Source organism: Budorcas taxicolor, chromosome 12 (assembly GCF_023091745.1).
Source record: "Budorcas taxicolor isolate Tak-1 chromosome 12, Takin1.1, whole genome shotgun sequence".
Taxonomy (NCBI): Eukaryota; Metazoa; Chordata; class Mammalia; order Artiodactyla; family Bovidae; genus Budorcas; species Budorcas taxicolor.
Window position 1 is genome coordinate 43,226,689 of NC_068921.1, and position 144,179 is coordinate 43,370,867.

Consider the following 144,179-nt stretch of genomic DNA (forward strand, 5'->3'; position numbering starts at 1 on the left):
CACTGTGGATGACCAAGGCTGTGATGTCAGTTACTCAGTCATGTCCAACTGTTTGCAACCCCTTGGACTATAGCCCACCAGGCTCCTCTGTCCATGGAATTCTCCAGGAAAGGATACTGGTGTGAGTTGCCATGCCCTTCTCCAGGGGATCTTCCCAATATAGGGGTCAAACCTAGGCATTGCAAGCATATTCTTTATGGCTTGAGCCATGAGACTGTGGTACTTGGTGTTATAAACAAAGACATAGACAAGACTGAAAAAGAAGAACTGATAAATAAATTGCTCACACAGGAGTGTCCAAATATATTCCTGGGGAATCTAGAAAGTTCACACATTTGCTGGACTATAAATGCTTGCCCAAGAAACACATGAGTGCTTTCCAATCTCTCAATTTGGTTATCATCACAGCCTTTCACAAGCTATAAGTGAAAGCTAATGAAAAGTCATAAACTGCCTAAGAATTGAAGCCTGCTCCAATTCTTACAGTCTTTCAGTGGAGAATGGAAGATTTATTGGTTCAGTGCATTTAAGGAAATCTTTAGCTACTACTTACTGAACATGTAGCTAACAAAGCAATGACTTCGGTGGCCATACACTTTCAAGGAAATTTTAAGAATTAGCCAAAGGGGGACTTCCCTTGGTCCAGTGGATAAGACTCTGTGCTCCCAATGAAGGGGGCCTGCATTTGATCCCTGGTCAGGGAACTAGATTCCAGTATAGTTCAATTCAGTTCAGTCACTTATTTGTATCCAAATCTTTGCAACCCCATGGATTGTATCACACCAGACTTCCTATCCATCACCAACTCCTGGAGCCTGCTCAACCTCATGTCCATCACCTTGGTGATGCCATCCAACTGTCTTGTCCTCTGTCATTCCCTTCTTCTCCTGCCTTCAATCTTTCCCAGCATCGTGGTGTCTTCCAGTGAGTCAGTACTTCTAATCAGGTGATCAAAGCATTGGAACTTCAGATTCAGCATCAGTCGTTTCAATGAATATTCAGGACTGATTTCTTTTGGGATTGACTGGCTTGATCTCCTTGAATTCCAAGGGACTCTCAAGAGTCTTCTCCAACATGATAGTTCAAAAGCATTGATTCTTCAGTGCTCAGCTTTTTTTATGATCCAGCTCTCACATCCATCCATGACTACTGGAAAAACCATAGCTTTGACTAGATGAATCTTTGTTGGCAAAGTAATGCCTTTGCTTTTTAATAAGCTCTCTAGGTTGGTTGTAACTTTTCTTCCAAGGAGCAAGTCTCTTAATTTCATGGTTGCAGTCACCATCTGCAGTGATGCTGGAACCAAAGATTATGAAGTCTGTCATGATTTCCATCATTTCCCCATCAATTTGCCATGAAATGATGGGACCGGATAGCATGATCTTAGTTTTCTGAATGTTGAGTTTTAAGTCAACTTGTTCACTATCTTCTTTCACTTTCAAGAGGCTCTTTAGTTATTCTTCACTTCTGCCATAAGGGTGGTGTCATCTGCATATCTGAGATTATTGATATTTCTCCCAGCAATCTTGATTCCAGTTTGTGTTTCATCCAGCCCAGGATTTCTCATTATGTACTCTGAATATAAGTTAAATAAACAGGGTGACAATATATAGCCTTGACATACTCCTTTCCCTTTTTGGAACCAGCCTGTTGCTCCATGTCTGGTTTTAACTGTTGCTACTTGACATGAATACAGATTTCTCAGGAGGCAGGTAAGATCATCTGGTATTCCCATCTCTTTCAGAATTTTCCACAGTTTGTTGTGATCCACACAGTCAAAGGCTTTGGTAAAAAAGGAAGTAAATATTTTACTGGAACTCTCTTGCTTTTCCAATGATCTAACAGATATTGGCAAGTTGATCCCATATATCACAACTAAAAAGATCCTGCATACCATAAGAAAGAGTCTAGGTGCTGCATAAGACCAGGCTTAGGCAAATAAACAAGTAAATATTAAAAAAAGAAAAAGAATTAGCCCAAGTTATAGTTCAACATAGAAAAAAAAAATCAAGATAATTTTTCCCAGAGTAAAGACAGATGTTAAATTAGACAAAGATTTCAAAGAAAATCATGTATAAGAATTAAAGATAAGTATGGTAACAAAATCTTGTCAAACAGAGAACTTAGAAAATAAAGAATTGAAGAAAATTTGGAGCTTATACAGTAAGCAAAATATAACATTTACTAGAAGCACTTGAGAGCTAATTAGAATTGAGAAACTAAACAAGCAGTGAAATTCAAAATCGATCAATGGAGATTATCCAGTCTGAGTCAGAGTAAAGGAAAAATAAAATGAAGAAAAATGAACAGAACTTATGGGATATCATCAAGTGCAACAATATATGCATAATAAGATTTTCAGAAAATGTGGAGAGGGTGAAGTCGAATAAAAATTTGCAGGAATAAAGTCTGAAGATGGAAAATTTGATGAAAAATATTAATCTACACCCACTCAAGAAACTCAACAAATTCTAAATTAAATGAAAGAGATCCACTCCTACCGCAATAAAATACAAAAATTTTAAAAGACAAGACTGAAAATCTTGAAAGAAACAATGGGAAAAGATAGAATCATATTAAAACAAAACAAAACAAAAAAATCATAGAGGCCAGAAATCAATAGGTAACCACATTAAAGGCATGAGGAAAAAATATTGTCAGAAAAGAAAACATAGTTTATCCCTAAAACATTGCTTATCTTGAAACTATGTTTCAAAAGTGAAGGAGAAATTAGGGTAAACCAAGATAAAAAATGAGAAAGTTTGTTGTTGTCAGATTTGCTTTTCATGATGGCGTGGTTAAGCTCGAAATTAAAGTACAACTGAACTCAAATTAGTACCATGAAGTGAAGAACATTACAAAGTTAATTATTATGTAAATATAGATGACAGTATAAAGTTATTTTTGTAACAATTTTCTTCTCCTTTACTATTAAAATATAACATTATAAAGTAATACTTAGAAAATCATATTGAGGTAACTGTGAGAAAAAATATTATAACAATTAAGTATCACGAATTTAGGATGAAGGATTCATAGGGTCGCAAAGAATCAGACACGGCTGAGCGACTGAACTGAAACTGAATGGGCTACTTTAGAGCACTGTTTCTGTATGTTGTTTAATTAAAGTAATATTTATCTTATTGCTATTGTTTTATATGATGATATAAGCCCCTTAGCAGTCACAAAGAAAATATTTCAAAAGGTTTATTAAAGGAAACAAAAATGGGTTTAAAAGGACACAAAAAAATATCTATTTGACATGGAGGAAGGCACTAATACAGGAAAAGAGGAGCAAATATACAAGACAAATAGCAAATTGGAAACATAGCTAAATGACAATCAAGTCCTATCAAATCATATTACATCAAATTAAATAAATAGTCTAAAAGGCAGAAAGAGTTGGATGGACACTATGAGCCAACTATAGGCTGTATATTATATACTGAACTGTTGTTCAGTCATTAGAAAGAAAGTGAAGTCGCTCAGTAGTGTCCAACTCTCTGAATATGTTCAAGCTCATGTTCATTGAGTTGATGACACCAACCCACCATTTCATCCTCTGTCACCCTCTTCTCCTCTTGCCCTCAGTATTTCCCACCTTCAGGGTCTTTTCAAATGTGTCGCTTCTTCACATCAGGTGACCAAAGTATTGGAGCTTTAGCTTCAGCACCAGTCCTTCCAATGAACATTCAGGATTAATTTCCTTTATAGTATGTGTATAATTCTAATACAAACTTTATATGTATAATACAAACTGTAAGCAAAAGATAGCTAAATGACTCCATTAATATAAGACTAAGTAGACTTTCAGACAAAATATTTTACAAGTGATAAAGAATGGTATTTTATAATGATGACATAGAAAATTCTCTTTATGTTTAACAATTTAATAATTATAATCACATATGATCATAACAATATCACCCAAAATTGCAAGAGGAAATAACTGGAAAAAAAATTAAGGGAGCAATATACAATAATAATAATGGGATTTCCATAACCCATCTTCAATTGTGGGTAGGCAGAAGATCACTAAGGAAATAGCATCCTTGAACAACACATTCATGAGTGCCTAGTTACTTTAGTGTCCTACTCTTTGTGACACTATGGACTTTAGCCTGTCCGGCTCCTCTGTCCATGGGATCCTCCAGAAAAGAATACTGGAGTGGGTTTCCATGCCCTCCTCCAGGGGATCTTCCTGACCAAACCCATGTCTCTTATGTCTCCTGCATTGGCAGGTGGGTTATTTACTACTAGTGACAACTGGGAAGCCCAGAGCAATGTGATAAAACAGCTAATCCTATTAGGCCTCTATAAAACAGGAGGCTCAACAGTAGCATAAGGCATACATTCTCAAGCATACATAGGACATAGTCGAGGATATAAAATATGTTCAGTTCAGTTCAGTCGCTCAGTCACGACCGATTCTTTGTGACCCCATGAACTGCAGCACACCAGGCCTCCCTGTCCATCACCAAATCCTGGAGCCTACCCAATCTTATGTCCATTGAGTCAGTGATGCCATCCAACCATTTCATCCTCTGTCATCCCCTTCTCCTCCTGCCCTCAATCTTTCCCAGCATCAGGGTCTTTACAAATGAGTCAGCTCTTCCCATCAGGTGGCCAAAGTATTGGAGTTTCAGCTTCAACATCAGTCCTTCCAATGAACACCCAGGACTGATCTGCTTTAGGATGGACTGGTTGGATCTCCTTGCAGTCCAAGGGATTCTCAAGAGTCATCTCCAACACCACAGTTCAAAAGCATCAATTCTTTGGTGATCAGCTCTCTTAAGAGTCCAACTCTCACATCCATATATGACTACTGGAAAAACCATAGCCTTAACTAGATGCACCTTTGTTGGCAAAGTAATGCCTCTGCTTTTTAATATGCTGTCTAGGTTGGACATAACTTTCCTTCCAAGGAGTTAGCGTCTTTTAATTTCATGGCTGCAATCACCATCTGCAGTGAATTTGGAGCCTCCCAAAATAAAATCAGCCACTGTTTCCACTGTTTCTCCATCTTTTGCCATGAAGTGATGGGACCTAATGCCATGATCTTAGCTTTCTGACTGTTGAGGTTTAAGCCAACTTTTTCACTCTCTTCTTTCACTTTCATCAAGAGACTCTTTAGTTCTTCTTCACTTTCTGCCATAAAGGTGGGATCATCTGCATATCTGAGGTTATTGATATTTCTCCCAGCAATCTTAATTCCAGCTTGTGCTTCATCCAGCCCAGCATTTCTCATGATGTACTCTGCATATGTTAAATAAACAGGGTGAGAGGTGACTGGAACTTTTTCAAATGATGACATCATATGAATTATATTCTCAAATCAAATAGAGTAAATTAAAAATCAATAATCAAATAAAAATAGGAAATTCACAACAAAATAGACATTAAACAGCACATGTCCATATAACCAGTGAGTCAAGGAGATATCATGTGAGGTTTTGCAAGACACTTTGAGATAAATGGGGAAAGAATCAGGACATACCAAAACTTTGAGATATAGATTGTGTCTCTGATCCTGTTTGTGACACCAATTATCTTGCCATATCTTATTGAGCACATTGTTCGCTGAAACCATGGTAGGCAAGGCAAGAGCTAAGAAGCTGGAAAAAAAACACGAAGAGCCTTAGGAAATGCAGCCTTAGGAAATGCTCCTGGCTGGGGCATCAGCCATAGCAGCAGCCATTGTGTAATATAAAATAAAGGCACACAATCCTTCAGGGCTTTTCCAGGTGAACCTTATACAAGCATACCACACAAAATAATCAATGGTCAAGTGAGTACCTCTTGACGAGCATGCCCAGTGCTATAAATTATCTCAGCTGTTAAATAGTCATTATTTACAAAATTTGGGGCAAGAAAACCTAAACATGCCATCTTGGTTAATTTGCTCTTTCCCACATTCTACCCTTTCAGGGTCGCTTGCCTCACATTCTATATGCAATCAATCTTCTGCAATATTCCCTTGGCAAGTAACACTGACCCTTGGATTTACACCTTGCAGCAGCAGTAGCTACAACAACAATTACATCCCCAATATACAGCAAAACCCAATGCCAGGTATCACCTGGAACTCATCATATTGCAATCCTTGCCCTCCTGGGGCTAGAAGAGCCACCTGCTGCATGTTGAGGGCCTTCATCTTCCATGACCAAGTCCATTCCACCATCTGTTCTTGTGAGATTGCAGGAAGGCTTCCACAGGGGCAACTCCACTCTTGTGGATTTTTATTAAGGATCCACAAAACCCCCACAGGCCCTGGGTCCACTCCTTCGAGGAGGGTATCTTTGCAGTGTTCACAGCCCATCCAGGTGATTGCACTTTTCTAAATCTGAGGACACAGCTTTATAGTACACTGTCTACATCATTGGACACAGTCTTTACAGTATATCTCACATTTGCATCCACATAACCCATATGGGACTTCTTCCATGTTGGCCTCCCTTCAGGGTCTTAACATCTTCAAAATGGCATCCCATGTGCTGTCCTTCTACTTCTCTTAGTAAGGACCTGAGAAACTTTCCAAAGTCATTGGGCCCATCTCTGTGTCCCAGAGTCACAAAAGTCAAGCTGCCAAGGTTTCCCTTTGCTTTTGCTAAAACTGCTTACCCAAATCGACCAACTCTGCCTGAATATATGGTTAATACATCATGAACTGAGTTACATGGGGGGCCCCTTGCGTTTGCTCCCTTGGGTTGTAGGCTGCTCATGTTTCACTTTCTCTGTTTCACAAGCCTCAGTGCCAAGCAGGAACCCTCAGACTCATAACATTCATCGTCACTGTCACTTACCACATCACTATCAGAGATGTTGGTTTCTTCAAGTTCACGGGGTTCTAGCTCTAATGTCTTATTCATTGGTCTAGTTTTTCCAAGTGTCTTTGCATATCATGCACTGATGTGGCATCTATTAGAGAACTAGCTGTATTCGCCTTCAGGGCAGCCAGAAAAATCCACCCCACTGTGCCAGCGGCAGTCCATGCCACCTTGTTCATCAAACAGGAACTCACCACCCATAATGCCTTTCAATGTTATCTGGTGACCTATCCATCACCTCCCAGTCTTACACCAGAGCCCATGCTGAGAAGATAGGGGCCACATGTACCACATGCTGTCTGATGGCCACTGGCTTTCTCCATCCAGTGGAGCCTTAGCCTATTCTACCTGCTGGGTATTCTGCTGACTACACCAGTTGTATTACTGATCCCACTCACAGTGCAATTGTCTTGCTCTTCACAATATTTGCACTGTTTGCTGAACCCAGGGTAGGCAAGGGGAGAACTAACAGGCTGGAAGAAACCACAAGGAGCCAGAGAAATTGCAGAAATGTTTATTCTCTCCTGGCTGACACAGCAGCTGTAGCAGCAGACACACTATATTCTCACCTTTCATGGTAAACCCGATGGACACAGTCATGATGCCTCAGTAATGCCTCACACTTTAGGTGGAGCTCATATATCCCTACAGCACAAAGTAGCTCGTGATCAAGCAAGCACCTCATGGCATGCAGCACAGTGCTGTAAATAATCTCAGCTGTTATGTAGTCTACTTACAAAATGTGGGGCAAGAGAACCTGAATGCTCCATTTTGGCTCATCTGTGCTCTCCGCACATAGATAAACCATTATTTAGAGGAAAATTTAGAGATGCAAAGCCTATAGCAAAAAGAAAACTAGACCACATGTAAATTGGCCTATGGTGGCCCTAGTAGTAAAGAACCCACCTGTCCATGCAGGAGAAATAAGACACTAGGGTTTGATCACCAGGTCAGGAAGAACCTGTGGAGGAGGGCATGGCAGCCCATTCCAGTATTCTTGCCTGGAGAATACCCCTGGACAGAGAAGCCTGGTGGGCTACCATACAGTGTCCCAAATCAGTTCCATTCAGTTCAGTCACTCAGTCATGTCCGACTCTCTGCGACCACATGAATTGCAGCATGCCAGGCCTCCCTGTCCCTCAACAACTCTCGGAGTTCACTCAAACTCATTTCCATCAAGTCGGTGATGCCACCCAGCCATCTCATCCTCTGTCATCCCCTTCTCCTCCTGCTCCCAATCCCTCCCAGCATCAGAGTCTTTTCCAATGAGTCAACTCTTCACATGAGGTGGCCAAAGTATTGGAGTTTCAGCTGTAGCATAATTCCTTCCAAAGAACACACAGGACTGATAGCCTTTAGAATGGACTGGTAAGATCTCCTTGCAGTCCAAGGGACTCTCAAGAGTCTTCTCCAATACTACAGTTCAAAAGTGTCAGTTCTTCGGTGCTCAGCTTTCTTCACAGTCAACTCTCACACCCATACATGACTGCTGGAAAAACCATAGCCTTGACTAGATGGATCTTTGTTGGCAAAGTAATGCCTCTGCTTTTGAATATGTCTTCTAGGTTGGTCATAACTTTCCTTCCAAGGAGTAAGGGTCTTTTAATTTCATGGCTGCAATCACCATCTGCAGTGATTTTGGAGCCCCCTCAAAAAAGTCTGACACTGTTTCCACTGTCCCAAATAATTGGACACAACTGAAAAGACTGAGCATACATGCACACACACTGCATGAACTAGGAAAAAAAAAAAAAAAAACCTTAAAATCGAAGCAAGCAGAAAAATGCAAAGAGATTAGGTTTATTAATGCAAAAATTAATGAAATAGAAAACCAAAAAGAAAATCAACCAAACTAAGTTGACTCTTGGTAAAGAGTAATGAAAGGACTAATCCTTAGCTAGACTGATTAAAACAAACACACACACAAGCAACAACAACAGCAACAAATCCTAGACATGTTAGAATTAACTAATATCAGGATAAAAGTGGAGACATCTGATACTTACCATAGAGAAATGAAAAGGAATATAAGTGAATGTTATAAACAACTGTGTGGGAACAAATTAGATAATTATGTAACTAGGATGAGAAGAATAAATTCCTAGAAAAATGCATTCCCCAAAACCTTACATAAAAAAGAAATAGAAGGTCTGAATAAACCTTTACAAACTAAAAATATTAAATTATTAATTTTACAACTTCCCTTCAAATGAAATAAACAAGTCAACTAAACAAAAAAATAGTCTCAGAGGCTTCCTTGGAAAACTATCAAAAAGTTGCTATTGTTATTTGTTCAGTCCTGTTTCAATCTTTAAGACCCCAGGCTCTTCTGCCCTCTGCTGTCTTTCAGAGTTTGCTCAAAATACCATCCGTTGAGTCAGTGATGCTATCTAACCTTCTCATCCTATGCCACTCCCTTCTCTTTTGCCTTCAATCTTTCCCAGCATCAGGGTCCTTCCCAGTGTGTTGTCTCTTCACATCCGGTGACCAAAGTATTGGAGCATCAGCTTCAGCAGCAATCCTTTCAATGAATATTCAAGGTTGATTTCCTTTCGGATTGACTGGTTTGATCTTCCTGAAATCCAAGGAACTCTCAAGAGTCTTCCCCAGCACAATTTGAAAGCATCAATTCCTCAGCACTCAGCCTTCTTTATGGTTCATCTTTCACATCCATACATGACTGCTGGAAAAAAACATAGCTTTGACTATATGGATCTTTGTTGGCAAGATGTTATTTCTGCTTTTTAATACACTGTCTGGGTTTGTCATAGATTTCTTTCCAAGATATTTTTGTTTAGCAAGCACTTTTTAATTTCATAGCTGTGGTCATCATCTGCAGTGATTTTGGAGCCCAAGAAAATAAATTCTGTCACTGCTTCCACTTTTTTTCCCTTGTATTTGCCACGAAGATATGAGACAAGATAACAAGACCTTAGTTTCTTGAATGTTGAGCTTCAACTCAGATTTTTCACTCTCCTCTTTCACGTTCATCAAGAAGTTCTAAAGGGAAAAAAAAAAAAAAAAGTCTCTTTAGTTCCTCTTCACTTTCTGCCATTAGAGTGCTATCAGGTTGTTAATATTTCTCCTTTCAATATAGATTCCAGCTTGTGCATCATCCAGCCCGACATGTCACGTGAGGTACTTTGTTTTCTGCCATAAAGGTGGTGTCATCTGTTAATCTGATATCATTGATATTTCTCCAAGCAATCTTGATTACAGCTTGTGCTTCATCCAGCCTGGCATGTCATATGGTGTACTCTGCATATAAGTTAAATAAGCTGGGTGACAGCATACAGCCTTGATGTACTCCTTTCCTAATTTGGAACCAGTCCCTTGTTCCATGTTTGTTTCTAAATATTGCTTCTTGACCTGCATACAGATTTCTCAGAAGGCAGGTAAGGTGCTCTGGTATTCCCATCTCTTAAAGAATTTTCCAGTTTGTTGTGATCCACACAGTCACAGGTTTTAGCATAGTCAATAAAGCAGAAGTAGATGTTTTTTCTAGAATTCCCTTGCTTTCTCCATGATCCAATGAATGTTGACAATTTGATCTCTGGTTCCTCTGACTCTATTAAATACAACTTGTACATATGGAAGTCCTCGGTTATAGTATTACTGAAGCTTATTGAAATATTTTGAGCATAACCTTGCTAGCATGTGTGAAATGAGCACAGTTATTTGGTAGTTTGAACATTTCTTTAGCACTGCTGAATTGATTGAACCCAGGTCACCCACATTACAGGTAGATTCTTTACCAGCTGAGCCACAAAAGAAGCCCTAAGGATTAATAAGTAAGAGTTAATAGCAATCTTTCAAATTGTTTCAAAAAAGCAGGAGAGGATAATACACTATCCAAGTGATCAAAGAGGTCGGTTTGAGCCTGATGCTAAAATTAGACACAGATAATACAAAAATGATAAAACTACTGACATACACCTTATCAATACAGGCAAAAAATTCCTCAAAAATGTACTACCAAGACAAATGCAGAAATTTAGAAATTAATAAAGAGAACCCAATTTTAAAACAAGAAAATATTTTGAAGTTATTTCTCCAAAGAGGAAATACAAATGTTAAGTCCAAGAATATATGCTAATGTTTTTTTCATAATTGAATAAATACAAACCAAAACTCTACTGAGATATAACTTGAAGCATATTAAAATGGCAAAAACAAAAAGACAGGCAGTAACAAGTGGTGAGAATAGAGAGAAATTAAAATCCTATTGCATTTCAAGTGGGAATGTGAAATGGCACAGAGATCTTAGAAAACAATTTATTAGTTTCATAATATTAAATCTAGTTATTATATAGCCTGTCAACTATACTGCTAAGCAAATATGCAAGAGACCTATAAACCAATGCCCATACAGAAACTTGTGCAATAATGTTCATAGCAATATTATCCATAATATCCAAAAGGCGGAAGCAAATGTCAATCAGCTGATGGATAGATAACTGAACTGTAGAACATCTGTTAAATAGTATATTATTCAGAAATATAAAGAAAGCTCAGCACCTAAGGATTGATGCTTTTGAACTGTGGTGTTGGAGAAGACTCTTGAGAGTTCCTTGGACTGCAAGATCAAACCAATCAATCCTAAAGGAAATCAATCCTGGGTATTCATTGGAAGGATTGATGTTGAAGCTAAAACTCCAATACTTTGGTCACCTGATGTGAAGAACTGACTCATTTGAAAAAATGCTGAGGAAGACTGAAGGTGGGGGGCGGGGAAGGGGATGATAGAGGATGAGATGGTTGGACAGCATCACCAACTCGATGGACATGAGTTTGAGTAAGCTCTAGAAGTTGATGATGGACAGGGAAACCTGGGGTGCTGCAGTCCATGGGGTCACAAAGAGTTGCACATGACTGAGAGACTGAACTAAATTGAATTCAGAAATATAAAGGAATTGACATTTATGTTTTCAGTATGATGAGACTTGAAAACATTAGCTCATTTAAATGTCAGCCCCCAATAAATTCATTTTATGATATCATGCATTAAGCAAATCTATAGACATTTGTTTAATTATCTCAGGAGTTGGGGCGAAAGGAGAATGAGAGTGACTGCTAATGAGAATTAAATTTATCTTTAAAGAGGTGAAAATGCTGTAAATATAGACCATGGTAGTGGTTGGGCAAATCTATGAACATATTAAAAACTTTACATTATGCATTTTAAATGGGTGGATTTTATAGTTTGTGCTTTATATCTCACTAATTTGTCTATACAGTTATTAATAAAACTGAATTATCTCCATGTATCTCCGCATTGATAAAGATCAAAGGAAATATTAGGTATAAAAGTTGTAAGGTATAAGCTTTTCCTTAATGTATGCAGTTACATAAAAACTATATGATCAAAACATATACTATCACACAATTTATTTTTTAAAAAAGCTAATTTCATGCATACTCACAATCCATAAACATTAAAGGCAGAACAATATTGTTCATAGAATAAAAATATCAAAATGTAAATAAAACAGTCAGAAGTCAAGAAAATGTCTCTTTTATTTATGAGAAATTGGTATTTGACAGAGGAAATATTAACGAAGGAAGTTCAAGAAAGAATAAAATAGACTTATGGACATGGGGAGGGGGAGGAGAGGGTGAGATGTATGGAAAGAGTAACAAGGAAACTTATATTATCATATGTAAAATAGAAATCAAAATGGGAACTTGCCGTATGGCTCAGGAAACTCAAACAGGGGCTTTATATCAACCTAGAGGGGGTAGATGGGGAGGGAGATAGGAGGGAGGTTTAAAAGGGAGGTGATATATGTATACCTATGGCTGATTCATGTTGAGTTTGATAGAAAACAACAAAATTTTGTAAAGCAATTATCCTACAATAAATAAAAAATATATTAAAAAATAAATAAATGAGAATATTTGTGACATGAGGGAATACTATGATTGTAAAAAAAAATACTATATTAAAAATAAGTACACAGAAACCTAAGTAGCATTAAAATAAAAATTATGTCAATGAATGTTAAAATATATTCCAGAATGAAAAACAAGCTATAGAGTTACCACAATGAATCAGAGTGAGCCATACATAGCAAATAAATCCCTTGTGAATAGTGTCTAAATATCCATAATAGTTTCAAATCTAAATATCAGTTCCACAGAATTTATAATGGAATTTTATTAGAAAGATAGGGGCAGAGCTATAAGTGTGTGCTTCAGGACTAATATGAGGAAATTCAAAACGTTATCCTCCAACTGCAAATGATTGGAAACTGTCTCAAAATGATAAATAAGAAATAAAATAGAATCATATTAGTTAGATACATGAAGGTCAAAATCAATGTAGACAGATAAAATAATCAAAAGTGCTTGCCTCTGTGTGGTAGAAAGGATTTTCAAAATAATTCATCCTTAATTATTAATTTTGTAATAGCTATTTGGATAAAAATAAACATAATATCAGATTCAGTGTCAAATTTATTAGTAAAAATTGTTATAAGTTTGTATTCTTCTTAGTATTTTAAATACTCATACTTTTATAGTAAGTTTTTATAAAGTGAACAAATCTCCTATGTTCACTGTTTTTTACAGGTAATTAGAGATACACAAACAAATTGGCTTCCTGGTAAAACATGAGACAGCTTAACCTTCCCTTTTTTCAAATTTATAGTTTTGAGGGCCATTTAGACTTAGAACATTAAAAATTTATTCATAATCTACTAACTTGTGTTTGTTGCCTTGGAGTTTATAGATAACATTTTCAAACAAGTGATGTCATGTTTAAGTAATAGTTAAAACTCAGGCTTTTTCCATTAAAAATTAGATGATATTAAACATATATTAGAAATATGATTTTTTTGTTTGTGATTTGAGTGCATTTTTATTTTATCAAATTCACTATAAAAGTTCATCATAATGAACTCAATTTAATCTTTCACAACTCTTTTAATAGAAATGCACATTAGTTCTTTTCATTTTCCACGTAACTTCAGTTGCTACAAATTCTGAATAAAATTCTGCTCAGAATCAGTATTAAAACAATTGTAAGCAAATGTCTACATCTACTTTTGTTGCATTTTTTCATGTCCATATCAGTTGGTGGCCTCAATCTCAGCTTGATGCCACAAGATTATTTGCTTAAGACTTAAGTTTTTGGCAAAATCTGTCAAAGCAGATTGAAAAAGTATCCTATTGTTTTTCTTGAATTTGATTGCTACAACTAAGATACAATCAAGCTTTCACAGTGTGCTTGCTGCCTTCAAGTGAGGGGGTACACTAAAAATGATTCATTTGAACATTACTTATTTTGCAAAGTCTATTGGGAATATTTTATTCTATTTTGCATAATTCTCTCATTAAGAAGAAAAGAAAAGGTGCATCATTTGTCTTCTCTCTTGAAAAGAGGGGAAAAAAATCAATTTTAAATCAAAGCACAATGTACAGAAGACTACACTAACAGTAAGCTAAGATCCTTAATCTCATATCAATGTTCATTAAAGTTTTATTGTGCCTACCCACAGTCTAATTACTCGAGTATATCATACATAACCTTTCTTTTTCTTTCTGATGATCCCCAAAATATCAATCTTTCTTTCTGTAATGAAGACAATAGAAATTCTGTAAATGAGTGTTTCTCTGTTCAAAATATAAAATAAAAAGGAAAATTTATTTTCAAAAGCTTCAAGTAAAGGCCTACTAACAAGGACATAGTCCCCGCCATTTCTGCTTCTCCTATGGCTCTGTTCCATTGATTATAGTGTCCTTGGCGATAGAGGTCACATTAATTTTATCACATCCAAGGATTCTTAGGTGAAATATGTGGCACATGTGCAGGCTGCATGCTCGTTTGTCACATTATTACTTGCTGTCACTTTTGAAGGTAGGTGTCTTTTTGAAGAATGTGCCACAGCTAGAGGGTCATGTTATTTGCATAAAGCTCTGAAAGCTATCTTTCCAAAGAGAATGACTGGAATGTTGCTTCATTTTCTGTTTACAGAAAGCATATAGGGGACAGCTGTCAGCAGCGGATTCTGACTCTCTTGTACATGGGTAGTAGTATAAAAAAAAATAATAAAAATGCTTAACAACATACTAATGAATTGTAACTAAAAATTCCATTTGCTGGTCTGAATGTTAATTTTACTGCTCAGAATAATGAAGCTCTGGTCTGCTCTCAGCAGATATTTTTGCTTTATAATGTCAAAAGATGCCTATAAATTGAAGTAATTTATAGGAGCTTCCATTGCTTTTTGGTTGATAACCAAATAATTTCCTTCCTTTACAAAATTAGAGGAAGAAAGACAGACCTGTATTTTTGAAGCTATTACAATGACTTTGCTAAAGATCTTAGGAAGGTTTTCAAAATAATAGAAGGTTAAATATTGTTATTGAGGTAAAATATATTATTATGCATATATGTACAAGAATGTATTTTAAATAATATATTTTTAAAGGAAAATAATATATGACTAATAATTTAAAGTAAAAACAATTTTAAAAATAACGTAACTATGAAATTCCAACCTACACTGACAAAATAAAACTATACCTCTTCTATACAATGAGGCTTTTTAGTATAGCTACAAAAGTTGTGAAATTTGATGATTATATATGCATCCACTTGCTCACATTCTTCTGATTAACAAGAAAACAACTATATTCAATCAAAATATAGAATACACACAATGTATTATTTCAAACATGTTACTCAGCTTATTACTCATTTGAAAAGACCCTGATGATGGGAAAGATTCAAGGCGGGAGAAGGGGATGACAGAGGATGAGATGGTTGGATGGCATCACCGACTTAATGAACATAAGTTTGAGTAAACTCCGGGAGTTGGTCATGGACAGGGAGGCCTGGCAAGCTGCAGTCCATGGGGTCGCAAAGAGCTGGACACAACTTAGCGACTGAACTGAACTCTACTCAGTTTATTCTTTACTTTTGACTAATTGAAGATGATTTTGAATGCTTATTTTGCCCTTAATCTAGACTAGCACTGAAACTGCTTTTGTCAGTATAGTGTGGTAGATGTGTTAGTCTGTCTTCTGTTAAGCTGTCTGCTCCAGTTTACACTCTCCTAGGAAACAGCAAATTGTCAGTATCATGTAGGGCAAGTTAGTGAAAGCATTTGAGCAAGAGGCATGATGTAACATGATTATAATAAAATTTACTTAATTAGAATAAACCTTGACTAGAATAAACCTTGGTGAAAGGTCAGGTAGCAGATTTATGAATTCAAACTGACCTCCTAGAAATCTAATGCCTCTCTTTCAGGTGCAAATTTCTGCAGAAGGGAAGTTTAAAATTGGCGAATAGTTCAGAAACGCAAATAAAAAGAGGGATGCTTTAGGAATTGCCTAAAAACTGCTTTTGCATTCAAGTTTACTTAAGGCAGGAAAAATTCAGTTGTTCTTATCAGAGAATGAGAGACTAGTGATGAAATATTATGAGGGCCCCTCATCTCAAAAAAGCCCATGCAATATCACTTAGGTGGAAGAAATGAAATATAAATGAAATATTATAAATTAAAGAATTTGAGTTCTAAATAGCTGGTGAAATCGTATCTTATGATTGTAAAGGAATCCCAAGTGAGGTTTACAAAATAGCTTATCTTTCCTAGTTCAACTTCTAGTAACTGTGCACTTAAAATTCATCAGAATAAAGTACATGTTGATAAGAGTTCATCCAAGATGATAATTACAGTTTTTTTCTGAATAGACTCTCTTGAAAACATAGCAAAATTTATAACACTCAACAGTACATTTCAAGAAAATTGGAATATCTCTACTCCAAGCAATACTGGAAGATAAATATATGGTTCATAATTTATGAATCTAAATGTGGTGATATAATTATTCCAATAAGATCACATTTTTTTAAACTACTTATCAATTTAGTACTACTATATATATAGTCAATACTGGCTATCTATATTAATGTATATAATCTTATATTTTAACTAATATATTTTGGAATAATTGTGTTGTCAAACTTTTCCATAATAATTTTCAACTAGTAACTTATGCCACATTGATACAGTACATATTATATACATAAAATTGTTCTGGCTAAAATTAAATACTTTATATTTCTGTAAATAAATTTTATTTCTACAACTAAAATATCTATAGTGAGCAAAGTGATTAAATTGTATGTTTTTTTTTTTTTCAAAATATTTTAGGGTCTAGAATTTGTTCAGAAATGATTAAATTTTTAATTAAGAAATGTGTTTTAATTTCTGTTTCCAAAAATCACAAATAAAAGGGAAAGCAAATGGAGTAGCAATTTATTGAGAAATCTTTCTGCCAACAAATACAAATGAGAATGGCCAGTGCCTGCTGGAAACCTTGAGGATAAATTCACATGGCCATTGGACATTATATATTAAGACTTAGTGACAGTTTGTGTAAGAAAGAGTTCTAATACTTGCAAAAGTGTTGTTGTTGGTATGGTTTAAGATTACCAAAAATAGTCTATAGACACAGGCCTGGGTGCCATACAAATATATATATATATATATATATATATATATATATATATATATATATATATATTAATAACTTCTCAGTCCTAACTAGCTTTGAAATATTAGAGAGTTAACTTTACCAGTACTCAGATACTTGTAGTTAATGTGGAGCTAAGTGGGTACACTATCAAATACCATCCAGTTTATAAATAATTATTTTCAACAAATTTATGCAAGCGATAAACAGTTATATTATTTTCAAGGGAAATATTCAGTTATAGAAATCTAAAATGTTGTCTCAGCATTCTAAGGTCTTGATACTGATTTTTTTTTTTTTTTAATCTTGTTTTGGCATTATTCCCAAGAACTTAGTCACTATACATTTTGGCAAAATATATCTTGACTACAGTTGTCAGTTTGATCCCTCTGGTCTAAGCTCACAGTATCTAAAGGGTTATTTCCCTCAAGAGTGTTTAATGCTAAACAAGTTGTTAGTAGAAAGGTGAATGAATCCTTGCTAAGGTATAACTATATATAAAATATTATTTATGCTTTACAGGATATTTAAAACATAAAGAATATTTATATAGGGCTTCCCCGGTAGCTCAGCTGGTAAACAATCTGACTGCAATGCAGGAGATCCTGGCTCAGTTCCTGGGTTAGGAAGATCCTCTGGTTACCCACTTCAGTATTTTTGGGCTTCCCTGGTGGCTCAGATATAAAGAATCCGCCTGCAATGTGGGAGACCTGTGTTCAATACCTGGGTTGGGAAGATCCCCTGGAGGAGGGCATGGTAACCCACTCCAGTATTCTTACCTGGATAATCCCCATGGACAGAGAAATCTGGCAGACTACAGTCCATGAGGTTGCAAAGAGTCAGACATAACTGAGTGGCTAAGCTCATGGACATTTTATATAAAGTGATTTATACAGATGCATGTGCAAAAGAATATGGGGCCACTAATCTATTTAAAGCCAAAATATAGACCATTGTTAAAATATTAGTACATCTGAAATGCTATGTAAAATAAGATAAATAGACATTGGAATCCTGCTTTAAATACCTGTTGACAACATAGTCTTGAATTTGGTTTTACAAATCTTTCAAATTACAAATTGCAATTCAAATCTACAACTTTGAATTTTCCATTCTTCATTTGTGAATAATAATGGCTAAGCTCTTAGGAGACTGTAACATCCCATCAAATGATCTGTTTGTACATTGTATTTTATTGTTTTCATATCTGTTTGCTAGTCTAATCCTTTTGTATTTATAATATAGACTTTTTATGTGTGTTTGTCTCAAGACAGAGGATAGGGAAAATGAGGAGAAGGGACTAGAGTGAGAAAGAGAGGTAGGGTTAGAGGGAGAGGCAGAAAGAGAGAGAGAGAGGAAGAGAGAGAGAGAGGAAGAGAGAGAGAGATACCATCTTTATAAATGGTTCTGTGGTTCTGTATCAATAGAAACACATGCATGTAGGAATCATGCCCTAGTTATGGGCACATTTATGGTATTAATTCCTAAATATATTTATATATAATGCATATGCATATATAATATTTACTGTGGAGTTTTATAAATGTGTTTATATTTATAAAAGTATTTTTATAAACTATTGTATTTCATAAACGATTTAACCAGTGTTTTTTAAGATGCACCTGTATTGCAGTATGTAACTCTAACCAAACATATAATGAAATATATATTGAACAACAAAACCCACAAGATTTAGATTGTAAATAGAATATTTTTAGAAGTCCAACATGCATTAGGTATTGAGAGAAGCCTCAAAAAACTATAGGTTATATATTTCAGAGTAAATCTGATCAAATTATAAATCAATAAATATTTAGTGTATATATCCTAAAACTGACAGCACAATGAGAAAGTCATGTATTTCAAATAAGAAAACATAAGGAAATTACAAAATAACTAAAATGTAAAGGAAATTAAAACATTCTGTGAGACACAATTTCACCTCTTTAAAACTTCAGTTATGTTTATCAGAAATTAAGAGCAAATTTTTAAAAATAGGCCAAATGTTAAACTTCAGGAGATTGAGAAATAGGGTAAGGCCAAATAAGTAAGATGAAAGAAGGAAATGATAAAAATAAAAATAAAAACTTTGTAGAGGTGAACAGGGTAATATGATGTAGTTTAATAAAACAAAAATCTGATTCTTAACAAGGAAATAATAAATAAATGACTACTAAACATGAAATAAATATATTTAAAAAATAAAAAACAAATCTACTAATAAGAGAGGAAAGACAACTAGGAATAGAGTAGGCATTTTTTAAATAAAATATGATTAAATTAGACATTAAAATAGACAAAATGATGATATGCCAAATATTTTTGGAAAACTAAAATGGTGCATTTCTATGAAAAGTTGCAAAGTGGCAAAATTGAAGCAAGAGAAAATTATTAGTCTAAATGATCCCAAGCCAATTAAAAAATTAAACTGAGATTAAAAATCCTCTACTATGGCTACATTTTCTTCAGACTTTTTGCTTCCTTCATTTGCATCTTTGACTACAATTGTTCTATGCCATTTAAAAGAAAAAAAGAAAATATCCAAATTCCTTATTGAAGTGAAGTGAAATGAAGTCGCTCAGTCATATTCAACTCTTTGCAACCACATGGACCTACCAGGCTCTTCCGTCCATGGGATTTACCAAGCAAGAATACTGGAGTGTATTGCCATTTTCTTATTAAAACTAGTCAATTCTCATGTTATTGGTTATGCAGGACTGAGGGGAATTTCTATGATTATATCTTTTTTTACATATTTATGCTATAGATATGAAGTTTTAGCAACACTTGGTCTGTTTTAATGCTGTGCCAACTATCTTTGAATTGATTCTTAGTGTTTATTAGCACTTTGTGAAGAAAATATAACAGGGACAAACAAATCTGACTCCACATTGGATCTGTTCCTTTAACTTTTGTATTCCATTACTTCTGCTACAAATGAATAATATCTGTCATCTGAAATCTGAAAATATAGGATAGCACATTCTGAAGGCTCTGACTTGGTTTAGATTTGCTTGTCTTCCCCAAATTAATTTGGAATTGTGGAAAATGGAGTTTTACAGGAATTATATAGTATCCCATTTCCTCGTATTAATAAAGAACAATGAAATTATAAAGTACATTTCATTTAAGATATGTTTAATGGCTTTCTAGTTGACTTTTCAAACTCTTCTGCAAAATTCTACATCAAACTTCTAATATAAATTGCTTTGTAGATCATTGCATTACATTAAAGGATAAGAATATTCTTTCTTTTTTAATATTCTATTTTAAAATTTATTCTGAATTGTTATTTATTAAAATTTTATTTTATTAAATCATACATGTATAAATGCATGTTGCTTGTTAGTGTAGCATCATTGGAAGATACATGGAACATCTAAATGATAGTTACTCTGTTGAGCTTAGTGACTGGAATATTGTAACCCTCCAATAAATGTTAACTTCTACAATTTTCCTACCAACTTTGTAGAAAGCAAAATCATCACAGGAAAAATGCTATATTACATTTTTGATAAATTTGTTTCCCAAAGATCAAGCTTTACAAAATTTTCTTTACTGAAGAAAATGTTTCTTGCAGCAAATTTGGGCAACTTACTTTTCCCCTTTTCATTTGCTTCACCTTACCATGTCCAGTTCTAAACATCCAGAATAAATCTATTTAGATACACCCTATGTTCTATTATCCAGCCAGATAAAAGTTTACCTGATTCTCCCAATAAATTCACACAGAAACACCAACTCTTCTTCTGGAAGTAACACAGCATTGAGTCACAGGTTTGTAAGCCATCAAGTACTGTACTACTCTTTTTGTTTACAGAACTAACTCCTTTCCAGGAGCATTATATATTAAAAAATGTGGAAACTTATTTACTTACTGGCCTTGTAATGTATGTATCTGGTATATAATAGGAGTTTAAAAGCTAATGAAAGAAAATAAGATTAAAAAAAAAAAAAAAGTGTCCAGACAGGGAAAAAAAGAGAAACATTACAATACTCACAATAAAGCAAAATGAGATAAAAATCAATTTTATATTAACTTTGAATATGTAATACATGTAATTAATGTTATCTTGTAAACTTTTCACTGGTTACCTCAGATTAAATATTTTAATATTATCCAAATTCTATATCCTTCTCTTTTTTCTTTTCATTTTTCATCATTTTTCATTTTGAATGCCAATTTCAACCTTTCTGTTATGTTCTTGAGGATTGAAGAGTGGTCTCCTAGTGCTCAACTTTCTCTTAACAATATTCTTCTCCCTTTCCCATAACTCCTCCACCTCAACTAAAGATGTCCATGAGATTAATGCCAAGAAAGAAGTTTTAATATTAACTGATTATTCATAACCCTTTGGAAGACCATCAAGATTAATTTTATCATGCTTTATATATATATATATATATATATATATATATATATAATTTCAACTCCCACTAGAAATTTAGTTCTTGAGTCATTCTCATCTCTATACAGTTTTGTATAATCCTTAATTTAACCCAAGTTGCATCCTACAAAATTAACACCAAACCTTCCATTGTTTCTCTGAACTCTGTCAGAAGCAAAATTTCCCAAATCCACAATATGTTTTCCTATGCTCTTGACGTTTTACTTCTCTACACAAAAGCTGGTCATTTAAAGTTAATGTGTCCTGTGCAAACTTTGTAAGTGAACTCTGTTGCTGTTGTTTTTCTTCATCTCCCCTTCTTCACAATGATAGAGCATGGAGATGGACTAAAAGACCTCCTTACTTGTTAACATTTGAGTGTTTGTTTCTCCTGATTTCTAAACTTCTCATCTTCTTGGTACCAAACTATTCTACCCACTAGTTCCCATTGTTTCAGCCATGTACCAATGCTTTTATTGGAAATTTTAACACCTGAATCACTTTTCCTTCCCTACCATTTATACTACCATTATTATTGAAATATTCAGTCTCTGTCAATGTTTCCATTTAATATCATAATTTATATTATTCCTTAAATGCTTTGTCTTTCAATCCATTCAGTGATTCAGTCCCATGATCAAGCACTAGGAAAACTTAATATGTGAAAACTCTTCAAAATTTAAGTTTCAAGCATTTGAAACTCCAAATATCACTTCTTAACCTTCTTACTCACTGTCTAAAGAATTACAATCGAACAACGTTGAATTCTACCAGGACTTCAAATGCATTGTCTTTACCATCTCTCCCCTTTCCCCTTCCCCTGCCACCCTTCACCCTCTACTCTGCCCCCAACTCTTCTTATGCTCTTACTTCCCTCACTAGCACTATTCTAGATACTGATTTAAATACATAAACAACTATATTATCCCTTGCTGTCTGGGAAACAATTTGGGCAAAACACAAGTGAGGTTAAAAATTTAAATGTCCACCTTTTCTTTATCTGTGCCAAGTATTTGGACAAGATTGGTAAAAAACTCAGCCATGCAGATTCATTTCACAAACCTCCAATGGAATCTCAATGCTGATTGCCAATTAGTCTACATTTTCTCAGTCATTATACTCTCCTACACTCCAATATTTCAGAAATGTTAGTCTACTAAATCTTTAGTACCTTTCCCTGGAACACATTTTCAGCTGCTTGCTTCTCAATTTACTAATGAAATAGAAGCAATTATAAGAGAATGAATATTTTCTTACAGTTATTCCTAAACTACTGGATATTCTATTTCATTTTCACATTTCAAAGTGATGACATAGTAGTCAGACTTCTCTGCTCTGTACTTGGCATTTTCTAGATGTCACATGTATTCAAGCCCTAAAACCCAAGTATATCATGAGGACTGGGCTTCCTGGGTGGCTCAGTGGTGAAGAATCTACCTGCAGTGTCAAAGGTATTCAGTTTGATCCATGCCTGATCATCTGAGTTAAATTTGTCCATGCCAGTCCTTTTTAGTTCACAGATTCTTAAATTTTCAATGTTCATGCTTGCCATCTTCTATTTGACCACTTCCAATTTACCTTGATTCATGGACCTAACATCCCAGGTTCCTATGCAATATTGCTCTTTACAGCATCAGACTTTACTTTCATCACCAGTCCCCTCCACAACTGGGTGTTACTTTTGCTTGGATCCATCTCTTCATTCTTTTTGGAGTTATTTCTCCACTGTTTTCTAGTAGCATATTAGGCAGGGTTCGATCCCTGGGTCAGGAAGATCCCCTGGAGAAGGAAATGGCAACCCATTCCAGTACTCTTGCCTGGAGAATCCCATGGAGGGAGGAGCCTGGTAGGCTACAGTCCATGGGGTCGCAAAGAGTTGGACACAACTGAGCAACTTCACTTCACCATCCTGAAGAGTTCATCTTGCAGTGTCCTATCTTTTTGCCTTTTCATAGTTTTTATACTGTTCTCTGTTTTTGTTGTTTTCAATTCCTTTCAGTCAAATTTCAGCCCCCAAATCATGTAAGTATTATTTTATTTTTTTCTCTCACATCTGTGTTTAGACCACTAGGGAACTGTATTCCCTCTTTTTCTGATATACTTCCAGAATCTGATCATTTCTCATCTTATCTTCACCATAGCCAAGTTAGTTCCAAGAACTATCATCTCCTCTTATGTGTTTTAATTTTCCATTTATATAGTCTTTCTATATCAAACAGAACCATAATAATCTTTTAAGTGTGTATCTTCTCAAATCTTCCTAATGTTTCCATTTCAGAATAAAATGCAGTATCCTTACCCTGAGTAGGAAATTAATACCTATGCTAACTGTTTATCTTCTAAATCATCCACTTATTCACTTTATTTTAACTAATCTTTTTCCTTGCCCTCACTTCCTGGGAAAGATCAAGGAGACACCTACCTGCTTAAAGACTTCAATTTCCTGTTACTTCTTGTGAAATGATCTGACCCCAGATATCTACTTGACACAAACGCTTTCTCTGACATCAGCTCAGATATATTTTATTTCATCAGAAATTCTAGGAGATAGCACCTAAAAATGTTTGAAGTGTAGAGTAATACACTAAGCTTCATGATATTTAGACATATATATATATATATATATATGAGACATATATATATATGAGACATATATATATATATATATGACATATATATATAAAGAGATTAAAAGTAATCATCAAAAAAAAACACACTAGCCCCATTTATTTTGGCGGGATAATTAATTATGTCTGAAAAGTGGGTGAAATGTCAATGATATTGCTAAAGGAAAGGAGAAAGGATATTCAGAGCCTCTGTCAGAGCATTACTCAGAATAATACTGTTGTCAATAGCAATTTGGTAGGGTTTTCTTTAGAGAACCATTTGGAAGTTTTTTGTTGTTGTTGTTGTTTGTTTTGTTTTTTCTTATCTTTCTTCAAAGGATTTAAATAATGAGGCTACATATTTTTTAGAAAATCCCTCTATAGTCTAATAAAGCATCTTGGCATAAAACAGTTTTCCTATAAAGCCTTTTAAAATTTCTTTTACTCAATTTTCACTAGTTTATGTAAAATCCTTGCTCGTTAATTCACTCAATATGTTTTATCTTCATCAATAACCATTCAATATTTTAGTTTTGAAGATGTCTTGCACACCTACTAAAATTTCCACATCCACTTCTTTCTGCTGTAATTGGAACATACAGTTCACTAAATTGTTGTAATTGCTTGTTTGTATTTAAGACTTCACCTTTTCCTGAGGTCATTCTCTTTTCTATCAAAAATTAAATCAAGTGTAAAAATATGCAGCCAAAAACCACCATAGATTCCTTAACATACATAATATCTTCATTCATAAATAATAACCACTGATTGGAAAGCTATCATTTAACATATTTGATTATTGATAAATATTTAACTGTCCTTCCTTGGTAGCTCAGTCAGTGAAGAATCTACCTCCAATACAGGAGACCCAGGTTCAATTCCTGGGTTGGGAAGATCCCTTGCAGAAGGAAATGGCAACCCATTCTAGTATTCTTGACCGTAAAATCCCATAGACAGAGGTATCTGGCAGGTTATAGTCCACAGGCTTGCAAGAGTTCTACACTACTTAGCGACTAAACTACCACCACCACCAGATACCTAACTATCCCAGGGAAAAATGTAATTATTTCCATTGTTCAGAAAATTTTAGAGTATTCAGTTTAATTGTTCATATATGACTGGAAATTTTATTTTTCTTATGAAATGAGAAGAGAATTCATTTACTGGTATGTTTCTGATGGCTTGGTTTTATTGTTATAAAATAAGAGAAACATCAAATGAAATAACTTTTGTAGGGATATTAAGAGAAATATATTGATGAGCAAGAATTAAATGCAGCCCATTTTGAAAATGGTGGTTTAAATCTGTGACTCAGGTGGAATCATTACATTCAGTTTGGACTATTTATCTTGAGACCTCAAAAAATTGTCTAAAATGATATAAGAGATACCAATGGATTTTGTCATCTTTTCAATCGATTCAGAGGATGCATGGTTTCATTAGGTAGAGTATTTGGCTATTTGGGAGATGGCATATGATGACTATGGTAGTGATTGAGGAGGAGGATGCCAATTTAGAGATCTAGTTTGTCAGAATTTACAATTAATTTATATTTTTCACCAATATGTTTTCATCTCATTAAGTAGAAAGTAGTGGGGTTAGGTGGTTAGAGTAATCTAGTCTTTTGTTGCTATATAAAGTCACTTGGGGTGGAGGTGGGGTGTAACTTGGGAGATTGGGAGTGGCATATGCCACTATTTGATGGATAATTAGTAAGAACCTACATTTACATAACAGAGAACTCTATTTAATACTCTTTAATGATGTATTTAGGAAAGGAAAAGAATCTTAAAAAGAGTGGATATATGTAGCTGATTGATTGTGCTGTGAAGAAGAAACTAACACAAAATTGTAACTCAACTATGCTATAGTAAAAATTAATTTAAAAGAAGAAACACATTTTAAAAAGCCATTTCCACATCTCAGTGGATCAAAAGTGTATACATTTTTTTTTCACTCACATCATAGTTCAATGTTATTGAGAAACTAGTTTGGCAGATATTTTCCAAGTGTTGTACTAAGGATTCATTCTCTATCTAACTTTTTAAACTGCAACATTAAAGTGGTGGCTGAAGAAAATTTGGATAGAACAAGGTGTTTTTATGGACCAAATTCAGAGGTGGAACCACATTACTTTGAACAGAATGTTACAAGAACCTAACATAAATGCAAGTGAGGCCATGAAAACTATTCATGCACTTGAAAAGGAGACATAGGATAAGCAATATAACCAGGATTTTCCAAAAGGCAGAGAAATGGATAATGATAGTTTTACTTCCCTTCATGTATATTTTCATATCTAATACCTGTAAATAGATAAATATCAAATTATTTTTATTTGGGAAAAAACTTTTTATCATACTCTAAATGAAGTCATAATATGTCTTTATGCCTGGTTCACATGCAATTTTTGGAATAATAAAGGAATGCTGAAATCATTAAATATCATTTTAAATGAAGAATGGTACTACTGTTTCTAATATATTTATATTTTTTATTTTATATTGATATTTTCTTAGCTATTATGTTGTGAAGATGTTGAAAATATTAGTTCAATTACAGAATCTTGCTAGTGTGGCAGATTTTTAACTGGATCATTCCTTTGTTGCTCATAACAGAATAATGCTCATGGAATCAAGACACATACCACAGTGATTGATAACTCAGTCTTTGGAGCCAAATTTTATAGGTCAAAGTCTCAGTTCCACTAGTAATTGGCTATATCAGACAAGGTCCCAGTAGGAAATAGAAATGGGGTAAATGCTAAAAATTGATTAAAAGGAATTACAAAAAATGCTAAGAATATTATTTTATAAAATGTTGTTGAAGAATGATTAAATGACAATCATGCCTTAGAAATTACAGTCCTATTAGATATTTGTATACAAAACTCCCTTAAAACCATTTTGCTTACATTTAAGCTAATTTGGGACAATTTCACCACTCCTCTGAAATTATTTGTTTTTATTACAGAATAAAGATTTCTTGTCTGAAGGAGGAATGGGCCAATGTATACAATCTCTGAATCTCATAATTTCAGGATCCCTCTCCTGTGACATTGTATGAACAGGGGAACATTTGAATTTTATCATGTCTTCCCATGGAAAACTCGGGAATGGAGAACTGAATCTAAGGGGTTCTATGAGTGATAAGCCATATGATCCAGAGGTTTAATGTTTCCAGTCAAGCTATTTATAAAAATGCAAGAACTTAATAGAGCTTTAAGGTATCATTAACAGCCACAAGAAAATATTCCTTGGCCTATAGAAGAAGCAGACAAAGAGAGTGGTCATTGCAAAATCAAAAGAATGGTGGCTGAAAATTAGGAGGTTGGGGATTTAAGAATATATCACTATTTTGGGGCTTCCCAGGTGGCTCAGTAGTAAAGAACCTACCTGGCAATGAAGGAGACAGAGACACTTGTTTTGATCACTAATCACTGGGTTGGGAAGATTCCCTGGAGGAGGGTCTGTAGGGTCACAAAGAATTGGACACAACTGAAGTGACTTAGCATAAATGCATCACTATTTTTACTTTTTTTTTTTCTTTAGTTATCTTTTTCATATCCTCCCTTTGGTGAAATATAAGTGGAAGCCTGACCCCTAAAGAATTTTCTGATGCAGTTCATAAAGATTAGCTTCCTTTCCCAAGGCACAGAACATGGGTAAATACAGGAGAAGATAATCTGGAAGAGCAAATCAACTGAAACCCAGTTTCTGCACTTAAGAATGTCATATTTTTATGTTTAAAATACAGTTTTATTGTACATACAAACTTCCAACTATGAAATATGCTACATTTTACCATCTGAAATTCCTTGAAGTAAACGCTCTTCTGTTCTAAAAACTCGTCATATCCTGTGTACCATTGAACTGTCATAGCTATCTGTTAACTTACCTCCCTCAATATTTTAAAGCTATAATCTCTTTTAACAAAATCTCTCATAATTATTTTGAGTACATGCCCTAGTGTTATTCTCAATGTGTCACACCCTTGGGTTAAGTTAGGATAGAGTTTGTGCATTACTTCTAATAAGTAGAACATAGATATTACTTCCTTGATCAGGTTACATTACATAAGGCTCAGTATGTGCAGATGGGAATGAAAAAGTGGCCTTTGCTGCCAAATTGTGAGGTAAGTTGTGAGACAATGATATGACAAGGAGACATGATCAAGCCTTAAAGAGGTGACTCCTATAACTAGCAAGAAAATCCCTTATAACTGCAAGAGGAGGAATTCTCCCAACTGCTTGAATAATACAGGAAACAGATTCTTGATGGTCAATCTTCCCGATAAGAATGAACCCAGCCATTTCTTGATTGAAGCCTTGTGAGGCCTTGAGCAGAGAACCCAATTAAACTATGCCTGGACTCCCGACCTAAAAATCAATTCAGTTCTGTTCACTTGCTCAGTTGTGTCCAACTTTGTGTGACCCCATGGACTGCAGCAAACCAGGTTTCCTTGTCCATCACCAACTCCCATAGCCTACTTAAACTCATGTCCATCATGTCAGTGATGCTATCCAACCATCTCATCCTCTTTCATCTCCTTCTCCTCTTGCCTTCAATCTTTCCCAGCATCAGGGTCTTTTCAAATGAGTCGAGTTTTCCCATTAGGTGACCAAAATATTGGAGTTTTAGCTTTAGCATCAGTCCTTCCAATGAATATATAAGACGAATTTCCTTTAGGATTGACTGGTTGGATCTCCTTGTACTCCAAGGAATTTTCAAGAGTCTTCTCTAGAACCACAGTTCAGCCGCATCAATTCTTCTGTGCTCAGCTTTCTTTATAGTCCAACTCTCACATCCATACATGACTACTGGAAAAACCATAGCTTTGACTAGATGGACCTTTGTTGGCAAAATTATGTCTCTGCTTTTTAATATGCTACCTAGGTTGGCCATAGATTTTCTTCCAAGGAGCAAGTGTCTTTTAATTTCATGGCTGCAGTCACCATCTGCAGTGATTCTGGAGCCCTTCCTCCAGAAAAAAAAAGAAAAAGAAAAGAAAGAAAGAAAAGAATAAAGTCTGTCACTGTTTCAATTGTTTCCCCACCTATTTGCCATGAAGTGATGGGACCGGATGCCATGATCTTCGTTTTCTGAATGTATAGCTTAAGCCAACTTTTTCACTCTCCTCTTTCACTTTCATCAAGAGGCTCTTTAGTTCGTCTTCGCTTTCTGCCATAAGGTTGGTGTCATCTGCATATCTGAGTTTACTGATATTTCTCCTGGCAGTCTTGATTACAACTTGTGCTTCAGCCATCCCAGCATGTCGCATGATGTATTTTTTTATATAAGTTAAATAAGCAGGGTGACGATATACAGCCTTGGTATACTCCTTTCTTGATTTGGAACTAGTCTGTTGTTCCATATACAGTTCTAACTGTTGCTTCTTGACCTACATACAGATTTCTCAGGAGGCTGGTAAGGTGGTCTGGTATTCCCATTTCTTTCAGAATTTTCCACAGTTTGTTGTGATCCAAACAGTCAAAGGGGTTGGTGTGGTCAATAAAGCAAAATAGATGTTTTCTTTTTCCTGGAACTCTCTTGCTTTTTTAATGATTCATCAGATTTTGGTAACTTGATTTTTGGTTCCTCTGCCTTTTCTAAATCCAGTGTGAACATCTGGAAGTTCATGGTTCACATACTGTTGAAGCCCAGCTTGGAGAATTTTAAGCATTACTTTGCTAGTGTGTGAGAAGAGTGCAATTGTGAAGTAATTTGAATATTCTTTGGTATTACCTTCCTTTGGTATTGGAATGAAAACTGAACTTTTCCAGTCCTGTGGCCACTGTTGATTTTTCCAGATTTGATGGCATCATCTTTTCAGATTTGAAATAGCTCAACTAGAATTCCATCACCTCCACTAGCTTTGTTTGTAGTAATGCTTCCTAAGGCACACTTGACTTCACATTCCAGGATGTCTCTCTCTAGGTGAGTGATCACACCATCGTGATTATCTTGTTTGTGAAGATCTTTTTTTGTAGAGTTCTTCTGTGTATTCTTGCCACCTCTTTTTAATATCCTCTGCTTCTGCTTAATGTCTTCTGCTAATAATACTGAGAGACAATAAATATGTGCTGTTTCAAGTCTATAAGACTGTGGTAATTTGCCACAGAGAAGAGGAAACTGATATTATTATTTTTTGTAATACTATTTTTAAAGATTTTTTTTCCAAAGATCTCAGCTTTTCTTATATGTTCACAAGTCTTTCATTACCTTCATACCATGTTTCCTATAATTCATTAAGTTTCATCAGAAAAATCCCAACTTAAACACTACCATTTTTTCACATTAACAAATGCACTAGGGGAAAAGTTTATTTTCTAGAAGTTTAAAATATGTATATAAAATATTAAAATCATCCTATAGTTTATATAGAATTTGAGGAAAAAAGAATTAAAATATATTTATTTAAAATAAGGCCTTTCATATTGTTGCTGTTTTGAAGATAATCCTTTACTGATATAGACATTTGTCAAATGGGTAAGAGAATGAAGAAGAGTAGTAAAAAAAAATTAACCTCTTTATGCTCAAAAATTATTCATTATCGATGCACAAAATATCATTGCACATAATCATGCAAAATGCTTGGCTGGATGAAGCATAAGCTGTGATCAAGATTACCAGGAGGAATAACACCAATATCAGATATGCACATGATATCACTCTAATGGCAGAAAGTGAATAGTGAGTCAAGTCACTTAGTCGTGTCTGACTGTTTGCAACTCCATGGACTATACAGTCCATGGAATTCTCTAGCCCAGCATACCGGAGTGGGTGGCCTTTCCCTTCTTCAGGGGATCTTCCCAACACAGGGATAAAACCCAGGTCTCCTGCACTGCAGGCAGATTCTTTACCAGCTGATCCTCAAGGGAAGCCCAAGAATACTGGAGTTGGTAGCCTTCCCCTCTCCAGCACATCTTCCTGACCCAGGAATCAACCCAGCGTCTCCTGCATTGCAGACTGATTCTTTACCAACTGAGTTATGAGGAAAGCCTTTGCAGAAAGTGAAGAGGAGCTTAATAGCCTCTTGATAAGGGTGAGAGAGGAGAAGGAAAGAGCTGGCTTAAAGCTCAACATTCAAAATTAAGATGGAATCTGGTGCCATCTACTTAAGTGGAAACAGGCAGATTTTATTTTCTTGGGTTCCAAAATCACTGCAGATGATGACTACAGTAAAAAGGAATTCAAAGACATTTGCTCCTTGGAAGAAAAGCTATGACACACCTAGGCAGCATATTAAAAAGCAGAGACATCACTTTTGACAAAGCTGTGATTTTTCCAGCAGTCATGTATGGATGAGAGAGTTGGACCATAAAGAAGACTGAGCACCAAATAACTGATGCTTTTGAGCTGCGGTGTTGAGAAAACTTTTGAGAGTTCCTTGGACAGCTACAAGATCAAACCAGTCAACTCTAAAGAAATCAACCCTAAATATTCATTGGAAGGACTGATGCTATAGCTGAAGCTTCAATAATTTAACCACCTGATGCAAAGAACCAGCTCATTGGAAAATATCCTGATGGAGGAGGAGAAGATGACAACAGAAAATGAGATGTTTAGATGGCATAATTGAGTCAATGACATGAGTTTGAACAAACTCTGGGAGATAGTGAAGGACAGGGGAGCCTGGCATTCTGCACTTCAGGGGGATGCAGAGTCAGACATGAATTAGTGACTAAACAACAACAATGGTGCACGAAAGGATGATTTAAGCCCACCCAAATTCCTCTTTACTTATTATAGATTATGCAAGTTATTCTACAGAGATTTTCTTCACTATAACATAACTCCCTTAACTATATCAACAAATAATCTCATAATTATCAGGCTACATTGTTTATGTCTTCTTCACTGTGAACTACAATTTTGTAAAAATTCAGCAGTCTCCTTTCCCTGGGTATAGCTGGACAATGATTGTGAGTACAGATTTACTAGTTTTCTTTTAACTGTATCAGAATGAGTTCCCTACTATCTTTTAGGCTCCCATTGGTGTTGTGACAGTCAGTGCCAGTCCTAATCTTATTGCTAATGTCAAAGACCAAGCATGACAGCCAAACAAGATAGGCTCCAGTGAAGGACAGTGTAATCCGTCTTGAAAACAACTGGCTCATCCATAAAGGATCGGACACTGGAAAGTCACTATCTGCATGTTCACATGTTTGCTTCTTTTCTCAGTCTGATGGCAGCTAGATCACTTAACATTATATCCTTATGTCAAAGATTATTTGAAACTCATGTTATTCTCACACTCTAAACAAAATGTATAGAACTGTTGTATATGTCAGCATTGTCAATATACGAAATTAAAAATATGAATGCATTCTGTGAAAATAATTTTAAAATGTAGGATTTTACAAGCTGTTCCAAAAAATATCCTTTCACTATCCCACATTCAGTTTTCTAAAATGCAGCGCGAAGAGTTTCTACTCAGACTATGAAGTTGTATAGCCTTCTTTATGTCTTTATGATTTCTATTCCATTTAGTCATAATGTATATTTTAAGCAATTAATTAAATTTCCATTTGGTAATCCAAGGACAAGGACACATTAGTTAACTTAGTATATTGTACATGTCCAATAATTTTTAAGAACATGAAAAGAAAACATGTAGTATTATTTTATTTCTGTGAAATCTCTAATCACATATCTTTTTAAAAGGTCAACAACATATAAATCACTTATTAAAGAAAAGTTATTATTTATGACATTGAAGTGTTAGTATCATGTGTTACTAATTTCTTTTATGATGCTTTTTGAAAGGTGTACTGTATCTCATTTCAAGAAAATTATCTATATGTGTCTAAAAAAAAAAAAAACTTGTAATATACAGCCTAAATAAGTTTTTCTGAACAAGAAAAACTCGACTATTTTCTTCCAGGTATTGAAGAACAAATTCAAATCTTAGATGATAACATAAATATACTATAGATATCTCACATTAGAAGGTATAGAAAAAATGTATTCTCTATTTAATATATTTATGATACCTTTCCAAAATAACTGAGAAGTATATTTAGTATATGGGAAGTATTGATAAGATAATGGCTATCATTTTCATTTTAAGATAATGGTTAAAATTTTTGTATACTTGTCAATTTGCATTATGCTTTAAAAGCAAAAGTTTTAATGATATAAATTCCTCATGACTGCATGATGAGTAAGTAGAGTAATACTTTTTTTAATCAAAATGTGCTATGATTTAATATTTTTAATGTATATAAATTTTGAATTTTAATATTTATATAATTTTTGTTCCTCAAAAGAATCATCTATTCTGGCAATGTTGCAATTAAAGCTTGGAGTTTAAAATGTTTATCTTTAGATTCTATTTTATAGTTATTTGACCATAATTAGTAATAAATTTTCTAACCAGTGTACCTAAAACATTCAAGCTTAGTTGACCTCGAGAGAAGTTGTTTCATAAAAGAGGAAAAGTTAAAGTTAAAATAATAATCAGTAAAAGTAAAAAATAAAAAAATCAATAATTAAAGAATATTTTTGAATGATATTTCTGTCAATGATAAAAAAAGAAAGAAAATAAGAATTAGAAGTAGTTATAGCATCAAGGGAAACTATTGGATTTAATTCTTTTTCTTTCCTTCAAGAAAGGACATTTTAGAGTATGTTGAATATTGCTGAAAATGATTTGTGTGGGACAGAGAAATTAATAATTCAAAAATAATGCAAAAGCAGCTGAAAGCCAGACACTAATAAATTGATTTTTATTTGAAAGGTAGAGTGATATATCTCCCATTCATATGAAGAAATCCAGAAAATAAGAGTACAAACATGGGGCAGTTTATATATTGGTCCTTAGAAGCTGAGTAAATATCCATTTAATTTACTCTATATTTTCTCTAAATGAAACGATAAGGACATCAGCTGATATTATGGGGAAGAGAAGAGTCTTTTAGAGGTTTCCAGAGAAAATAAAAGATCAAATATCTAATCAGGAAAATAGGCAAACTAAATTAAAATGAAAAATATGTTTCAACATCCTGATTATAAAAGGTGAAATATCAGGACTGCTGTATTATCCTCCCAAATTGACATTTTATTCCTTAGGTTTATGCAGACAGGATGTGGATATTTGAGGACTTAATTTAGATTCATTATAACTAGGTGAGTATAATGAAGAAAGAACTAAGTGTAGCAAATGAGGAAATTTAAAATTGAGATTAAGTGAATAATTAGACTAGACCATAAAAAAATTGAGTATATAAAGGGGGTGATGGGCCAAGAAATGATGATGGAATTAATAGATTGGATGAATCAATATCTTAAATAATTACTGAAATGGATCAATTACAGGATGTGAACTGGTGATGTAAGTCATGCCACCTGAGCGAGGGATTTCTGAAATTAGCATACTGAAGATGATACAATTTTGTGTGACTCACAAAGTGTATGCCATTGAAGAGATAAAGCTACTACAAAAGTAATAATAATAACAGAAGTAGAGATAGAAGAGAGGAAAATTGCTAGATATTAAATTGGTCTGTGATTGGGAAATAGTATTTTGGATTTGGGAAGATGTTAGAAATGACATGAGAGGGCTTGTGATATAATTTATTGGAAAGAACTGAAACAAAATTGCTCTTTTTAAAAGTAAAAGCCATATAAATAAGTAATAACACACACATCCATACTGTTCAGTATACCTGATATGTGCACAGCTGCAAATGGATGACAACGATTAATTGGAAGGTAGTGAGTGGAGCAGTCAATTTTTGCTCCTTATGCCATCTTTTCTCAGCTCACCTCTGACACCAACAATTACTATGATGGACTATCTTGTGTATGGAAACAGAATCTAACCTTAGATATCCTTCATTAATCTTTCTGCTTTTCTTCCATAGGGCTTTGTCTGATATGCAGGGCAATTAATACCTCTAGCAACAACCTTCAAGCAGTGAGTGGGAGGGGGTGCATTACTGCCAGGGAAATGAATGACAAAGTCTCTGATCCTTCAGCTAGTGGGCTCTAGCCTCAGAAGGCTCTGGGAGTTGAGTCTTAGTAGCCTACAGCAACAATTTCAAAAACAAAGCATCTTTCCATGACTGTCCTGTTTTCACTGTCTCATCCACCTTACTCTTATTTTTGCTTCCTCAGATCACCTCCCAATAACTTCTTTTTACAGACTTCGTTTTCAGGCACAGATTTATACACGTAAGGATTATATATTTGTTTAATATTAGCAAATGATACAAGAGATTAACTATGAAGAAGGCCCTTCTAAACATAAGATATATTGTAATTTTTATTTCTAGAGTACCAAATTTCTAGAGTACCTGGCCCACAAATCTCCAAAATAAGGACCCACTACTTATTACCATTTGACAGGGATTAAAATCTTTCAGGTTCTTTAAAAACTTTGTTTTGCAGTTTCACTGTTTTGATATACCTTTCTAGACCTTCTTGTCTTGGGGGAAATTATGCTACATACTTGATGCTTTTGAAATGTGGTGCTGGAGAAGACTCTTGAGAGTCCTTTGGACACCAAGGAGACCAACCTGTCAATCCTAAAGGAAATCAGTCCTGAATATTCACTGGAAGGACTGATGGTGAAGCTGAAGCCCCAGTACTTTGGCCAGCTAATGTGAAAGATGACTCATTGGAAAAGACTCTGATGCTGGAAAAGATTGAAGGAAAAGGAGAAGAAGGTGGCAGAGGACGAGATGGTTAGATAACATCACTGATTCAATGAACATGAATTTGAGCAATTGCTGGTAAATAGTGAAGGGGAGGGAAGCCTGACATGCTGCCCTCCATGGGGTCTCCAAATTGGACATTACTTAGCTACTAAGGAACAGCAAATACCTACATGACTCCTTGCCTCCCGTGTCACAAGTAGCCAGAGGAAATCCCAGATTCCTGAATGCTGATATTGCTGGTGAACTGAAAACCAGTTTGCCAAGTGCACAATCTCTGCTAATAGCCATACCCTCTTTAACTCTGCTGGAAGTGTTGGATGGTGGTGTTCTGTTTCCTGGATTCTCCTAGTCATTAGTTTAGTGGATGTGGTAACTCAAGTGTGTGGTGTTGTGATGGCTTCTGTGAGGTATTTGGTCTTGCCAGAACTGCGTGGTTATGTGAATGTCTACTTGAATCAGGGATGCTCTGAAGGTGATTTCTTGTAGGTATTTAAGATATTAGCTCTGCATCAGGGCCTTTCCTGGTGGCTCAGATTGTAAAGAATCTGTCTGCAATGCAGGAGACCCATGTTCGATCCCTGGGTCAAGAAGATCCCCTGGAATGTCTACTCACTTCAGAATTCTTTCCTGGTCATATATCAACAAAAGCTGAATTTGTTGCTCTAGCTTCCGTAGGCTTCTGCTATCTGTTGATTTCAATCAGTGAAAAAAGTAAATACAAATAGTGTCTGTAATACATATTATCTATCAACTGCAGATTTTGACATTTTCAGTGGAAAAATTGTACCACAGTTATAAGATAGTTTCTTCATAATACATTGGATATGTAGGAGACATAAGCATTATGAATGAAATGTGGAATGAATTATTAAAACATTCATATCAAATAAAGTCAGTAGAGACAATCTGTATGAAGTAGCTCATTCAAGTGGCATAGCTAGGTAAGTGAGATGATGCTGAGAATTTCCCCATAATTAGAAGCTGAGTTTGGCCACTTCATATTTAGGGTGCACCTGTTATAATTCCAGTGATTACAACCCATTGAAATATTATAGTATCTCAAAGAGAATTCACATTACAATCATTCTTTTTTTCTGAACAATTGTAAGCATCTCCTTTGTCCCATTTTTATTTGTCTATTTGTTGCACCCCCAAGCCTTAAAAACTTATTTAAAAAATGAAATCACTGAATGAGTGAAGTCGCTCAGTTGTGTCTGACTCTTTGCAACCCCATGGACTAGTAGCCTACCAGGCTCCTCCCTCCATGGGATTCTCCAGGCAAGAATACTGGAGTGGGTTGCCATTTCCTTCTCCAGGAGATCTTCCCGACCCAGGGATCGAACCCGGGTCTCCCGCATTCCAGGCAGATGCTTTAACCTCTGAGCCACTGGGTAAGCCAATGTTTAACCCAACTCCTGTGTTATGCTCCACTGGATGTACACAATGCCTTGCCTAACCTGTTACTTCTTTCCCTAAATCGAAAGAAATAAGAATGAAGAATAAGCAGTTGAAGGATGACTAGCTCTCTATTCCCAACTTCCCCCTCTCCCCTTAGCATTCTGCGGGCAGACTGATGGGCAGCATAATGAGGCAGGAGGTAGATTTCTCCCTCCTCCTTCAGGATAAAGCAATTGGAGATTCATTTTCTGTGGCCAAAACTACAAGAGAAGAGCAGGACAATTAAGAGAGGAGTCTGAGCTCTGCCCAGACCACGTATTTCTCACTCTCAAAGTCAGGTGGCCTCTGCAATCACACATGCATAGAAATGCTCTTCAGAGGTCAAAAGGGAGTGATACTAACTCATGCCAGGCTATCCATAGAACTTTACAGTAGACTTAATCTTGGCTAAGAGATGCATGTGCACACATGGAAGGATCCTGAGATACACCAAATATGGACTGTGGCAAATCAAAACTACTAGTCAAAGAAAACACAGAAAAAATGCACATGTACTGTACTGTTTTCATCTTTGTGGCGATTATCTTCTGTAAAGCCATAGGGCCAGGGCCCTTGTCACTGACCACTGGTCCAGTGGCTAGGATTCTGTGCCCTCATTGCCACAAAATGGCTTCAATCTCTGTCTGGGAACACAAGCCCTTCTTCAAACCACTGAAGGCCAAGTCCACCTGAGATCAATAACATCTAAAGAAAAATCAGGAGGAGTCAGCTAGTCTGCACACAGTTGAAAATGACATAGAATCTCATCTCCTGCCTTGGTGATTCACTGAGATTCTTTCTCCTTTTTCCCTTTAAAAACTATGATGGCTGAGCAGAATCTTGGGAATGGGTTATTGGACATGAGTTCAACTTCTCCCCAGATTGCCAGTCTCTTGAACAAAGCAACTTTTCCTTTTCCAACCAACACTTGTCTCTTGGGTAGTATTGGCTTTTCAAGTAGGGAGCATCCAGGCCTGGGATTGATAACACAATATCTATGTCATTTCATCACATCCTCATCTGGGTTTGAAGCACTGAGAGCAGATGTGACCCATTTATAATTCCCCTGCTTAAGCTCTGTGGTTTGTGAATTATTTTTACTTGCTAGTTTTGATAGCTATGTCTCATCTTCATAATTTAAAGAGAAACTTTTTCCTCGTAAGTCCCTAACAGAGCAAGAGGAAGTTGGAATTATATTTCAACAAAAAAGCACACATTCAGCATTGAAGAAAGCAGTTAAACAGATTGAAATAATCCGTCTCTTTTGTAAAACAGATTAACTTGTTTCTTAAGACTTTTGGTTGTAAACTGTGGAAAATCTCTGAAATTAGCCTTCAGTCACCAAGGAAAGGAAAGTTTCTAAGTTTGTATGATCATCTGACAGTAGACTCAGGCATTTTTGTGTGCAAAGATATCAAATATTTAAATTATAAGGACATTATATCTTTTAGATTTTTCCTTTTTTTTTGTTTGTTAGTTTTAGAAAGGGGGCAGGTTTGTTAATAATTACTTTCTGCTTTTAAAGCATTATCAGAGAGATTATGTAAGAATATTGAAGTAATTCTGGTGAAAGCTGCTTACTCACAGCTTCCCAACATTTCAGATTTGTCTTAGTTTGCTTGGAATGCTCTGATTGAGTACCATAGATTGCGTGGTTTGTTAACAACAGAAATGTATTTCTCACAGTTCTGGAGGCTGGAAGTCTGAGATCTGGGTACCAACATGGCTGGTGAGGGCCCTCTTCTAGGTTGCTGACTACCAACTTCTTGCTGTGTTCTCACATGGTAGGAAGGATGAAGAATCTCTCTGGGACCTCTTTTATTAGGTTATGAACCCCATTCATGATTTAATCACCTCTGAAAAGCCCCATTTCCTAATACCATAAACTTCAGCATTAGGTTTTCAACATATGGATTTTGGAGAAATACTTTCAGCCCCTATAGCAGTATTTTTCTCAATTTTTGAATTGAGGAAAGAATGAGTCATCATTTATTAATAGTTATATTTTTAAATCATACACATATAGTTCAACAAACTCTAATACTTTAACATGCTAAATGCTTCAAAGTATAGATTTTGAATCCATTTTATTCTACCTTTCCATATTACAGTTTTGTATAGTATATTTTAACTGACAGAGAGACGAAAGTATTATTCAGAGAGAAGTCACTCCGTACTTTGCTAAAATTATAGAACAATATTTGAGGAAACTATGAATTGCTAAACTTAACAACCTAAATTAATATTTACTAATTTAATAGAAATAAAATGCAAGAAAATACATCAACTGGCTGAATGTAAAGTAAGACTTGAAATGTAAGCTACCCACAGTGTAGATCGACCTTGCTGCAAACTGTATCATCTTTCCCAGATTTTATGTACTTCATCTGCTATTTTAAGTGGCAGAGCAAGGATTAGGGACATGAATGTTAAGAAAGGCAATCATGTGCAGCCTGTTGACCCTTGGACTTGCAACATTTTCTTACATGGAGATAAGAAATCCAGGGTACCTGTGCTGAATATATTTCCTTGTCTGGTAATATCTTCCTCTTCATTCTGGATTTGATATATACTTTGTTCTGCTTATCAGTGTACATCATATAGCACCTGGCCAATGCTACTGCTCTATCTCTTCCTGCCAGAGACCAAATGAGATCCTACACCTGTAGCATGGGGTGATGAACACCACCATCTCTCACTATGTCAATTTCAGGGCGGGGAGGGAGGTGGGCGAGTCCACCTGGTCTTAGGGACCATCATTCACCATGGAAGCTGATTTGTCTCTTCTCTATGAGGAAAGGGTTATTCCATCCAATGCCTGTGTAAAATTGTGTCATTGAGTCTTGGCCACTCTAATACCTGAAAGCCATATAATGGTTGACATCCTAGGACTGCTGGGCCTGGTGGCAGGCCTTATTATGCTCTTTGCTGTCCTCCAAGAAGTGGGACTCCGAGGAGGAGGATGTCACTTGCTCAAAAATTTAGTCGTTACTTAGGTTATCTTTTTTTAGAGTATTAAACAAGAGAATTTATCTTTTGTTTTACTTAAAATTGATGGTCGACATATATGCTGAAACCAATTAAGTAGTACATTGCTGCAAATAGCTTATGAAATGAATACTTCCCAAGAGTAAAATCAAATGTATAACAGCTTGACATAGTTAATAACACTTTTTTTTTTTTTTTTTTTTTTTAAAGTGGGTAATGACATTGTTCTGATAATCAGCTCATTTATATCCCCCTTTGGGAAGAACTTTTCTTGATCTTACAATGATTCCGCCTATGTCCCTATTAGGAAATAACTATTTTTATAGATTCTTTAGTTCCTTGTAGCTATGATTTACCATTGTTTCTAAGCAAATTTTAACTTGGACCACTTTACATACAACAATCAGCAAAATCTTTTCTCTTCTATTCTAAGTCTGCTGTAAAAAAAAAACTGAAAATTATTAAGAAATTCATTTAGGAGTTTAGTAAAAGTATTTCTTTTCTTTGATCCTTTATTTTCCTGCTCTGCCTCACGCTTGAGGATTATTCAAGCCCTTATTCTTGCTGCAGCTTCAAGAAAGTGTCCCATCTGCTAATAGAGTGATAGGAAGCTTTGTTCCTCACTATTCAGTTAATCAAATCTTTCTCTGGAGTTTTGAATATCAAATCTTCTTTTATATTTTATTCATTTTAGACTTTGTCACTTTTTATTCAAATACTCTTGGCTCTATTCTTTTCTCTTTATTACTTATAACACAAAATAGGTTTTAGAAACAATTGCATTTACAATAATTTTCATATTTAGTTAAAACACATATAATTAAATGTACTGATTTGGAAGCAAGTAATCTCACATCATAGCTCACAAACTAAACTAAAATAAAATGAAAAATCAATGCAAATAAATCTAATCATCTTTAAAATATAACTAATTTTAGGAAAATACAATATTGTGACAATAAATCAGCAGTATATTAAGTGCATAATTTTCTAATACTATTAAACCCTAAAAAGGCAACATTTTGTTGATTATTTTCTTTTTTAATGAAAGAAAGTTTGAATCAAAAAATAAGCTTACCAATTTGATATATATACATACAAATGAAAATTTTAAAAAAGTGTAACTGAAGATTTGGGGAGAGAATGCTAGCTGCTTAACAAAATACGTGTTTTATTTCCCCTTGGGCTTTTTTTCCCCTCCAATCTTGAGTTTAGTTTTGGCCTTATGACTGCACTCTTGCCTTGACATTTGAGAAGAGATGGAGCAGGCCACTTCCATCTTACCCTGTGGATACCACTCACAATCCTCTTGTGTTTCTTTTCCTTCTTATGATTACACACCTCTTCCCTGGGCAGCTTTGTTGCATTCAGTTCAGTTCAGTTCAGTTCAGTCGCTCAGTTGTGTCCGACTCTTTGCGACCCCATGAATCACAGCATGCCAGGCGTCCCTGTTCATCACCAACTCCTGGAGTTCACTCAGACTCGCGTCCATCGAATCAGTGATGCCATCCAGCCATCTCATCTTCTGTCGTCCCCTTCTTCTCCTGCCCCCAATCCCTCCAAGCATCAAAGTCTTTTCCAATGAGTCAACTCTGAGCATGAGGTGGCCAAAGTACTGGAGTTTCAGCTTTAGCATTGTTGCGTTCATGACTTCTCAAACCAAACTATTTCAACACTTGAGTAGGAAAACACATATTGGTCTACGCCAAGATTTAGAAAGAAAAGTCTATTTGCATTAAACAACAGAAATGTTGCTGGACTTCCCTGGTGGCTCAGAAGGTAAAGAACTCACCTGCAATGCAGGAGACCTGGGTTTAATCCATAGGTTGAAATGATACCCTGGAGAAAAAAATGGCTAACTACTCCATTATTCGTGCCTTGAAAAATGCCATGGACAGAGGAATATGGCAGGTTACAGACCATGGGATCTCAGAGTTGGACACAACTGAGTGACTAACACTTTCACAGAAATGTAGGTTTAGTTTATTGTAGCAGATAACACGACCTTAATACCTTGTTTCCAGATACTATTAGATGACAGGGAACTGAAGAATAGCATTTCATGTTTATCTTTCCTGTGAATTTGCTTGGATAAGAATTATAATTTAAGACAGTTGAACCAATACAAAAATTGACAGTATTTTGTTACCCTAGATCATTAGTACTTTAAAAATTTATTTTTTGAGGCAACATTGATTTATAACATTTAATGTGTACATTATAATTCTTCTCCAAATTTCTTGCTACCACCAAAAATTTAGTTTCCATCTGTTACCATACAGTTTCCCCATTTTGCCCTCTCCCCAAGTTCTTCCTCTGGTAACCACAACTCTGTTCTCTGTATCTATGTGTTTTGATTTAACTTGGTGTGTTAATTGATTTGTCTTTCTTTGTTTGTTTCTTTATTAGTTTTTTTTTTTTTTTGTATTTCACATATGAGTGAAATCTGATGGAAGCGCTCCTTTCAACATTTCTTGCCAGGCAAGAATTTACGTCTAGTATTGATAATTTCCTTAGTTTTTGTTTATCTGGGAAATTATGTATCCTTCATATAGAAATGATAACTTTTCTAGATAGAGCATTGTTGAGTGACTGCTTTTATCTTCAGTATTTTGATAATGTCATTCCACTCCTGGACTGTAGCATTTCTGCTGACAAATCTGGTGATTGCCTTATGAGGGTTCCTTTGCAGGTTGACATTCATTTCTTCGTGGCAGCCTTTAAAATTCTTTCTTTGTCATTTACTTTTGACAATTTTAACACATATTTGTCTTGAAGAAGGTCTTTTTATATTGTGGTATTTAGATGTTCTCTCAGTTTCATGGACTTGCATATCCCGTTGCTTTCACTGGAGAAGGAAATGGCAACCCACTCCAGTATTCTTGCCAGGATAATCCCATAGACAGAGGAGTCTGGCAGGCTATAGTCCATGGGACTGATAAATAGCTGGACATGACTTAGCAACTAAACAAGAACAACAACCCCATATTTTGGAAGTTCTCAGTTATTTCTTGTGGAGAAGGCAATGGCACCCCACTCCAGTACTCCTGTCTGGAAAATCTCATGGACGGAGGAGCCTGGTGTCCTGCAGTCCATGGGGTCGCTAAGAGTTGGACACGACTGAGTGACTTCGCTTTCACTTTTCACTTTCATGTATTGGAGAAGGAAATGGGAACTCACTCCAATGTTCTTGCCTGAAGAATCCCAGGGACGGTGGAGCCTGGTGGGCTGCATAGTCCAGTCTATGGGGTCGCATAGAGTTGGACATGACTGAAGCGACTTAGCAGCAGCAGCAGCAGCAGCTATTTCTTGACATAACCTCTCTCCACACCTTCCCTGCTTTTTCCTTTCTTTTCTTCTCTTTCTTTCTCTCATTACCCGAATATCACCTTTCCTAAAAATATTGGATACTTTCTGTAGAATTTCTTTATTTTTATATATTACTTCCCTTTCATTTTTTATGTGTATCATTTTTAGATGTTTATCAACTTCACTTATTCTCTCTTCCAAATGGTCTGCTATTGTGCAATGTTTTCTACAATATTTTCTTATGCATTCTTCATCTACTTACATTAAATTGCCTTTATAAGCTCTTTTATGAGCTTGCCTGGTAGCTCAGCTGGTAAAGACTCCTCCTGCAATGTGGGAGACCTGAGTTTGACCCATGGGTTGTAGCTCTTTATAGTTATAGTTCTTTATAGTTTACACATAACAATCATTTTGAGTTCTCTATCAGATTGAAATACTCTATGACTTTCAGTTAAGTTCAGTCGCTCAGCCATGTCCAACTCTTTGCAACACCATGAATCTCAGCACGCCAGGCCTCCCTGTTCATCACCATCTGCCGGAGTTCACTCAGACTCAGGTCCATCGAGTCAGTGATGCCATCCAGCCATCTCATCCTCGGTCGTACCCTTCTCCTCCTGCCCCCAATCCATCCCAGCATCAGAGATTGTTCCAATGAGTCAACTCTTTGCATGAGGTGGCCAAAGTACTGGAGTTTCAGCTTTAGCATCATTCCCTCCAAAGAAATCCCAGTGCTGATCTCCTTCAGAATGGACTGGTTGGATCTCCTTGCAGTCCAAGGGACTCTCAAGAGTCTTCTTCAACACCACAGTTCAAAAGCGTCAATTCTTCGGCGCTCAGTCTTCTTCACAGTCCAACTCTCACATCCATACATGATCACAGGAAAAACCATAGCCTTGACTAGATGGACCTTAATCGGCATAGTAATGTCTCTGCTTTCGAATATTCTATCTAGGTTGGTCATAACCTTTCTTCCAAGGAGTAAGGATCATTTAAAATCATGGCTTCAGTCACCATCTGCAGTGATTCTGGAGCCCTAAAAAATAAAGTCTGACACTGTTTCCACTGTTTCCCCATCTATTTCCCATGAAGTGATGGGACTGGATGCCATGATCTTCGTTTTCTGAATGTTGAGCTTTAAGCCACCTTTTTCACTCTCCACTTTCACTTTCATCAAGAGGCTTTTCAGTTCCTCTTCACTTTCTGCCCTAAGGGTGGTGTCATCTGCATATCTGAGGTTATTGATATTTCTCCTGGCAATCTTGATTCCAGCTTGTGTTTCTTCCAATCCAGCATTTCTCATGATGTACTCTGCATAGAAGTTAAATAAGCAGGGTGACAATATACAGCCTTGACCTACTCCTTTTCCTATTTGGAACCAGTCTGTTTTTCCATGTCCAGTTCTAACTGTTACTTCCTGACCTGCATATAGGTTTCTCAAGAGGCAGGTCAGGTGGTCTGGTATTCTAATTTCTTTCAGATTTTTCCACAGTTTTTTTGTGATCCACACAGTCAAAGGCTTTGGCATAGTCAATAAAGCAGGAATAGATGTTTTTCTGGAACTCTCTTGCTTTTTCCATGATCGAGCGGATGTTGGCAATTTGATCTCTGGTTCCTCTGCCTTTTCTAAAACCAGCTTGAACGTCAGGGAGTTCACAGTTCATGTATTGCTGAAGCCTGGCTTGGAGAATTTTGAGCATTACTTAACTACCGTGTGAGATGAGTGCAATTGTGTGATAGTTTGAGCATTCTTTGGCATTTCCTTTCTTTGGAATTGGAATGAAAACTGACCTTTTCCAATCCTGTGGCCACTTTTGAGTTTTCCATGACTTTATATATTTTTTTTAAATCATCACTTTAGTTTTCTTGAGTGGTGCTTCTGTGACTCTTTGTAGGGCTTGATGCATTCCTCTGCTGATGCATTTAAAATTAAATGACAAATTTGGACTTAGAGTCTTGTTTTCTTTTAGGTGGCACTAAAGCACAAGTTTTTGCATTCTTTTACCTGAGCTGCCTCTGGTTATATTTGAGAGTTGGTGCTTTCTAGCCTCTACCATTTCTGAAGATGTGGAGTCCCTGCTTTCTTTATGGCTTTTTGTGCCTCTGAGGGTTTTTATGTCTATTTCTATAAATGTCACTGTAATCCCTGGGATGGTGGGCTCTTCCCTTGCATCCAACATCCCCTGAGTCACAGGCTCTGCCACCATGGAGAAAGGGAGACGGTAGAAGGGGAGTTGTAGTCATGTAAGTGCCTCTACCATGCCTGGTACAGTAAGGTTTGCTGCTTCTGCACTGTAGATGAGTAACATGAGTCCTGGGGCAATGGACATCTCAGTGACTGGAGAGACAGTGTCCCAGTCACATTTTCACAGTTACTCAGCTACCTTTGGCACCACTGTTGTCAGGAGGCTGGAGTCCTATATGCCACCTTGCCTGTTGCCACTGGGTTTTCTGAATCTGTGGGCTTAGCTGCTGCAGTCAGAGGGTGGGAATTGCAGGAACCAATTCTGTTATTCCTCAGGCTCTGCCTCCTCTGTGTATTCCAGCCCACCCACTTTTATATGTATCTGCATGTGCATGCATGTTAGGTAGCTTTAGTCAGGTATGACTGTTTATAACCCTACTGACTGTAGCCAACTAGGTTCCTCTGTCCATGGAATTCTCCAGGCAAGAACACTGGAGTGTGTTGCCCTGTCATTCTCCAGGGGATCTTCTAGACACAGATATAAATATCTTGCATTGACAGGCAGATTCCTTATCACTAGGGACACTTGGGAAGCAGATGTGTGGAATTCTCCAGCTTTGCTTGTGTTGGGAACAATCTTTATTGAGTTGTGGATATTTAGTGATTGTAATTTGAAGGGAATAGAAAAATATTTTTCTTCACTTTGCCATATTGCTAACATCCTGCCTTCTTTTGAATTGATTGCTGATAAACACTAACTTAAAAAGAACACCATAGTCCATCTGAGATTTTATTCTCATACAATAAATATGCTTAAGAGGATATTGGAAATGCTAAAATTTGGTTTGGTTTTATCTCCTCAATTTAATGACATATCATTAATGAAAAGCCCCTTTCTTCAAAATAGTGTTTCGCTTTTTACCCACTTTCCCCTCCCCTTTAGCATAACAGAATCATATTAAACATGTGAAAGATCAGAGTGGAAGAAACAAAATGAGGAAAAGCACAATAAATAAACATGTAAGTATAAATTTGCAGTCAATTTTAATACATATTCTGTGTTTTCTACTTATGATCATAAAACATATAAATCCAGAAAGGTATATTTTAATACCATTTTAAGCATATATTCCTTCTTTAATCCAGAAAATACAAAATTTCTTATATATAAAATACATGAGACCTACTCACCCATAAGAGACAGTAGCTTATATGCAGTGTGTTTCCTTTTAATTGATATGTAGTCTACATGTACAAACATTTGCTTAGTTCTGGAGTAGCTGGGTCTGCAGACTGCTCGTGCATGGGTATGAAGGGGTCCTGGAAGACTTTTTCCCTGAAACGGAAGATATAATTTACAAAAACTGAATATATATGTGTGTGTGTGTGTGTGTGTGTGTGTGTGTGTGTGTGTGTGTGCATGTGTGTTAGTCACTCAATTGTGTCTGACTCTAGGTGACACCATGTATTGTAGGACACCATGTTCTATGTCCGTGGAAACTTCCAGGCTGGACTACTGGAGTAGATAGCCATTCAGTTTGCAATGGATATTCACAACCCAGGGACTGAACCTGATCAACTGCACTGTAGGCATATTTATTGTTGGAGATACCAGGGATATCTTAAGTTCCTTAAACTTAAACATATATATATATATATATATATATATATATATATATATATATATATATATATTTGCTTATATATAATAAAAGTAAAACTATCAGTCAGTCAGTTCAATGTCACAATTGTGTCTGACACTTTGTGACCTGATGGACTGCAGCATGCCAGGCTTCCCTGTCCATCATCAACTCCCAGAGCTTCCTAAACACATGTCCATTGAATCAACAATGCCATCTAACCATCTCATCCTCTGTCATCCCTTTCTCCTCCTGCCTTCAATGTTGCCTGACATCAAGGTCTTTTCCAGTGAGTCAATTCTTTGCATTAGGTAGCCAAATTATTGGAGCTTAAACTTTAGCATCAGCCCTTCCAGTGTATATTCAGGACTGATTTCCTTTAAGATTGACTGGTTGGAAGTCCTTTCAGTCCAAGAGACTTTCAAGAGTCTTTTCCAACACCACAGTTCAAAAGCCTCAATTATTTGTCTCTCATTTTTCTTTACAGTCCAACTCTCATATCCATACATGTCTATAGGAAAAACCACAGCTTTGACTGGACAAACCTCTGTTGGCAAAGTAATGTCTCTGCTTTTTAATATGCTGTCTAGATTGATCATAGTTTTTCTTACAAGGAGTAAGCATCTTTTAATTTCATGGCTGCAGTCACCATCTGCAGTGATTTTGGAGCCCAGGAAAATAAAGTATGTTCCTGTTCCAAATCTACTTGTCCTGAAGTGATAAGACCAGGTGCCATGATCTTAGTTTATTGAATGCTGAGTTTTAAGCCAACTTTTCCACTCTCCTCTTTCACCTTCAAGAGGCTCCTTTGTTCCTCTTCACTTTCTCCCATAATGGTGGTGTCATCTGCATATCTGAAGTTATTGATATCTTTCTGAGAAATTTTGATTCCAGCTTGTGGCTCAACCAGGCCAGCATTTCATATGATGTACTCTGAATATCATAAATTGTCATCATATATATCAAACTGACTGATAGTTTTACTTTTATTATATTGGTACTTCGCAGGTAGCTCAGATGGTAAAAATGTCTGCCTACAATGCAGGAGACCTGGGTTCGATCCCTGGGTCAGGAAGATCCCCTGGAGAAGGAAATGGTAACCCACTCCAATATTCAAGCCTGGAAAATCCCATGGACCGAGGAGCTTCGTGGGCTACAGTCCATGGGGTCGCAAAGAGTCGGACACGATTGAGTGACTTCACTTTCACTCTGAATACAAATTAATCAGCATAGTGACAATATACAGAATTGATGCACCCCTTATCCAGTTTGGAAAAAGTCCATTGTTCCATGTCCAGTCCTAACTATTTTTTCTTCATCTGCATATAGATTTCTCAGGTTCATTCAGTCTCTAAGAATTGTCCACAGATTGTCTTGATCCACACAGTCAAAGACTTTAGCTTAGCCAATGAAGCAAAAGTAGATATTTGTCAGAAATTCTCTTGATTTTTCAATGATCCAGTGCATGTTGGCAATTTGATCTCTTGTTGGTCTCCCTTTTCTAAATTCAGCTTGAACATCTGGAAGTTCTTGATACATGTACTGTTGAAGCCTAGCTTGGAGAATTTTGAACATTACTGTGTTAGCATGTGAAATGAGTGCATCTGTGCACTAGTTTGAACATTCTTTGTCATTGCCTTTCCTTGGGATTGGAATGAAGACTGACATTTTCCAGTCCTGTTGTCCCTGCTGAGTTTTCCAAATTTGTTGGCATACTGAGGGCAGCAGTTTAACAGTATCACCTTTTAGGATATGAAATAGCTCAGGTGGAATTCCATCACCTCTATTAGCTTTGTTTGTAGTGATGCTTCCCAAGGCCCACCTGACCTCACACTCCAGGATGTCCACCTCCAGGTGAGTGATCACACCATCATAGCTATCTGGGTCATTGATATCTTTCTTGTATAGTTATTCTGTGCATTCTTTCCACCTCATTTTGGTATCTTCTGATTCTGTTAGGTCCATAATGTTTCTGTCCTTTATTGTACCCATTTTATATAGAATTTTCCCTTGGTATCTCTTATTTTCTTGAAGAGATCTCTATCTTTCCCATTCTATTGGTTTCCTCTGTTTCTTAGCATTATCACTAAAGAAGACTTTCTTATCGCTCCTTGTTATCCTTTGGAAATCTGCATTCAGATTGATATATCTTTCCTTTTCTCATTTGCCTTCATGTCTCTTCTTTTCTCCGGTATTTGTAAGGCCTACTCAGACAACTTCTTTGACTTTCTGAATTTCTTTTTCATGGGGATTGTTTTGATCACCACCTCCAGTACAGTGTTATGAACCTCCATCCATAGTTCTTCAGGCACTCTATCAGATCTAATGCTTTGAATCTACTTGTCACTTTCACTGCATCATCATAAGGGATAAGATTTGGTTCATACCTGAGTGGTCTTTTGAGTTAGACCAGTCTGTGGTTCTAGTGTGATTAGATTGATTAGTTTTCTGTGAGTATGGTTTCAGTGTGTCTGCCCTCTGATGCCCTCTTGCAACACCTACCATCTTACTTGGGTTTCTCTTACCTTGGGCGTGGGGTATCTGTTCATGGCTGCTCCAGCAAAGCACAGCTGCTGCTCCTAATCTTGGATGAAGGGTATCTCCTCATTGCCACCCTTCCTGACCTTCAATATGGAATAGCTCCTCTAGGCCTTCCTGAGCCCACGCAGCTACCACTCCTTGAATATGGGGTTGCTGCTGGCCACCACCTATGACCTTGGATGAACGGTGGCTCCTCCTGGCTGCCCCTGGCCTCGGACACGGGGTAGCTCCTCTCAGCCTTTTCTGTGCCATCGCAGCCTGGCACTCTCGGCCTCTACCCCTGACCTCAGAGGTGGCATAGCTCCTCTCGGCTGCACTCAGGGCGCCAGTCACAGCCGCCTGCACTCAGTACGCCAGTCACAGCCGCCAGCAGGGCAATCCAAGACAAGTGGGATATGGTGGAAAGGTGTGACAGAATGTGGTCCACTGGAGAAGGGAATGGCAAACTACTTTAGTATTCTTGCCTTGAAAACCTCATTAACAGTATGAAAAGGCAAAATGATAGGACACTGAAAGAGGAACTCCCCAAGTCAGTAGGTTCCCAACACGCTACTGGATATCAGTTGAGAAATAAGTCCAGAAAGAATGAAGTGATGGAGCCAAAGCAAAAATAATATCCAGCTGTGGATGTGACTGGTGATAGAAATCAGGTTCAGTGCTATAAAGAGCAATATTGCATACGAACCTGGAATGTCAGGTCCATGAATCATGGCAAATTGGAAGTGGTCAAACAAGAGATGGCAAGAGTTAACGTCAACATTCCAGGAATCAGTGAGCTAAAATGGACTGGAATGGGTGAATTTAATTCAGATGACCATTATATCTACTACTGTGGGCAGGAATCCCTCAGAATAAATGGAGTAACCATCATGGTAAACAAAAGAGTCTGAAATACTTGGATGCAATCTCAAAAAGGACAGATTGAAATCTTTTTGTTTCCAGGGCAACCCATTCAATATCAGAGTAATTCAAGTCTATGCACCAACCAGTAATGCTGAAGAAGCTGAAGTTGAATGATTCTATGAAGACATACAAGACCTTTTAGAAATAACACCCAAAAAAGATGTCCTTTTCATTACAGGGGACTGGAATGCAAAAGTAGGAACTCAAGAAACACCTGGAGTAACAGGAAAATTTGACCTTGGAATACTGTATGAAGCAGGGAGAAGACTAATAGAGTTTTGCCAAGAAAATGCACTGGTCATAGCAAACACACTCTTCAAACAACACAAGAGAAGACTCTATACATGGACGTCACCAGATGGTCAAAACCAAAATCAGATTGATTATATTCTTTGCAACCAAAGATGGTGAACCTCTATACAGTCAACAAAAACACGACCAGAAGCTGACTGTGGCTCAGATCGTGAACTCCTTATTGCCAAATTCAGACTTAAATTGAAAAAAGTAGGGAAAACCGCTAGACCATTCAAGTATGACCTAAATCAAATTCCTTATGATTATACAGTAGAAGTGAGAAATAGATTTCAGGGCCTAGATCTGATAGATAGAGTGTCTGATGAACTATGGAATAAGGTTTGTGACATTGTACAGGAGACAGGGATCAAGACTATCCCCATGGAAAAGAAATGCAAAAAAGCAAAATGGCTGTCTGGGAAGGCCTTACAAATAGCTGTGAAAAGAAGAGAGGTGAAAAATAGAGGAGAAAAGGAAAGATTAAGCATCTGAATGCAGAGCTCCAAAGAATAGCAAGGAGAGATAAGAAAGCCTTCTTCAGTGATCAATGCACAAAATAGAGCAAAAGAACAGAATGAGAAAGACTGGAGATCTCTTCAATAAAATTAGAGATACCAAGGGAACATTTCATACAAAGATTGTCTCAATAAAGGACAGAAATGATATGGACTTAAGAGAAGCAGAAGATATTATGTCGAGGTGGCAAGAATACACAGAACTGTACCCAAAAGATTTTCACCACCCAGATAATCATAAATGGTGTGATCACTCATCTAGAGTCAGACATCCTGGAATGTGAAGTCAAGCGGGCCTTAGAAAGCATCACTACAAACAAAGCTTGTGGAGTTGATGTAATTCCAGTTGAGCTATTTCAAATCTTGAAAGATGTTGCTGTGAAAGTGCTGCACTCAATATCCCACCAAAATCTGAAAACTCATCAGTGGCCACAGGAATGGAAAATGTCAGTTTTTATTCCAATCCCAAAGAAAGGCAATGCCAAAGAATGCTCAAGCTACCACACAATTGCGCTCATCTCACACACTAGTAAAATAATGCCCAAAATTCTCCAAGCCAGGCTTCAGCAATACGTGAACCATGAACTTCCAGATGCTCAAGATGGTTTTAGAAAAGGCAGAGGAACCAGAGATCAAATTGCCAACATCCTCTGGATCATGGAAAAAGCAAGAGAGTTCCAGAAAGCCATCTATTCCTGCTTTTTTGACTATGCCAAAGCCTTTGACTGTGTGGATCAGAATAAACTGTGAAACATTCTGAAAGAGATGAGAATACCAGACCACCTGATCTGACTCTTTAGAAATCTGTTTGCAGGTCAGGAAGCAACAGTTAGAACTGGGCATGGAACAACAGATTGGTTACAAATAGAAAACGGAGTACGTCAAGGCTGTATATTGTCACCCTGCTTATTTAACTTCTATGCAGAATACATCATGAGAAACGCTGGACTGGAAGAAACACAAGCTGGAATCAAGATTGCTGGGAGAAATATCAGTAACCTCAAATATGCAGATGACACCACCCTTAGGGCAGAAAGTGAAGACGAACTAAAAAGCCTCTTGATGAAAGTGAAAGTGGAGAGTGAAAAAGGTGGCTTAAAGCTCAACTTTCAGAAAACGAAGTTCATGGCATCTGGTCCCATCACTTCATGGGAAATAGATGGGGAAACAGTGGAAACAGTGTCAGACTTTATTTTGGGGGGCTCCAAAATCACTGCAGTTGGTGATTGCAACCATGGAATTAAAAGACACTTAATCATTGGAAGAAAAGTTATGACCATCCTTGATAGCATATTCAAAAGCAGAGATATTATTTTGCCAACTACAGTCCATCTAGTGGAAGTTATGGTTTTTCCTGGGGTCATGTATGAATGAGAGAGTTGGACTGTGAAGAATGCTGAGTGCCAAAAAATTGATGCATTTGAACTGTGGTGTTGGAGAAGACTCTTGAGAGTCCCTTGGACTGCGAGGAGATCCAACCAGTCCATTCTGAAGGAGATCAGCCCTGAGATTTCTTTGGAAGGAATGATGCTAAAGCTGAAACTCCAGTACTTTGGCCACCTCATGCGAAGAGTTGACTCATTGGAAAAGACTTTGATGCTGGGAGGAATTGGGGGCAGGAGGAGAAAGGGACAACAGAGGATGAGATGGCTGGATGGCATCACTGACTCGATGGACGTGAGTCTGAGTGAACTCCAGGAGATGGTGATGGACAGGGAGGCCTGGCGTGCTGTGATTCATGGGGTTGCAAAGAGTCGGACACGACTTAGTGAGTGAACTAAACTGAGTGGTCTAGTGGTTTTCCCCACTTTCTTCAATTTAAGTCTGAATTTGGCAATAAGGAGTTTATGATCTGAGCTGCAGCCAGTTCCTGGTCTTAAATTTGCTGACTATAGAATTTCTCAATCTTTGGCTGCAGAAAAAGATCATGAATTCAATTTCTCTAGTGACTATTTGATGATATCCATATGTAGAGTCAGGGAAGGCAATGGCACCCCACTCCAGTACTCTTGCCTGGAAAATTCCATAGACAGAGGATCCTGGTAGGCTGCAGTCCATGGGGTCGTGAAGAGTCGGACATGAATGAGCGACTTCACTTTCACTTTTCACTTTCATGCATTGGAGAAGGAAATGGCAACCCACTCCAGTGTTCTTGCCTGGAAAATCCCAGGGAAGGTGGAGCCTGGTCTGCTGCCGTCTATGGGGTTGCACAGAGTCCGACACAACTGAAGTGACTTAGCAGTAGCAGCATGTGTGGAGTCATCTGGTATTGTTGGAAGAGGATGTCTGCTATGACCAATGCATTCTCTTGACAACACTCTGTTTGCCTTTGCCCTGATTCATTTCGTACGCCAAGGCCACACTTTTCTGTTACTCTAGGGATCTCTTGACTTCCTACTTTTGCATTCCAGGCCTATATGATGAAAATAACATCTTTTTTTGGTGATAGTTCTATAAAGTCTTATAGTTTATCATGGAACTGTTCTGCTTCTTCTGCATTAGTGGTTGTGATAGACGTGGTTAACTGTGATATTGAATGATTTGCCTTGGAAACAAACGGAGATCATTCTGTCATTTTAAAAGATTGCACCCAACTACTGCATTTCTTAGTCTTTTATTGACTATGAGGGCTACTCCACTTCCTCTTAAGGTTTCTTGCCCACGGTAGTAGATATAATAGTCATCTGATTTAAATTCTCCCATTCCAGTCCTTTTCAGTTCACTGATTCCTAAAATGTTGATGTTCACTCTGGCTATCTCCTGTTGATCACTTCCAATTTTCCTTGATTTATGGAAAAGTTAAAACAATAATAAAATAAGTAACCATCTGCTGAGAAACTTGTTAATATAATCATGTAAATAAAATATTTGTTTTTAGAGACTGATATGAATTTAGTATACCAGAATACCTAGATTGAACTTTTATTAATAGCTTTTTAATTTATGACCTTGTCTCTATTATTTAAATTTTCTGAACTAGGTTTTTAATTATATAAGAAAGGAATAAATGCTATCTTATACGTTTATTGTGAGGATTGAATGAGGTATTTCCTTGTACATAGAAACTGTTCAATAATTACGGTTTGTTATTGATATTTAATTAGTAATAATAGTAAACAGCAGTAGTGGCACCAGTAGTAGAGTGTATATAGCCATAGTTACTTTGGTTCTTTTTAAATTTTTGCTTTTTAATAGGTTTATCTCCCCAAAATACTTTATAAGTGAAAGTGAAGCTGCTCAGTCGTGTCCAACCCTTTGTGATCCCATGGGCAGTAGCCTGCACCAGGCTCCTCTATCCATGAGATTTTCTAGGCAAAAGTAAGTGTAAAACTCTCATTTCATTTAGAATCAGATCCCCACACTGTTTTAAAAAGTATAAGCAAAAAATAATCTTAACATTCATGAAAACAGATTTCAGTGAACTTTTTCATATCTGTTCAAAAATGCATGTTAGTATATAGTGACAATTCTGCTCGCCTCAAATAGCATCCAGGAAGTGGTTGCAATTGTTTGATCTCTAAGTGTGCCACATTGTATCTTTAAGGACTAAGCTAAATCTGAAAACTTTGAACTGTCTCAAAGAAATAAAAGTATCTTCTTTTTAATTCAAGTTAATTTTGCTATATATTTCTTTTTGATGGTAAAATCATTGCAGTACATAATGAATAGTTAAAACTTTAAAATCTCTTGATTTCATAACATTTATGATGCTGACTGTAGATGGAAAATACATGTCACATAAAAATTTTTGTGATTTTCCCAAAAGATTTAATCAATTAAGCCCTACAAATTAAACCATAGCACTTTTCAATTGTTTAATGCATATTGAAATCAACTACCAAAATATGTATGATCTGTGCATTTTAAGCAAGCATGTTACTTGCCACATATAAATATCAAATGAGAAAATACTCTGAGGACTAAAGTTTAGTAATAGCAACTTTTCTGTGGAATATTTTGATATATAAGTAAGGAAACATACTTTCCTATATATATTTGTATAACTGAAAATACGTCTGCTACTGTCATTTCCAGTTTCATTAATTTATTTTATGAGCTTTATTTCTCATTCTGCTCTATCCTGAGCCTAAGATATTTTACATTCTTCCTCACATACAGTACTTGAAGTATTACAATTCCCACACTTGTATTACATGAAAAAAAGTGGGAGGAAAAGACATGTTCTATTCTCATTCTAAACGCAAGTAAAATTTTTGTTACAGTTCTATATAATTAATGAAAGAAATAGGTGCAAAGTTCTAAGATAACATAAAGCAATTCTTATTCAGAAAAAATTGTGTATTTAATTTTTCATTTGTAACATTCAAAGGTTTTAGATTCATTGTAATATTTGTTTCCTGACCATCAATGGACACTGAGTTTTAAAAGGGTCATTACTCCATTACAATAAATACAGTAATCTGGAACATTGAAATTGTATCTTTAATGTTGCTTTTAAAAATTTATCTGGCTCTTCGCTTAGTTAAGAGGAGGCTATGGTCTTATCTACATGAACAAGATAGAAAGGACAGATTCATGCATTAAATAAATTGCATTTTTTAAGAAAGGAGTTATAAATGAAATTACAATGCAAATGATTAGGAACATTCATTGGTATTTTTAGAGATATAGTATTCACTCACTTTTCATTTTCTTCAAAAATAATTTATTGACTATTTCCTTGAGTTTGACATTATTGCTGTTGAGTTGCTCAGTGGAGTCCAAATCTTTGTGACCCCACGGAATGCAGCATGCCAATCTTTCCTATCCTTCACCATCTCCTGGAGTTTGCTCAAATTCATGTTATTGAGTCAGTGATGTCAATCAACCATATCATGCTATTTCCTCCCCTTCTCTTCCTGTCTTCCCAGTACCACGGTCTTTTCCAATGAGTCTGCTATTCACATCAGGTGGTCAAAGCATTGGAGCTTCAGTATCAAATATTCCAATGAATATTCAGGGTTGATTTCCTTTAGGATTGACTGGTTTAATCTCCTTGCATTCAAAGGGACTCTCAAGAGTGTTCTTCAATATCACAGCTCAAAAACACCAATTTTTCAGTTCTCAGCCTTCTTTATGGTCCAACTTTTACATCCATACATGACTACGGGAAAAAACATAGCTTTGAGTAGATGGACCTGTCAGCAGAGTAATGTCTCTGCTTTTTACTATGTTGTCTAGGTTTTTCATAGCTTTTCTTCCAAGGAGTGATCATCTTTGAATTTCATGGCTGCAGTCACCATCTGCAGTGATTATGGAGACCCCCAAAAATAAAGTTTCTCACTGTTTTCATTCTTTCCCCATCTATACATCATGAAGTGATGGGACTGGATGCATGATCTTAGTTTCTTTAATATTGAGTTTTAAGCCAGATTTTTTACTCTCCTCTTTCACCTTCATTAAGAGATGCTTAAGTTCCTCTTCCTTTCTGCCATGAGGGTGGTGTTATCTGTGTATCTGAGGTTATCAATGAGATGAACCCTGCAGAAGCCTGGCTAAGAGGAGCTACCCTGCCCTCGAGGTGAGGGTCAGCAGCCAAAAGGAGCCACGCCACATCCAAGGAGAGGCGGTTGCATGGGTGCAGATGGGCTGAAAGGAGCTACTCCACCTTCAAGGTCAGGAGGAGTGGCTGTGAGGAGATACCTCTTGTCCAGGATAAGGGCAGCAGCTGCACTTTGATGGAGCAGCCGTGAAGAAATACCCCACGTCCAAGGTAAGAGAAACCCAAGTAAGATGATAGGTGTTGTGAGAGGGCATCAGAGGGCAGACACACTGAAACCATAATTACAGAAAACTAGTCAATCTGATCACATGGACCACAACCTTGTCTAACTCACTGAAACTAAGCCATGCCATGCCACCCAAGATGGGCGGATCATGGTGGAGATGTCTGACAGAATGTGGCCCACTGGAGAAGGGAAAGTCAAACCACTTCAGTATTCTTGCCTTGAGAACCCCATGAATAGTAGGGAAAAGGCAAAATTATAGGATACTAAAAGAGGAACACCCCAGATCAGTAGGTAACTAATATGCTGCTGCAGATCATGGAGAAATAACTCCAGAAAGAATGAAGGGATGAAACCAAAGCAAAAACAATACCCAGTTGTGGATGTGACTGATAATAGAAGCAGGTCCAATGCTGTAAAGAGCAATATGGCATAGGAACCTGGAATGTTAGGTCCATGAATCAAGGACAATTGGAAGTGATTAAACAGGAGATGGCAAGAGTGAACATTGACATTCTAGGAATCAGCAAACTAAAATGGACTGGAATGGGTGAATTTAACTCAGATGACCATATTATCTACTACTGGGGGCAGGAATCCCTCAGAAGAAATGGAGTAACCATGATGGTAAACAAAAGAGTCTGAAATGAGTGCTTGGATACAATCTCAGAAACGACAGAATGATCTCTGTTCATTTCCAAGGCAAACCATTCAATATTACAATGAGCCAAGCCTGTGCCCCAACCAGTAACACTGAAGAACCCCAAGTTGAACAGTTCTATGAAGACCTACAAGACCTTTTAGAACTAACACCCAAAAAAGATGTCCTTTTCATCATAGGAGACTGGAATGCAAAAGTAGGAAGTCAAGAAACACCTGGAGTAACAGGCAAATTTGGCCTTGAAATATGGAATGAAGCAGGGCAAAGGCTAATAGGGTTTTGCCCAGAGAACGCACTGGTCATAGCAAACACCCTCTTCCAACAACACAAGAGAAGACTCAACACATGGACATCACCAGATGGTCAACACCAAAATCAGATTGATTATATTCTTTGCAGCCAAAGATGGAAAAGCTCTATAGAGTCAAAAAAAAAAAAAAAAAAAAAAAGACCAGGAGCTGACTGTGGCTCAGATCATGAACTCCTTATTGCCTAATTCAGACATAAATTGAAGGAACTATGGAAAACCACTAGACCATTTAGATATGACATAAATCAAATCCCTTGTGATTATACAGTGGAAGTGAGAAACAGAATTAAGGGACTAGTTGTGATAGAGAGAGTGCCTGATGAACTATGGAATGAGGTTCATGACATTGTACAGGACACAGGGATCAAGACCATCTCTATGGAAAAGAAATGCAAAAAAGCAAAATGGCTGTCTGGGGAGACCTTACAAATAGCTGTGAAAAGAAGAGAAGCAAAAAGCAAAGGGGAAAAGGAAAGATATAAGCATCTGAAAGCAGAGTTCCAAAGAATAACAAGGAGAGATAAGAAAGCCTTCCTCAGTGATCAATTCAAAGAAATAGAGGAAAATAACAAAATGGGAAAGACTAGAGATCTCTTAAAGAAAATTAGAGATACCAAGGGAACATTTCATGCAAAGATGGGCTTGATAAAGGACAGAAATGCTATGGGCCTAAGAGAAGCAGAAGATATTAAGAAGAGGTGGAAAGAATGCACAGAAGAACTGTCCAAAAACTATCTTCACGACCCAGATAATCACAATGGTGTGATCACTCACCTAGACCCAGACATCCTGGAGTGTGAAGTAAAGTGGGCCTTAGAAAGCATTAGTTCAGTTCAGTTCAGTTCAGTCACTCAGTCATGTCCGACTCTTTGCGACCCTGTGAATCGCAGCACACCAGGCCTCCCTGTCCATCACCATCTCCCGGAGTTCACTCAAGCTCACATCCATCCAGTCAGTGATGCCATCCAGCCATCTCATCCTCGGCCGTCGCCTTCTCCTCCTGCCCCCAATGCCTCCAAGCATCAGAGTCTTTCCAAATGAGTCAACACTTCGCATGAGGTGGCAAAGTACTGGGGCTTTAGCTTTAGCATCATTCCTTCCAAAGAAATCCCAGGGCTGATCTCCTTCAGAATGGACTGGTTGGATCTCTGTGCAGTCCAAGGGACTCTCAAGAGTTTTCTCCAACACCACAGTTCAAAAGAATCAATTCTTGGGCGCTGAGCCTTCTTCACAGTCCAAATCTCACATCCATACATGACCACAGGAAAAACCATAGCCTTGACTAGACGGACCTTATTCAGCAGAGTAATATCTCTGTTTTTGAATATACTATCTAGGTTGGTCATAACTATTCTTCCAAGGAGTAAATGCCTTTTAATTTCATGGCTACAGTCACCATCTGCAGTGATTTTGGAGCCCCCCAAAAATAAAATCTGACACTATTTCCACTGTTTACCCATCTATTTCCCATGAAGTGATGGGACCGGATGCCTTGATCTTTGTTTTCTGAATGTTGAGCTTTAAGCCAACTTTTTTGCTCTACTCTTTCACTTTCATCAAGAGGCTTTTTACTACGAACAAAGCTAGTGGAGGCGATGGAATTCCAGCTGAGCTATTTCAAATCCTGAAAGATGATGCTGTGAAAGTTCTGCACTCAATATGTCAGCAAATTTGGAAACTCAGCAGTGGCCACAGGACTGGAAAAGGTCAGTTTTCATTCCAATCCCAAGGAAGAGCAATGCCAAAGAATGCTCAAGCTACCACACAATTGAACTCATCTCACACACTAGTAAAGTAATGCTCAAAATTTCCCAAGCCAGGCTTCAGCAGGACGTGAACCGTGAACTTGCAGACATTCAAGTTGGTTTTAAAAAAGGCAGAGGAACCAGAGACCAAATTGCCAACATCCTCTGGATCATGGAAAAAGCAAGAGAGTTCCAGAAAAAAACATCTATTCCTGCTTTATTGACTATGCCAAAGCCTTTGACTGTGTGGATCACAATAAACTGTGAAAGATTCTGAAAGAGATGAGAATACCAGATTACCTGACCTGCCTCTTGAGAAACCTGTATGCAGCTCAGGAAGTAACAGTTAGAACTGGACATGGAACCACAGACTGGTTTCAAATAGGAAAAAGAGTACGTCAAAGCTGTATATTGTCACCATGCTTATTTAACTTCTGTGTAGAGTACATCATGAGAAACACTGGGCTGGAAGAAACACAAGCTGGAATCAAGATTGCTGGGAGAAATATCAATAACCTTAGATATGGAGATGACACCACCCTTATGGCAGAAAGTGAAGAGGAACTAAAAAGCCTCCTGATGAAAGTGAAAGAGGAGAGTGAAAAAGTTGACTTAAAGCTCAATATTCAGAAAATGAAGATCATGGCATCTGGTCCCATTACTTCATGGGAAATAGATGGGGAAACAGTGGAAACAGTGTCAGACTTTATTTTGGGGGGGCTCGAAAATCATTGCAGATGGTGATTGCAGCCATGAAGTTAAAAGACGCTTACTCCTTGGAAGGAAAGTTATGACCAACCTAGACAGCATATTGAAAAGCAGAGACATTACTTTGCCAACAAATGTCCATCTAGTCAAGGCTATGGTTTTTCCAGTGGTCATGTATGGATGTGAGAGTTGGACTGTGAAGAAAGCTGAGCACCAAAGAATTGATGCTTTTGAACTGTGGTGTTGGATAATACTCTTGAGAATCCCTTGGGCTGCAAGGAGATCCAACTAGTATATCCTAAAGGAGATCAGTCCTGTGTCTTCATTGGAAAGAATGATGCTAAAATTGAATCTACAGTACTTCGGCCACCTCATGAGAAGACTTGACTCATTGGAAATGACTCTGATGATGGAGGGCTTGGGGGCAGGAGGAGAAGAGGACAACAGAGGGTGAAATGACTACATGGGATCACCAACTCGATGGACATGAGTTTGAGTGAACTCCGGGTGTTGGTGATGAACAGGGAGGCCTGGCTTGCTGCGTTCATGGGGTCACAAAGAGTTGGACACGACTGAGCGACTGAACTGAACTGAACTGAGTTTATTGATATTTCTTCCGGAAATCTTGATTCCAGCTTGTGATTCATCTAGGCTGGCATTTTAGCATGATGAATGGTTAAAAGTTAAATAAGCATGGTGAAAATACACAGCCTTTGTGCACTTCTTCCCCATTTTTGAATCACTTTTTTTTTTTTTTCTTGTTTGTATTTTAGTGTTGCTTCTTGACCTGCATACAGGTTTCTCAGGAGGCAGGTAAGGTCGTCTGATATTTGCATTTCTTAAAGAACTTTTCACAGTTTATTGTGATCCTCACAGTTAAAGCAAAGGTGCTGCCATTGCTCTCAGTGCTTTTATTATAGCAATTACTAAAACAATATTTGTTCATTCTCTCATGTAATATAAGCTGGTAAGCATAGATAAAAATGGCAAACCACTCCATTGTTCTTGCCTGGAAAACCCCAGGGACCTCTAAGCCTGGTGGGCTTCCATCTATGGGGTCGCACAGAGTCAGATGCAACTGAAGCGACTTAGCAGCAGCAGCAGCAAAGATAGATTAAAAAGAAATAACTAGTCTAATAAATGAGAAAGACAATCTCAAATGCAATTAAAACCATGAACCAAATAAAAGAGATAATGAGATAGGGAATGTAGAGTGACAAAATTGGCTCTTCTCTTTAGGTCAACTCTAGTGAATTGATGATGAGATTTGAATGATGAAATGGATTAAACCATGTAATGTTATAGTCTCTAGGGTAGAATGTGACATGTGGGAGGAAAGGTAGCTAAAAGAATAGTATTAAAAGAAGTAATCTTTAATCTACATTCTGTTTCTAAAATCAGTAATCTGGCACAAAATTTAGGCGGTTTACAACACTTACCAAATTTTTAAACAACTCTTTGTGTGCATGTATGTTTGAAACATGGAGTTGTGTGAGAAAGAGAGAGAGGGAAGAAGAATGAGAGGAGGGTAAACTGATGGAGAGAGTAAAGGAGGAAGCAAGTGAGAGTGCAAGACTTCTGTGTGTATAAATTGACATTGTGGTGGTTCTGTACCTATTTTCATCCAATTCTCAATGAGAACCTAGGTAAAATTCAGTTAAGAGTTGCTATCATAATAACATATTTCTAACCAGTATTTTCCAAAATGAAGTGAGAGATTAAAAAAAAAAAAAGTCAAATCTTTGGGCCAAGTTCATTTATATTTTTGTATTACTAGCTTATGTAGTTTATAGCTTAATTTGGTGAAATAGTTAATTTAATATTTTAATAGTTTAATTTGCTAATGAATGCCTTTGACACAAACATAATAAGTTCAGTTTATCTGTTACTATGTACTTTTCATTATGCTTTTTTTTTTCTATCAAGAGTTACAGTTTGTTTTGACAGAGAACTGGGAAAGGCAAAGAGGTGATAGTGTTTGGAGAATTTAAGCATGCCATCTGTTTGGATGAGGATGCAAGTAATCACAAACATTGGGGGCTTCAACTCTCCAGGCAAAACTGAATCCACATTTGTCTTCTGTTTGAAAATGTTTCTATTTCTACTGTTTTCCTTTATAATTAGTTAACTTAGTAAACATTTTTAAGGGAAATTAAATTATTCTGTATTTACAAATGTGTATATCTACAATACATATACAAATATACTAAATATCCATCTTCCCTGAGATATCTGACAATTTGTTCAGTTATATCTGAAAAAAAAAAAAGTGGCAAAATGATAAACTGCCAAGTTAAGAGACTTAATTAAGGGAAATTTATACCAGTTTAATTGCTTCTGATCTCATATTATTTTCATCTTACTTAATTACCTCTGCTTTGGGCAAAATAAAGAAAACTAAAGTAAGTGAAAGAAGAATTAATAAAATTCCTGTCAACTTAATTGCTTGTTATTCTCGTAAACTTATTTGGGAGAGGAAAATGAGTGGTTAGACTCAGTTTTGCAAACATGTCTCAGTTACGCATATGATTGTTTACTCAATTTTTATAAGCAGTCAAGTTTAAGTCATTTTAAAAAAGTGGTTGATAAGGGGCCAAATTGCAAATTTTATTGGTTATATATAAGGAAGGAAATTTCAGTAAAACCTCCTCAAAGGTTTTAGTTAGAACTCTAAGCTATTTTCTACCAAAGCTGAACATTGTGGGCTTAATTGATTTTCCCTTCTTGAAGAAGTGATGATGTGATGTAATCAAAAAGAAAACAAATATTTGTAGTGCAAATTATTGATAACTAACTCCAGGTATTTCTATGGTTATTTTGTATGTTTTAACAGCATCTAACATATTATGTCTAACTCATAAATTTCTAAGTGAGATGAGTGAAATTATGATCTGAATTGTCCATAATTGATTGCATAGTTCATATGAAAATAAGATAGCACTCTTTAGATCTGATAATGTTAGAGGGTATCACAGATAGAGCAGCTTAACACAGCAAGAAATGTAAAACTAAAATGGAGATTTCATTTTCTTGGTAACAAATGACCTACTCACTGAATATGTGATCTCAAAATATTTTTCTCAAAGAAAAAGAAAAGTTAAATTGACTTGTTTAATCAACAGTCCCAAAGAACTACATACTGCTGTCTGCAAAGCAGATGGCTTTCCTGCTGCCTGTCCTGCTGCTTCTGCCTGCCACCTTTTTCTCTAGCAGCTGTGATTACTAGGAAAGAAAACAAAACAAAACAAAAACTATTCCTTACATGATGTATCCATAACTGCACTCAGACTTTTAAAAAGTTACTTTTCCTGAAAAATTGAGAAATATATGTAATTTTAATGGCAAGCATAAATCTTCCAACGTTTTAAAACCAAAAATTCTAAAACTTGGGCAACAGATAAAATAATTTATTCAGTGTTACTTTAACCATTCTCCTCTCACATCTCTCTTGCTTTCCAGAATATCCCTAACACAGTGAGACTCAACAACACTATGTGGTGCTATCATATTAAACTTTTTTCAATGGAAAAGTATTTGGAGAGTTAATGCAACAGATTAAGGAAGGTCGTGAGTAGTTGGTTGGGTTTAAATGTTCTCATAGATATGTATTTTCGTGATACATGATGATTCATTATGCTGCTCCTAAGTCACTTCAGTCATGTCTGACTCTGTGCAACCCCATAGGCGGCAGCCCACCAGGCTCCCTGGTCCCTGGAATTCTCTAGGCAAGAACACTGGAGTGGGTTGCCATTTCCTTCTCCAATGCATGAAAGTGAAAAGTGAAAGAGAAGTCGCTCAGTAGTGTCCAACTCTTAGCGACCCCATGGACTTCAGCCAACCAGGCTCCTCCACTCAGGGGATTTTCCAGGGAAGAATACTGGAGTGGGGTGCCACTGTCTTCTCCGATGATTCATTATAGGTATGTGCAAATCATTTCATTAGATTTTTGTCTACTATATAACTAAATAAACCAAACACTTGTTGATTAGAAGAATAAAACATTGGAGATTTATTTTTGTTATTGAAAAATATTTTAATCTGAAAATATTGGTTAAAACTCTATAACATCTTAACCAATTTAAATAAAAGGCATGTATACTTGACTTCCCAGGATTTTTTTCTCTCAGACCTACAATCAGCTTTTTGATTAGAAATTTAGCTTGTAAGTTACATATTTATCTTAAATTTGTTTTTCAAAATTTTCCCAAAACAATTAATACTTGTTTTCACCTGGAATGTTAATATTTACCTTATAAAAGAATAAAAGAGAGAACAAGATGGCAGAGGAGTAGCTGGACATGGAATACATTTTTCTCCATGGATACATCAGGAATACACCTTCAGACACAGAAGTGCATGCAGAACACCAACTGAGAGTTATCAGGAGTACCTGATGACTGGAAAAGGATATATAGAACCATGCAAAACTCAGTAGGATGAAGGAACTAGGGGTAAAACCAGAGTGTTTGTAGAACTGGACCTGCCTCTGGTGGGGCAGGGGGTCCGATGACTGAAGCAGGGGTCCGATTCCCAAATTGGGGCGATTGCCTGAGTCAGAGAAGAAACATTTAAGGCTAAGAATAAAGCAGCTAATATGTGGCAGCCTAAATGGAATGAGAATCAGACAGTCCTTGCCTCAGCCATACATACCCCAGACGGGGAGGCGGATCCCCTGGAAGGTGCAGCGATTATGAGCTGGAGCTGGGGATTATGGAGCAATCCCAGGGTGAGGCTTCTGTTGACTGCAGAGAGATGGATCAAGGGATGTGAGGGAGGTGATTGTGGTGGGGTGGAAAATGCCTTGGAAGAATGCCAGGCAGCCATGGAAGCAAGGTGCTACTGCTAAGTCATGTGTAGGGGGTGGAGTCATCACCATAGCCTCTCTCTCTCCCACAGGCCAGCATCAGCAGCTGAACAATAGAGGCTGGTCCATCAAATGCCTGAGGCACTGAAATACAGAATTGGACCCCACCCAGGGTGCACATATAAGTGCCTGATGTGCCAATCTCCAGAGTAGGACCCCATCCAGGGTAGGGGTGGGGAGGATGCTCTATGTGTCTGATGGGCCAAACAACAGAGAAGGACCCCAGATAAGGGAGCCCTCTAAGTGCCTGAATGGGCAGAGCTACGAAGAAAGACTGACCCAAGAAGCTTTCTGATAACCATCTACAGGAGGCTCAAAATAAGACTCTGATAGGGCCATAAACTCCTGCAGTGGAGGCAGTCCCTGTATGCTACACACTTGGAGTCATCAGGGTCCTCACAAGCCAAGCAGCTGCATCACCTTCATGCTCAACCCTCACTGGGGCAGAGCTGTAACAGTCAAAAAATGTCTTGCGTGTATGTACGTAGGGTCGCTTTGGTCATGTCCAACTATTTGTGACCCTGAGGACTGTAACCTGCCAGGCTTCCCTGTCAGGGATTCTCTAGGCAAGAATACTGGAGTGTATTGGCCAGTACTGGTTGCCATAGCCTTCTAGAGCACTATATTACTGCTGCCCTAGCCACCAACTCCCCTGAGTACCTGGTGCTGCCAGAACCCTTGTGACTCAAGCAGCTGCACCACCTCCACACCTGTCCTTCACCAGGGCAGAACCAAGTCTTCCAGTACAGCCTCAGGAGCAAACCCCAATGAACAAAACACATGCAGAGGTGGAAACAAAACCACCGTTGAAACCCAGGGGCAGTGTGGCTAAGGAAGAAGACCCCAAACCTTCCCACCAACTGTACAATTCACAGATTAAATCCACAGGATCAACTAGGCAGACTCTGTGTCTATGTAATACATAAAAGTACATAGAGAGCTCCCACAAAAGTAAACAAACATTGGAGACAAGAATGCATAGGAGTAGGACCAAATTAGAATCTGAGCTGCCCCCACAGCAGATCCAGAGAACAGCACAGTGTTGGTGGACATCCTAGGGAGGTGAGGTGGACTGTGACTCCCAGAGATGGAAAGGTTTCTGACAGCAGTGATTCAAAAATGTTTATTTTCCTTATGTTTTAACTGTTCTTTAGCTACTTTTGGATTTTTTTTTCTTTTTCTTTCTTTCTTTCTCCCCTCTATCTGTTACAGTTTTCAATTTTATTTGCACTATGAAATGTAATTAGGCTTTTGAGCTATTTTTTTTTTTTCTCAGTCACATTTTTTACTGTTGTTATAAACTGAAGAATTGATGCTTTTGAACTGTGGTGTTGGAGAAGACTCTTGAGAGTCCCTTGGACTGCAAGGAGATCCAACCAGTCCATCCTAAAGGAGATTAGTCCTGGGTGTTCATTGAAAGGACTGATGTTGAAGCTGAAACTCCAATACTTTGGCCACTTGATATGAAGAGCTGACTCATTTGAAAAGACCCTGATGCTGGGAAAGATTGAGGAAAGGAGGAGAAGGGGACAACAAAGGATGAGATGGTTGGATGGCATCACCGACTCAATGGACATGGGTTTGGGTGGACTCCAGGAGTTGGTGATGGATAGGGAGGTGTGGTGTGCTGCGGTTCAAGGGTCACAAAGAGTCAGACATGACTGAGTGACTGAACTGAACTGAGAAGCCTCTACTTCTAGATTGAACTTTTGCAGTTCTGTGGAGTTTTCCTTTTTTTTTTTTTTTCTTCCTCTTTTAGTTTTCTCTATTTTTTAATTTTTAAACCTACTATTATTTTTTTCTGCATTTAATATTTTGTCTTTCCTACAGTTCTTTCTCCCTTGCATTTAATCTTTAATATATATAAATCTTTATCTACCTCTACTAAACTTTGTATATCTATTCTTTCTTTTCTCTTTTTCCTTTTCTCTCAACATATTTGTTCGTTTTATTTTCATTGCTTTATTCCCCAATTGGCACCTTGCTTTAGTTTTGTTTTCCAGTTTGTGTTTTAGTTAGCTTTGTTCTTAACTGGTAGATATAATTTTCAGTTCCCTGTGTTCGCCAGGTCAATATATCGTACTTTATTTTTGTTGGACTGTTTTGATTTTGCTTATGGGTGTATATATATATGTGTATATTCAGGCACACTTTTTACTGTTGTTATATACCCCTGCCTCTATGTTGGGCTTTTGCAGTTCTATGAAGTTTTCCTTCTTTTTTCCTTTTCCCTTTTTTTTTTGTTTTCTTTTAATTTTCCTTTTCTTTTTTTAAATTTTTAAACCTATTATATGTTTTTCTTTTATTCTTTTGTTTGTCGTTCATACTGTTCTTTTCCCCTTGCAGTTAATCTTTAATATACATAAATTTTCTTCCTCTACCTCTATTTAACTTTGCATTATCTATTCTTTCTTTCTTTTCTCTCTTTCTTTTCCTCTCAACATATTTGTTAGTTTTCTTATCATCACGTGTTTCCTCACATGGCACATTGCTTTACTTTTGTTTTCCAGTTTGCAATTTAGTTAGCTTTGATCTCACCTGGTAAATATAATTTTTTTAATTTCCTTTTTCACCAGGTCAACCTACTTTTTTTTTTTTAACTGTTTTGATTTTGCTTATGGGTGTATATGTATATGCGTATATTCAATTATTTTAATTATTATTTGCTTGATTTTGTAACTGCCATTTGTCTGGGGTTCACCTTTGGTTTCTCATTTTTGGGTATTTCTTTTAATCTCTCTTAATGCCATAAAAAAAACAATTATGGAATCCTTATTCCTGACCAGAGATCAAGCCCTGAGCCTTTGGAGTGGGAGCACTGACTTCAACCCTAGACTAACAGGGAACTAGCCCTAGGGAGTATCAGATAGTGAGAACTCACACAAAGGAAATCCCTTGAATACAAAACTCAGCATCACCCAACCACCAGTAGCACCCTATGCAGGACACTTCACGTAAACAACAAACAAAACAAAAATACAAACACAATAATCAGCAGACAAGATTACCACCTCACTCAGCCTTGCCCATCTGAGGAAAAACAAACAAACAAAACCTCAGCACAAATCTCACCCTTTATGAAGCTTACACAAACCACTGGACCAAACTTAGGAGGGCAGAAACCAAAAGGAAGAAATAATTCAGCCCTGAAGCCTGGGAAAAAAACAAAAAACAAAACAAAAAAAAAACCTGAAACACAATACGTTTAAAAAAAAAAGAAAGAGAAAAAAAGAAAAGACAGAGAAATACAATAGAAGTGAAGGGACAAACTAGAAACACAGAAGTCCAAATAAATGAAAAGGAAATATGCAAACTACTTGAAAAAGAATTCAGAATAATGATAGTAAAGATGATCAAAACCCTTGAAATCCAAATGGAGAAAATGCAAGAAGCAACTAACAAAGACCTAGAAGAATAAAAGAATAAACATACTGAGACAAACAACACAATTACTGATATTAAACATATTTTTAAAGAAATTAATAGCAGGAAATCTGAAGCAGAAGAACGAATCAGTGAGCTGGAAGATAAAATAGTGGAAATAACTTCTGAAGAGCAGAATAAAGTAAAAAAAAAAAAAAAAGAAAGAAAGAAAGAAACTGAGGATAGTCCTCCTCTGGGACAATATCAAACACCCCAACATTTGAGTTATAGGGGTTCCAGAGGAAGAAGAGAGAAAGGGTATGAGGAAAATTTTGAAGAGATTATAGTTGAAAATTTCCCCAACATGGAAAAGTACATAATCAATCAAGTCCAAGAGGAGCAGAGTCCCATACAGGATAAATCCAAGGAGAAACATGCCAAGACATACAAATCAAACTAATAAAGACTAAACAAAAAGAAAGGATGTTAAAAGCAGCAAGGGAAAAGCAGCAAGTAACATACAAGAGAAATACAATACACCAACAGCTGATCTTTTAGCAGAAACTCTGCAGGCCAGTGAATGGCAGGATTTATTTAAAGTACTGAAAGGGAAGAATTTACAACAAAGATTACTGTACCCAGCAAGGAGCTCATTCAAAATTGGTGGAGAAATGAAAAGCTTTTCAGACAAGCAAAAGTTAGGAGAATTCAGTACCACCAAACAAGCTTTACAACAAATATTAAAGGAAATTATACAGACAAGAAATACAAGAGAAGAAAAATATCTACAAAATCAACTGCAGACAATTAAGAAAATGAAAATTGAAATATATACATCAATAATTACTTTAAACATAAATGGATTAAATGCTCCAACTAAAAGATACAAACTGGCTGAATGGATACAGAATCAAGACCCATATATATGCTGGCAACAAGAAACCCACTTCAGACCTAAAGACACACATGCACTGAAAGTGAGAGGATGGAAAAATATATTCCATGCAAATGGGAAGTGAAAGAATGTTGGAACAGCAATCCTCATATCAGACAAAATAGACCTTAAAATACAGAACAAGAGATAAGGAAGGGCACTACGTAATGAAGAAGGGATCAATCCAAGAGGAAGACATAGCAACTTTAAATATCTATGCACCCAACATAGGAGCATCTCTGTACATAAGACAAACTCTAACAGATGTAAAAGGAGAAATTGACAGTAACAAAATAATAGTAGGATACTTTTACACCCCACTCACACCAATGGACCGATCATCAAAATAGAAATTAATAAGGAAATACAATATTTAAATGTTACATTAGAGGAGATGGATCTCATAGATAGCTTCAGGACATTCTATCCAAATGCAAAAGAATATACCTTCTTCTCAAGTGCACATGGAACATTCTCCAGGATGGACCACATCTTGGGTCACATCTCAAACTTCAGTAAATTTGAGAAAATTGAATTGTATCAAGCATCTTCTCTGACCATATAACACTATGAGTCTAGATGTCAATTACAATAAAAAAAACTAAAAAACACAAACACATGGAGATCAAACAATATGATTCTAAATAATCAACAGGTTACTGAAAAAAATCAAGAGGGAAATCAAAAATATTCTGGAAACTAATGACATTGAAAACACGACAACTCAAAATCCACGGGATATAGTAAAAGCAGTTCTAAGAGGGACGTTTATAGCATTACAGTCCTACCTCAAGAAACAAGCAAAACATCAAATAGACAACCTAACTTTACACCTAAAACAACTGGAAAAAGAAGAACAAAAAAACCCCCACAAAATTTGTAGAAAAGAAGAAATCATAAAAATCCTAGCAGAAATAAATACAAAAGAAATGAAAGAAACAATAATAAAGATAAAATTAAAAACTGGTTCTTTGAGAAGATAAACAAAATTGACAGACATTTAGCCAGACCCATCAAGAAAAAAAGAGAGATGAATTAAAAAATAAATAAATAAAATAAAAAAGAGAGGTTACAAGAGACAATTAAGAAATACAAAGGATTATAAGAGACTATTATGAACAACTAGATGGCAATAAAATGGATAACCTGGAAGAAATTGACAGATTATTAGAAAAGTTCAATCTTCTAAGCCTGAATCAGGAAGAAATAGAAATTATGAACAACCCAATTACAAGCACTGAAACTGAAGCTGTAATTAAAAATCTCACAAAAAGCAAAAGTCCAGGACCAGATGGCTTCACAGGAGAATTCTATCAAGCATTAGAGAAGAGCTAATGCCTATCCTTCTAAAACTCTTTCAAAAAATTTCAGAAGAAACACTTCCTAACCCATTCTATGAGGTGACCATCACCCTGATACCAAAACCAGACAAAGACAACATAAAAAGAAAACTACAGGCCAATATCACTAATGAACATAGATGCAAAAATTCTCAACAAAATTTTAGCAAACAGAATTCAGCAATGCATCAAAAAGCTCATACTCCATGATTAAGTTGGGTTTATTCCAGAGATGCCAGGATTCTTCAATATATAAAAATCAATTAATGTGATACGCCATATTAAAAAATTTAAAGATAAAAACCACATGATAATCTCAATAGACACAGAAAAATCCTTTGACAAAATTCAGCATCCATTTATGATTAAAACTCTTCAAAAATTGGGTATAGAAGGAACCTACTTTAACATAGTAAAGGCCATATATGATAAGCCTAAGGCAAACATTAGCCTCAATGGTGAAAACCTGAAAGCATACCCCTAAGGTCAGGAACAAGACAAGGATGTCCACTTTCACCAGTATTATTCAGCATACTTTTGGAATTTCTAGCTATAGTAATCATAGAATAAAAAGAAATAAAAGGAATCCAGACAAGAAAAGAAGTAAAACTCTCACTGTTTGCAGATAATATGATACTGTACATAGAAAACCCTAAAGATAGTATCAAAAAATTGCTAGAGCTAATTAGTGAATTTAGCAAAGTTGAAGGATGCAAAATCAATACACAGAAATCACATGCCTTTCTATGCACTAACAATGAAAAATCAGAAAGAGAAATTAAGGAATCAATCCCATTCACCACTGCAACAAAAAGAATTAAATATCTGGGAATAAATTGCCTAAAGAGACAAAAGAACTGTACAAAGAAAATTATGACACTAATGAAAAAATCAAAGGCAGTGTAAACAGATGGAGAGATATGGTCCTAGGTAGGAAAAATCAATATTGTGAAAATGAAAATACTACCAAATGCAATCTACAGATTCAATGTGATCCATATCAAATTACTAATGGCATTTTTCACAGAACTAGAACAAAAGCATTCACAATTCATATGGAAACACAAAAGACGCCAAATAGCCAAAGCAGTCTTGAAAAAGAAGAATGGAACTGGAGGAATAAACCTTGGTGACTTCAGATTATACTACAAAGGTGCAGACATCAACACAGTATGGTACTGGCACAAAAACAGAAATATAGACCAATGGAACAAGATAGAAGTTCCAAAAATAAACCCATGCACCCATGGGTACCTTATTTTTGACAAAGGAGGTAAGAATATATAATAGAGCAAAGACAGCATCTTCAATAAATTGTGCCCAGAAAACTGAACAGGTACATGTTAAAGAATGAAATTAAAACACTTCCTAACACCATTCACAAAAATAAACTTAAAATGTATTAAGGGCCTAAATGTATGACCAGAAACTATAAAACTCAGAGGAAAACATAGAACATTCAATGGTATAAACCAAAGCAAGATCCTCTATGCCCCATCTCCTAGAGTAATGGAAATGAAAACAAAAGTAAGCAAGTGGACCTGATTAAACTTAAAAGCTTTTGCACAGCAAAGGAAACTATAAGAAAGGTGAAAAGACAGCCCTCAGAATGGAAGAAAATAATAGCAAATGCAACAACTGACAAAAGATTAATTTCCAAAATATACAAGCAGCTCATACAACTCAATACAGAAAAACAAACAACCTAATAAAAAAGTGGGGAAAAGACCTGAACAGATATTTCTCCAAGAAAGACATACAGATGGCTAACAAACACATGAAAAGATGTTCAACACTGCTCACTATTAGAGAAATGCAAATCAAAACTGCAATGAGATATCACCTCACATCTGTCAGAATGGCCATCATCAAAAAGTCTATAAACAATAAATGCTGTAGAGGGTTTGGAGAAAAGGAAACGTTCTTGCACTGTTAGTGGGAATGTAAATTGATCCAGCCACTATGGAAAATGGTATGGAGATTTCTTTAAAAAAACTAGGAATAAATCTACCATATGATCCAGCAATCCCACTCCTAGGCATATACCCTGAAGAAACCAAATTGAAAGAGTCACATGTAACCCATTGTTCATTGCAGCACTATTTGCAATAGCTAGAACAAGGAAGCGACCTAACGTCCATCGACAGATGACTGGATAAAGAAGTTGTGGTACATATATGCAATGGAATATTACTTGGCCATAAAAAGGAACACATTTGAGTTCTGATGAGGTGGATGAACCTAGAACCTATTATACAGAGTGAAGTAACTCTGAAAGAGAAAGAGAAATATCATATTCTAACACATATATATGGAATCTAGAAAAATGGTACTGAAGAATTTATTTATAGCACAGCAATGGAGAAACAGACATAGAGACTAGATTTTTGGACATGGGAAGAAGGGAGGAGAGGGTGAGATATATGGAAATATTAACATAAAGAATTACATTACTACATGTAATATAAATAGTCAATAGGAATTTGCTGTATGGCTCAGGAAACTCAAACAGGGTATTTGTATCAACCTAGAGGGGTGGAATGGGGAGGGAGATGAGAGAGGTTCAAAAGGGAGGGCATATATATATACCTATGGCTGATTCATGTTGAGGTTTGACAGAAAACAACAAAAATTCTGTAAAGCAACTATCCTTCAATTAAAAAAATAAATAACATAAAAAAATACGAATGTTCTGAATAGCTTTAGAATAAGTTCAATATTGAACAAGGCAGAACTAACTAATTAATATATGTGAGTGTGTATTATATATAAAATCCATATCAAAGATCAAAGGAAATAATTAAACCTCCTAGAAACTGAACTGCAAAAGAAATTCAAAGCCATAAGAGTGAACAAGAGACAAAGTAGCTGTTATTTTGGCTTGTCCCTACAGCCTCATTAATGCTTTCTCATCAATGCAGGAAAGACAAACATTGCTCTCATTAGTTAGCAAAAGGAGCTGCTTCAGGGCCTACAAACTACAAGAAATTACCAACGGCAAAGGCACTAAGAGAGACAATCCTAAACCAGTAATAAATAAAATAACCTTTAAGAAAACTATTGGTTATATTAAACAAAGAAAAAAAAAAGACACTTAAGGCAAATAAAGGTCCTGTGAAAGTAAGAAATGAGAAAGATGAGTGGCTTATTATTTTAAAAATAATTGTGAAGAATGTTATAGGATTGAATATATATTCAGATTGATTAAAAAAAAAAAAAAGAAAGAAAGATAAAAGAGCAAACAAGACCAAAAAGGGATATTTAAAATGTTGCCTCTGTTGCTGTAGTTCAGTTACTAATTGTGTCCAACTCTTTGCCTCCCCATGGACTACTGCATGCCAGGTTCACCTCTCCTTCACTATCTCTCAGAGAATGATCAGATTATTGTCTACTGAGTCAGTGATGCTATCTAACCATCTCATCCTCTGTGGCTCCCTTCTCCTCCTGCCTGCAATCTTTTCTAGCATCAGGGTCTTTCCCAGTGAGTCAGCTCTTCACATCAATTGGCGAATGTATTGAAGCTTCAGCTTCAACATTTGTCTTCTCAATGAATACTCAGGGTTGATTTCCTTTAGAATTGACTGGTTTGATGTTCTTGCAGTCCAAGGGACTCTTAAGAGTCTTCTCCAGCACCACAATTTAAAAGCATCAATTCTTCAGCACACAGCCTTCTTTGTGATCCAACTCTCACATCCATACATGAGTACTGGAAAAACCATAGCTTTGCCTATAATGCTTTTGCAACAAAGTGATACCTCTGCTTTTGAATATGCTGTCTAGGTTTGTCACAGCTTTCCTTCCAAGGAGCAAGTGTTTTCTGTTTTCTTTCCTTTTTTTTTTTTCTTTTTAATTTCATGGTTGCCATCACTGTCTGCAGTGATTTTGGAGAAAAATGTTGCCTATTAGAAAGGAAAAAATAAAAATATATCTATCATATAATAAGGCAGAAAGAAAATATCTGGGAAATATCATAAAGCAGATTTCCCCATGAAATAATAGGAAATAGAATGAAAAGTGATTTTCAAATAATAGCAATAGATGACAGTGTCAAAGCATAAAAATAAACACATGCCAATCTAGAATATTTTCTTAGTTGACTTTACTAAATTATTAATTGAAAAACTATAATTGGAAAACAATTCATAAGTGAGAAAATTAAACCTAGCAAGAGGAAACAGGAAAGAAAACATGAGACCTTACATAACTGATTAACTTATATAGATAATTGATAAATTTATATAGACAAAGTGAAAGTGAAAGTTGCTCAGCAGTGTCTGATTCTTTGTGACCCCATAGACTGTGACTCACCAGGCTCCTCTGCCCATGGGGATTCTCCAGGCAAGTATACTGGAGTAGGTTGCTGTGCCCTCCTCCAGGGGATGTTCTCCCAACCCAAGGATCAAACCCTGGTCTCCCACATTTCAGGCAGATTCTTTGCCATCTGAGCCACAAGGGAAGTCAATTGTGATTAATAGTAAAACTTTAATGGGTAAAAGATAAGATTTAACTAAGAATCTAAATCTTAAGTTTATGAACAAGAGAATGGTAGGTCCAAAGGGAAATTAAAATATTCTAAATTTCTAATTAAATTCAAAGGATAACAAATAAATTTGGAATATGATAAGAGAACACTATGTCAGATATATTTATAAGAAGAAATATAAGTAGTCCAGTAATATTAATAGATCATAATTATTTCAAAAATTAGAAGAAAAATAACAAGCAAGAGTGAAAACAAGACACTTAAAGCAGAAGAAAAAAAATACTAGTATTTGGAGTGCATTCTAAAGAGAAAATATCAAATAATATAGAAAAGAAATGTAAATATTCAATAAATATAATTCAAAAAAAGTGGATTAAACTGACAAAATGGGTAAAAAAATAACTTTATAACTTTTTAGAATATATATCTGAAACATGATTATAGTAGTCTTTAAAAATTAAGGAATAGAAAAATGTATTTAACTGTAAAGGAAAATAGCAAAAATCAAAGTTTGTGTAGCAATAAAATTGACAACTATAAAGTTTAAGTGGTGTTCCAACAATTAGGTAAAAGCCATAAAACATGATGAGCTTCCCTGGTGGCTCAGATGGTAAAGAACCTGTCTGTGATATAGGAGACCTGGATTTGATCCTTGGGTCAGCAAGATCCCCCAGAGAAGGGAATGGCTTTCCAATCCAGTATTCTTGCCTGGTGAATCCCATGGATAGAGGAGCCTGACAGGCTATAGTCCATGAGATCACAAAGAGTTGGACAGGAGTCAATGACTAAACACAATAAACTATTGTGTACAAGTGAAAATTTCTCTGAATTAGATGAGTAATTCTACATCTATGTTTGAAAATATTTAACAAAACTCTTTAATAAGCTGTTAATAATAATGACTAACATATTTTGAATTCTTACTATGTAATGACTACAGTATCACTTTATATTTCTTATTTAATTGAATCTTCTGAAGGTTCCTTGGGATAGGGAAACATATTATCATTTAAAAGATGTAACTATTGAATAGAGAGTTTTAGTAGTATGTCTAGAATAAAATAGCTAATAAATATGTAATATGGAATAGTTGAATTCTAAAGTCACTGCTTTTACTCACTACAATAAAGGGACCTATTTCAACAACTAAAGGAAAAAAATATAAAAGGCAAACTCAGAATGCCAATATGTAATATTTTAAAATAATTATATACTTTTAAAAAGTTCAGCTCAAGTCAATATAGAAAAACTTGAATGAACACCAGAGGTGGAAAAAAATCAGTCTCTGAAGAAAATGAAATAATATGAAAATAGTTATAAAAATCTATGAAAGTGAAAGTCACTCAATGATGTCTGACTCTTTGTAACCCCCATATGGTCCATGGAATTCTCTAGGCCAGAATACCAGAGTGGGTAGTCTTTCCTTTCTCCAGGGGATCCTCCCAACCCAAGAATCGAACCCAGGTCTCCCACAATGAAGGTGGATTCTTTACCAGATGAGCCAAAAGGGAAGGCCCAGAATACAGGAATGGGTAGTCTATCCCTTCTCCAGTTTATCTTCCTGACCAAGGAATCGAACCAGAGTCTCCTGCATTGCAGGTGGATGATTTACCAACTGAGCAATTAGGAAACTCTTTAAAAACTCATGACCAGGAGCAAAATAAAATCCAGCAAACAAAAGACACATATATGCTTGGACAACATCAAATTACAGAAAATAATATAAATTAAGTAATATCTGAGTGTATATAATGTGAGCGTTTCCCAGGTGGCTCAATGGTAAAGAATCTGCCTGCCAATACAAGAAACACAGGAGACCTAGGGTTAGTCCCTAGGTTGCGAAGATCCCTGAAGAAGGAAGTGGCAAGAGTAGCATCCGACTTTTTGAGATCCTAAGGACAGTAGCCCCACCAGGCTCCTCTGTCCATGGGTTTTTTCTAGGCAAGAATACTGGAGTGGGTTGCTATCCCCCTTCTCCAGGGGATCTTCCCAAACCAGGGACTGAACCTGGGTCTCCTGTTTCTCTTGCATTGGCAAGAAAATAATTTTATAAAGTAATTATAAACTAAATTTAAAATTTTTTAAATGAAAGGAAATACAATAGAAACACAGATTTTTGTTTATTCTTAGAAGAATATTTAGATTATGGATACTTTTTAAAAAAAGAGAGATTTAATGAGCTAAACACTGAAGTTGCAAAGCTAAGAATAAAATGTGAATAAGATCAAGGACTCAAAAACAAAATAAATATTTGTTTAAAAAGCTGAAATTACTGAAGTTAAAAGATGAAACTATAAAAATTATTGAAAAAACAATCTTTCAGAAGCATTAGATTGTTCTGTAGAATATTGCATATTCTGGATTTGTCTGGCTGGCTCTTTCTTCACAGTATTTTTAAATTTACTGCTTATTTCCTACACTTTCTGTATCAATCAGGCTCCTACAAGAAAAACAGAAGTTGTTGTAGAAAGAAAGAGAGATTTCCTCAATTTTGTTCTTAAGACCTTTCCATGGGCTGGATTGAATCCCACTCACAACATTAAATATAATTTTATTCACTTAAAGTTCACTGATTGCAGATATTAACCATAATTGTGACATATCTTCACAATACCAGTTGTTAATTGAATTACTGGGAAATACCCTGGTATAGAAAATGACAACTCACTCAAGTATTTTTGCCTGGAAAGTTCCATGGACAGAGGAGCCTGGTGGGTTACAGTTCAGTGGGTTGCAAATTGTCAGAAATGACTGAGCATGCAGAGGCATGCATATCTTAGTTACATTGACAAGTGAAGCTATCACGGTTTACACTTGCTTTTTCAACTTAGCATTCATACACATTTCTTAAAATTTCAGTTACATGAAATGAGAGCTATGATAATCATACTTGCACCTAACATGATACAGCAAACTTATTTAGTAATAGCATGCTAATCCCTTACCTAAAAAAGGACGGCATCAAACACAGCCTGGGCCTGCTCTCCTGGCTCTCAACAAAGCCGATGTACTGACACCCTAGTTGTGGTGAAGTAAAGTACAGTGGATTTTGCAGGTGCTAAGCAAGGAGTACAGGCAACTCATGCTCAACAGACTGAACCTCCTAATGGTTTTTACGGAATGATTTTTTAAGGCAAAATTTGGAGTAATGGCTGTAGGGTGTGTAACTCTTCAGATTAGTTGATGGTGAGATAACAGGGTGATGGTTTAGGAATCTTCTCTCAGTCTGAGGTTGCCATCCTCCATCTGGGACTTCAGCCATGAAATTAAAAGGCACTTGTGTCTTGGAAGGAAAGCTATGAAAATTCTAGACAGCATATTCAAAAGCAGAGACATCATTTTGCTGATGAAGGTTCATACAGTCAAAGTTAAGATTTTTCCAGTAATCATGCACAGAAGTGAGAGTTGGATCATGAAGGCTGAGCACTGAGAAATTGATGCTTTCAAATTGTGGTGCTAGAGAATCTTGAGACTCCTTTGGACTGCAAGGAGATCAAACCAATCAATTCTAAAAGAAATCAATGCTGAATATTCATTGGAAGGGTGGAGACCAAAGCTGAAGCTCCAATTAGCCCCCTGATGCAAAGAGCTGACTTACTGGGAAAGATCTTGATGCTGGGAAAGACTGATGGCAAAAGGAGAAGGGAGCAGCAAAGTTTGAGATAGTTAGATAGAATCAGTGACTCAATGGATATGAATTTGAGCAAACTCTGAGAGATAATGAAGGACAGGGAAGACAGGCATGCTGCAATCCAGGGGATAACAAACAGTTGGACATAACTTAGCAACTGAACAGCAACAATCTGAATGAAAACCTTAGTTTCTGTAAAAGAACAAAAATATATGTGTCAGATTTGTTATGTATTTTCCTTGAGGAAGAACTAGGACTATTGTTCCTTGGCTGGCCCTCCTCTGTTTCCACCTTCCCTCACTTTCCAAATTAGTAACTATTTGAATCTGCCCTTTAGAATTCAAGGAAGGTTTAAGAGACCTTTTTCCTATAACCAAGAAATGGGGGACACTAGAACATTCTTATACTTGGAAGGGGCCTGAAAAGTCCTGCTTGGTCTCAGATGCAAAATCCTTGGGTACTACTAACTCTTCTTGTTACCTGTGACTTAATATTGTAACTTAAAGTTAACTTTAATTAATGCATCTTATATTAGATGATAAAGGGATAAGAGAGGGAAGAAAACAAAAATATTTGCTCAGATTGATACATATATTCATGTATATATAAACCTGCAAATCCATGCAGAATGAAAAGAAGTAAAAAACTTATGATTAATTTATTTATTTCTATAACTGATCATATAGTTGTAGTTGGCATTTAAAACTACCTTCTGCCACTATTCACTCCATATTTCCATTGCCTTCTGCAAACCTCAGATGCTGTTGTTCTTTCCATAGTTCAGTTCAGTTCAGTTGCTCAGCCGTGTCCAGCTCTTTGCGACCCCATGAGTCGCAGCACACCAGGCTTCCCTGTCCATCACCAACTCCCGGAGTTCATTCAAACTCATGTCCATTCAGCTAATGATGGCACCCAGCCATCTCATCCTCTGTTGTCCCCTTCTCCTCCTGCCCCCAACACCTCCCAGCATCAGGGTATTTTCCAATGAGTCAACTCTTCCCCTGAGGTGGTCGAAGTATTGGAATTTCAGCTTTAGCATAAGTCCTTCCAATGAACACCCAGGACTGATCTCCTTTAGAATGCAGGACTGATCTCCTTTAGAATGGACTGGTTGGATCTCCTTGCAGTCCAAGGGACTCTCAAGAGTCTTCTCCAACATCATAGTTCAAAAGCATCAATTCTTCAGCACTCAGCTTTCTTCACAGTCCAACCTTCACATCCATACATGACCACTGGAAAAACCATAGTCTTGACCAAATGGACCTTTGTTGTCAAAGTAATGTCTCGGCTTTTTAGTATGCTATTTAGGGTGGTCATAACTTTCCTTCCAAGGAGTAAGCGTCTTTTAATTTCATAGCTGCAATCACCATCTGCAGTGATTTTGGAGCCCCAAAAAATAAAGTCTGAAAATGTTTCCACTGTTTCTTCATCTATTTGCCATGAAGTGATGGGACCAGATGCCATGGTCTTAGCTTTCTGAAGGTTGAGCTTTAAGCCAACCTTTTCAGTCTCTTCTTTCTCTTTCATCAAGAGGCTCTATAGCTCCTCTTCACTTTCTGCCATAAGGGTGGTGTCATCTGCATATCTGAGGTTATTGATATTTCTCCTGGCAATCTTAATTCCAGCTTGTGCTTCTTCCAGCCCAGCGTTTCTCATGGTGTACTTTGCATAGAAGTTAAATAAGCAGGGTGACAATATACAGCCTTGCTGCTGCTAAGTTGCTTTAGTCGTGTCTGACTCCGTGCGACCCCATAGACGGCAGCCCACCAGGATCCCCCTTCCCTGGGATTCTCCAGGCAAGAACACTGGAGTGGGTTGCCATTTCCTTCTCCAATGCATGAAAGTGGAAAGTGAAAGTGAAGTTGCTCAGTCGTGTCCGACTCTTCGCAACCACATGGACTGAAGCCTACCAGGCTCCTCCGTCCATGAGATTTTCCAGGCAAGAGTACTGGAGTGGGATTCCATTGCCTTTTCTGATACAGCCTTGAAGTACTCCTTTTATGCAGGTAAGGAAGCAACAGTTAGAACTGGACATGGAACAACAGACTGGTTCCAAATAAGAAAATGAATACAGCCTTGACATACTCCTTTTCCTATTTGGAACCAGTCTGTTGTTCCATGTCCAGTTCTAACTGTTGCTTCCTGACCTGCGTATAGGTTTCTCGAGACGCAGGTCAGGTGGTCTGGTATTCCTATCTCTTTCAGTAGTAGTGAAACCAAATGGGACCATGTGGAGCTTTCAGGCACAGATGCCTTTCTGTCACCCATTTCTTGTGAGAAGTCCGCAGCCTTCAGAAGTAACTCAGTCTCCTCCCTGAGTTCCAAAGGGGGATTTGAACAGTTGCTAATCAAGGGACGAACAGAAAAGAAATCACCTGAGGCAAGATTAGAGGGACCAGAAATCTTATCAAGATTAGGAGACAATCTTTAGGGATGATATTTAGGGAGCACAAGCCCTGCTTACACCCTTGTCTTGTCAGAGACCCTACCTTTGAACCACAGTTTTAAAACCCCACATCAAGTTTTCTGAGGTTGAGACACAAAGTTTTTTAAAGCAGAAGCCCAGTGTGTATCCCTTTGCCTAGCAAAGTTATCCTTTTTTACTTCATCAAAACTCTGTCTTCAGGATTTAATTTGGCACTGATATACAGAGAATCTGATCTTTCAGTAACAGTAGGGTCACTCAAACTTGAATCCTGAAAGGTCCGAGCTGTTGATCATCTTGCTAAATCAGGTTATAGTTTTCAAATGACTTTAATAACAGGTCATAGTAGCACATAAAGACAAACTAAGGCATCTCCAATATCCAGACATAACCTCCTTCACCTCTATTGTATAGAGTTAGCTGTTTCCTCTTGATAATCAAGACCATTCACCCCAGTAAGTACAATAATTATTTGTTTTCCTGTAAACTTAGAAGAACTAAACTTATGACCAATCTAGATAGCATATTGAAAAGCAGAGACATTACTTTGCCAACAAAGGTCCGTCTAGTCAAGGTTTTTCCAGTCGTCATGTATGGATGTGAGAGTTGGACTGTGAAGAAAGCTGAGCGCTCAAGAATTGATGCTTTTGAACTGTGGTGTTGGAGAAAACTCTTGAGAGTCCCTTGGACTGCAAGGATATCCAACCAGTCCATTCTGAAGGAGATCAGCCCTGGGATTTCTTTGGAGGGAATGATGCTAAAGCTGAAACTCCATTACTTTTGACACCTCACGCGAAGAGTTGACTCATTGGGAAAGACTTTGATACTCGGAGGGATTAGGGGAAGGAGAAGGGGATGACAGAGGATGAGACGGCTGGATAGTGTCACGGACTCGATGGACATGAGTCAGAGTGAACTCCAGGGGTTGGTGATGGACAGGGAGGCCTGGTATGCTGCTATTCATGGGGTCGCAAAGAGTCGGACACAACTGAGTAACTGAACTGACTGAACTGACTTACTGACTAGCTCAAAGTAGGCAGATTACAATCATAAAATGTTCTTTGCTGTACTTTCTGGTGTAAGCTTTCCTCATTTTGGAAGTAAGAACTTTAGATCAGCAAAACATAGATTCTGGGGACAGGATATGAAATTTTGCTGATAAATGACGAGGGAAAACAGTACATAATTCTACAATTTCTTTCTTTGATTCCTGTGCTGGTAAGTCCTAGTTTTGGGGAAAATAGCAACTTATATCAGAAGTTGATTTATAGCATAATCTCCTAGAAAACATTGTCCAGCAATACAAGGTATTGCCACCTGGTGATGACTGTAACTGAGTCTTTAGAAGGCCATTCTTCCATTCTCTCAACCCAGATGTTTCAATTTGTGGGGGATACAGTAAGACCAGTGAATGCCAGGATCATGGGCCTATTCCTTCTCTTCATTTGCTATGAGTGAGTTATTCAAACAAAACAGTCCAAAGTGCAGTACTTGGGTGCAATCTCAACAATGACAAAATGATGTCTATTCGTTTCCAAGACAAACCATTCAATATCACAGTAATCCAAGCCTATGTCCTAACTACTAATGTTGAAAAAGCTGAAGGTGAATGGTTCTATGATGACCTACAAGAACTAGAATTAACACCAGAAAAAGATATAATTTTCATCATAGGAGAATGGAATGCAAAGTAGGAAGTCAAGGGCTGCCTGGAGAAACAGGCAACTTTGGTCTTGGAGTGCAAAATGAAGCAGGGCAAAGGATAACAGTGTTTTCTGAAGATAACACACTGGTCATAGCAAACATCTTCTTCCAACAACACAAGAGATGACTCTACAATTGAACATTAATAGATAGTCAATTGGAGAAAGCAATGGCACCCCACTCCAGTACTCTTGTCTGGAAAATTCCATTGATGGAGGAGCCTGGTGGTCTGCAGTCCCTGGGGTCACGAAGAGTCAGACACGACTGAGCAACTTCACTTTCACTTTTCACTTTCATACATTGGAGAAGGAAATGGCAACCCACTACAGTATTCTTGCTTGGAGAATCCCAGGGAAGGGGGAGCCTGGTGGGCTGCCATCTATGGGGTCTCATAGAGTTGGACACGACTGAAACAGCTTAGCAGAAGCAGCAGCAGATGGTCAATACTAAAATCAGATTAACTATACTCTTTGCAGCTGAAGATAGATAAGCTCTATACAATCAGCAAAATTAAGAGAGGGAGCTGACTGGCTCAGATCATGAACTCCTTATTTCAAAATTCAGACTTTAATAGAAGAAAGTAGGAAAAATCCCTAGACCATTCAGGTATGACCTAAATCAAATTCCTTACAATTATGCAGTGGAATTGACAGGTAGATTTAAGGCATTAGATCTGATAGGCAGAGTGTCTGAATAACTATGGATGGAGGTTTGTGATATTGTACAGCAAGCAGTGATCAAGACCATCCCCAAGAAAAATAAATGGAAAAAAGGTAAAATGGTTGCCTGAGGAGGCCTTACAAATACTTGAGAAAAGAAGAGATGTGAAAGACAAAGTCAAAAAGGAGATACACCCGTGTGAATGCAGAGTTCCAAAGAATAGCAAGGAGATACAAGAAAGACTAAATCAGTGAACAATGAAGAGAAGTGGAGGGGAAAAAAAATGGGAAAGACTAGAGAACTCTTCAAGAAAATTAGGAATACCAAGGGAATATTTCATGCAAAGATGGGCACAATAAAAGACAGAAATGGTATGGACCTAACAGAAGGAGAAGATATTAAGAAGAGATGGCAAGAATACACAGAAGAACTATTTTAATGACCCAGATAACCATGATGGTGTGATCACTCACCTAAAACCAGCCATCCTGGAATGTAAAGTCAAGTAAAACTTAGGAAACATCACTACAAACAAAGCTAGTGGAGGTGGTGGAATTGCAGCTGAGCTATTTCAAATCCTAAAAGATGATGCTATGAAAGTGCTGCAATCAATATGCCAGCAAATTTGGAAAACTCAGCAGTGGCCACAAGAATGGAAAGGTCAGTTTTCATCCCAAGCCAAAAGAAAGACAATGCCAAAGAATGTTCAAGCTACTGCACAATTGCACTCATCTCTCACACTAGCAAAGTAATGTGTAAAATTCTCCAACTGAGGCTTCAACAGTATAGGTTTAACAGTATGTGAACAGAGAACTTCCAGATGCTCAAGCAAGAAAATGCAGAGAAACTAGAGATCAAATTACCCACATCTGTTGGATCACAGAAAAAGGAAGAAAGGTCCAAAACTCTGGAAATCTACTTCTGTTTTATTGACTACGCCAAAGGCTTTGAGTGTGTGACAAATGAAAAACGGTGGACAATTCTTAAAAGATGGGAATAGCAGACCACCTTACCTGCCTCCTGAGAAATCTGTATGCAGATCAAGAAGCAACAATTACAACCAAGCATGGAACAAAGGACTGGTTCCAACTTAGGAAAAGAGTACATCAAGGCTGTAGGTTGTCACCCTGCTTTTGTAACTTATATGCAGAGTACCTCATGTGACATGCCAGGCTGGATGAAGCACAAGCTGAAATCAAGGTTGCTGGGAGAAATACCAATAGCCTCAGACATGCAGATGACACCACCCTTATGGTAGAAACTGAAGAGACAAAAGAGCCTCTTGATGAAAGTGAAAAAGAAGAGTGAAAAAGCTGGCTTAAAACTCAACATTCAATAAACTGAGATCATCATATCTGGTCCCAGAACTTCATGGCAAATAGATGGGGAAAGAATGGAAATAGCGACATACTCTATTTTGCGGGGCTTCAAAATCATTGCAGATGGTGACTGAAGCCAAGAACTTAAAAGACTCTCGTTCATTGTAAGAGAAGCTATGACCAATCTAGACATCATATTAGAAAGCTGAGGTATTACTATACTAACAAAGGACCGTCTAGTCAAAGCTATGGTTTTTCCAGTATTCATGTATTGATGTGAGAGTTCACTATAAAGAAAGATGAGCACCAAATGGTTGATGCTTTTTAACTGTGGTGTTGGAGAAGACTATTGAGTGTCTCTTGGACTCCAAAGAGACCAAACCAGTTAATCCTAAAAGAAATCAGTCCTGGGGGCAGTCCTAAGATGGCAGAGGAATAGGACAGGGAGATCACTTTCTCCCCCACAAATTCATCAAAAGAACATTTCAACACTGAGCAAATTCTACAAAACAACTTCTGAATGATGGCAGAGGACATCAGGCACCCAGAAAAGCAGATCATTGTCTTCAAAAATAGTGAACCTCTCTGGGTGTCCCTCAATGTGGAGAAACTTTTCATCTTTAACCTAGGTGTTTTATCATTGGTACTGTATAGATGGAGAAGTCTTGAAGCTACTGTAAAAATAAAACTGAAAACCAGAAGCAGGAGGCTTAAGTCCAAATCCTGAGCACATCAGAGAACTCCTGAATCCAGGGAACATTAATCGATAGGAGCTCATCAAATGCCTCCATACCTACACTGAAACCAAGCACCACCCAAGGGCCAATAAGTTCCAGAGCAAGACATACCACACAAATTCTCCAGCAACACAGGAACACACCCCTGAGCTTCAATATACAGGCAGCTCAATTACTCCAAAACCATAGACGTCTCATAACTCATTACTGGACACGTCATTGCACTTCAGAGAGAAGAAACCCAGTTCTACCCACCTGAACTCTGACACAAGCTTCCCTAACCAAGAAACCTTGACAAGCAACTGATACAACCCCACCCACAGTGAGGAAACTCTATAATAAAGAGAACTCCACAAATTCCCAGGATACAGAAATGCCACCCCAAAAGCAGCAATATAACCAAGAATAAGAGACAGAGGAATACCCAGCAGGTAAAGGAACAGGAAAAATGCCCACCAATCCAAACAAAAGAGGAAGAGATAGGGAATCTACCTGAGAAAGTATTTTGATATTGATAGTGAAAATGATCAAAAATCTTGAAATCAAAATGGAATCACAGATAAATAGCCTGGAGACAAGGATTGAGAAGATGCAAGAAAGGTTTAACAAGGACCTAGAAGAAATAAAAAAGAGTCAATATATAATGAATAATGCAATAAAGGAGATCAGAAACACTCTGGATGCAACAAATAGTAGAATGTCGGAGGAAGAAGATACGATTAGTCAAATAGAACATAGAATGGTAAAAATAAATGAATCAGAAAGGAAAAAAGGAAAACGAATTAAAAGAAATGAGGACAACCTCAGAGACCTCCAGGACAATATGAAACGCTCCAACATTCGAATTATAGGAGTCCCAGAAGAAGAAGACAAAAAAAAATAGACCATGAGAAAATACTTGAGGAGATAATAGTTGAAAACTTCCCTAAAATGGGGAAGGAAATAATCACCCAAGTCCAAGAAACACAGAGAGTTCCAAATAGGATAAACCCAAAGCAAAACACCCCAAGACACGTATTAATCAAATTAACAAAGATCAAACACAAAGAACAAATATTAAAAGCAGCAAGGGAAAAACAACAAATAACACACAAGAGGATTCCCATAAGGATAACTTCAGATCTTTCAATAGAAACGCTTCAGGCCAGGAGGGAATGGCAGGACATACTTAAAGTGATGAAAGAAAGTAACCTACAGCCCAGATTACTGTACCCAGCAAGGATCTCATTCAAATATGAAGGAGAAATCAAAAGCTTTACAGACAAGCAAAAGCTGAGAGAATTCAGCACCACCAAACCAGCTCTCCAACAAATGCTAAAGAATATTCTCTAGACAGGAAAAACAAAAAGGACATATAAACCCGAACCCAAAACAATAAAGTAAATGGCAACGGGATCATACATATAAAAAATTACCTTTAAACGTAAATGGGTTGAATGTCCCAACCAAAAGGCAAAGACTAGCTGAATGGATACAAAAACAAGACCCCTATATATGCTGCCTACAAGAGACCCACCTCAAAACAAGGGACACATACAGACTGAAAGTGAAGGGCTGGAAAAAGATATACCATGCAAATAGAGACCAAAAGAAAGCAGGAGTAGTAATACTCATATCTGATAAAACAGACTTTAAAACAAAGGCTATGAAAAGAGACAAAGAAGGCCACTACATAATGATTAAAGGATCAATCCAAGAAGAAGATATAGCAATTATAAATATATATGCACTCAACATAGGAGCACCACAATATGTAAGACAAATGCTAACAAGTATGAAAGGGGAAATTAGCAATAACACAATAATAGTGGGAGACTTTAGTACCCCACTCACATCTATGAACAGATCAACTAAACAGAAAATTAACAAAGAAAGGCAAACTTTAAATGATATAATAGACCAGTTAGACCTAATTGATATCTATAGGACATTTCACCCCAAAACAATGAATTTCACCTTTTTCTCAAGTGCTCACGGAACCTTCTCCAGGATAGGTCACATCCTAGGCTATAAATCTAACCTTGATAAATTCCAAAATATTGAAATCATTCCAAGCATCTTTTCTGACCATAATGCATTAATTTTAGATCTCATTTACAGGAGAAAAACTATTAAAAATTCCAACATATGGAGGCTGAACAACACACTTCTGAATAACTAACAGATCACAGAAGAAATCAAAAAAGAAACTAATATATGCATAGAAACTAATGAAAATGAAAACACAACAACCCAAAACCTGTGGGACACTATAAAAGCAGTGCTAAGAGGAAAGTTCATAGCAATACAGGCATACCTCAAAAAACATGAAAAAAGTCAAATAAATAACCTAACTCTACACCTAAAGCAACTATAAAAGGAAGAAATTGAGAACCCCAGAATTAATAGAAGGAAAGAAATCTTAAAAATAGGGCAGAAATAAATGCAAAAGAAACAAAAGAGACCATAGCAAAAATCAACAAAGCCAAAAGCTGGTTCTTTGAAAGGATAAATAAAATTGACAAACTATTAGCCAGACTTATCAAGAAACAAAGGGAGAAAAATCAAATCAATGAAATTAGAAATGAAAAAGAAGAGACCACAACAGACAACACATAAATACAAAGGATCATAAGAGACTACTATCAGCGATTATATGCCAATAAAATGGACAACGTGGAAGAAATGGATAAATTCTTAGAAAAGTGCAACTTTCCAAAACTGAACCAGGAAGAAATAAAAAATCTAACAGACTCATCAAAAGCACAGACATTAAAACTGTAATCAGAAATCTTCCAGCAAACAAAAGCCCAGGTCCAGACGGCTTCACAGCTGAATTCTACCAAAAATTTCGAGAAGAGCTAACACCTATCCTACTCAGCTCTTCCAGAAAATTGCCCAGGAAGGTAAATTTCCAAACTCATTTTATGACGTCACCATCACCCTAATACCAAAACCTGACAAAGATGCCCCCCAAAAAGAAAACTACAGGCCAATATCACTGATGAACATAGATGCAAAAATCCTTAACAAAATTCTAGCAATCAGAATCCAACAACACATTAAAAAGATCATATACCTTGACCAAGTGGGCTTTATCCCAGGGATGCAAGGATTCTCCAATATCCACAAATCAATCAATGTAATTCACCGCATTAACAAATTGAAAAATAAAAGCCATATGATTATCTCAATAGATGCAGAGAAAGCCATTGACAAAATTCAACATTCATTTATGATAAAAACTCTCCAGAAAGCAGGAATAGAAAGAACATACCTCAACATAATAAAAGCTATATATGACAAACCCACAGCAAACACTATCCTCAAAGGTGAAAAATTGAAAGCGTTTCCCCTAAAGTCAGGACCAAGACAAGGGTGCCCACTTTCACCACTACTATTCAACACAGTTCTGGAAGTTTTGGCCACAGCAATCAGAGCAGAAAAAGAAATAAAAGGAATCCAAATTAGAAAAGAAGTAAAACTCTCACTGTTTGCAGATGACATGATCCTCTACATAGAAAACCCTAAAGACTCCACCAGAAAATTACTACAGCTAATCAATGAATATAGTAAAGTTGCAGGATATAAAATCAACACTCAGAAATCCCTTGCATTCCTATACACTAATAATGAGAAAGTAGAAAAAGAACTTAAGGAAACAATTCCATTCACCATTGCAACGAAAAGAATAAAATACTTAGGAATATATCTACCTAAAGTAACTAAAGACCTATATATAGAAAACTATAAAACACTGATGAAAGAAATCAAAGAGGACACTAATAGATGGAGAAATATACCATGTTCATGGATCAGAAGAATCAATATAGTGAAAATGAGTATACGACCGAAAGCAATCTACAGATTCAATACAATCCCTATCAAGCTACCAGCGGTATTTTTCACAGAGCTAGAACACATAATTTCACAATTTGTATGGAAATACAAAAAACTTCAAATAGCCAAAGCAGTCTTGAGAAAGAAGAATGGAACTGGAGGAATCAACCTGCCTGACTTCAGGCTCTACTACAAAGCCACAGTCATCAAGACAGTATGGTACTGGCACAAAGACAGAAATATAGATCAATGGAACAAAATAGAAACCCCAGAGATAAATCCACACCCCTATGGACACCTTATCTTCCACCAAGGAGGCAAGAATATACAATGGATCGCATGTACACCCGTGGTGGATTCATGTCAATGTATGGCAAAACCAATACAAGTATTGTAAAGTAAAATAAAGTAAAAATAAAAAAATAAAAAAAAAAGACAATCTCTTTAACAAGTGGTGCTGGGAAAACTGGTCAACTACTTGTAAAAGAATGAAACTAGATCACTTTTTAACACCACACACGAAAAGAAACTCAAAATGGATTAAAGATCTAAATATAAGACCAGAAATTATAAAACTCCTAGAGGAGAACATAGGCAAAACACTCTCCGACATAAATCACAGCAGGATCCTCTATGATCCGCCTCCCAGAATACTGGAAATAAAAGCAAAAATAAACAAATGGGATCTAATTAACATTAAAAGCTTCTGCACAACAAAGGAACCTATAAGCAAGGTGAAAAGACAGCCTTCTGAATGGAAGAAAATAAGAGCAAATGAAGCAACTGACAAACAACTAATCCCAAAAATATACAAGCAACTTATGCAGAATTCCAGAAAAATAAATGACCCAATCTAAAAATGGGCCAAAGAACTAAATAGACATTTCTCCAAAGAAGACATACAGATAGCTAACAAACACATGAAAACATGCTCAACATCACTCATTATCAGAGAAATGCAAATCAAAACCACAATGAGGTACCATTTCACACCAGTCAGAATGTCTGCGATCCAAAAGTCTGCAAGTAATAAATGCTGGAGAGGGTGTGGAGACAAGGGAACCCTCTTACATTGTTGGTGGGAATGCAAACTAGTACAGCCACTTTGGAGAACAGTGTGGAGATTCCTTAAAAAATTGCAAATAGAACTGTCTATGACACAGCAATCCCACTGCTGGGCATACACACTGAGGAAACCAGATTTGAAAGAGACACATGTACCCCAATGTTTATCACAGCACTGTTTATAATAGCCAGGACATGGAAACAACCTAAATGTCCATCAGCAGATGAATGGATAAGAAAGCTGTGGTACATATATACAATGGAGTATTACTCAGTCATTAAAAGAATACATTTGAATCAGTTCTAATGAGGTGGATGAAACTGGAGCCTATTATACAGAGTGAAGTAAGCCAGAAAGAAAAACACCAATATAGTATACTAATACATATATGGTTTCAGTGTGTCTGCCTGATGCCCTCCCAGATAATCACGATGGTGTGATCACTTATCTAGAGCCAGACATCCTGGAATGTGAAGTTAAGTGGGTCTTAGAAAGCATCACTATGAACAAAGCTAGTGGAGGTGATGGAATTCCAGTGGAGCCATTTCAAATCCTGAAAGATGATGCTGTGAAAGGGCTGCACTTGTTATATTAGCAAATTTGGAAAACTCAGCAGTGGCCACAGGACTGGAAAAGGTCAGTTTTCATTCCAATCCCAAAGAAAGGCAATGCCAAATAATGTTCAAACTACCAAATAATTGCACTCATCTCACATGCTAGTAAAATAATGCTCAAAATTCTCCAAGCCAGGCTTCAACAATATGTGAACCATGAACTTCCAGATGTTCAAGCTGGTTTTAGAAAAGGCAGAGGAACCAGAGATCAAACTGCCAACATCCACTGGATCATTGAAAAGGCAAGAGAGTTCCAGAAAAACATCTATTTCTGCTTTGTTGACTATCCCAAAGCCTTTGACTGTGTGGATAATAATAAACTGTGGTAAATTCTGAGAGAGATGGGAATACCAGACCACCTGACCTGCTTCTTGAGAAATATGTATGCAGGTCAGGAAGCAACAGTTAGAACTGGACATGGAACAACAGACTAGTTCCAAATAGGAAAAGGAGTACATCAAGGCTGTATATTGTCAGCCTGCTTATTTAATTTCTATGCAGAGTACAGCATGAGAAATGCTGGACTGGAAGAAACACAAGTTGGAATCAAGATTGCCGGGAGAAATACCAATAACCTCAGATATGCAGATGACACCACCCTTATGGCAGAAATTGAAGAGGAACTAAAAAGCCTCTTGATGAAAGTGAAAGAAGAGATTGAAAAAGTTGGCTTAAAGCTCAACATTCAGAAAACAAAGATCATGGCATCTGCTCCCAGCACTTCATGGGAAATAGATGGGTAAACAGTGCCAGACTTTACATTTTGGGGCTCCAAAATCACTGCAGATGGTGACTGCAGCCATGAAATTAAAAGACACTTACTCCTTGGAAGAAAAGTTATGACCAACCTACATAGCATATTCAAAAGCAAAGACATTACTTTGCCGACTAAGGTCCGTCTAGTCAAGGCTATGGTTTTTCCAGTGGTAATGTATGAATGTGAGAATTGGACTGCGAAGAAGGCTGAGCGCCCAAGAATTGATGCTTTTGAACTGTGGTGTTGGAGAAGACTCTTGAGAGTCCCTTGGACTGCAAGGAGCTCAAAGCAGTCCATTCTGAAGGAAATCAGCCCTGGGATTTTTTTGGAAGGAATGATGCTAAAGCTGAAACGCCAGTACTTTGGCCACCTCATGCGAAGAGTTGACTCATTGGAAAAGACTCTGATGCTGGGAGGGATTGGGGGCAGGAGGAGAAGGGGATGACAGAGGATGAGATGGCTGAATGGCATCACTGACTTGATGGACGTGAGTCTGAGTGAACTCTGGGACTTGGTGATCGACAGGGAGGCCTGGCGTGCTACAGTTGATGGGGTAGCAAAGAGTCGTACATGACTGAGCGACTGAACTGAACACATATATATGGAATTTAGAAAGATGGTAATGATAATCCTGTATGCGAGATAGCAAAAGAGACACATATGTATAGAATGGACTTTTGGACTCTGTGGGAGAGGGAGAGGGTGGGATTATTTGGGAGAATAGCATTGAAACATGTATACTATCATGTAAGAAATGAATCGCCAGTCTATGTTCAATACAGGATACAGGATGCTTGGGGCTGGTGCAGGGGGAAGATCCAGAGAGATGATATGGGATGGGAGGTGGGAGGGGGGTTCAGGATTGGGAACTCATGTACACCCGTGGCTGATTCATGTCAGTGTATGGCAAAACCAATACAGTATTGTAAAGCAAAATAAAGCAAAAATAAAAATTAAAAAAAAAGGAAAGAAATCAGTCCTAAATATTGATTGGAAGGACTGATGCTGAATCTGAAGCTCCAATACTTCGACCAAGTAATGCAAAGAACTGATTCATTGGGAATGATCCTGATACCAAGAAAGATTGAAGGCAGGAGGAGAAGAGGATGACAGAGCATGAGATGGTTTAATGGTGTAACTGACTTGATGGACATCAGTTTGAGCAAGCTCCAGGAGTTTGTGATGGGACAGGGAAGCCTGGTGTGCTGCAGTCCATGGGGTTTTAAAGAGTCAGACACGACTGAGCGACTGAAATGAACTGAGTTTCTCAATAAGAAGCAATGCTATGTGGAATACCATGATGGTTGAGAAGAAATTATGTAAAGCCATACATAGTGAATTTGGTCAAAGGGAAGGCAAATTTATATCCAGAGTAAGAATCTTTTGAGCCAAAAACAAAACACTCAACCTTTTATTATGGAAGTGGTACAATAAAGTCAAACTACCACCGGGTGGCTGACTGATCATCCCAAGCTAATGGTGAAGAACCTGCTTGTCAAAGCAGGAACAATAGGAGATGTAACTTCAATACCTGGGTTGGGAAGAATCCCTGGAACAGGGCATGCAACACATTCCATATTCCTGCCTAGAGAATCCCAGGGATAGAGGGACCTGGCTAGCTATGGTCCATGAGGTCTCAAAGAGTCAAACACGACTGAAGTGATTTAGCATGCATGTGCTTCTTGGTTTTGACTGCTGGAAGACAGAACAAACAGTGGTGGCTTTAGCCAGGTCGTCCTTGGTGAGTAAGAGTCCATGTGCTACTAGGGCCATTTTGTTTATGAACACTTTGGGCAATAACAGGAGTGACTGAAATAAGAGACTGACCATCTACACAGAATAAGCCATTCTACTCAGTTCAGTTCAGTGGCTCAGTCATGTCCAACTCTTTGTGAACCCATGGACTGGAGCACACCAGGACACCCTGTCCATCACCAACATCTGGAGTTTACTCAAACTCATGTCTATTGATCACAGATGACATCCAACCATCTCATCCTTTGTTGTCCCCTTCTCCTCCTGCCTTCAATCTTTCCCAGCAAAAGGGTCTTTTCAAATGAGTCAGTTCTTTGCATCAAGTGGCCAGAGTTTCAGCTTCAGCATCAGTCCTTCAAATGAATATTCAGGACTGATTTCCTTTAGGATGGACTAGTTGGATCTCCTTGCAGTCCAAGGGACTCTCAAGAATTTTCTCCAGCATCATTGTTCAAAAGCATCAATTCTTTAGCACTCAGCTTTCTTTATAGTCCAGCTCTCACATCCATACATGACTACTGGAAAAATCATAGCCTTGACTAGATGGACCTTTGTCGGCAAAGTAATGTCTCTGCTTTTTAATATGCTGTCTAGGTTGGTCATAACTTTCCTTCCAAAGAGTAAGCATCTTTTAATTTCATGGCTGTAATCACCATCTGAAGTCATTTTGGAGCCCCTCAAAATAAAGTCTGTCACTGTTTCCCCATCTATTTGCCAAGAAATGATGGGACCGGATGCCATAATCTTAGTTTTCTGAATGTTGAGCTTTAAGCCAATTTTTTTCACTCTCTTTCACTTTCCTCAAGAGGCTCTTTATTTCTTCTTCACTTTCTTCCGTTAGGGTGGTGCCATCTGCCTATCTGAGGTTATTGATATTTCTCCTGATAATCTTGATTCCAGCTTGTGCTTCATCCCATTGAGCATTCCTCATGATGTAGTCTGCACATAAGTTAAATAAGCAGGGTGACAATATATAGCCTTGATGTACTCCTTTTCCTATTTGGAGCCAGTCTGTTGTTCCATGTCCAGTTCTAGCTGGATATAGATTTATATGGTGACATATTGCAGTTGTGACCTGCATATAGATTTCTCAAGAGGCAGGTCAGGTGGTCTAGTATTACCATCTCTTTCACAATTTTCCACAGTTTATTGTGATCCACACAGTCAAACGATTTGACATAGTCAATAGAGCAGAAATAGATGTTTTTCTGGAACTCTCTGTTGTTTCAATGATCCAGCAGATGTTGACAATCTGGTCTCTGATTCTTCTGGTTTTTTTTTTTTTTTTTTTTTTTTTTCTAAAACCAGCTTGAACATCTGGAAGTTCACGGTTCATGTATTGCTGAAGCCTGACTTGAAGAATTTTGAACATTACTTTACCAATGTATGAGATGAGTGCAATTGTGTGGTAGTTTGAGTATTCTTTGGAATTACCTTTCTTAGGGATTAGAATGAAAACTGACCTTGCCCAGTCCTGTGGCCACTGCTGAGTTTTCCAAACTTGCTGACATATTGATTGCAATACTTCCTCAACATTATCTTTTAGGATTTGAAATAGCTCAGCTGGAATTCCTTCACCTCCACTAGCTTTGTTCATAGTGATGCTTCCTTAGGCCTGTTTGACTTCGCATTTCACGATGTCTGGATCAAGGTGGGTGGTCCTATAATCATGATTATCTGGGTCGTGAAGATCTTTTTTGGTACAGTTCTTCTGTATATTCTTGCCACCTCTTCTTAATAATCTTATGCTTCTTTTAGGTCCATACCATTTCTGTCTTTTATTGAGCCCATCTTTGCATGAAATATTCCCTTGGTATCTTTAATTTTATTGAAGAGATCTCTAGTCTTTCCTATTATATTGTTTCCTCTATTTCTTTGTACTGATAACTGAGGAAGTGATCACAGATCATTTTCTTATATCACCCATCAACAGAAAATTGGATTAAAGATTTACTGAGCATGGCTCTGCCCATCAGAACAAGACCCAGTTTCCCCCTCAGTTGGTCTCTCCCATAAGGAAGCTTCTATAAGCCTCTTATCCTTCTCCATCAGAGGGCAAACAGACTGAAAACCACAATCAGAAAAGTAACCAATCTAATCACATGGACCACAGCCTTATTCAACTCAGTGAAACTGTGAGCCATGCCATCCACGTAGGGCAACCCAAGACAGACAGGTCATGGTGGAGAGTTCTGAAAAAACGTGGTCCACTGGAGAAGGGAATAGCAATTCACTTCAGTATTATTACCTTGAGAACCCCATGAACAGTATGAAAAGGCAAAAAGATAGGGCACTGAAAGATGAAATACCTAGGTCAGTGGGTGTCCAGTATACTACTGGAGCTCAGTGGAGAAATAACCACAGAAAGAATGAAGAGATGGATCCAAAGCAAAAACAACACCCATCTATGGAAATGACTGTTTATGGAAGCAAGTTCCAGTGCTGTAAAGAGCAATATTGCATAGGAACCTGGAATGTTAGGTCCATGAATCAAGGCAAATTCAAAGTGGTCAAACAGGAGATGGCAAGAGTGAATGTCAACAGTTTAGAAGTCAACAAATTAAAATGGACTGGAATGGGTGAGTTTAACTCAGAAGACCATTATATCTACTACTGTGGGTCAGAATCCCTTAGAATAAATGGAGTAGCAATCATAGCCAACAAAAGAGTCCAAAATGTAGTAATTGGATGCAATCTCAAAAAGAAGACAATAATCTCTCTTCGTTTCCAAAGCAAACTATTCAATATCATGGTCATCCAAGTCTATGCCCTGGCCAGTAATGCTGAAGAAGCTGAAATTAAATGGTTCTATGAAGACCAACAAGATCTTTTAAAACTGACACCCCCTAAAAGTTGTCCTTTTCATTATAAGTGACTGGAATGCAAAAGTAGGAAGTCAAGAAACACATGGAGTATCAGGCAAATTTGGCCTTGGAGTACGGAATGAAGCAGACAAAGGCTAATAGACTTTTGCCAAGAGAATGCACTCATCATAGCAAATGCCCTCTTCAAAGAACACAAGAGAAGACTCTACACATGGACATCACCAGATGCATAAGACCAAAGTCAGATTGATTACATTCTTTGGAGCCAAAGATGGAGAAGCTCTATACATTCAGCAAAAACAAGACCGGGAGCTGAATGTGGCTCATATCATGAACTCCTTATTGTGAAATTAAGGCTGAAATTGAAAACCACTAGACCATCCAGATATGATGTAAATCAAATCCCTTATGATTACATAGTAGAAGTGAAAAATAGATTTAATGGATTAGATCTGATAGACAGATTACCTGATGAACTATGGATGGAGGTTCATGACATTGTACAGGAGACAGGGATCAAGACCATCCCCAAGAAAAAGAAATGCAAAAAAAGCAAAATGGATCACTGAGGATTCCTTACAAATAGCTGTGAAAAGAAGTGAAAAGCAAAGTAGACAAGAAAAGATATACCCATTTGAATTCAGAATTCCAAAGCCATTCTACTAAGTTGATTATTAAATCCCCCTTGGTGGCTCAGACAGCAAAGCATCTGCCTGCAATGCAGGAGACCTGGGTTCGATCCCTGGGTTGGGAAGATCCCCTGGAGAAGGAAATGGCAACCCACTCCAGTACTCTTGCCTGGAAAATCCCATGGTCGAAGGAGCCTGGTAGGCTACAGTTCATGGGGTCGCAAAGAGTCAGACATGACTGAGTGACTTCACTTGCTGAGGTCACACTTTAATATGTATTAATATGGCACACACTTATCTTCCTGATACTTTTTGGAACTAGAGTCTTTGCAAATGTAATGAAGTTAAGATGAGGTTGCATTGGATTAGAGTGGGCCCTGTAAGTCTTGTCCTTAAAAGAAGAGAAAATAGAGACACAGAGACAGACATGGGGAAAGAAAAACATGTCATAATGTAAGAGAAGATGAGAATCATCATGCATCTGCAAATAAAGAAATCACAAAAATTGCCTGCAACCACTAGTTTCTGGGAAGAATAAAGGAAGAATCTTCCTCTGGAGCCTTTAGAGAGAACATGGCCCAACTGATATCTCAATTTTAGACTTATATCCACTAGAGTTATAAGGAAATAAAGTTGTGGTATTTTAAATTACCTCAGTTCAGTTCAGTTCAGTTGCTCAGTCATGTCCAACTCTTTGGGACCCCATGATTGCAAAACAGAATGATGCTAAAGCTGAAACTCTGGTACTTTGGCCACCTCATGTGAAGAGTTGACTCATTGGAAAAGACTCTGATGCTGGGAGGGATTGGGGGCAGGAGGACAAGGGGACGACCGAGGATGAGATGGCTGGATGGCATCACTGACTCGATGGACGTGAGTCTGAGTGAACTCTGGGAGTCGGTGATGGACAGGGAGGCCTGGCATGCTGGGATTCATGGGGTCGCAAAGAGTCAGACATGACTGAGCGACTGAACTGAACTGAGACCTCTCTATCCATCACCAACTCCCGGAGTTCACTCAAACTCATGTCCATCGACTCAGTGATATCATCCAGCCATCTTATCCTCTGTAATCCCCTTTTCCTCCTGCCCCCAGTCCCTCCCAGCATCAGAGTCTTTTCCAATGAGTCAATTCCTCGAATGAGGTGGCCGAAGTACTGGAAATTCAGCTTTAGAATCATTCCTTCCAAAGAACACCCAGGACTGATGTCTTTTAAAATGGACTGGTTGGATCTCCTTGCAGTCCAAGGGTCTCTCAAGAGTCTTCTCCAACACCACAGTTAAAAATCATCAATTCTTGAGTGCTCAGCTTTCTTTACAGTCCAATTCTCACATCCATACATGACAACTGGAAAAACCATAACCTTGATTAGACAGACCTTTGTTGGCAAAGTAATGTCTCTGCTTTTCAATATGCTATCTAGGTTGGTCATCACCTTCCTTCCAAGGAGTAAGCATCTTTAAATTTCATTGCTGCAGTCACCATCTGCAGTGAATTTGGAGCCCCCCAAAATAAAGTCTGACACTGTTTCCACTGTTTCCCCATCTACTTCCCATGAAGTGTTGGGACCAGATGCCATGATCTTCGTTTTCTGAATGTTGAGCTTTAAGCCAACTTTTTCACTCTCCTCTTTCACTTTCATCAAGAGGCTTTTAGTTCCTCTTCACTTTCTGCCATAAGGGTGGTGTCATCTGCATATCTGAGGTTATTGATATTTCTCCTGGCAATCTTGATTCCCTCTTTTGCTTCTTCCAGCCCAGCGTTTCTCATGATGTACTCTGCATGTAAGTTAAATAAGCAGGGTGACAATATACAGCCTTGACGTACTCCTTTTCCTATTTGGAACCAGTCTGTTGTTCCATGCAGTTCTAACTGTTGCTTCCTGACTTACATATAGGTTTCTCAAGAGGCAGGTCAGGGGGTCTGGTATTTCCATCTATTTCAGAATTTTCCACAGTTTACTGTGATCCACAATCAAAGGCTTTGGCATAGTCAATAAAGCAGCTCCTAAAAGTCAGGCAAATATAACTCCCCTCTGCCAGATAAACCACACACACTTTTGCAAGAGCTGGAACTTATATTGCTGGAATAAAAACTGGAGATACTCCACTTCTCTATTCTCACAGTTATTTATTAGGAAACTGTATATGTTTGACAGTGGAGGAAAAGTGACTTTGAAAAATATGGTAACCATTTCCCACCCAGATCCCTTCTCACCAGCCCAGTCTTCATGGGTGGGGAAGGTGCTTTGGCATCAGGTCCTAGGGTCGGCATCAGGAAAACTGTCTTGTATACTTTAGCTATCTTGACAAGCAGTTTGCAGCATCATTCAAATTATATATTCTTTACTTTTATTTTTCAATGTACAATATTAATGTGCTTGTTCTGTTACAACTTCCAGTGTTGTGCATTTAGGTGAGCAATAGAGAAATAAGTAGTTAGATGAATGATAGCTAGCAGGTTAGATGCTGCCTGTGTTTCTGTGTGCATATGAAAAATAAAAGTTCCAGTTATTCTTCTTGATGATTAAATACTTTCATCTTTGGTCAGAGGCAGATCTTTCAAGATGGTTCTTATGTCCTTTTGATATATTCCCAAGAATGTTCAATAATGCCCCAGCTCTTGGGCAAAATAAGATGCCTAAAATTTCCTTGTATATTTTGTTTGCTTTGCCCTTGACTCAGAAAAATCTAGTTTTTTTTTTTTTTTTCATTTTCATAGGAAATAGATTTCAAATATCATGATTTTTTCCTTCTGGTATATATTGCCATTGAATTGTTATTGGTTCTAGGCATTTCCCAGAAAATGTGCATATATATGTTTCTGTATATGAATACACACATACACACATACATAAATTTCACTACAGAATACAAATTAATATCTATGTTTCCCTTTCAACTGTAAGCTTACTAAATTGAATTTATATTCTGTTATTATACATTAATCTCTTTTCATTTAATACTGAATAATGTAATCCCTATTGACATTAACATACACTGAATTTATTCTACAATAAACTTCTAATAGTTTCAAAATAAAATTAATTATTCATTATATATATACTTTTAACAATAAGATATTGAAATAAATTTAAGGTTGTTTGCAGGCCTTTTCATTAGAAAAATAAATCACTAAAGATGTGCATTCAAAATACTGTGTTTTCATACTCCAGGAAGTAACTGTTTTTCATATAAAATTTTGCCATCAACTTGATATAAATTAGGTAAACTGGTTTTATCATTTAGGGGTTGCTCTGTATATTTTTGTTTTAATTTTATCCCATTCCTTTTAATTACTTAATGGTTCAAAAATATTTAAATGGTTCAAATATCAAAGGTATATGCAAAGTTCATTTGCAGACATCTCATTTAAATGTTGAACCCTTCTACTATGTTTGCTTCCTTCATATCTAGTAAATTACTTTTTATTCATTTTAGAATTACATGAGCAGTGCTTATATATATGCAAGTAACTATGTATATTTATTTATCTCTCTATTCTTATAAGTACTTTTTTATATTTACTCATCTCTCTGTAATCAAATCCTAAAAGATAATGCTGTTAAAGTGCTGCACTCAATATGCCAGCAAATCTGAAAAACTCACCAGTGGCCACAGGACTAGAAAAGTTCAGTTTTTATTCCAATCCCAAAGAAAGGCAATATCAAAAAAAAAAGTTCAAACTACTGCAAAATTGCACTCATTTCACATGCTAGCAAGGTAATATTCAACATTGTCCAAGCTAAGCTTCAATGGTACGTGAACCAGCAACTTCCAGATATGCAAGCTGTATTTAGAAAAGGCTGAAGAACTAGAGATCAAATTGCCAACATCCATCAGATCAAGAGAATGCTTTATTGACTATGCTAAAGCCTTTGATTTTGTGTGGATCACAACAAACTGTGGAAAATTCTTAAATAGATGGGAGTACCAGACCACCTTAGCTGCCTCCTGAGAAACATGTAGGCAGGTCAAGAAGCAACAATTCAAACTGGACGTGGGGTAATGGACTGGATTCAAAATGGGAAAGGAGCACATCAAGACTGTATATTGTCACCCTGCTTATTTAAATTATATGCAGAGTACATCATGCTAAATGCTGGGCTGAATGAAGCACAAGCTGGAATCAAGATTGCTGGGGAAAATATCAATAACCTCAGATATGCAGATCATACCACCGTATGGCAGAAAGTAAAGAGGAATAAAAGAGCCTCTTGATAAAACTGAAAGAGGAGAGTGAAAAAGCTGGCTTTAAACTCAACATTCAAAAAATTAAGATCATGGCATCTGGCCCCATCAGCTTGTGGCAAATAGATGGGGAAACAGTGACTGGAAACAGACTTTATTTTTTTGTGGGCTGCAGATGGTGACTGTAGCAATGCAATTAAAAGAAGCTTGCCTCTTGGAAGAAAATTAATGACAAACCTAGATGATGATGATGAAAGTCGCTCAGTCATGTCCAATTATTTGTGATCCCATGGACTATACAGTCCATGGAATTCTCCAGGCCAGAATACTGGAGTGCGTAGCCTTTCCCTTCTCCAGGGGATCTTCTCCCAGAAGACCTGGGTTTAATCCCTGGGTTGGGAAGATGCCCTGGAGAAGGGAAAGGCTACCCTAGACAGCATATTAAAATGCAGAGACATTACTTTGCAGACAAATGTCTGTCTAGTCAAAGCTATGGTTTCTCCTGTTGTCATGTATAGATGTGAGAGTTGGGCTGTAAAGAAAGTGAGCCGCAAAGAAATGATGATTTGGAACTGTGGTGCTGGAGAAGACTCTTGAGAGTCCCTTGGACTGAAAGGAGATCCAATCAGTCAATCCTAAAGGAAATCAATATTCATTCAATACTCATTGGAGGGAAAGATCCTGAAGCTGAAGCTCCAATACTTTGAACAACTGATGTGAAGAGCCAACTCACTAGAAAAGACCCTGATGCTGGGAAAGATTGAAGGCAGGAAGAGAAGGCAACAACAGAGGATGAGATGGTTGGATGGCATCACCAACTCAATGGACATGGGTTTGAGCAAGCCCCAGGAGATGGTGAAGGACAGGGAAGCCTGGTTCCTGCAGTCCATGGGTTACAAAGAGTCTGACATGACTGAGTGACTGAACAATGAACAAGAAATTCTCATTAAACTAACATATTGTAAATATTGTTTAACATTCTACAGTTTTGTCTTATTGGTATTTAGATATTGGTACCTATGTCATCCTTATTAGTATTTAAGTATTTTCTCATCCCTGTTTTACACTTGCACAGCATCCTATTTTGTGGCTGTACTATGTGTTGATCAATACTTATTTATTTAATTTTTCTGAGTGTTTTGTGAGCTACTTTTAGTCAGCTGCTTTTAGTCAGCTGCTTTTAGTCAGCATTGCTACTGAGCTAGCAATGTTTAGGTCAGTAGTGCTACCCAGAATAACTTTATATGTGTATAACTTGATATACATAGTTGTCTTGTGAATAGTGTTCCAAAACTAAGATTTCCTAGATCATAGGGAAATGTGCACATAATTTCACTATGTATCGCTAAATATTCCTGTGAAAACATCTTAATATTTCTTAAGTCAACGTACCCAGAGGCTATATTACCAAACTTTAAAATTTTTGACACATATGAAGTTCTATTATAGTGAATTGTGAGTATACACTAGGGATATTGACTATTTTTCTCCTAATCATAGTCACTTGCATTAATTCATCTGAGAACTAGTAATTTATAAATATCAAAAGTTTTTCAACTATGTCATTGCTTTTCTCTTGACTATTCTTTATATATTCAGATATTAGTGCTCTTCAAAGATAAAACTAGTGAGTTTTCTGCTTTTTGTTCCCGCCCCCCCCCCCCGCCCCAACTTTGGTAGCGTTGGTTTAGTTGCTAAGTCGTGTGTGACCTTTGCAACCCCATGGACTGTAGCCTGCCAGGCACCTCTGTCCATGGGATTCTCCACATAAGAATACTGGAGTGCATTGCCATTTCCCTTTCCAGGGGACCTTTCCAACCCAGGAATTGAACCTGAGTCCCCTGCATTGAAAGTAAATTCTTTACTTACTAAGCTACAAGGGAAGTCATTTTTCTTTCTTAATTTGCAATTTATCTTTTCAGTTTTATAATGATCAAGTCAGTATGCTCAATACAGCAATAATAGACATTTTCATATAATAAAATATATAAAAACAGGTCAAATGTTGCTTAAGTGTGAAGTGAAAATTGTTCAGTCGTGTCCAACTCTTTGTGACACCAAGACTATAGAGTCCATAGAATTCTCCAGGCCAGAATACTGGAGTGTATAGCCTTTCCTTTCTCCAGGGGATCTTCCCAACCCAGGGATCAAACCCAGAACTCCCACATTGTAGATGGATTCTTTACCAGGAAGCTATGCAATAGTAAAAACAATTTTGAATCTCCAAAAGATGTGTACTCAATTTAGTAAAATTACTTCATATAGACACGTTTTTAAATGAATCTTGAGAAAATTAGTTGTTTATGAAATCAAATTTTAGAAATTCTGGGTTCTAGGGATTTTTTTCTTTTCTTCTCTCTTGCTTGTCTTTTATAGTAGGTCTTTATTTTATTTTATTTTATTTTATACTAGGTCTTTTTAATAATCAAAGAATGAACAAAATGCACAACTTTGTATGTTTTATGTTTCTGCTTTAACAAATGACTACAAACAAGGGCTCAAATCAAAACACATTGATAAACTTACAGTTGTAGGATAGAAGTACAACAGAATTCTTATTGGATTGAAGTTGAAGTGGAGGCTGTACTATATGCTTTCCTTGATATTCTAGATGGAAATTCATTTCTTTACTGTTTTTACCTTCTAGATCTGTCCAATATTCTTGGTTTTTGGTTCACTTCTTCCATCTTCAAACCAGCAGTGTTGCATCTTTGACCAACCTTCCTCTTTGCTGGGAAGGATTTATAAAATTATTTTGGCTCATAGAAGAAATTATAAGCAAGGTGAAAAGACAGCCTTCAGAATGGGAGAAAATAATAGCAAACGAGGAAACTGACAAAAAGTTAATCTCAAAAATATACAAGCGGCTCCTGCACCTCAATTCCAGAAAAATAAATGACCCAATCAAAAAAATGGGCCAAAGAACTAAACAGACATTTCTCCAAAGAAGACATATAGATGACTAACAAACACATGAAAAGATGCTCAACATCACTCATGATCAGAGATATGCAAATCAAAACTACAATGAGGTACCAACCTCACACCAGTCAGAATGGCTGCTATCCTAAAATCTACAAGCAATAAATGTTGGAGAGGGTGTGAAGAAAAGGGAAATCTCTTACACTGTTGGTGGGAATACAAATTAGTACAGCCACTGTGGAGAACAGTGTGGAGATTCCTTAAAAAACTGGACATAGAAGTGTCATATGACCCAGCAATCCCACTGTTGGGCATACACACTGAAGAAACCAGAATTGAAAGAGATATTTGTTACCACAATGTTCATCACAGCCCTGTTTATAATAGTCAGAATATGGACACAACCTAGATATCCATCAGCAGACGAATGGATAAGAAAGCTGTGGTACATATACACAATGGAATATTACTCAGCCATTAAAAAGAATACATTTGAATCAGTTTTAATGAGGTGGATGAAACTGGAGCCGATTATACAGAGTGAAGCAAGCCAGAAAGAAGACCACAAATACTGTATACTAACACATATATATGGAATTTAGAAAGATGGTAATGATAACCCTATATGCTAGACAGCAAAAGAAACACAGATGTATAGAACAGTCTTTTGGACTCTGTGGGAGAAGGTGAGGGTGGGATGATTTGAAAGAATAGCATTGAAACATGTATATATTATCATATGTGAAACAGATCGCCAGTCCAGGTTCAATGCATAAGACAAGGTGCTCAGGGCTGGTGTACTGGGATGACCCAGAGGGATGGGATGGGGAGGGATGTGGGAGGGGCGTTCAGGATGGGGAACACATGTACACCCATGGCTGATTCATGTCAATGCATGGAAAAACCATTACAATATTGTAAAGTAATTAGCCTCCAATTAAAATAAATAAATTAAAAAAAGAAAAAGAAAATCTAGATCATCTCCTCATCTGAAATGTCCCTTTCCCACAAAACAAATTCATACTTTCAGGGATGAATGTGTAGGCATTTTGGTGATAGAGTGGCATTACTCTGCATACTATAATGTTTAATTATAATTATATTTCCAATTAACCTAAGAAGCCAAAATGATTTGATTATCATGATAAGTGCATTTATTTATTTTTTGAGTTATATATATCCTCAAATATTCTTCCCATGAAATATCAATAGAAGGGTTGATTCTAAACCTGAGCTAAGTCCATAATTTACTAAATTGTTAATATTTTTCTTAATATATATTTCTTTATATATATGATACTTACAAATAATTCCCTTATCTCATAATTTTAATAATTAAAATTTTCATTTTTCAAAATTTTGCAGGTTATATTTATTTATATTACATTAGTATAAACATTATACTTAGTTTTCATGTATCATTGTGAGTGTGATTATTCAAAGGCTATAATAATCTTTCTGTTCTCATTATGACCAATTTAAATTTGGCTTGATTATATTACAATTTGGACAGCTATGTTTTTTTTTACAGTAGGAACTACAAAATACCCTCTGAAATTCAGGTTAAAGTAAACTTATTTTACATTTAATTTATAAGTGTAAATTCCATGAGTCATAAATTATGTGCCACTGAGGCTTAATTTCATAAAATATAACAGATGAGTCCAATTACAAAAAAAGAGATAAAGTTATAAGTATCTTAAATTATTAAGGGATTGCCGGATGATGGTGGAAAGCTAAAATTGGAAATTAGGTTGTTCTATTGTTGTTTGACCTATTATCTCTAGCATTAGGTCATTTTCCTTCTGGCTTTCATTTCCAAGCTCACATTTTAAAACAGAAAAAAAAAAGTTTCACAAACAAACTTGGGGGCAGTTTACAATGTGAGTATAATATATATATATATACTTTAAGTCAGGAAAATAAACAACATGGGTTTGAGTAAAATTGAGGTATTGTTTGTGTAACTAACAATATCAATAACAACAATGACAACAAAATCACAGCAACATATATTAGAAACTGCAAGAGGAATGTGAATCTTGTTCTGATCTCTGTAGTGAAATAAATCTGGGTGTTGGTGAGTGGGCCTGAATGTTTCAAGCAGATGGCTTCCAGAGAAAACAATGAAAGGATTTCTAATGTAATATATTATCTTTCCATGCCAACATGTTGGCACACAACATGCTAGACTTCATAGTGATATTGGGTCACAGAAGTTTTACTCCATCACTGAGGGCCAACACAAATAAATGACAGTAAATGAGTTTATCTTCAGATTTTACTCCTTTGATATCTAGCGCTCAACATATACAGAGCAGATGGATGACTATCAGGCACAATATCTTTTTCAAATGCAGCTTTTCATGAAGAAATAAAAGTTAAACTATGGGCTAAATGGTTAGCGTTAATGCAGCAAAACTAAGATTATTTGGTACTTGTGTTCTCTTTTGGGTCTCATCTCTTCGCTCTTCTGAATATGAAGTGAATCAGACTAGGGCCTGCCTTTTTGCTCTTCTCCAATATCCTTCACCAAAAGAACTCTGCTATAAAATGCCTCAGCTATTAATAGAATATGCACTTAAAAGCCAAAATAATAAAATAAAATAAGCTTTCAAATAAAAAACATGCAAATAATCAATATTATATGCTCTCCAAACTGATTCTGTTGGAGCAGATATACTAAAAAGATGGTAAATATATTTAAGAAAACAGTAACATGTACATATATATAACTGGAGAAGGAAATGGCAATACACTCCAGAGTTCTTGCCTGAAGAATTTCATGGACAGAGGAGCCTGGTGGGCTATGGTCCATGGGATCGCAGAGTGGGACATAACTGAGTGACTGACACACACACACATATATAATGTTCCATAATTTCCTTATCCATAAAGTTTCAAATGAATGATAAAGAAAAATCTGCTCCAGAAATGTTAAACTAAAATTTTAAAATAGGCATAACAATGAAAACTTTTTTATCATCCAGAGAAAAAAAAAATGGTCATGCAAAAAAAAAAAAAAAAGTCTAAGCAGATTGAGCTTTTCTAATTGAAATAGAATATAATAAAAAAGGTATAATAATTTGTCTCTAAAATAAAATAAAAATTAGAATTATATATCCTGCCATATTTTATTGAAGTAATATATACATGTAAAGCTATATTTAACATCATTGTGCTAAAGAGAGTGCCACAATGAAACCAAAAAAAATGAAAAAACATAACTTTAAAATTACTAGGTCATATAAAGCCATAGAAAATACACTTTAAATTAAAATAAGTTTGTTAGAAAGTGAAAAAGAGAGTAAGAAATGAGTCTGATAGAATTTTCTTCTGTAGCAGATATATATGATTACAAATGAGATATGAATATAAGCAGCTCTATGCCCCTTTCCTGTTTGTTTCCATTCTCCTAAACCTTCATTCTGCAAATGAGATCACTAGTTGACATGTAACCTAACTCCTGACTCATGCTCTCCTGAATGCTCACAATGCCTTGCCTAATCTGTGGATTATTTTCCGATTAAAAGAAGTAGGTATCAAAAATTAAGTAAAGAATGACTAGCTCTTGGAAGGATTCCCTGGAGAAGGAAATAGCAACCCATTCCAGTATTCTTGACTGGGAAATCCCATGGGCAGAGGAGCCTGATGAGCTATATAGTCCATGGGATCGCAAAGAGTTGGACATGACTTAGTGACCAAATAAAAACAACTACAACCACCACCACCACCAGTCCCCTCAGCAATCTTGCAGGCAGACCATGTGGATGATATAACAGGAAGAAAGATCATGAGGAGTCAACCAGTCTGTTCACAATGGAAATTGACATAGAGCTTAACATCCGGCCTTGATGATTCACTGAAATTCTTTTCCCTTTTTCATTTTAAAAACTGTCATGGCCAAGCAGAATCTTTGGAGTTGGTCTGAAACACAAGTCCACCTCCTCCCCTGGTTGGTGGCACCCTAAATAAAGCAACATTTCTTTTCTACCAACATGTGCCTTTTTAGTATTGGCTTTCAAGTGGTATGCAGCCAAACCTGAGTTTGGTAACATGAATACCAGTTACAAAAAATGACTTGGATCTTCACTTAAGAGTTTTATTTTATAACAAATTTATTATGAATATATTTTAAGCATGCAGAAGATAACATTATGGCAAAAAGTTGGAAAGCAGAAAAATAGAAATATCAAAGAGAAAATAATGGTATAGTAGAACAAAAATAAGAATAATGAAATTAAAATTATAATCCTAACAAAATAGATGTTTAACTAATATAAATGAGTTGAATTTACCACTCATAATTTCATACAGTATTATATGACTATCAAAATATGTTTTGTAAACAAATAAGTTTAAAGCAATGAACAAACCAAAAATAAACTGTAATAGTTAAAATAACTTTAATGAAAATATGAGATATTTGTAAACTAAAAACATTCTTGGGAATCAATATCAGCATCATATATGTAAATATATATATATATATATATGATTTAAGGGAAAAAGAAAATAGTTATGTATGGTAAAATAAAGAATAAAAAAGACTAACCATTATATATATGTATAAAACAAAAAATATAGTATCAAAACATAAATGTAACAACTGAAAAAAATAAAAAATATTGTAGGGTTCAGAATGAGCCTCCCCAAGATGTGCCACTTTGATGTGTGGATTTTTCTGAGCTGAATCAAATGGAGGCCCAAAAGACTCAGTAAGAGCTTTTTAACTTTCTCTCAACTGTCTGAAAGAATTTAGATAGGGGGCCTGTCTAAGAGAGAGAGTTATTACCAGAAACAATTTTTGTTTGAATGACCTATATGTGTGACAGGGCACACATTTAATTATGAAGCATCTGCTCTTCTTATTTTGCTTTAAATTACCCTTCTACCCTTTGAAGCCTTAGGCTGCTATACCAGTCCTCAGCTCAGGATGATATGGAAGCCTTTACTGCCCGAATTGCCCTTGGGTGTCATATTCTTATGGGACTCCTGTATGTATGTAATTAAATTTGCTTTTTTTTCCCGCCTGTCCTGCTAATCTGTCCCATCAATTTAATTAATAGGCAAGCCAAAAGAACCTGTTTTCCTTCCCTACAATACATGTATCAACATTTATAGCAGAATATTTTGGTTTATCCAATTCATAAACTAAGAACCACTGATGAAAAATAAGTGGTGGTACTAAAAACCTAAACAATGCAAATACAAATTTTTAAGTTAGGTAGATAACATTATAAATTAAAAAAAAAAAAATCTGACAGAGAAGACTTTTTTTCTTAAGCATTGTGGAGAAATATAACCAAAAGCAAAATCTCCTCCTAAACTAGAAATGCTCTTCACAAAATAGGAAAGAAAGAAAAGACTCTTATTATTAAATAAGCATTAAAATAAAATATGATGCATGTCACAGGAAATCTTCTCAGAGTTTGCAAAGGCAGAAAGAAATCTTATCCTTTCATATAGCCAAGCACATACAATCCATCATAGACATGTTTCCCAATAGTGAATGTGTGATGTTGCTCAGTCGTGTCTGACTCTTTGAGGCCCCATGGACTGTAGCCTACCAGGTTCCTACATCCATGGGATTTTCCAGACAATAATCCTGGAGTGGGTTACCATTTCCTTCTCCAGGAGATCTTTCCAAGACCTAGGGATTGAACCCTGGTCTCCTGCATTTTAGGCAGATGCTTTATTGTCTGAGCCACCAGGGAAGCAACTGTTTCCCAGTAAGTTAACAACTAATTCTCAAGTATGAGAACTTGACAGCACCATTTCTCACATGTAGTTTATCCAAAATTCATCTGGTAACTTGGGTGGCCAACTTGTATTAGTTAATTGACTCGATCCAGAGAAGAAACAAGCATCTCATTGAAAAGAGGTATTTTTACAATGCTCCTAGTCACCAACAGAATAGAAGAATCTGGGTGCTTTGTCCCTGGATATTTACATTTCAATCGGATGCTTCCTGAGTTCCTGAAAAAAGCATCCCTGGGTCTGAAAGCTGATAAAAAGTGTATCTAGTTTTCCAAACTATTTATACACATTTCCAGAACATCTTATAAAATTGAACAGCATATCTTAAACATCAATATAAAATGATGAGCTGGAGAGGCGGTCCTAAGATGGCAGAGGAATAGGATGGAATAGGATGGGGAGACCACAGATTTATGTTGACGTATGGCAAAACCAATACAATATTGAAAAGTAAAAATAATAATAATAATAAATAAAATATGAAAAAATATAAAAAAGAAAAAAGAAAGTACTTTGAATTACAAGTTTTCTAAATAAATGCTCTAACTAAAAAGGAGGGAAGGAGAGTAATTTCCTCTGTTTTGCATGGGAAGAATAAAACTTCAATTTTTAATATACATACATCTTTCCTTATAGAATATAGATTATTTTTATACAAATAGAAAATATTGAATATATATGAGTATGAAAGTAATATCAAAAAATTTCAAATAATGTCTATTGTTTGATTCAATTCAGTCAAGTTCAGTTACTCAGTCATGTCTGACTCTTTGTGACCCCATGGATTGCAGCACACCAGGACTCCCTGTCCATCACCAACTCCCAGAACTTCCTCAAGCACATGTAAATTGAGTTGGTGATGCAATCCAACCATCTCATCCTCTGTCGTCCTCTTCTCCTCCTGTTTTCAGTCACCATCTGCAGTGATTTGGAGACCCCCAAAATAAAGACTTTCAGTGTTTTCATTGTTTCCACATCTATTTGCCATGATGTAATAGGAGCAGATGCCATGATCTTAGTTTTCTGAATGTTAAATTTTAAGCAAACTTTTTTACTCTCCTCTTTCACTTTCATTAAGAAGCACTTTAGTTCTTCTGTTTTCTGCCATAAAGGTGATATCACCTGCATATCTGAGGCTATTGATATTTCTCCCAGCAGTCTTGATTCCCACTTGTGTTTCACCCAGCCTGTCACTTCAAATGATATATTCTGCATATAAGTTAAATAAGTGAGGTGACAGTATACAAATGACATACTCCTTTCCCTATTTGGAACCAGTCTGTTGTTCCATGTCCAGTTCTAACCATTGCTACTTGACCTGCACACAGATTTCTCAGGAGGCAGGTCAGGGGGTCTGGTATTCAAATTTATTTAAGAATTTTCCACAGTTTCTTGCAATCCCCATATTCAAAGACTTTGGCATAGTCAATAAAGCAGAAGTATATGTATTTCTGGAACTTTCTTGCTTTTTCAATAATCCAGAGGATGTCGGCAATTTGATCTCTTATTCCTCTGCCTTTTCTAAATTCAATGTGAACATCTGAAAGTTCATGGTTCACCTAATGTTGAAACCTGGCTTGTAGAATTCTGAGCATTACTTAGCTAGTATGTGAGAGGAGGGCAAATGTGTGACAGTTTGAACATTCTTTGGCATTGCCTTTCTTTGGGATTGGAATGAAAACTGGCCTTTTCCAGTCCTGTGGCCACTGCTGAGTTTTTCAAATTTGCTGGCATATAGAGTGCAACACTTTTAAAGAATCATCTTTTAGGATTTGAAATAGGTCAACTGGAATTCTATCACCTCTACTAGCTTTGTTCGTGGTGATGCTCCCTAAGGCCCACTTGACTTCACATTCCAGGATGTCTGGCTCTAGTTGAGTGATCACATGATTGTGGCTATCTGGGTCAGGAAGATCTGTTTTTGTACAGTTCTTCTGTGTATTCTTGCCACCTCTTCTTAATATTTTCTGCTTCTGTTAAATCCATACCATTTTTGTCCTTTACTGTGCCCATCTTTGCCTGAAATCTCCCCTTGGTATCAGTAATTTTCCTGAGGAAATCTCTAGTCTTTCCCATTCTATTGTTTTTTTGTTTGTTTGTTTTTGCATTAATCACTGAGGAAGACTTTATTTTCTCTCCTTGCTATTCTTTGGAACTCTGCATTCAAATAGATATATTTTTCCATTACCTTTCACTTCTCTTCTTTCCTCAGCTATTTCTAAGGCTTCCTCAGACAACCATTTTGCCTGTATGCCTTTCTTTTTCTTGGGGATGGTCTTGATCCTTGTCTCCTGTACAATGTCATGAACCTCCATTCATATTTATTCAAGCAATCTCTTTATCAGATCTAATCCCTTGAATCTATTTGCTACTTCCACTGTATGATCATAAGAGATTTAATTTAGGTCATACCTGAATGGTCTAGTGGTTCTTCCTACTTTCTTCAATTTAAGTCTGAATTGACAATAAGGTGTTCATGATCTGAGACACAACAGCTCCCAGTCTTGTTTTTGCTGACTGTATAGAGTTTCTCCATCTTTGGCTGCAAAGAATATAATCAATATGATTTCAGTTTGAACCATCTGTAGAGACTTCTCTTGTGTTGTTGGACGAGGGTGTTTGCTATGAGCAGTGCGTTCTCTTGGAAAACTTTGTCAGCCTTTGACCTGCTTCATTTTGTAGTCCAAGGCCAAATTTGCCTGTTATGTCAGGTATCTCTTGAATTTCCACTTTTGCATTCCAGTTCCATATAATGAAAAGAACATCTTTTTTGGGTGTTAGTTCTAGAAGGTCTTGTAGGTTTTCACAGAACTGTTCAACCTCAGCTTCTTCAGCATTACTGTTTGGGGCATAGACTTGGATTATTCTGGTATTGAATGATTTGCCTTGGAAATGAAAAGAGATAATTCTATTGTTGTTGAGGTTGCATCCAGATATTGTACTGTGGACTCTTTTGTTGATTGTGATGGATACTCCATTTCTCTAAGTGATTCTTGCCTAAAGTAGTAGATATGATGGTCATCTGAGTTTAATTTGCCTATTCAAGTCTATTTTAGTTCACTGATTCCTAAAATGTTGATGTTTACTCTTTCTGTCTCCTGTTTGACCACTTCCAAGTAGGCTTGATTCATGGACATAACATTCCAGGTTTGTATGCAATATTATTCTTTATAGCATTGAACTTTACTTCCATCACCAGTCACATCCACTACTGGACATTGTTTTTGCTTTGACTTCACCTCTTCATTCTTTCTGATTTTATTTCTCCACTCTTCTCCAATATTTGATTAAACTATGTTAAAAGCAGAGTCAGTTCAGTTCAATTCAGTTGCTCAGTCTGACTCTTTGCACCCCCATGGTCTTAGCCTGCAAGGCTTCTCAGACCATGGAATTCTCCAGGTAAGATTACTGGAGTGGGTAAGCATTCTCTTCTTCAGGTGATCTTCCCCACTAAGGGGTTGAGCTGGGGTCTCCAGCAGCTTCTGCATTGCAGGCAGATTTCCCAGTATTTTAGGATAAGTGTTCAATAAGTATCTTTTGTTTATAGAATATTAGGCAGTTGCTCTAAATGCTTACATTAGGATAAGAAGTAGTCAAATTTCAAAATCACCTGGGCAAAAAAATGCATATGCTTTATAGAATTGGTAGACTGGAGTTCTAGCCAGGGAGATTCTTTTTCTGATCAAATTCACACTATCAATAATAAAACTGATGCTAAGATTGGAATGGCACAAACTTTATTCAATTAGGCAAAGCATGGAGAATTGGGAAGCTGGTTCAAAAATCAACTTCTCAATGCAGTTGGGATCAGCTCAGATCAGTTCAGTCACTCAGTCATGTCCTACTCTTTGTCACCCCATGGACTGCAGCAGGCAGGGCCTCCCTGACCATCACCAACTCCCAGAGATATTTCCAACTCATAACCATCAAGTCGATGATGTCATCCAACCATTTCATCCTCTATTGTAACTGCCTCCTCTGCCTTCAGTCTTCCCCAACATCAGGATCTTTTCCAGTGAGTCAGTTCTTCACATCAGGTGGCCAAAGTATTGGAGTTTCCACTTCAGCATCGGTCTTTCCTGTGAATATTCAGAACTGATATCCTTTACGATTGACTGGTTGGATATCCTTGCACTCCAAGAGATCCTCAAGAGTCTTCTCCACCACAGTTCAAAACCGTCAATTCTTTGTAACTCAGCTTTCTGTACGGTCCAACTCTCTCATCTATACATGACCACTGGAAAAACCATAGCTTTGACTAGATGGACCTTCATTGGCAAAGTAATGTCTCTGCTTTTTAAAATGCTCTCTAAGTTGATCATAGCTTTTCTTCCAAGGAGCAAGTGTCTTTTAATTTCATGGCTGCAGTCATCATCTGCAGTGAATTTGCAGCCCGAGATAAGGAAATCTGTCACTGTTTCCACTGTTTCCCCATCTACTTGCCATTCAGTGATGGGGCCATATGCCATGATCTTCATTGTTTGAATGTTGAGTTTAAGCCAGCTTTTTCACTGTCCTCTTTCACTTTTATCAAGAGGCTCTTTAGTTCCTCTTCACTTTCTGCCATGAGGGTGGTGTCATCTGTATATCTGAGGTTATTGGTATTTCTCCCTGTAGTGTTAATTCCAGCTTGTGCTTCATTCAGCCTGGCATTTCACATGATATACACTGACTGCATAGGGAGAGGGTGGAATGATTTGTGAGAATGGCATTGAAACATGTATAATATCATATATGAAACGAGTTGCCAGCCCAGGTTTAATGCATGATACTGGATTCTTGGGGCTGGTGCACTGGGACGACCCAGAGGGATGGTATGGGAAGGGAGGAGTGAGGGGGGTTCAGGATGGGGAACACGTGTATACCTGTGGCGGATACATGTTGATGTATGGCAAAACCAATACAATATTGTAAAGTAATTAACCTCCAATTAAAATAAATAAATTTATTTTAAAAAAAAAAGAAGTTAAATAAGCAGGATGACAATATACAGTTTGATTTGGAACATGTCTGTTGTTCCATGTCTGTTTCTAACTGTTGCTTCTTGACCTGCATATAAATTTCTCAGAAGGCAATTCAGATGGTCTGGTATGCCCATCTCTAAGAATTCTCCACAGTTTGTTTTATCCACATAGTCAAAGTCTTTGACATAGTCAGTAAGCAGAAAGAGATATTTATCTGGAACTCTTGCTTTTTTGATGATCCAGAGGATATTGGCAATTTGATCTCTTGTTCCTCTGCCTTTTCTAAAACCAGCTTGAACATCTGGAAGTTCATAGTTCATGTACTGCTGAAGCCTCACGTGGAAAATTTTGAGCATTATTTTACTAGCATGTGAGATAAGTGAAATTGTGTGATAGTTTGAACATTCTTTGGCATTGTGTTTCTTTGGTATTGGAATGAAAACTGACCTTTTCTAGTCTGTGGCCACTGCTGCATTTTCCAAACTTGCTGTGATATTGAGTGCAGTACAGTCACAGCATCATCTTTTAAGACTTGAAATAGCTCAACTGAAATTCCATCTCCTTTGCTAACTTTGTTTGCAGTGATGCTTCCTAAGGCCCACTTGGCTTTGTATGCCAGGATGTCTGACTCTAGGTGAGTGATGACACCATCATGGTTATCTGTGTCAGGTAAATCTTTCTTGTATATTTCTTCTGTGTATTCTTGCCACATTTTCTAATATCTTCTGCTTCTTTTAGGTCCATACAATTTCTGTCCTTTATTGTTCCCATCTCTGCATAAAATGTTCCCTTGTTATCAGTAATTTTCTTGAAAAAAGACTCTAGTCTTTTTCATTCTATTGTTTTCCTCTGTTTCTTTGCTTTGATCCTTGGGGAAGGCTTTCTTATCTCTCCTTTCTATTCTTTGGAACTATGCATTCAAATGGGTATACCTTTCCTGTTCTCCTTTGCCTTTCACTTCCCTTCTTTTTTCAGCTTTTTATAAGGCCTCCTTAGACAACCATTTTGTTTTTTGCATTTCTTTTTCTTGGATGTAGCCTTGATCACTGCCTCTTGTACAATGTCATGAACCTCCATTCATAGTTCTTCAGGCACTCTACTATCAGATCTAATCCCTTGAATCTGTTTGCTACTTCCACTGTATAATGGTAAGGGATTTGTTTTAGGTCATATGTGAATGGTCTAGTAGTTCTCCCTACTTTTTCATTTGAAGTCTGAATTTTGCAATAAGTAGTTCATGATCTGAGCCACAATCAGATCCCAGTGTTGTTTTTGTTGACTCTATAGAGCTTCTTCATCTTCGGTTGCAAAGAATATAATCAATCTGACTTTGGTATTGATCTTCTGGTGATGTCCATGTGTAGAGTCTTCTCTTATGTTGTTGGAACAGGATGTTTGCTATTACTAGTGCATTCTCTTCAGAGAACTGTGTTAGCGTTTGCCCTGCTTCATTTTGTAGTCCAAGGCCAAATTTGCCTGTTATGCCAGGTATTTCTTAACTTTCTACTTTTGCATTCTAGTCCTCAATAATGAAAAAGACATCATTTTTGGTGTTAGTTCTACAAGGTCTTGTAGGTCACCATAGAACCATTCAGCTTCAGCTTCTTCAGCATTAGTGGTTGTGACATAGATAACAGGAGGTTCAAGGTAAAAGGGGAGAAATTAGAATGAGTGGGAGAATTGTTCATGACTTATCCCAGAAGATGGGTGCAGTTTGGACCCGAAATTGATTCACCACTCTTCTATAGTCCTTGTATGAACATTTTCGGTTGTTGTCATTGCAGTTGTCAAACATTCTGTTGCTGGTCGCTGTGTCATTTAGCATGCCAGTATAACAATAAGTGTATAATGAGGCTGAAGGTCTACTGAAAGTCAAATCTTCCATCATCTTGATCCTGGCTCACTCTAATAAGTTATAGTTTTCTTCTCTTTTCAGTTTCCTCTTGAAACTTCGATAAGAGCAATTGATTTCACTCAAGAGAGAGGCAAGTTTATGATTCTGGGACAGCAAAGTTACACTTGCTCAAAGGTCTCCCAGATGCATTATGGAGAGTTATCTTAGCAATATGAACTCCATTTTGATTTTGCTTTTACAAAGCTAAAAAATAAAGTAAAAATAACAAAGGCTTAGAATTGACTAATAATACACAAAAATTAAGACAGGTGTGACGCAACTAAGGGAAAAATAAATGCCATTAACTTTAGATATTTTTATTAAAAAAACGTTTTGAAAAATATTCAGAATTAAACTAAAAGATAAAGCAATAGAGTAACACATAGAAAGAAAAAAATGTTAATATCAAATATAAAAGACAGAATCAATAATCATAAGAATAATAAACAGAAGCAAAAAATAATAAATGAGTTTTTGATATAAAGTAAAATAGTACTCTGACAACACTAATGATATTATCACATTATACCTTTTGTATATTATATGGATATTATCAATGTAAAATGTAAAAGTACAGAAATAAAAATCTAAACTTTATATGATGAAATGTAAAACTATATGTGTTAAAATATTTTCAATCATTTCACTAATATTTTTGAAAATGTAGGTTAAAAGGCTAAATCCCTAGAGACATGCAAACTATCAAAATCAGAATAAGAAGAAATAGAGAAATTAAAAATAACTTTTAAAACTAAATGATAGTAAATGGACTTTTAATAATAATAATAAGCTGACATTGCTTAACCAGGGAATAGTATCAAAATTTTGAGCAATATATTATTTCTATCTTTAGCTGTTCCTGACTAGATACCACCACAACAACAACAACAACAAAAAACAAATGTCTCTTTGGCTTTTGGAGGCTAGATTAATTTCTATTTTACTCGATTAGGTGTGTATATAACAAATGGGAGAACATATCAATATATATGAGTAAGATGATCAGTTTCTAAATGACATGCTGGAGTAATTAAACTACAATTTTTTAAAGAAATGTGCTGATATTTTGAGGCAGAGACACAGCTTTTGTGAGGCATGAGGCACATGAAACTTTTGGGTCTTTTTTATGGAATAAAAATACATTAGAAAAAAATTATTTTCAATGAGCCCAGAAATCAAAATAATCGCAAATTTTAGAATGCTGAAAAATACCACACTTTATTTCTATTTACATTTTTACTTCCCTTAAGACATTTTCCATCATGTTTTACTTTAGCATGACAATCAGTTTATTTAAAAATTCACAGATATTCTTTAAAAAATACATATGCATCAAATGTGTTTTAAAACCTCCCTATACTGCATCTGCATGTGAATTTCTAATATTTGTAAAATAATATTACTTTCATAGCATGGAATTATTTATTAATGTATATGAGTAGACATTTCATCACTGAAAACTTTTATCTTTGGATGGTTTTTCTGTGTCAATAACAGTTTCACATGGCACTTAATTTGGAACTGGTGACTTTGTCAGAACAAGTTGTGCTGGCTATGCTAAATTGTTTTTGATACACTGAGATGCATAAATATTAGATTTCACATATAGGCATATCGCTTAATATATTCCTTACTTTCTCCAAATTAAATAAAAAAAAACAGTCTGTTTCCTATGATTCATATTATTAAATAAAATTTTGTGAAATGCACCAACTATGTTTTAGGCAAAAGAAAAGTTTCATTTTAAATCATAATCAGTAAAACCATACACTCCTCTTAGGATTTTATACATCTAATAACTAGAGAAAAAATCTGTTCATAATTTTCTGGCTCTGTACTTTTCTGATCATGCAGGGCTGGGTGACACAGGTCACAGATATCTTTCATTACCTCCCACTAATTCCTGTCATGATGCCAGATGAGACTGCACAGTGGGAAGACACTTCTACAGGAAAATGACCAGCAAAATCTGAATGATACATCACAAAAATAACTAGGACCTTCTCAAACAACAATAGTGTGTCTGACTCCAGAAATAACCATGATCCACATAAATGTATCTATTAAGTCCAAACTAAATATAATACCAACAAAACGGAGCAGCCATCAGTGAGAAGACCATACATAGATATATAAAGGAAGGAAGTAAATTTGTCACCTCCAAATATGTCTTTGGCATTCAGATTTTATTTTTTTTCAAGCTGAAAACTGTCAAGACCCAAAAGACTCAGGAAAAACTTTGATCATCTCCTTAAATGCCTAAAAGGTTTCAGATAGAGGACTTGCTCCCAGAATAGAGCTATCACCAGCGAAATTTGCAAAGAATCTCGACTAAATCTGGTGGCAGCCTAGAAATCAGAGTCCAGTCTATGTCTCATTGTCTCTGTAAGGTCAAGTTAACATTCATTTATTAAACATTTACTTTTCCATTTCCATGTGAATTGCCTTTCTCCCCTGGAAGTACTGGATTTCCCCATTGTCTCCTGCTCCTGCAATACAGGAGACACAGGAGATGCTGGTTTGATCCCTGGGTTGGGAAGATCCACTGGAGGAGGAAATGGCAACCCACTCCAATATTCTTGCCAGGGAAATCTAATGAAAAGAGGTGATTGGTGACAGTCCAAAGGGACAAAAAGAATTGAACATGACTGAGCGGTTAAGTACACATTACACCTGGGAGTCCTAAACCACTATACTCAGTTCTTTTGCCTTTATCTAAAATGGTATTTATAGTGGGTGTTTTGACCATTTTTTCAAGTTATTTAGTTTTATTTGGTCTCTCCCATGAAATACATTCATAAAACTCAGTCACTTCAGTCGTGTCTGACTCTTGGGGCCCTATGTACTGTAGCCTGCCAGGCTCCTCTGTCCATGGGATTCTCCAGGCAAGAATACTGGAGGGTGTTGTCATGCCCCCCTCCAGGGGATCTTCCCAACCCAGGAATTAAACTCACATCTCCTGTATTACAGGAAGATTCTCTGTGAACAACCCACTGAACCACCTGTAAAGTCCTCTCCTATGTAATTTAATGTTTGATTTTCTCCTGTTAATCTGTCTCATGTCAATTTAATTCTTAGACCAGTCAGAAGAACCCAGAAGGGTAGAGAAAAAATTTTCTCTTTGACAGTACCATATAGTTCCTGTATTGGTTAGAAGCCACGTAAAAGATATAAACACAATTTTACATAAATAAAAAATGTATTTCAAAAGGACACATTAGCAACATTGTCCTTATTAATACATTACAATAATTATCCATGTGAATAAAATAAATGGGAGTGCAAAATCAAACTTAAAATGAACCAATATAGAAATAAATCAGGAAGAGGACAGGGTTGAAAATGTTCAATGAAATGGGGCCAACAATTAGAAGAATTTCCAGGTTCCAAGTACCCAAAAAAGATATCCATTAAAAAATAAAGTATAAACAAGAAAAGATTCTTTCAAAATATTAAAAGTGCTTTTGATATTGTCTCCCTACATACTTATTTTTTTCATGGAATAAAGCAATGTTAGCTTTATTTCTGCCTTCTAAAATCATATTAAAATATTTTTTTTTAAAACAAGAAAAAAAAAATCATTACCAGATCTTTAAAACGATGAATGAAACCCACTGAATATATGGTAATCAAGTAATTGAAAATAAGTTTCAAATAATATTGACTTTTATCATGCATCCCATCAGAAAACTCACTTGAATTTAATTGATATCTTTATCTTAATAAGGAATGATGCTTAATATATCACACAGAGTAATATTTAAATTTAAATTATGAAATATTGTTTTTCTAGTTTTAGATTCTCCAAGAAATTCAGAATATACCTAGTTTTTTATATTGCCTTTTATATGGCTATAAATTTTAAACATATCTTGAAAATAATAATAAAATGTATACCTTATATTTATGGATCTTAAAAAAATTTATCTACTGATCCTTGAATTATTTGAAATGTAATCTGCAACATATAACAACATTTAATTGATGTTTAGATATGAGATATTCTTTCTGAAGATTAGAAAAAATAATGAAATGTAGATCAAAATATTTTCATCTGCTTGTTAGTTCAGTTCAGTCACTCAGTCGTGTCTGACTCTTTATGACTCCATTGACTGCAGCACTCTAGGCTTCCCTGACCATCACCAACTCCCAGATCCTATTTAAACTCATGTCCATCGCACTGGTGAAGCCATCCAACCATCTCATCCTCTGTTGTCCCCTGCTCCCTCCGCCTTCTATCTTTCCAAGCATCAGGGTCTTTTCCAATTGAGTCGGTTCTTTTCATCAGATGGCCAAAGTATTGGAGTTTCAGCTTTAGCATCAGTCCTTCCAATGAATATTCAGGACTGGTTTCCTTTAGGATTGACTGGTTGGATCTCCTTACAGTTCAAAGTACTCTCAAGAGTCTTCAACACCACAATTCAAAAGCATCCATTCTTCAGTGCTTAAATCTCACATTCAAATATGACTACTGGAAAAACCATAGTCGGTTTGACTATGACTAGATGGACATTTGTTGGTAAAGTAATGTCTTTGCTTTTCAATATGCTGTCTAGGTTGCTCATTACTTTTCTCCCAAGGAGAGAGTGTCTTTTAATTTCATAGCTGCAGTCACCATCTGCAGTGATTTTGGAGCCCCCCAAAATAAAGTCTGTCACTGTTTCCATTGTTTCGCAATCTATTTGTCATGAAGTGATGGGACCGGATGCCATGATCTTTGTTTGCTGAGTGTTGAGTTATAAGCCAACTTTTTGACTCTCCTCTTTAACTTTGGTCAAGTGGCTCTAGAGTCCTTAGTGTGGTGTCATATGCATATTTACAGTTATTGATACTTCTCCCGGCAATCGTGATTCCAGCTTGTGCTTCATCCAGCCTGGCATTTCGCATGATGTACTATGATGTAAGTTAAATAAGCAGAGTGACAATATCCAGAATTAGCATACTCCTTTCCTGATTTCAGAGAAGGCAAAGGCAACCCACTCCAGTACTCTTGCCTGGAAAATCCCATGGACAGAGGAGCCTGTTAGGCTGCAGTCCATGGGATCATGAAGAGTAGGACACGACTGAGCGACTTCACTTTCACTTTTTACTTTCATGCACTAGAGAAGGAAATGGCAACCCACTACAGTGTTCTTGCCTGGAGAGTCCCAGGGACGGCAGAGCTTGGTGGGCTGCCGTCTATGGGGTGGCACAGAGTCGGACATGACTGAAGCGACTTAGCTTTTGGAACTGGTCTGTTTTTCCATGTCCAGTTCTAACTTTTGCTTCTTGACCTGCATACAGATTTCTCAGGAGGCAGGTCAGGTGGTCTTGTATTCCCATCTCTTTCAGAATTTTCCATAGTTTGTTGTGATAAACACAGTCAAAGGCTTTGGTGTAGTCAATAAAGCAAATGTTTTTTTCTGGAAATCTCTTGCATTTTCAATGATCCAGAGGATGTTGACAATTTGATGTCTAGTTCCTCTGCTTTTCTCAATCCAGCTTAAACATCTGGAGTATAAGGTTCACAGTTCACGTACTGTTAAAGCTTGGATTAGAGAATTTTGAGCATTACTTTGCTAGCGTGTGAGACAAGTGCAATTGTGTGGTGCTTTGAACATTCTTTTGCATTGCCTTTCTTTGGTATTGCAATGAAAACTGAACTTTACCAGTCCTGTGACCACTGCTGAGTTTTCCACATTGGCTTGAATATTGAGTGCAGCCCTTTCACAGCATCATCTTTTGGGATTTGAAATAGCTGAGCTGGAATTCTGTGACCTCCACTAGCTTTGTTAGTGGTAGTGCTTCTTAAGGCCCACTTAACTTCACACTGCAGGATGTTTGACTCTAGGTGAATAACCATACCATCATCATTACCCTTTTTTTTTGGGGGGGGGGTATAGTTCTTCTGTGTTCTTGCCACCTCTTTTTACCCTCTTCTGCTTCTGTTAGGGCCCTTCTCTTTCTGTCCTTTATCATGCCTCTCCTTGCATTAAGTTTTCCCTTACTTCTCCAATTTTCTTGAGTAGATTTCTAGTCTTTCCCATTCTGTTGTTTTCTTCTACTTCTTTGAATTGCTCATTTAAGAAGACCTTCTTGGGGCTCCCCTGGTGGCTAAATGGTAAGGAATCTGCCTGCTAATACAGTAGAGCATAACTGCCATTCCCAATCCATGAAGATTTCACATGCCATGGAGCAACTAAGCCTGGGCACCACAACTATTGAGCCTTTGCTCTACAACCCAGGAGTTTTAACTACATTGTCAATGTCCCACAGCTATTAAAGCCATGTGCCCTAGAGCTCGTGTTCTGCACCAAGAGAGCAACGAAGCCACTGCAATGAAAAGCCCATGCACTGCAACTTGAGAATAGCCCATGCTCACTGCAATTAGAGAAAAGCCCATGAAGCAGTGAAGATCCAACACTGGCAAAAATACATATATATATATATATATATATATATATATATATATATATATATATATTTAATGAAAACCTTCTAATCTTTCCTTGCCTTTCTCTGGAACTCTGAATTCAGTTGGGTATGTTTTATGTTATGTTTTATGCTATGTTTAGTGCTTCAGTCATGTTTGACTCTTTGCTACCCTTTGGAATGTCACCTGCCAGGATCATCTGTCCAAGGTATTTTTCATGTTAGACTAGTGGAGTGGGTTGTCATTTCTTTCTCCAGGGTATGCAGCTCAAAGCTGCATCTCCTGTATCTCCCACACTGAAGGTGGATTTGTTACCTGCTGAGCCATTGGAGAAGCCCAGCTGTGTATGTCTTACTCTTTCTGCTTGAGTTTTGCTTCCCTTCTTTCTTTAAGTATTTGTAAAGCCTCTTCAGATTACCATTTTGCCTTCTTTCATTTCTTATTCTTTGGGATGGTTTTTGTTATGTACAATTTAGCAAACTTGTGTCCATACTTCTTCAGGCACTCCATCTGCAAAATCTAACATCTTGAATCTATTTGTCACTTCCACTGTATAATAATAAGGGATTTGATTTAGGTCATACCTGAATGGTCTTGTGGTTTTTCCACCTTTGTTCAATTTAAGCCTGAATTTTGCAATAAGGAGCTCATGATCTGAGCCACAGTTAGCTCCAGGTCTTGTTTTGTCAGCTGTATAGAGCTTCTCCATCTTCACCTAAAAAAATATAGTCAATCTGATTTCAGTATTGACCACCTGGTGATGTCCATGTGTAAAGCTTTTTCATGGGTGTTTGGAAAAGGGTGTTTGCTATGACCTACGTGTTCTCTTTTCAAAACCCTATTAGCATTTGTCCTATTTCATTTTGTACTCTAAGGCCAAACTTGCTGTTACTCAAGGTATGTCTTGACTTCCTACTTTTGCTTTCTAATCCCCTATGATGAAAAGGGCACTTTTTTACATTGATACTTCTAGAAGCTGTTGTAGGTCTCCAAAGAACTGGTCAACTTAAGCTTCCTCAGTGTAAGTGCTTGGGGCATAGATTTGTATTACTGTGATATTGAATGATTTGCCTTGGAAATAAACTGAAACCATTCTGTCATTTTTTGAGGTTGCATCTAAGCACTACATTTTACAGTCTTTTGTTGACTATGAGGCCTATTATTTTTCTTCTAATGGATTCTTGCCCACAGTATTAGATGTAATGGTCATTTACTATTTCTGCCTATTTTAGTTCACTGATTCCTAAGATGTTACTGTTCAATCTTGCCATTTCCTGTTTATCACATTCAATCTACCTTGATTCATGGACCTTAAAATTCCAGGTTTCTATGCAATATTTTTTTTTACAGCATCACTTTACTTTCACCACCAGGCACATCTACAACTGAGCGTCATTTCTGCATTGGCTCAGCCACTTGATTCTTTCTGGAGCTATTAGTAATTGCCATCTACTGTTTCTCAGTAACATATTGTACACCTTCCAACCTTGGGGGTTCATCTTCCAGTGTGATCTTTTTTGCCTTTTCTTAATGCCCATGGGGTTCTCCGAGCAAAAATACTGCAGTGGATTTGCATTTCCTCCTCTAAAGGATCATGTTTTTTCAGAACTTTTCACATCCTGGTTGGCCCTACATGGCATAGCTCAGAGCCTCATTGAGTTACACAAGCCCCTTTGCGATGAAAAGGTTGAGACCTATGAAGGAGATAAAGGGAGACAAGTTGTTGCAAATATTCCCTGGTTCTAGCCAGACTCAGAGGGGATGTGGTAAATTCTTTCTTGCCATTATTCACAAATCGGTTGCTCAGGATGTTTCCTTTGAGCTAAGCAAGATATTTTAGCTCATACTCAGACATGAGAGACAGTGTTCCAGATAAGTCATATAACTTTAAGTTTTATGGAACATCTCTTTAGTGATTATCTTAGCAAAAGCAATAGAATATAAAGATTAAGGTAAAAGAAACAGATTCAATATACACTCAGATTTGTTCTTCCCTATTATGTAGCTTCTCTAGTGGTTGTGACTGTATCTGATTCTCTGTTCCCTCTCTCTGCCTGGTAAGTGTCCAAGATTTGTTGACTGATGCATATTCTATAGTGGGTACAATGAATTTAAAAACTAAATAATATATTTCTGTGGTTATGTACCCTGCTTTTCAAGTAATATGGTTATTCATTTCTGAAAGAGATATTATTTATCTGTTTACTAATATACACATAATTAAGCAAATAATCTTTAATGAGCTGAATATCTAGTATCCACTAGTTGTTATTTTTCAGTCACTCAGTTATGTCCATGTCTTTGCAACCCCATAGACTGCAGCTCCCCAGCCTTCCCTGTCCTTCACCATCTCCTGGAGTTTGCTCAAACTCATGTCCATTGAGTCAGTTATACCATCCAACCATTTCATCCTCTGTTGTCCTCTTCTCCTCCTGCCTTCAATATTTCCCAACATCAGGGTCTTTTCTAGTGAGTCAGGTCTTTGCATCAGGTGGTCAAAGTATTGGAACTCCAGCCTCAGCATCAGTTCCTCCAATGAATATTCAGGATTGATTTCCTTTAGGATTGCCTGGTTTGATTTTCTTGCAGTCCAAGGGACTCAAGAGTCTTCTCCAACATCACAGTTCAAAGGCATCAATTATTCTGCATGAAGCATTTTTTATGGTCCAACTCTTACATCCATACATGACTACCGGAAAAAGCATAACTTTCACTATATGGACATTTGTCAGCATTGTAATGTCTCTGCTTTTCAATATGCTATCTTGGTTTGTCAGAACTTTTCTTCCAAAGAGCTTCTTTTAATTTCATAGCTTCAGTCACCATCTGCAGTGATTTTGGAGCCCAAGAAAATGAAGTCTGTCACTGTTTCCATTTTTCCCCATCTATTTGCAATGAAGTGATGGGACCAGATGCCATCTGGTTAGTTTTTTAAATGTTGAGTTTTAAGCCAGCTTTTTCACTCTCCTCTATCTCCTTCATCAAGCAATTATTTCATTCCTCTTCATTTTAAGCCATGAGTGTGATGTATGCATTTCTGAGGTTATTGATATTTCTCCTGGTGATCTTTATTTCAGCTTGTGCTTCATCCAGCCTGGCATTTGTCATGATGTATTCTGCACATAAGTTAAATAAACAGGGTGGCAATATACAGTCTTGACATACTCCTTCCCCAATTTTGAACCAGTCCATGTTCCATGTCCAGGTATAACTGTTGCTTCTTGACCTGCATACAGGTTTCTCAGGAGGCATTTAAGGTGATCTGGTATTTTTATCTTTTTATGAATTTTCCACAGTTTGTTGTGATCCACACAGTCAAAAACTTTTAGCATAGTCAATGAAGCAGAAGTAGATGGGTTTCTGGAATACTCTTGCTTTTGCTATGACCTAATGAATGTTGGAAATTTGATCTCTGGCTCCTCTTCCTTTTCTAAATCCAGCTTAAACATCTGGAAGTTCTAGGTTCATGTTCTGTTGAAGCTTCCATGATGGCTCAGATGGTAAAGCCTCTGTCTATGATGTAGGACACCCAGATTCAATCCCTGGGTTGGGAAGATCCCTTGGAGAAGAAAATGGCAATCCACTCCAGTACTATTGCCTGGAAAATCCCATGGACAGAGGAACCTGGTAGGCTACAGTCCATGGGGTCGCAAAGAGTCGGACATGACTGAGTGACTTCACGTTCACATTCACATTCAATGAATGTTGGCAACTTGATCTCTGGCTCCTCTTCCTTTTCTAAGTCCAGCTTGAACATCTGGAAGTTCTAGGTTCATGTTCTGTTGAAGCCTAGCTTGGGGAATTTTAAGCATTACTTTGCTAGCAGGTGAAATGAGTGCAAGTGTGCAATAGTTTGAACATTCTTTGGCATTGCTTTTCTTTGGGATTGAAATGAAAACTGACCTTCTCCAGTCCTGTGGCCACTGTTGAATTTTCCAAATTTGCTGGCATATTAAGTGCAACACTTTAACAGCATCATCTTTTAGAATTTGAAATAGCTCAGCTGGAATTTCATCACCTCTACTAGAATTGTTTGTAGTGGTGCTTCCTAAGGCCACAGTTGACTTTGCACTCCAAGATGTCTGGCTCTAGGTGAATGATCACACCATTGTGGTTATCTGGGTCATTAAGATCTTTTTTGTATAGTTTTCTGTGTATTCTTGCCACATCTTCTTAATATCTTCTGCTTCTGTTAAGTCCACTAGTGAAAAATATTATATTATTCATAAAATATGATTGTTTCTGTATATCAATCTGTGTCACTGCCCTATGAGATTGATTATTCATCTGTTAATCTAATATTACTTTAGTTAATATTACCATAGAATACATTTTTGTTACCAAACTCAATTTCAGCTACTCACTGCATGACAGGACAGTAAGTCCAGTGAAAAGATAATGACTTATTTGAGAAAGTCAGCCAACGTAGAATATGGTTGAATAGTTCTTAAAAACTATCTTAACGTTTTGGTGCAGGTAAAGGACTTTTAAATGCAGTGTGAGTGTGGGGGCTGCAGGGTGCCTGAGTGGCTCTTGCAAGGTTCTTTGATTGTTTGACATCAAGCTGAAATTTGAGCCTCACCAATTTTCTCCTCTCCACAGGTTTGGTGTCTACATGCTTGTGGTCAGCAGTTTTCATCAGATGGGAATCTACTTCCTATAAAAACAACTTAGGAATATGTGTCAGACCTTTAGCTGTATGTTTTGAGAAACTGAGAGTTTCGGTGATTCTGCTGTTTTGCTGGTGGGTAGTCTAAATTGATACCCATCTCCTTGCCCAACAGCTAGCCTTGGTTTGTACCTGGACTAGGCTTTTGAGACTCAGGGGAGTCTGCTGCCACTTCAGTCGTTTTTGACTCTATGTGACCCCATAGACAGCAGCCCATCAGACTCCCCCATCCCTGAGATTCTCCAGGCAAGAACACTGGAGTAGGTTGCCATTTCCTTCTCTAATGCATGAAAGTGAAAAGTTAAAGTGTAGTCACTCAGTCGTGTCTGACTCTTCGTGACCCCATGGACTGCAGCCTACCAGGCTCCTCTGTCCGTGGGATTTTCCAGGCAAGAGTGCTGGAGTGGGCTGCCATTGCCTTCTCCACAGGGGAGCCTCAGTTCAGTTCATTTCAGTCACTCAGTCGTGTCCAACTCTGTGACCCCATGAATCACAGCACGCCAGGCCTCCCTGTTCATCACCAACTCACGGAGTTCACTCAAACTCATGTCCATTGAGTCAGTGATGCCATCCAGCCATCTCATCCTCTGTCGTCCCCTTCTCCTTCTGCCCCCAATCCCTCCCAGCATCAGAGTCTTTTCCAATGAGTCAACTCTTCGCATGAGGTGGCCAAAGTATTGGAGTTTCAGCTTTAGCATCATTCCTTCCAAAGAAATCCCAGGGCTGATCTCCTTCAGAATGGACTGGTTGGATCTCTTTGCAGTCCAAGGGACTCTCAAGAGTCTTCTCCAACATCACAGTTCAAAAGCATCAATTCTTCGGCGCTCAGCCTTCTTCACAGTCCAACTCTCACATCCATACATGACCACAGGAAAAACCATAGCCTTAATTAGACGGACCTTATTTGGCAAAGTGATGTCTCTGCTTTTAAATATGCTATCTAGGTTGGTCACAGCTTTTCTTCCAAGGAGTAAGGGTCTTTTAATTTCATGGCTGCAATCACCATCTGCAGTGATTTTGGAGCCCCCCAAAATAAAGTCTGACACTTTTTCCACTGTTTCCCCATCTATTTCCCATGGGAGCCTAGGAAACTTCAAAGGACAGGGACAGATGTGGTTTCAGTCCCCCCTTTTTTTTGATACTCCTTAATCTTGAGGGAAACAGGTGTGTTGGGCAAGAAAGGGAATAATGTTCTGAACAGAGAAGTTAATCATAAACTCAGCAAAATAACTCAGTTTTAGGAAGACCCAGTTTCATTCTGGTATTGTATAGGGCAAGTCCTTCCCATTCTTCTTTTTTAATGCTGCATTGGCTATCCTGCACATAGTCTTAATATTTTAAATTCCTTTAGGGTTGAATTGAGCTATTTTTTGAGTAATTGACATCTTTGAACATTTTCATCCAGAAAATAAACTGTATAGCTTCCCATCTGAGTATATAGTGCTTTCTTATTAATATTTTGTAGTTTTATATATAGATTTAAATAGATACCACAAAGTCTTTCTTATATTTATTCTTAGGCTTTATCCAATTTTATGTTTGTGAGTAGGATTTTTATTTTTTTCTAAATAAATAGTAGGTATTATAAAATGAGTTTGAATTACTGAATTGTTTTATTTAGTAATAACCTATATTGGTAAGCAGAAAGAGATGAAAAATCCAAACAGACCAATTACTCTGTAGGTAATTGGAAATGTTGTCAAAGAATGACTTTTCCCAAAAAGCATCAAACTCCAAAGTCAGTTCTTTGAAAACTTCAAGGAATAGATAATGCCAAATATAATTTAAACTGTTTCAGGGACCAGCAAGAAAACAGGCACTTTGAAATTCCTTTAACAGTCAGTATGATATTGATGCCAAAGCCAAAAAGTACAGAACAATCTCACTTGTGAATACTGAAGCAAATATCTTAAATAAAATATTATGAAGTAGAAGACAGGAGAATTTTCAAAGATACACAACAGAGCAAATAGGGCTTTATTTTATAATTTACTTACAGAAAATCTATATATTTCAACATATTACCATCAATAGAAAAAGTAGATTCTTCATAAATGACAGAATGTTATTTGATAAAATAGATAAATGGATATGTATTTAAATTATAGGTATGTATTATAGGTACATGTTAAATTAAAAATCAGAGGTAAGCTTAAAAATGCAACACCAGATGAACATAACTATTCTAGTTATATTTTTTCTATTCTATTCAATGCTTTGGCCATGACTCAACAATGATATCATAAACTAACATGAAAAAAAGTAAAGGAATTAAGATCCCACATGCCACCTCCCCCTCAAAAAATATATAAAACAATGTTCATAACTTTTCCAAAAGTGCATTTCAGTTAGCATCACTTTTGAATCTCTTTATTTTTTCTAATTGGTAAGAATATAGTCATGATTTATTCTTGATTTTGTTTCCACAATTTCTGGATGAATTTCTAAAGATACAAGTACACACAACAGTTTATCATCCCCTCACTTGTTCATTGGAAGTACACTCAAACTACCCTAAAGCTTATGTGTAACAGCCCACTTTCATGAATTTTTGAAGGCTTTCTAGACTACTCCTTGAATCAGTATTTTAATCAGTATTTTATGCTATTTTTTGTTAAAAACCGGTTAACAAGTCATTAAATGATGGGAGAAGACACTATAACCGAGACCACAAATCTTTTGTCTAATAAACAGGAAAAGCACACAGTGCAAGTTAAAACACACACACACATACACACATTTACACATTTACAATTTTCTCCAGTTTCCTACAATATGAATGTTTTTTCATGTATTCATTGGTATTTGTATTTATTCTTTTCAGAAGTGCATTTTCATGTAATCAGTCTCTTTTAAACTGGGTTATTTGAGTGTTCTTAGCTGATTCAAGATCTTTATATACTATTGATATTATTCTGAAGTCAGTTGTTTGTATTACGATGTCTTCTAAAATCATTACAGGCCTCTCTTATTACTTGTTTTTTCTTATTTGTCTACTTTTTTAAATAATGAGAGATCATGGTGGTACTTTTTTAACTGTTGATGACACTCAGATACACCATGGTGACTGGTGGCAGTATAATTCATTTACCTTAAGGTTCATTTTGATTACATCTACTATAAATTAAATTGTATACACATTCACCAAGTGATGCTTATATGTTTAATATCACATATGAAAATATTTTATACATATTTTTGCAACCCAAATTCTCAGTAATAAATAGTTAAATAACACTTTAATGTAAAATATAGAAACATTCTTTAAAAGATTTTCACATATATAATTTATAATTAATTGAAAGGAAATAAAATTGAAAAGTCTATCTAATACATCCTTAATTAGATAAATTCTCTCCTTGTGGATATATATGCGTGTGTGTGTGTGTGTGTGTGTGTGTGTGTGTGTATTCAACATCATAGTAATCCAATTCTATGCCCCAATCACTGAGGTTAAAGAAGCTGAAGCTGATTCATGCTATGAAGACCTACAACAGTTTCTAACACCAAAAGATATCCTTTTCATCATAGGGGATTAGAATATAAAAGTAGGGAGTCAAGAGATACTTGGAGGAACTGGCAATTTTGACCTTGATGTACAAAATGAAGCACAGCAAAGGCTAACAGAATCTTGCCAAGAGAGTATACTGGTCATGGCAAACACCCTCTTCCAACAACAAAAGAGAAGACTGTACACATAGACATTACCGAATGGTCAATATCAATATCATATTGATTATAGTCTTTGCAGTTGAAAATGGAGAAGCTTTGTACAGCCAACAAAAACAAGACCTGGAGTGGACTGTGGCTCAGATCATGAGCTCTTAATTGCAAACTTCAGGCTTAAATTGAAAAAAGTAATGAAAACCACAAGAGCATTCAGGTATGACCTAAATTAAATCACTTATGATTACACAGTAGAGGTGATAAATAGATTAGAGATTGGACCTGGTAGACAGAGTGACTGAAATACTATGTATAGAAGTTTATAAGATTGTACAGCAGGCAGTGAACAAAACCATCCAAAACAATATGAAATGCAAAAAGGCAAAGTGGTTGTTAGAGGAGGCTTTACAAACAGTTGAGGAAAGAAGAGAAGTAAAGGCAAAGGAGAAAGGGAAAAGTATGCCTAGCTGAATGCAGAATTTCAGAGAAAAGCAAAGAGAGATAAGAAGGCCTTCTTAAATGAACAACGCAAAGACATAGAGGAAAACAATAGAATGGGAAAGACTAGAGATCTCTTCAAGAAAATTGAAGGTATCAAGGGTACTTTGCATGCAAGGATGGGCACAATAAACGACTGAAACTCTAGTCATCTAACAGTAGCAGAAGAGATTAAGAAGAGGTGGTAAGAATACACAGAAGAACTATGCAAGAATATCTTAATGACACAGGTAACCATAAGGATTATGGTCACTCACCTAGAGCTGGACATCCTGTAGTGTGAGGTTAAATGGGGCTTAGGAAGCATTACTACAAACAATGGAAGTGAAGGAATTCCAGCTGAGCTATTTCAAATTCCAAAAGATGATGCTGTTAAAGTTCTGCACTCAATATGTCAATAAATTTGGAAAACTCATCAGTGGTCACAGGACTGGAATAGTTCATTTTTTATTCCAGTCCCAAAGAAGGACACTACCAAAGAATGTTGACCTATCATAAAATTTCTCTCATTTCACCTGCTAGCAAGGTTATGGTCAAAATCCTCTGTTTGGCTTCAGCAGTATGTGAACTGAGAACTTCCAGATGTACATGCTGGGTTTTGAAGAGGCAGAGGAACCATAGATCCAATTGCCAATATCTGTTGGATCATAGAGAAAACAAGGGGATTCTAGAAAAACATATCTACTTATGCTTTATTGCCTATGCTAAAGCCTTTGATTGTGTCGGTCACAAAAATACTGTGAAAAATTCTTTTTTTTTTTTATTTAACTTTACAATACTGTATTGGTTTTGCCATACACCAACATGAATCCGTGGAAAATTCTTAAAGAGATAGGAATAACAGACCACCTAGGAAACCTCTTTGCAGATCAAGAAGCAAATTACAACTGGTCATGGAGCAACTGACTGGTTTGAAATTGGGAAAGGAGTATGGAAAATCTGTCTATTGTTATCTTACTTGTTTAACTTATATGCAGAGTACTACATGTGAAATATTGGGCTGGATGAATCACAAGCTAAAATCAAAATTGTGAGGCAAAATGTCAACAACCTCAGATATGCAGATGATATCACTCTAATGGCAGAAAGTGAAGAGGATGTAGACAGTCTTGATGAGAGTAAAAGAGGAGAGTGAAAAAGCTGGTTTAAAACTCAACATTCAGAAAATTAAGATTATAGCATCTGGTCCTGTTACTTTATGGCAAATAGAAGGGGAAAAAGTGGAAGCAATGACAGATTTTATTTTCTTGAGCTACAAAATCACTGGGGACAGTGACTGCAGCCATGAAATTAAGACTCTTTCTCCTTGGAAGGAAATCTATGATCAATCTAGGCAGTGTATTAAAAAGCAGAGACATCATTTCACTAACAAAGCTCCTCAGAGACAAAGCTATGCTTTTTTTTTTTCTTCCCAGTAGTCAGGTATGAATGTGAGAATTGGAACAATATAGAAGGCTAAACATCTAAAAATTGATGCTTTTGATTGTGTTGCTGGAGAAGACTCTTGAGAGTCTGCCTCTTGGACATCAAGGAGATCAAATCAGTCAATCCCAAAGGAAATCAACCCTGAATATTTATTTGACAGACCGATGCTGAAGCTCCAATACTTTGGCCACCCGATGTGAAGACCAATTTATTGTAAGAGACCTTGATGCTGGGAAATACTGAAAGTGAAAGGAGAACCTGGTGGCAATAGATGAGATTTTTAGATAGCATCAGGGATGCAATGGACATGTGTTTGAGTAAATTCCAGACAATAGTGAAGGACAGGAGAGCCAGTCCTTCTTCAGTCCATGGGGTTGCAAATAATTGGATACATAGCAACTTAACAAGCAAAAAAACTGAAATGCATGAATACTTATAGATGCACACAAATATTTCTAGAAAGACGCATACCAAAGTGGTGACAGAATTATGTCTGGGAAAGGAATAGGTTCCTGACTTCTAAGATTGACTTAAGTTGAAAATGAACTTTCTGTTTTCACTCTAGGATTTCTAAAGTAAGTAGTTTTTACAACTAATATAAATCCTTAATCTAGAAATTAATGAAAAATGAGAATATAAGTAAATAGAAATCACTTAATTTGACTAAACTCTATATAGAAAACTGAATACTGTAAAATATAACTGGTGAAGTATTTTATTCATTAAATAATATATATATTATATAATAAATATCACTTTAATGAAACAAACTTTAAAGATATAAGTATATACCTTTCATGATATAATTAATGTAACATCAAAAAGAAAATTTATACACTATTAATTACTGACAGAAAATGCCAATATCATGATATTACAATGTAAATATTATAGTAATAGATTCCAAGTATTTTAAAATTTAAAATTTATTGTGAACTATAACACAAACCAAGAATAGATGGATTTTTGTAAATTATAGATAATATGTATTTAAAACCAATTCCCAACATAACTTGCCTATAGAATAGCTGGAAACATTATGTCTAAAATTAACAAAAAAAAAAAAAACAACAAAGAATCAAAATAAGTTAATTCCTTGCAATGGCCATGTACTCTGTGATTAAGAATAGAAGTTCTGTCATCAGACTTCTTGGGCTTCCCAGGTGGTGCAGTGGTCAAGAATCTGCCTGCCAAAACAGGAGACTTGGCTTCAATCCCTGGGTCTGGAAGATACCCTGGAGAAAGAAATGTATTATTGCCTGAGAAATCCCATGGACAGAAATCTGATGGACTACAGTCCATGGGGTCACAAACAGTTGAACACAGCTGAGCACACACACACATACCAGACTTCTTAGGCACAGTTTTATTTACAGCACTTGGTAGCTGTGTGACCTGGATTAAGTTAATTCTTTTAATTTCATCTTAATTTTATTGCTTATAATGTAAAGTAAATTCTAGGCTTTACTGAATTCAGTTTTTGTAGAAATAAATGTTAAAATACATAGTAACTACTTGAAACAGCTACTATTATAAATATACTTCTTTTGATATCCAGGGTCCTCCATAATCAGGCTAAGAACATTTTTTCCACTGTATTCTCAGATGAGGTATTTCATTTCATATTGGTTTATGTCAGCACATGTTATCTGTTGATACTTTCTCCTTTCTTGATTGATAATGTCCATTTCATGGTCTGCTATTTTTAGCCCACTACCCATCCATTTAAGATATTGCTCTATGGAGTAATAAAAATAACCATTGAATGTGCTGCTCTATGAAACAATACAAAATATCATCAAGACAATAAACGACTCCAAGCAAGTAGTAAACACTTAGGACTTATGTTCTACATAGCCAAAATAGCTCATTTAAATACATGCAGTCTCCTAAAATCTCAGAGTACTTGGGTCATTGCCATTCAAACTAATCAAATACATTCCAGTCATTTACTCTTGTAAGATAGATGTAAAAAATCTGACATTTTTAATTTCATATTATCAGTAATATATGACTTGCATTTTCTCATATCTTTAAAACAAGAAATCATATTTTATTCCATTTTTTCTCTAGCTTTTTAGCTTTTAAAATAATGATATGGTGTTTTCTGGGCTTCCTTGGTAGCTCAGACATTGAAGAATCTGCCTGTAATGCAGGAAAACCAGGTTCAATCTCTGGATTGGAAAGATCTCCTGGAGAAGATAATGGCAACCCACTCCAGTATTCTTGCCTGGAGAATTCCATGGACAGAGCAACCAGATGGGCTACAGCCCATGGGAGTCACAGAGTCGGATACAACAGAGTGGCTAACACACATAAATAGTTCTATCTACATAATATGATGAAATAAATATTAAATAAATTTTCACATAACATTTCTCTCATAATATTTTGTTGTGATCACTCATTTTACATACTCAAAATTTCCATAGTGAAGTGTAGTGAAGTGAAGTCGCTCAGTAGTGTCCGACTCTTTGTGACCCCATGGACTGTAGCCTACCAGGCTCCTCCCTCCATGGGATTCTCTAGGCAAGAATACTGGAGTGGGTTGCCATTTCCTTCTCCAGGGGATCTTCCCAACCCAGGGATCGAACCCAGGTCTCCAGCATTCCAGGCAGATGCTTTAACCTCTGAGATATAATCCTTTAAGGAACAATGCTAAAAGCTTGTTTTTCTAAGCTTTTTAATATGGATTACAGGATTACTTGATAATCCTGTATTTTTCAATATCTGACAACATCTCCTTTGACCAAGCATGATTTTAGAAAATGTAGAGTATATGTAATTTTCAGACCCAGAAATATGATCTTAAAATTGATGAAATACTTATCTCATTTATAATAATACAATTCAATTTCTCAAGTCTCTTAAGGATACTTTGTATTTATCTGGACTAAAGAATATCTAATAGCAAACTGTTGTTGCAGTTGTAATTTTATATGAATATTATCATTATTTCATTGAAGTAATATCTGCAACCCTGAATAGTTTTCTATTTAGGAAATTATCATCTTAGATAATTTTTACTTGTAAATGTTAAGCATTTGTTATTTGTATATGCTTATAGAATTTAAATATTCTATATGGTTGAAAGATATAATAAAGTTTTACAAACTGTGCTTAAATAGATTTATGGCTATACTAATATATGGTAATAGCTTTTTAAAATTAAAAGATTACTTTATTGGAATATCAGAAATGTTTATTTTCAATAGTGAAAAATGTGTATTTTTATTCCATTCACTAATAAGTGAATAAGATATAAATAAATAATACATCATAGAAAAGGAATAATATTAAAATGCAAATATATGTTATCTTCAAATTGCCTACTGTGAAAGATATTTGGCTAGGAGTTTGTTGAGTACACTATGGCACAATAAACTACTATTTCCTACAGCTTCTTCTGGGTTTCTACTTTTAAACTGATTGTTGAATGGTAGGATTATTACTTTCTCTTGTCCAAAGACAGTTCCTTCCTGAGGGGTAGCATTTATTTAAAGTCAAGTAAATTTCTATTCATTTGTAGGTCAGTGATTGATAGGAAATTTTCATTCTTGATTATATATAATTGCATGTGCTTCAAGTATATAATGAAAGGTTATTTTGATTTTTTGTCCTATAAGAAAGAGTGCTTTCAGAATACTTTTATATAATAAAAATTCAAGCAAATGGACATGAGAACCTCCTGATGTTGATATCTGATTAATGAATTATGTCATTCATTTAAGCCTGTTAAATCATCTACCTGCTGCTGCTGCTGCTGCTAAGTCACTTCAGTCGTGTCCCACTTTGTGCTACCCCATAGACGGCAGCCCACCAGGCTCCGCTGTCCCTGGGACTCTCCAGGCAAGAACACTGTAGTGGGTTGCCATTTCCTTCTCCAATGCATGAAAGTGAAAAGTGAAAGTGTAGTCGCTCAGTCGTGTCCGACTCTTTGTGACCCCATGGACTGCAGCCTACCAGGCTCCTCGGACCATGGGATTTTCCAGGCAAGAGTGCTGGAGTGCGGTGCCATTGCCATCTCCGAAATCATCTACCTAGCTCTGCACTATTACTTATTATTTGGGGAGAAATTTTTACAATTAATTTATTTTGAAATAAAAAAATATATAAAATAAAGTTTAAATTATTTTAAAGCCAAAGGATTAAAAATTGTAGCAATCATATATTTTTTACGGGCAAAATCTATTTTTTCCTACAATTTCCTGAGTGAAACTTACCATTCTACATCACCTTGGAGAGGGAAAACTGGCTTAAAGAGCAAAACAGTCATCTTTATCTAAGGCTTATGCATTTTATTAACCATGACAGTTTTCCCTACTTGCTGTCATAACAAAAGAAAATTGTAAATTGGAACATTTTTTCCTGAGAAACTTGCTACTGAAACAAAGTTATTTTTCTAAACTCTCTAAATTGAGTGCATTTAATTTTAAAATAGAACTATGTTAGTTTCTACAGTTTCTTTATCCCCCTAGAAGATTCCTTAATGAGTTTCTGTCATAGCTTATTTTCACTTTCATGTTAGTATAAATTAACACTTCATTAAAAAGTATTCATTTATTTAAAACAATGTTTCCCTTGATGGAAATTGAGGAGTAAGCATTAGCAATTATAATTAACAGCAAATAATGGAACAGTCTGGTGAATCTTTAGAATATATTACTGGGTACTTTGGTTTTATTTATTTATTTTTTTTTTTATCACATGCATGTGAACTAAGTTGCTTCATTTGGTCTGACTCTTTGTAATCCTAAGAACTGTAAGCCACCAGGCTCCCCTGTCCATGGAATTCTCGAGGCAAGAATACTGGAGTGAGTTTCTATGCTCTCCTCCAGGGTATCATACCCATTCAGGAAAAGAACCAGTGTTTCTTCTGTCTCCTGCATTGGCAGGCAGGTTATTTACCACTACTGCAACCTAGATGATGACAATAGAGCCTACACACACACAATAAGTATTTTAGGTACTGAAAGAATAAGATTATTTTACAACTCATATACATATTTAATGGCCACAAAACTGAATTCCTGGCAAAACAGTAAAAACTACACTTTCACTATGTCACATGATTATTCCTAAAGTGTATAATAGTGAATATTCACAATAACTATGGAAACAGATTGCCTAGACCCACATTTTATAGGGTAGTTTTCTTATTGACAGTTTAAATTTTTTTATTCATAAGAATAACCTGATCATCTGCCTCCTGGATCATTCAAAATGCCTAGGAAACAGCAAATCAGTTCAGTTCAGTTCAGTTCAGTTCAGTTCAGTCGCTGTCATGTCCAACTCTTTGCGACGCCATGAATCGCAGCACACCAGGCCTCCCTGTCCATCACCAACTCCCGGAGTTCACTCAGACTCGCATCCATCGAGTCAGTGATGCCATCCAGCCATCTCATCCTCTGTCGTCCCCTTCTTCTCCTGCCCCCAATCCCTCCCAGCATCAAAGTCTTTTCCAGTGAGTCAACACTTCGCATGAGGTGGCCAAAGTATTGGAGTTTCAGCTTTAGCATCATTCTTTTCAAAGAAATCCCAGGGTTGATCTCCTTCAGAATGGACTGGTTGGATCTCCTTGCAGTCCAAGGAACTCTCAAGAGTCTTCTCCAACACCACAGTTCAAAAGCATCAATTCTTCGGCACTTAGCCTCCTTCACAGTCCAACTCTCACATCCATACACGACCACAGGAAAAACCATAGCCTTGACTAGACGGACCTTAGTAGGCAAGGTAATGTCTCTGCTTTTGAATATACTATCTAGGTTGCTCAAAACTTTTCTTCCAAGGTGTAAGAGTCTTTTAACTTCATGGCTGCAGTCACCATCTGCAGTGACTTTGGAGCCCCCAAAAATAAAGTCTGACACTGTTTCTACTGTTTCCCCATCTATTTCCCATGAAGTAATGGGACTGGATGCCACGATCTTCATTTTCTGAATGTTGAGCTTTAAGCCAACTTTTTCACTCTTCTCTTTTACTTTCATCAAGAGGCTTTTTAGTTCCTCTTCACTTTCTGCCATAAGGGTGATGTCATCTGTATATCTGAGGTTATTGATATTTCTCCCGGCAATCTTGATCCCAGCTTGTGTTTCTTCCAGTCCAGAGTTTCTCACGATGTACTCTGCATATAAGTTAAATAAGCAGAGTGACAATATACAGCTTTGATGTAAACCTTTTCTTATTTGGAATCAGTCTGTTGATCCATGTCCGGTTCTAACTGTTGCATCCTGACCTGCATACAGATTTCCCAAGAGGCAGGTCACGTTGTCTGGTATTCCCATCTCTTTCAGAATTTTCCACGGTTATTGTGATCCATACTGTCAAAGGCTTTGGCATAGTCAATAAAACAGAAATAGATGTTTTTCTGGAACTCTCTTGCTTTTTCCATGATCCAGCGGATGTTGGCAATTTGATCTCTGGTTCCTCTGCCTTTTCTAAATCCAGTAAAACATCAGGAAGTTCACGGTTCATGTATTGCTGAAGCCTGGCTTGGAGAATTTTGAGCATTACTTTACTAGCATGTGAGATGAGTGCAATTGTGTGGTAGTTTGAGCATTCTTTTGCAGGAACAGCAGTACCTCTTATTAAATGTGGCTCATGATAGATGTCTCATGAAAGAAGCTTTTCTTCTTTGGAATATAAAATCTCAGTTCAGTTCAGTTCATTTCAGTCACTCAATTGTGTCCAACTCCTCATGACCCCATGAATCACAGCACACCAGGCCTCCCTGTCCATCACCAACTCCCAGAGTTCACTCAAACTCATGTCCATCGAGTCAGTGATGCCATCCAGCCATCTTATCCTCTGTCGTCCCCTTCTCATCTTACCCCCAGTTCCTCCCAGCATCTGGGTCTTTTTCAATGAGTCAACTCTTCACATGAGGTGGCCAAAGTATGGGAGTTTCAGCTTCAGCATCAGTCCTTCCAATGAACACCCAGGACTGATCTCCTTTAGGATGGACTGGTTGCATCTCCTTGCAGTCTAAGGGACTCTCAAGAGTCTTCTCCAAAACAACAGTTCAAAACCATCAATTCTTCAGTGCTCAGCTTTCTTCATAGTCCAACTCTCACTTCCATACATGACCACTGGAAAAAACAGAGCCTTGAATAGACGGATGTTTGTTGGCAAAGTAATATCTCTGCTTCTCAATATGCTATCTAGGTTGGTCATAACCTTCCTTCCAAGAGTAAGAGTCTTTTATTTTCATGGCTGCAGTCACCATCTGCAGTGATATTGGAGCCCCGAAAATAAAATCTGACACTGTTTCCACTGTTTCTTCATCTATTTCCCATGAAGTGATGGGACCAGATGCCATGATCTTCATTTTCTGAATGTTGAGCTTTAAGCCAACCTTTTCACTTTGATCAACAGGCTTTTTAGTTCCTCTTCACTTTCTGCCATAAGGGTGGTGTCATCTGCATATCTGAGATTATTGATATTTCTCCTGGCAATCTTGATTCCAGCTTGTGCTTCTTTCAGCCCAGCATTTCTCATGATGTACTCTGCAAATAAGTTAAATAAGCAGGTGACAATATACAGCCTTGACATACTCCTTTTCCTATTTGGAACCAGTCTGTTGTTCCATGTCCAGCTCTAACTGTTGCTTCCTCACCTGCATATAGGTTTCTCAAGGGGCAGGTCGGGTGGTCTGGTATTCCCATCTCTTTCAGAATTTTCCACAGTTTATTGTGATCCACACAGTCAATAGCCTTGGCATAGACAATAAAGCAGAAATAGATGTTTTTCTGGAACTCTCTTGCTTTTTCCATGATCCAGCGGATGTTGGCCATATGATCTCTGGTTCCTCTGCCTTTTCTAAAACTAACTTGACCATCTGGAAGTTCACGGTTCACGTCCTGCTGAATCCTGGCTTGGAGACTTTTTTTTTTCTCTTTATTTTTTATTTTATTTTTATTTTTTTACTTTACAATACTTGACTAGCATGTGAGATGAATGCAATTGTGCAGTAGTTTGAGCATTCTTTGGCACTGCCTTTCTTTGGGATTGGAATGAAAATTGACCTTTTCCAGTCCTGTGACCACTGCTAAGTTTTCCAAATTTGCTGGCATACTGAGTGCAGCACTTTCACAGCATCATCTTTTAGGATTTGAAATAGCTCCACTGGAATTCCATCACCTCCACTAGCTTTGTTGGTAGTGATATTTTCTAAGGCCCACTTGACTTCACATTCCAGGATGTCTGGCTGCAAACCTACAAAATCAAGAGTTGCTGCAACATGAAGGAAGAACACATTTCCCAAATGAGTCACTGAATTGCCCAGCTTGAGATCAAGCCTTACTCTTGATAGCCAGTGATTCTCTCCACCTCAAAATTGGAAACTCTAATAGGATCGTTCCACTAGGCTAGCCAAATGTAATGCTAAATATGTTACACAATTTAATTTTTCCTTCTGCCAAATCATGCTTCCTTACTGTTGCTTTCATCAATGTTGATCCCAAGAGCACTCCCTAGGATGATGGTAATTGGGATACTTCTGTTAGCAGCTCTGGGATTTTGAACTATGTTCTCCTCCTATTGGGACACATCATCATATAAAGGTTTTTAAAATGTTGTATGCTGGAAAATGGCATTCCACTGTCATAAAATATCATTGAGCTGGTTCTTTGGCTGTGCATTTGGCTGGTAATTCCATTGCTCTGCCATCCTCTAGATTCTGTATAATATCATTTTGAAAGAATCTATGGTTACCATGTTCTTGGACTCATTCTTGCAACTTCCCTGTATAAAGTGTAGTCATCAGTCTGACATGTGACATAAAATCCTGTGCAGGCAATATAAACATTTATAGACTGATGCTTCCTTTCTCTGAATGCAGGTAAGTAACTTACATTTTGGAATATACATCAATCTTTATCAAAAATGAACTTCTACTCCTGTCTAGGTTAGAAGAGATCCCAAATAGTCATTTATCTGTCTAGTCTCCAAACTCTGTTCTCAAAGGTTGGGGGCTCACTGTTAGTTCTTGTTGCTTACAGTGAAAGTGAAAGTCACTCAGTCTTGTCCGACTCTTTGCAATCCAGCCCAGAATACTGGAGTGGGTAGCCTTTCCCTTCTCCAGGGCATCTTCCCAACCCAGGAATTGAACCCAGGTCTCTTGCATTGCAGGCAGATTCTTTACCAACTGAGCTATCAGTGAAGCCCCTGTTGCCTACAGACTGAATATCAAAAGAGGTGATAGCTTTACGAAGTTTGGTAAGTGGGAATTTATGCTGTTATGCCTACACATATGCATGACATTACATAGCTACCTTTCCTGCACCCCCCCAAATTATTTAATTCTCGTGCTTTCTATGCTCCGATATCCAGTAACAGGAGTTGGTCACCATCAGCTGAACACTTTATTATGTCTGGTTGTCTAGTTCTGTTTCAGAGTGGATGCCCTCTTGTGGTATTAACAGCATAGGGTTTTCTTTTCTTTCTTTCTTTCTTTCTTTTTTTTTTTTTTTTTTAAGATTTATTGGTTTTTATTTTTTGTCTGTTGTCTTTGTTGCTGCACATGGGCTTTCTCTAGTTGTGAGAAGTGGGGGCTGCTCTCTAGGTACATGCGTGGGCTTCTCATCAAGTGGGCTTCTCATTGGAGTTGCCAGTGTCTTCCTGGAGGAGCCTGGACTCTAGCTGCATGGCTTCAGTAATTGTAGCACATGGGCTCAGTAGTGTGGCTCATGGGCTCTAGAGCACAGGGTTAGTAGTTGTGGGACACAGGTTTAGTTGCTCCATGGCATGTGGGATCTTCCCAGACCAGGGAACAGACTGGTATTTCTTGCATTGGCAAAGTAGATTCTTGACCACTGGACCACTGGGGAAGCCCATAGCAGGATTTTTTAATTCTTTTTATCACCCCCTAAGTCTGTAAGAAATGGTAGGGAGAGAAGAAAATGGAAGCATATTTTTTTCTTTCGTAAAAAT